The 144,179-nt window shown below is 39.5% G+C and overlaps 2 protein-coding genes across 4 annotated transcripts; both read right to left on the bottom strand.

The window, feature by feature from the left end:
• Positions 1-2,577: 2,577 nt before the first annotated feature.
• Positions 2,578-20,636, bottom strand: KCNMB4 (potassium calcium-activated channel subfamily M regulatory beta subunit 4). The gene is made up of 3 exons (XM_062002628.1): positions 20,298-20,636; positions 10,606-10,733; positions 2,578-2,746 (listed from the first exon to the last, which is right to left on the bottom strand). The coding sequence occupies exons 1-3, from the start codon at positions 20,634-20,636 to the stop codon at positions 2,578-2,580; spliced, it is 636 nt and encodes a 211-aa protein (XP_061858612.1).
• Positions 20,637-27,098: 6,462 nt separating this feature from the next.
• On the bottom strand, positions 27,099-116,999 carry CNOT2 (CCR4-NOT transcription complex subunit 2). Of its 3 annotated transcripts, XM_062016370.1 has the most exons (16): positions 116,876-116,925; positions 83,446-83,518; positions 65,231-65,353; positions 54,221-54,287; positions 50,790-50,937; positions 49,977-50,159; positions 47,098-47,177; positions 45,846-45,971; positions 43,017-43,141; positions 41,361-41,481; positions 41,093-41,249; positions 37,744-37,805; positions 37,598-37,647; positions 36,666-36,766; positions 36,022-36,166; positions 27,099-28,266 (listed from the first exon to the last, which is right to left on the bottom strand). In XM_062016370.1, the coding sequence occupies exons 3-16, from the start codon at positions 65,339-65,341 to the stop codon at positions 28,180-28,182; spliced, it is 1,563 nt and encodes a 520-aa protein (XP_061872354.1). In that variant the 5' UTR covers positions 65,342-65,353; positions 83,446-83,518; positions 116,876-116,925; the 3' UTR covers positions 27,099-28,179. The 3 variants fall into 3 exon arrangements, with proteins under 3 accessions (XP_061872354.1, XP_061872362.1, XP_061872369.1); XM_062016378.1 differs by lacking the exons at positions 83,446-83,518; positions 116,876-116,925 and adding an exon at positions 115,911-116,287; XM_062016385.1 differs by lacking the exon at positions 83,446-83,518 and having other exon boundaries at positions 27,100-28,266; positions 116,876-116,999.
• Positions 117,000-144,179: the final 27,180 nt, after the last annotated feature.

Here is a 144,179-nt window from a genome sequence, read left to right on the forward strand (position 1 = left end):
AGAGCTGCATCAACCCAATTCACTTCTTGTCTTTTGCTCGGTGAATCAGCTGCACAATTCATTCACAAAAGCTTCTGGACCAAAGCTAGAGAGGATTTTGTTAATCTGGATTTGTGAGCCCCAAGCTACTGGCTTAAAAATCCATGATGAATCTGTGTCACTGCATTTTTCCTTCTCCTATGGGAAAACAAAGGAAGTGCACACGCAGAAAATCAGGGTTATTCCCTTTACCTGTAAGAAATTACCAAGAGCAGAGGAGAGTATCTTTTTACCAACTTACCCACATAACCAAGCCACCCCACAGTGGCAACTTTTTATGATTTGCAGAGTATGAAAAAGTAATATATCTTTTAAAATACAGTGACTGACTTCCCCTGCAAACCAGATGCATGTAGGCAACGCATCTGCAGGCTGTCGAGGCGAGAGCATCTCAGAGAATGCAAGCGAGGCCACATCAGTGAGACGAGTGAAAGGAAACGCCATGTCTTTCACAGGACAGCACTTCCAGAAGTCAGCAGGCTTTCATCCGTCAGGCTGAGCACTCACAACCTCTCTTCACCCAGCATATCCAATGCTATCCTTTTCAGTAGGCTGAGACCCAGGGTACCTGTGTGAGCCTGACAAGAGGCACCTCCAAGGGGGTGATGTTTAGCTCAGAGAAATGGGAAATTTTCATTCAAGCAGCACTTTTCATGCACAGAACTGGAAGTACTTGAACATGTGTAACCAACACTAATCAGATTTTTAAGGCAAAATAACTAGCTAAGAAGCGTCAAGTTCCTGCCTCCACAAACAGGTTTCCTTAACAGATGTTCTTTGAAGGAACAGTTATCCCAGTGTGGACCAGAGGACTCTCAAAAAGTCATACAGCAAGAAGGAAGGCGAGTGGGGAATGACCTCCAGTCGCTCTGCTGCCTTTATCACTGAGCAACACAATGCCCATAACATGTGCAAGTTTACAGAATAAGAAGCCTTATGGAAATCAGATTTCAAATGCACAATACTATTAATGTGAGACAGACACTGGGCAATACAAGCAGATCTGTCATGGTACCTTGTGCCAACAAAGCTTTCAGGCTTGCAAATCCAGCACTCTCCTCGTCCTCAGGAAATACCACTCCAACGTGTCAAAAGCACAACAAAACACAAGGTATTTAAACATAATAACTGAATATCAGAGATTACTACAATGAACAGTATGGTCAGAACTGCAGAATTGTTAATGTAGATTAACATGTTTTGCCAGTAATCACATGCTGAGAGACTGACTTTCCTGGCTGGGCCATGTGGCTTTTCCTCTTTGCTGCATGTCAGCCCTGCAAAGCTGCAGAGCTGGCCCCAGGGGTGCCACACAGCTACGCTGCTCTCAATCCCTGATGTCGTGTGCCATGGAGGTGCTCGGGAAAACAGCCAGAAATATGGAAATCCCAGTGCTGAGAAAGCAGATGGGGGCTGATACCACCTTCACACACAGCGAGGAGCTGGGATGAGCACAGAAAGGTGACCCAGCAAGATGCCGTGCTCAGTCTGACACACACGTGCTCTAGAGCATCCCCTTGGAGGGACCCTGTGTGGAGCTGGTGTGACTTGGATGGGCAGTCCAGCAGCAAACATAAAGAGCCCTACAAAGAGTTGATGTCCTTCTCCAGCCATCCCTGGGGACTGGTGACATGTGACACCACGGCTCACAGGCTGCCCTCAGCAAGTACTCAGGCACTCTGCTACTTGAGGAAATTGCTGGTAAAACCTAGTTATGTAGAACCACTCCAGATCCCCGTTCCTTACAACCTGAGAGGATTTTAGTGAAGAGGGTAACTCAACAGTAACAGCAACAACCATAGGGACTGAACACCATTGAGGCAAAATAATTAGATCCAATATTTAATCATCTTTTCTAATAATTGGCAAGGTTTTTGAGAAGATTTCTAGATTCCTTCAAAATAAACAGGAGATGATGAAAGATTTTGACTAGATATAAGTTAAAATTTGAATTTTAAAATAAAATCCTACATGGTGAAAAGAAAACCCAAATCAAATCAGCACAGTGTTATTTTTCTCTTAAAGCTTTAAAAAAAATTAAAAACCCACCAAAATAAAGCCCCACCAAAATAAAAACCCAAACAAAAATCCCAAAGCTTAAAAAAAACCCCAAACAACCAAGCTTTATTATTTTGGAAATACAGTCTATCATAAAGTAACTATTTCTGCTATTTAGTAGTAAACAATAGTGAGGATTGCTTTGTGGAGATGAAATGAGCATCACCAGGGGTTTTTTATAAACTGTCCCTCCATAGCCCTAGGACCCAGGTAGCTGCAAGTTTGGGACTAACAGCATACAGCATATTTGGTGCAGTGTACATTTGGTTCTGGTGGAATATACTTATTTACTGTCATAGCAGAAAAAGCATTAGCTGACATTTCGTAGGGCAGTCTCCCAAGGATAATCCTGAGGCAAGAGCAACTCCAAGGTCGGATGAGACACTGGAAGGAGGTGCAGCTGCTGCCCTGCAGGTGTGTCAAGTTGCCCCACTTGAGACCTTCTTGCAGCTTTTTCTTTTCCATCAGCAGCCTTGCCATTTACAAATGCTTCTTCTTTTTTATTGCCTCAGCCCTGACTGCCAAGCTCTTGGCACAGATGGTTAGGACAACTATGAGGACCCCGACCAGGAATGTAACCAGAGGCCAGAGGAAGCAATGCAAGAGGACAGTCTCATCATGGGTGCGCTTCAGCATCACATCATCTGGCCTGTGAAGAGGAGGAGCAGAAGGAGGAGAAAATATAAATCAACTCAGCATCATCAATTCATGTGCCACAGAAACAATACAGATGTTTTATTTGCAGCAGTGTTAGAAAATGATGAAGTGGAACATTTCATTCACTGCTTTTGTTTGCCCGTCTATGACCAGCACACGTGGTGGGCAGCGAGGGCTCACCACTTGCAGTGTTTACAGGCTTACAAGTGCATTTAGATTTTAAACAAATTAGAAAGCGTTGGTACTTTAGGTCTTCCAGGGGTCACGGCCACCATGAACAGCCGTGAGACAGACAATAGCTTTAATACAGTGGATCGAAACAACACTCCAGCCAAAACAGAATACAAGGCAGCAGTTGCACATATCTACCTCCAGCAGCATGGGGCATCACAATGAGTTTAAAGAGCAATTAGCTTCCCTTTGAGATATGAGCCCTGACATGTCCATTGGCCTACATGGAGGCTCTTGGATAAGCCCTGGCAGTGGTTTGGGCCCAGATGGAAAGCCAGTCCCTGTGCTCAGCACTGCACTGCTGGCGGCTCTGCCCAGTCCAGCCACACCGGCAGGCAAAGGCCTGCACGAAACCTACCCCCAGGAGGACTCCTGCCCGGCCCCGAGGTGCTGGAGGTTCCCAACTCAGCTCCTTCCCAGAAGAGGCTACTTCAGCAATAAGCTGCAATTTGGTACTGCAAACACCAGCTGCTCAGTCAACCTGAGTACATTCCTACAGGGACACTTTGAGGAGAAGCCCCTGAAGATCTGACCCCCCGTGCCTCTGCCAGCAGCATCTAACACACACTCACAGTTAGCTCTGTGACAGATTTATGCATTTCCAAAGGGAAATGGAGGGAGGAGGACAATAGCAAGGAGGAGACATCTCAAGAGGTTTGGAAATTCAGCCATGCCACATATCTGAAAGATCAAGTGTCCATCTGCCTCTTCCAAGTCTGGGAAGTTGGTTGGGAAATCTGATGGCAGGTTTTCCTTAGCTGTGGCTCTTTCTGCTCTCCCTGCAGTTTAGCAGTTATTAAATCAGTCTCGTGGCATTTGCACTTCACTGCTGCTTTCCCAGCTACAGCCAGAGACATGCGGTCTGCTGGAAAACTATCTGCAAAGGAAGAAAACAGAACTTTCTCTAACTAGGAAAACACACATAGTGTTGACTCATATTGGTTCTCACTCACATTGAACACTCTCATCCCGCATTGCTTTGTCAATGCTTCCTGACACTCCTTGGAGCATCAAACCTCACAACCTAAAATCCTGGCAACACAAGCTCATCCATCTGGGTCCTGGGAATTCAGCTCTCTCAGCTGAGTGGCACATGGGAACATACACCTGAAAAATGACTGTGCCGTCTCTCCCTCAACAGCTTCATCCTGATTAGAAAGCAGCACTAAGAAAACATTCCCTATAGGGGAAACAAGAAAAAACTCTGTTTTCTTCACCAAGAAGTTAATTAACAAAGATACCTGCAAATCCACTGGGTTTTATCCATCCTTAAGGAGCTGGGGGAGCCAAACTTCCAGGCTGCACCCAATCTCTGATTTAATTACACCCCCATTTGCATTTCTAGGTCTTTCCCCCAAAATTGCCTTGTGGAGGTTCCTCTCCACTGTGCCAGACTGCAAGTCCCCAGGACTGGCATTGTGCATCTCTGTGTAGTACGGAGCAGAATAAGACTCTACTTACAAGCAGCTCAACTATATAAAAGTTGAAACTCAATAACATAAAAAAATTAACAAAAGAAACCCAGGTGTATTCAATAGTGGACCACGTGAAGTCTGCTCAACCCAAATCCTCCAGACACATAATCAGGCACACGCGGAGACCACAAATTGAATAAAATAATATTAACTGTATGGGCACAAACTCAGCAGTGTGTGTCGCATAAATGACAGCACCTGAACAGAAAAATCCTTTCACAGGAGGTGTAATACTGCTTCCCTCATAGTTAGTGTGTCATCATCTGTGAATAACAGAGAGCTAATTGGCAAGGAAGCCATAAGTAAGCAGCCTTCAACCCTCACGGCTCTCAGAGTGACAAAGTGACAAATCATTTCTTTTAAAGGAGATAGTAATCAAAGAGTTCAAAAACAAGGGGCAAGCAAACAAACTGTAAAACTGGATTCAGTTAAAGAATAGCAAGTGTAATGCAGGAGAGCAAGGTACCGTTTTGATTGAATCTTACATATTTTGGACAAGGTCTTGTACCAAAGGTGATGGATGCCAAACACTCATTATAGGTGCGACTGTAACTCCTGCAACCTAGTAATTTAAAAGGGTTTCTCTTTCTGGAAAACAGTCAAAGACTTACAGAGGCATTTAGTGAAGCCTCAGGATGAGGTTTGGGATCAGATGGATGTTATTGCTGTCTTTAGTGAGAGTCCCTGTGTGATCCCTACATGGCAGAAGGTGTGCAGCAATTCACCATTGACTGCTCACATCTCTTCAACCAATGCATCAAGTCATGACAATCTCCCCCAAACATTAAATGACAGTCAACACCATGTTTAAGACATTAAATGCCCTTCTTCAGACAAGATGAGGGAGAAACACTCCTGGACAGTGAGCCAGTGCGTGGGAGAGCTCAGAGTCGCTCTGGAATGCAGCCCCTTGATGTTAAAAAAATGGTGGGACAAAGCTCAGCCTTGTTCCTACTGGGTTTAATTGACATGGTTATTCAGGAAGAACTACTGTGCTTTCAGCTGCTCTTTATCTTATCCCTAATTAACTTTCCAGTGCAGATAAGCACTGCTGGACCCAAGGAGTGAATGAGAAAAGCAAATAAAGGCAGACAACACTGCCAGCAGATAGACTGCATGCTCCTGGATGTCCCGGTTATCTGCCTTAACAGCCTATGGAATATCAACTTTGGCAGCTTTTAACGGTGTTTCTTTACATTTGTATGATTCCTTCCCTTTCCTGTTAGGACCAGCTCCTCTTTCTTCCATCTGCTGACTTGTGCAGAGATGTTGCAGGGCATAGGGGAGGGCATGGGTGAGCACTGGGGTGACAGGAGGACAGAGGCCTGAGCTCAACGGAGGCTGGATGAGGAGCCTTTACCTGCAAGTGTGTTACCACAGCTGACAGTAGTTATGGAAAGCACTCTGTAAAACAGTTTAGAGGGTGTAACAGCAGCAGAGAGTCCCACTGAGATGCAGCTTTTACAGCAGATGAGTTATTGAAAAAAAAAAGTATATATTTTCCTTTACAAGATAACTCCTTTTACCTCTGCTTTTTGGTGTTGAGGTTGCAAACAATGGCAAATAACAGCTTCCAAAGCAAGCAGGGAAAATCAGCCCTGACATGCTGCAGGAGACCTCAAGCCCACTGCCCTGCTGCCATAGCCCAGGGCCTGTGATGAGAAGGAGCCCATGTGGCTCAAGAAGGACCATCCAGGCAAATGCTGCTGACCAGGAAAAACACCCCAGTGGCATATGGCTTACATTGGGCTTTTTACTCAGCTTTGGTGAGGCAGCACCTCAAATACTGTGTCCAGTTTTGGGCCTCTCTCTACAAGAAGGACATTGAGGTGCTGGAGAGGATCCAGAGACGGGCTACCAAGCTAGTAAAGGATTTGGAGCATATATGAGGAACACATGAGGAATCTGGGGCTGTTTAGCCCAGAGAAAAGAAGGCTCAGGGGAGACCTTATTGCTCTCTACAACTACCTGAAAGGAACTTGTAGTGAGGCGGGGCTCGGTCTGTTCCCCCTAGTAACAAGTAGAACAAGAGGGAATGGCCTCAAGTTGCGCCAGGGGAGGTTCAGGCTGGATATGAGGAGGAGTTTCTTTACTGAAAGGGTTGTCAGGCATTGGAATGGGCTGCCCAGGGAGGCCGTGGAGTCATGGTCCCTGGAGGTGTTTAAGAGATGGTTGGATGTTGCACTTAGGGAAACAGTCTAGTGGTTGATAGGGCTGGGGCAAAGGCTGGACTTGATGATCTTAAAGGTCTCTTCCAGCTGAAATGATTCTATGATTCTATGATTATGCAACACATCCCCTTCAGCTGCTGCCAAGCAGTTCAAATAGACACTGGATAAAACAAGCCTTCATCAGAGCCTTTGGAGCAACTACTGAACATTGTGGGAAGAACTGCAGTGCAGGGATTACCAAAAAGTCATGTAGGACCAAAATTTTACAGGCACATAAACAATTCAGTCATCACTTATGCGCCACAGGGTCCAATTTATGTAGCACAGCGAAAGCTGACAGAGGCAGGGGCATGGGACAGGGAAACCTTACAAATATGTTTTGTATTCACACAATCTGAATTTACAGATGTTTGCAATCTGCATGCACTTATTTTGACAACAAATATTTACATCTCTTCACAATGACAAGAACTCATCTGTACTTTTTTCCCCCTGATGTTGCAAGAGGCAGAGATCCTCAGCTGGAGTCCTTTCCCTCTTGGGCCTGAGCCCTACTCCACAGGTGATACAGAAAAACAAAGGATAGGAAACAACACCATCTTCTGACTGGAGGGAATTAATTTAGAAAACTGTGTAGTTGCAGAGCAAACAAAGATTTCTGTTCTGCCATTTATGAACGAGCAGCACTATTACCTGAGCAGTCTTGGCTTCTGCAGATAAAGAGCCTGCAAAGTATCCAACACTGTACAGGTGGTCACTAATCACCACACAGCATTTACTCTTCAAATCTGGATCTCCCCCATCCCACCCATTCTCACAGGTCTCTTTCCCAGTTTAGGGCATGCAGCTGTGACACTTGTTTGCAAGCAATCATGGCTACTACGCTCCCCTGAGACACTTGCTGTAAGAGAAACAGCCACTGAAGCACTAGAGCTCAAACTCGGCAACAGCCAGAGAACTCTATCTGAATTTGGCATTTATTTTGTGCTCTGAAACACTGGAGGTTGGTTTCTGATGAGCAAGGCTCCCCTCAGACCAAAGTATCATCATGCCAACAGGCAGGCACTTTCCTCTGGGATCTAGAAAAGCAACTGTCCCATGCAGCTTGAACCACTTGGCCCAAATACACAGAGTGGAACACCAAAGGTAAGTAACTACAGTGGCAAAGCAAAACCTCTCTCCTCAATGAAGCTCTGAGCTCCAAGCTAAGCTGCACTTTGGTTCCCCAAGATAAACATCATAGAATCATAGAATGGTAGAGGTTGGAAGGGGCCTTTACAGATCATCTAGTCCAGCCCCCCTGCAGAAGCAGGGTCAGATAGGTAGTTGTGCTGGACTTCTCTGTATTAACAGAGAATGAAATTGCCAAGTCTCCTTCTCACTCCTTTTGTACTAATTGTATCCCTTTCTTCTTTTCAAAGTAGGCTGCTGAAATGTGCTCCACCAAACTGATGGGAGGTGTTTCCTAACAGTGCACAACAATCCTAAGAATGATGCTAAATTTAGTTTGATGAAGAGGAAACAACACTTATTTATTGCCTAGACATTTACCTAGAGTTTTAATCTGCTGTTTCAAAACAGACAGGACTAATATTGTGAATACTACTCTCTCTTTGGAACCTATCACTCTATTCTATGTGTTTTATCCAGAGTGGTACAGAAGAGTTATTTCATCTACACAGTTAAAAAATACTGACAGAAAACATGCACACTTTAAAGTAAATAGAGGAGGTTTTTTTTCCCCTCGGTTTTTATGTTTACTGCTTCACAAGCTGTTTAGTCACCATAGCTTTAAAATTATACCTAAGCAAGCACATTCCTAGTCAGCAAAACTTATCTTTCTAAGCTCGTTCCTGTCTCCAGAACAAAATAGATGGTGTACACATTTCAGCTCAAGCTATCTTCAAGTATCTCTGGCAGCCAGCCTCTCTTTTGCTGTACTTGAATTGCTGTATGATCAGCAAAAGGCAGCACTTCAAGAAAACGGTTGCATTTAGCAAGGACATCTAGCAGTATAGGATGCAGCAACTATAAGGAAATTTGCCTGGGTGCTGTCCAATTCCTCAGTGTGCACCTATACAAATGGAAGACCCCAGATAGCATGCAGCCTCAGAAAAAAATTGCCTTTGCTTCATCTACAGATGTGATGTGAGACCTAGCTCACCTAGCTTTGGATACCTACCGCCTGGGTGTCTGCACCCAAGCACGTCACCTTAAGATCCTTTACAGAAGATAAATAAACACCTTTGAGCATCTGACATATAGGCATTTATCTTTGGGTAAGATGAAAGGCTCTTAATTCTCTTCACAGACTAACTTTCACAGCATCCTGTCCACACTAGCTCAGATGAATCCTAGCCATGGTGTCTCCTGCAGAATATTCCATATTCCTGCCTGCCCTGCTCACTCAGGCAGCAGCTGCTGTGGGCCTCACATCTCAGTAGTGCAGGGAACTGGCAGCAAGCCAACAGCATCACTCAGCTCCTGGTTAGCACATCCAAGCGTTGGCACCTTGCTGACCAAAGCAGCTCCCAAGAAGGTCCCTGCCAGCTCTGATGTCACCACACAGGGTGCCCAAAGTTTCAACCTCTGCATGGTGGAGACAGTGCTCCTTTCCCCACTGTGAACCATCTAGTTTTGTTGCAAAGTATTGGTAGTTTCCCTCTACAAAGAGTTAATCAGGGACAACACACTGTCATCCTGGGCACAGTCAACTGGGTCTACAGTCTCTCCAAGGAGGGCACAGCAATCATAGCCAGCCTAGGAAGCTGAAGCTGCCACGGCACTCAGGGGGCCATCCACAGCAGAGACAGGCACCTCTCTGCCTGCCAGCCTGCTCCAGATCCCAGGTTCCACCAAGGTCCTAGCCCACACATTGGCATCTGTCTTCCTCCTGTCTTAAATATCTGATGCCAGCATTCGCACACTGACTCCTGAATTGCACCAGTAAGCACCAAGCTATACCTAGGTCTTCCTCATCTGTTTAACTTCTGAGGGATAGTGGGGCAGGACCAACCTCTTCCTTTAGTCCGTGATGTGTCAGATATTTATTTAAATGCTTAACTTAACAACCAGGAATGGTCTCCCCAGCTCTGCAAAAATTACTCACTCTGATCAAATCAAGCAAATGTCATATCCTCCAAAACTGGAGTCTAAACCACATAAAACCTTGGCTGATCAGGAGATCTTAAACATTCACTTTCCATCTCCTTGTCTACATGGAGCTATCATCCCAATCATTGCTGTGTTGTCCAAAATCCTGCCAGTGAGCCTGCAACAGCAAGTTTTATTTCCCGGCACACCATCACCATCAGAAAGAGAGAGGCAAAAGAACTCCCTCCTCTTCCCATTTAATGAAGGAAGGAAACCATGCATCAGGCTTATGCATGTGCAAGTCACATCAAGATTGGCAGAAGTCTTGATGATGAAGAATGGAAACAGAAGAGGATGTGCTTTCAGTTACAACTTTCTACTCTGCAAGCGTGTATGAAAATGGTCAGTTCTGTGAGCGCTTCTTAAATGATCCAATTCATTAGTCCTCTATGAAGAAAATCCCTGAGTTGGTTTGTGTTATTTACTGATCTCCTGGTTTTTTTCTAGCCCCTCACAAACACGGTAGGATTTCTCTTCTGTAGAGGGAGGTAATGTTAATATCAAAGTCAGAAATTTGCCATCTGAGTGTTAAAGGCCAAGGTGCTTTTTTTTTTCCCATTAAATTATGTGTTTCAAGAGAAACAGAGTTCTGTAATTTTACTTCAAGCTGTAAAAACACTGCTCTGCTTTCTACATAGCTTTTCATCAATAGAGCTGTCTTGCAAAGTTCTACACTAAACTCTGTGTGACAAACCACATCACTCTATGGGGTGTGTGTACACACATCTGCCTGCGTTTATACATGTTTTCAGACAGAACGAAGGGGCAGCTGTTAAACAGATGCACAAGCACTTCTGCCTTTGCAACTGGAGGTTACTTACCTCAAGTGCTGGTTGAAATAGCATGTAAATGGTTGCGAACCCACTTTCTCTTTCCAGTATTTCTGCTTGTAGGTGACGTTCTCGGAGTTCTCCTGATCGTCCCTTGCGCAGGGAGGGATGTACGAGCACTGCCAACACACGGAGCAAAACACAGTCACTGCTGCGCTCAGCAACGCAGCACATCCCCTTCTCTGCATTCTCCTCATAATACCAGCGTGACTGAAATGGGCAGAGAATAAAAAGGACAATCTCCAAAGAAACAAAAACAAAGTTAGCTGAACTTCAGTTGCTAATTACTCCCTGCAGGTACTGGAAAAGAAGAACATGCCAGCATTCAGGAACAAAATAAAGGCTTCGTCATGTTTTGTTCTGTTACCAAAACAACCTGTCATGTAACACCTTGGGTTTTTTACACACAAATGGAAAAATTATTGTGTCATTGTGATGTATTCCTAGCCAGCTACATGGATTGGATTTGATCTACTTATTTTCAAGCAAGCACATAATCACAGATTTTGTTTAGCACAGTGCTAATAGATAACCAAAATATTCCAGCAAGCTTTCCCAGATGGTAGGAGGTCTGATACTCACTGGGAAAAGACAGGTATTCTTCCACTGTTCCAGCATGGGGCAATGAGCACAGCAAGTATAAAGCCCCACCTCAGCAGAAAGGTTCAGCATCTGCTTCTACTCTATAGAAGCCAGCGAGAGTTGAGTGTGCAGCTGAGCTATCTGCAAATCTCACCCTCAGACATCTGCTTCGAAGCCCAAAGAGATCAAGGGAAGTTTCTCCCCCAGCGTGGTGCACTTGGGAGTGTACTTTCAGAGGTTCCACTCTGGGTCACACACCATGCACACACCATGTTTCCAAGCCTCATCTTTGGCCCAGCACCCTCCCCTGTTAGCCATAAGGAGTTAAATAAGAAAAAACTAATTTTCCTCTGAATCCAGTGCTGGCAGCCTCAGGATCTGTGTCCAAGCACAACCCCTCCAGTTGTTACCAGGCATCCACACGGGAGATCATCACAGGAGATGTCGAACCAAACTTAGTAACACAGCTTTACTGATCCCTGGATAACATAAAGGCTTTTTAGCCTGGAGGACACACGGACAGCAAGGCCCCAGCTGCACAGATGATCTGTAATTCCTTTAAAACTGGGAGCTTCAAGCAGAAAAGAGTGACTGTGAAAGTAGCTAAAAAGCCTCTTACTTAGGTAGGATGAGGAAGAAGGGGGTGCAGGGTGTGGGAAGCCCCCAGAGGGATCACCAAGGAGGATCACACTAACCTTCACAGTATCCTGAAGTCAATAATAACAGAGAGATACCCTCTCTAACTTAAAAATAAAGATCATTGAGACTTCCCTTGCCTAGTGAGTGCTTCCTCTCCCTCTCCATCTGGTCAGGTTTCACAGGGGCTTACCATGCCCCACTTATACTCTATATCCAAGCTGTACAGACCTACAAGTCCATCCCCACCCTACAACAGCTGGACTCTTTGCCATTCCAAGGAGATGGAAGAAATCTCAGGATGTTATTGGCCCGATCATGTAACAAAACCTGACCACTTCTGTGAGCATATACAATTGCTGCTAGTATCTTCCATGCTTCAGACTGGCAGAATCTGCAGGAGCTGAAAGGCTTAACGAAGAAAAATACTGGAGTAGAGAAAGCTGGGAGTGCTGGGCCCTGGGCTGAGCAGGGAAGGGACCTGGTGGGATGGTGCAGATCATTGGTGGCTGTCAGGGGACAGAGCAGAACCAGCGTTGCCCTTGGGACTCTTTGTGTCAAGTCTGTCGACAGCTGCTGCACAGATGTGTTTGTGCACAAGGAGCACTGATGCCTCCAAAGTACACAACCAAACCAGAGAAGTTGCTAGGCAGGCAATATTATCTAAGACGGAAATCACAGCGTGTATGTTTGCTGCCTGTGTCTGACTGTAATCTACACCTGCTCTTCCCCAAGCCCTCAACTTTGAGGTACAGTCCTGCAATATAGGGATATAAGACAGTAGAAATCAACAGGCTTTACTCAGAATCCTCCACGGCAACCACCTTTTAGCCAGCACAGAAGATGCAGAAAGAGACAAAACAACTAGGTATCAATACACATTGTTCTGCCTAAATTTCCACAGTGCTCTCCGAAACTCCTTTTTCTGTGGTACCATCTCTAGCGTGCAGCTTCCCTGTATGTTCTGAAATGTTTCTTCCTCATGGCTGGGTCTCCTTTTGTCTCTTGGTATGAAAGTATGACCACCACCCTACCACTCCTCTGCTGACCAAGCTTTCTCTGGATCCTTTAAAGACTTCCCACTTTCACCAAATATGATGTGACTCCTTCACAAATTTCACAACCCGGTGAACTGTCGTCTACCCTTGTGTCCTAAGTTTCAGGCTTAGGAACAACTGCAGAGATTCCTTTTCCCAAGAGGAAAAGGAATCTTGTTTGATCAGTCCATCTGATCAAACAAGTAGGAAGCTGTAACAGTTTCCAAGGACAGCTCTGTCACAGAGGACTTCACAATTCATGTTAGTCCCCAGACTTTTAACTCAATATGAAGCTATTGAAAATGGAGTTTTTTCAGGGCAGGGATTTTGCTTGGTTTCAAAGATGTAAAGGAACCCACAAACAGCTTCCCTAAGCAACATGTCCATCTTTTCCTGTCAGAACATGGGAGTACTGCCAGTTCCTATGGAAGGGACACCTGGAAGCTGAGAACAAGCTTCAAACTTCACATCATTCTTTCAAAAAAGTAATCCCAACAACAGTTGACAAAATATACACTGGATTCATTTGCATCTCTTCCTGTTTATCTTCATGTGGAGAACATAAAGGAGACATCCAGGGGCTTGCTGTAAATCAGTGAGACCTCATTGCTTGAGATTGTCAAGAATTAACAGTCTTGAAGAGAGGAGTGATCCCTGCCAGAGGCAAAATCATCATCATATGAATCGCAAGGGTCACCCTGAAACATTTCCTCAGCATGATGAAGACCTTGAGCTGCAGTGAACACCCAAGGTCCAACTCCAATGTGGACTTACCACAGGCCTCACAAATATGAGCTGGTTTGCCTCCCCAGGATGCCAGCACAGTTCCCATCAATATGACATACATACATTTTGGGCCCTTTTGATCCATGTAGGCAGCTGATCTCAGCCTCCCAAGGACACTTCTTGGGGACTTTTCTTGATCATCTGTATCAGCCTCCAAGGTGCAGCCAGCAGGCAGATGAAAGGGAATCATAACCTAGCAACTTTCACTGCCATGAGGTGGTGGATGAACCTGAAACGACCTCCTGCTTTGGCAACAGGCAGCTTCTGAAAGGTTAATTCCACAGTCCTTCCCCACAAGGCACAGCATGAAATGCTACCATCAAAACATAAACAAATGCCAAGCGTCTGAAAGCAAGCTAGGACACCTTGTGCTCAACAGCAGCAACACCCATTTTCAGGGGAACTGTCCCACTCTCTGATTCCTTGATGGTTTTGTTTTTCTTAAACAAGTTCCAATGAAGCTGGAGACCAACACTGAGGATCAAGCATTCAGAACACACCTAACAGAGCAGAGGCCCTCTCAGCGGATCCATTCATGATCGCCATAATGGCACCTCCTACACTGTGTCACAGCAACGATAGAATTGTTACGTAATTCAAACACAGTCTCAGCTACACGTCTCAAAATCAGCACCAGGCTAATATATTCCCCCTTCAATCAAAACCACTGTTTGGATAGATGGCTCGGGATTCAATTCAGTGCAAATGTCAGCGAGTAGCTGAGATACCTTTACGCCAAGGTTTTGTAAGGATTGTACATCTGTGTTGCCGCTGGATGCTTCCACACCAGTGTCTCTGCAGATGCCTGGGAACATTCCTGGTCCTTCCAAACCGTTCATTGGAGCAGATATTCTTCCATATCATGGAAAACAGACACAGGTGTGAAGTCTTGATGGTGATTTAGCTTCCAGCTTGCATTTCATGCTTTTTAAGGACTAATTCTTGCCTGATTCAGTAACATTTTTATGAAAAAGAAGCCAGACTTGGTAGGCTCCAAGGGAAGCTGTCTCAAGCATAGAAGACATTGACTACAGAACAAGACCAAGAAAGTCTCAGATGGAAACACACGTAAGGGCCCAAACTAGGGGCGTCAGCCCATCAGAAGACAACTCAATGCCACTAAGAAGCAAGTCTTCAGTCTCAGCCTCCAGGAGACTTGTCAAGGGCCATTCACCTGGCTGTTGTACAGGACATGTACCATTTTCTTGGTGAGGCAGAAAGCCCTCACGTGGTGTGGTGTGCTGTGCAGTTTGAGAAACTTGTGATGAAATGGAGTGGAAAGGGAACTCTAGATAAATATAACTGCATCCATTAAAGCCAACAATTTCACACTTCTTACCTCCAACAGTATTGGATTTGCATGGCAAGATTTGGTAGCAGAGAGGCTACAGGAGTGGCTCCTGTGAGAAGCTGGGAGAAGCTTCCCCCATGTCTGACGGAGCCAATGCCAGCCAGCTCCAAGACAGATCCACTGCTGGCCAAGGCTGAGCCCATCAGCAACGGCAGCAGTGCCTCTGGGATAATGTATTTGACAAGAGGGAAAAATTGCTGTGTGACAATTGCACACAGTGGCAGAGGGGAGCAAAAATATGCGAGAGCAACAAGTCTGCAGACAACAAGGTCAGTGAGGAAGGATGGGAGGAGGTGCTGCAGGCACCAGAGCAGATATTCCCCTGCAGCCCGTGGTGCAGCCCATGGTGAAGCCCTGTCCCTGCAGCCATGGAGGCCATGGGGGAGCAGAGATGCACCTGCAGCCCAGGGAGGACGCCATGCTGGAGCAGGGGTATGCCCAAAGGAGGCTGGGATGCCATAGGAAGCCTGTGCTGGAGCAGGTTTGCTGTCAGGACTGTGACCATATGGGGGACCCATGATGGAGCAATCTGTTCCTGAAGGGCTGCACCCTGTGGGAGAGACCCACGCTGGGCGGTTTGTGAAGAACTACAATCTGTGGGAAGGAACACAGTGGAGAAGTTCACGGAGGACTATCCTCTGTGGGAGGGACCCCATACTGCAGCAGGGGAAGAGTGTGAGGAGACCTTCCCCTGAGGAGGAATGATCAGCGACGTGTGGTGAATTGACTGCAATTCCCACTCCCTGTCCTATACCACTGGGAGGGAGAAAGTAGAGAACTCTGAAGTTCTGTGCAGGAGAAAGAGAGGGGCAGGGGAAAGGTGTTTTTTTAAGATTCAGTTTTCTCATTACTCTGATTTGATTGGTAATAAACTATTCTCCCCAAGTCAACTATGTTTTCTCATGATGGCACTTGCTGAGCAATCTCTCCTTGTCCTTGTCCTCATCCATGGGCCTTTCATTATCTTTTCTCTCCCCTGTTCTCTCCCTTGATTTTCTCCTAAATTTGTGTGTGAGCATCTCAACACATTGATGGGTTATGATCACGATCTTAAAGTGAAGGAATGCTGCCTGCTTGGATCTCCCACTGCGGCAGGAGATGGAGGAGGAGAGGGGACTTGCTCCGTTGGTATAAAAAACAAACAAAAACATGCCCCTTTCCCAGCTGACTGTACTGAAGGGGCTGGAGCTGAGCAACTGCCAGCTCAGACAAACCCATCAGGAGTGACCAAACCCACAACCCCTCACAGAGGCTTGAGGCAGCGAGGGGTGCCCCCAGGCAAGATGGGAAGGTGGTGGGATTTATCCACAGCACTGGAGCTGCTTCCAGAGGAATCACTAGACAGTGTCTGCAGAGTTTGCCTGTCACCTGCACCAGCCCAAACACAGAACCGATGCTTCACCAGATGCACCAGACACTCCTAAAATTATTGTAGAGTTAGGCATGTTTTGGTATTCAGCTACCTCCATCATGGTTCAGATTTAAAGAGAGTCTGAAAATCAAAGCCCATTCTAATTACTAGTGCACAGAAGAGATTGCTGTGTATCTTCTAGGCAGGCTGAGTGGTTACGGAAAGGAGAGCGACAGGAGCTGGCACAGCTGCGGGGCAGCTGAGCTGATCTGCACCCCTGGAGAACCAGCTCCTGCCCCACAGCTCCTAACATCAGCCTCACCAGCCACTTCCCGAAAAGTTTCCTCAGCAGAACAGTAGTCAAGACTTTCAGCATTGCAAGGGAAAAGACTAAAAAAGCCAGAAAGCAGGCAATGTATCCCCCAGTCACCTTACCCGGGCAAACCCGTCGCCTGGCCCCTGTGCTGTCTGTATGTGCCGCCAACGCACGAGATGGCCAGAACCATTGAGACAAATTGACTTTGGAATTAATCCCCCTTAAGCTTTATCTCTGAGATTATTATTGCTATCAAGGCAGCTGAAGAAAGGCTACCGTCCCTCCGCTGAAATGTCTTCCTCTGAGACAGCAATTAAATAAAAAACCAGAAATCCAACAATCACTCAGCCTGAACACGAATGTAATCGTGCCTGCTGCTTTATATATACATTTCTGGATTAACTCTGACCCAGCTATATAATCTTTTAAGAGCTAAAATGAATCCTGGGCTGTACATCAATGTGATTATCTTAGGAAGCAAGAGAGAAAAAAAACCCAATAATTTCTTTCTCCTACACCTAGACCTTGCTAGCTCAGACAGAAGTGTAGCTGACAATACACTTATATGCCGGCCCACTCTACTACAGAAAGCAGAATATTTTTAGTCCAACACACCGGGGATTTTTGGGGTGGAGTGAAGCTGCCAACTGACTCAGTCTTGTTGTGTGTTGTAAGGAGCCTCAACGATGTCTTTTCTCCACTGTTGCTCTACCAGAAAGAACTGCTACACCACACAGAGAAGCAGAGAAACAGGGTGTAAAATTTAATGACTGTTCAAAACAGAAGTGGTCGATTCGTGTTGTTGGTGTTCCGGTTACTTGGAACTGATCAGCATGTTGTATGTCTAATTGCATGAGCACAAGTGAGTGTGCTGCAAGAAGGTGATGGAAAGGGGAAGGGTTAAATGGCTCATTCGTAAACACATACTGAATCCCAAGCATTCAATCCAGCAGATTCTTACTCTGTTGGTAAGGCTAATCTATTTCAGCATAAAATCCTGAAAGCTTTTACAGATGATGAGGCTTCAGGATAAAAATTAAAAGGAGACTATAACTGCCCAGCTACAGAGACATTAAACTTGAGGACCAAAGTGACAGTCACATGTATTTTATTCCATTAAAAGAGTGTCTTTCACTAATAAGACCTAACCAACTTTTCTTCTTATTTTGTATTTGGTTCCCATAAGCTCCTCAAGGTAAGGAAACAACCAGAGGGCATTTTTTTTTCTATGCTGCTTTCCATTTAGTTAAATTCAATTACTACCAGAGAACGAGGTTACATCAAAAACTACATCCTTTTTGCTAGTAAATCAGATCCACTCCTCAGCAACCTATATCCCAGGGTAAACAGCCCACACCTAGAGACACGAGGGGCAAGCTAGAGAAGAGGAGTATTCATAAGTGTGCAAGCACCATGCGCTGCCAACACACGCCCCTGTGCTTCCTTATTAATTGTTAAACAAAAATGGGCTCCCAAGTGATATTTATGAGGCATTGCTTCCCAAGCTCTGGGTGCCTCCCTGCAGAAATTGCCTTCCAGCCGCCAGGCAGGTGCAAACCTCCCTCTTCCCACTGGACTTTCAGAAAGGCAGAAGAAAACGGGATCAAAAAGAAGAAAAGCAAAACAAACCAAACCACTCCAGCTACTCAGAGTGACTTGTGGTCACAGCCCAGTTTGAAAGCCACTGCTGAAACTGAGGAAGCTGCAAGTTGCTGAGCCCAGGCATGCTGGGGGTATGGCTCAGTCCCCCACCTCCCACTCCCCATCCCTGCTGGAGATGGCCACAACAGGACTGTCAGGCCGTGCTCAGGACCAGTCATGCTGCACCCTCTGCAGCAATACGGCGATGCCCCATGTTGAAAGGGCATCTCACCAACCACCCCCAGCCCGCCTGAAGACAGAGGTTTAGGGAAGCCCTAGTGCTCAGGCAGCTGGGTGTTCACAGTGCACCTTTTTGTAACCACTGCCCTCTTTGTTGGCAACCTGGAAGTAGCACTCCCAGGCAAAGGTGAAGTTTGCAAAGCTCCCTCACAGGCCAATGTTTCATCCACTTCGCTTTCAGGCACCATCCAGCACTGCAGCTTCATCTCTCATCGCTTCTGAGCGGTGCCAACAATTTAATCCAAATCCCTTCAGACTTACTGTTCCTTTTCTTGCTCTCCTGATTTTTGCCTTGACTATCCTTCCAAGCCCACAAGCTGCCAAAGGGAAAAAATCACGCCGCAAACCCCAAGTTTGCATCTTAATCCACATTCCAAGGGACAGATCCACGTCGATATAACTATGTTTGCAGAGATGTGAGGCTGCACACCCCAAACCGGGCACACAAGTCTGCTCCCCAGCGCCTGCACGCAGACCCCTGCAACACGCTTGGTACCACCCTTGGCTCTGCGCTACATCTACATCTCAACCAAAGAGCTGAAATTTCCTTCTCCAATACACTCCTGATTTGGGGTTCTTTCTGGTGGAATGGGGTGATTCTACCACCATTTTTATTGTCTGGAAAGTACTTTACAAAACCTCCTCCCCTCAGGCAGCATACTAGCAAGGTAGGCTTTACTCAGAGGGAAAGGAAAAAGGACAAAGCAGAATATCTGCCTTCCAAGATAGGGAAAAAAAAAAGCACAAGTCCCACAGTGCCCCCGGACTATCCTGTTTGCTAGAAGATGCAACTTTAAAGACTCTTCCGTTGGGTCCGTTTTGGTGTGCGTGACGGTGAAGATGAAGAATGAAAACAGCACCGAGGACAGTCCTGCTTCAGCACAGCCCTCTCCCCAGCGCCAGCGGCTCCCATAAGATTTCTCCTGGTGCTTCAGAGAGCAGCTCCGAGACTGCCTTCACTCTCCGGGACAGGCAGCGCAACAGCACCGGGCACCGCTCGGGCAGGCGAGCTCGGTGCAGCGCTACTCCCACATCTCGGTCAGAGAGATGAAATTCACGTCTCCGACTCGTTCCCTGTCTCAGGGGCTTTCAGGGGGAATGGGGGTGACTCTACCAGTTGGCCCCCGGCTTCCTGCCGGCGTCCCGGGGCTACCGGCGGCAGGTCGGAGCGGGGACCGGCACCGGGCGCGTCCCGCAGCTGCCCCGCTCCCCGGAAAGGGTCAGCTGAGGCTGTCCGGAGGAAAATACAGGTATATATATAGTGTACGCGTGCATATATGTAGCATTATACTATATAAAAGGTATAGCGTTATACTATATATATATACACAATGTACTGATACACGATGCCATATAGCATTGTCATACTATATACAGTGTGTATCTACACACTATATATACATATACACCACATATATATATATATACACACACACACATATTATATATGTAAAATAAATGCTACACACTCACTTTTTTGCTGAGTAACAGCACAGGGGCATTTGGGAGGAACGTCCCTCCGCAACTTCATCCATCCTCCCCCCACACCCCCAACAGAGAAAAACCCGCAGCCCAACGGGCAGGGGCGCGGATCCCAAAGCCGGGCACAAGGGGCGGGTGCAGGACACCCCGCGACTCCGGAGTGAGGATCTGACCGCCACCCCTCAGACATAAACACACACACCCCCACAAACACATCCCAGACACAGCTTTTGGGAGCCGCGTCGCCCCTCGGGGTCTCACCTTGGGGTTAGTGCGGAGCTGCCGCTCGTCCTCGTGGAGCAGGGCAGGGACGGAGGAGTGGGAGGTTCGGACCAGGACCTGGAGACAGGGGTAGCGGGCGGTTCCGCGGCAGGCAGCCCCGCAGGAGAAGGTGCAGGCGAAGCGCTCCCCGAGCTGCCGCACCGCCAGCACCGTGCAGTTGGCGGAACCGCCGCCGCCCCGCTCCTGCAAAGCCGGGCGAAGCCAGCAGCACCCCAACCCCATGAGGGAAAGCAAACCCGCGGCCATAAGGAGGAATCCCAATCGCATGCTCTTGTCTTCCGCCTCCGTGTACTCGTAAACCGCCCTGCTCCTCGCCATCGCCCCTTTGCCGCTGGCATTCGCCGCCGGGTAACCGCTGCCATCGGCTCTAAAGCTCCCGCCGCTCCCCGCCTCCCTCCCCGCCTCCTCCGGGACCCACGGGGGTGGGTGGGAGGGGGGGTGAGTGTAACTATTACTCGTGTCCCTCACCCCCTCCCCCGTTCCCCAAAAAATCAACCTCGTTGACCTAATTCAAGCCCCTCCGGGGGTGGAAGGGACAGCTTGCAACGGGATTATCTGGCCTGGGAGATTTGTTTGGGGGAGGACTCATCCGGATTAATAGTGGGATGCTGTGGAAGGTGCAATATCTAGAGGGAAGTGGGCGGATATGGGGCTGTAACGCGCCCTTCTGCCCACCCCCTTCTAAACCAACATCCCCAAGCAGGTAAGTGCAGAAGAGACTACGAGGCAGACCTGAAATGGAAGAAATGGAGTAGCTGGTAGTGAGGAAACAGGGAAACATCAGGAGCTGGCCAAACGTTACCGTGCCTCAGAGTGACTTTTTGGGGGGTTCAAGGCAAGAAGTGTGCTTGGATTAGCCACAAATCCAGCATCTCCACAGCAGGGAAAGGCCCAGCCTCTATTAGTTGAAGACAATAGGTAAGATGATAGCTGTCAACACGTTTTACACAGGAATTATTTTCAACAGAAAGGTGCTGACCTTTGAAAGCTCACTGTGGGAAGTCCTCCTCCTGGAAGCAGGTCTGCAGGAAAGCAGCCAGTCCAAGAAAACAGATGTATTTTGCAACCAAAGTTTGGTTATTACCCAGCATTTGCCACCGTGGCAACACAACAGAACCTGCTTTTGGGTGCCAAAGTACTGCAGGCAACAGCTACATTTTTATTCCATAGTCTTTACTGTAGGCAATTCGGTAGAACAAAATGTGACAGTTGCACACACAACAGCTGAACTTGATGATACAGCAGACAGGAAGGTACAGAAACAAAGAATAAATATGGGAACCAGCACTTTCCTCTAGCCACCCTTCTCGATCCCCTTCCCACTGCAGATTGCAACGTCAAACTTTGAAAAATAAAGTTGATCCATAGGTTCTCCAAATGGACTATTGAGCAAGGTTTGGCAGGAAGGCTATTAAGAATGTACGCTGTGACATGAATATCAATGCATCAAATCCTGTCCTTACTTGCACCAGTGTGCTACCACGCTGCCCTCGGGCCAGCTGCTCTGTATTCGTCTTCTCTAATAGCAAAGGGTTTCAGAAAAAGTTTGCCAGCTCTAAGCCTGGGATTATTTTTAGTTTTACTTAAACCTGCCGTAGGTTTTTATACCAGGTACTGAACTCTTGGTTAGTCCTTGGCTCTGCTCATCCCTCCCCATCTGTCAGGCCTAGCTGCTGGCACTTGTGGTGACAGCAGCCTCTAGCAGTAGGGCTTTCGTAGCATAAAAAGCACATCTTTCATCAGGTGCATTTGTTGCCAGCCACCTGAAGCAAAACTCCAGCCCTGCTTTCACAGTTTAGATGGGCTGTGACTTCTCCTTACCGTCTGAACAGCTGGTGTTGAGTCTCCCTGTGCTCGGTACTCAGCTCATTTCCTTGCTGGTCCCTGTACATTAAGTGCCGTCAGTCCAAAATTAAGGCAATAGCTCACTGGGTGACACAGTAACCTTGAGAACTGGTCCTCCTGGGTGCACCCAACCCCAACATCATCTGTAGTCGGAGGAGATGCTGAGGCTGTGTTTTAACTGGGAACAGCATTTAACATTCACCAGGCAATCTCACTGAAGTTGTATACAAATAACTTGGAACTCAGAGTCTATTTGGATCAGCTGGAAGTGAAAAATGATCATCATTGCCCAATTTGTAAGAGTGCAGGTGGGTTCTAGTGGTCTGACGTGAAGATTCTAGCTCTGCTGTCACGTGCTGAGGGCAGGAGTCAAGACACGCTGGCTCCATGACCATGGGCTGTGCCAGAAGCAGCCAGGGTTGGGAAAGGCAGGGTACCAAGTTAAATCTCTGCATGAACACAGCAGGGAAACAAGCTGCTACCTGTTTTTTTTGGCTTTTCTTTGCACCACGACCATGGGCCAGGCTTACCTGTGGCCAGCTGCTGATCACTCACCTGAGGGCAGCTCGTAGAGCCTGTGGTGAGGATGCCTCTGCCCGAGTGGTATTCCTGAAAGCTGGACAGCCTGTGGTGGGGCTGGACAGCTCATGGTGTGGCTCTGTCACCACACACCCACAGGGGTTGGCCAGTGGGAACAGGCTCCCACACCTTTGTTTCCTAGCAGAAGCCTACCGGTGGTCCTCACAATACTGACCATGAAGTTGTCTCATACTCTCTTCCATGAAAGTACCAGCAATGAATTTCCTTTTCAAATAGCAAATGTACAAACACACAATAAAAAAAAAAGCCTTTTCAAAATCAATACTGTGCTGCCCACCAGAAAGTAAACCTGCCTTCAAAGGGAAGGAGCTCCCAGGCAGCTGCTGGAAACACACCAGGGGCAGGGAACAACCAAACCAGCCTTTTGGTCCAAAAGAGCTGTAGAGAAAGGCAAAGAGTTTCCACAGAATCTCATTGCTGCCTGCATCAGAGAGCAGCTCTGGGCCACCTGCCTTCCCTTTGTCCCCCCAGCAGAGTGTTAGAGAGCTGATGCAGGATGGTGCGACCACGAAAACTGGCTACTTCACTGGATTGTTTGTTAGAACAGGAGGCCAAACAAGTCATTTTGCTGAAAAATATTTTAGCAGCTTCATCAGGAAAATTCTGACATATACTCATGACCAATATTGGCCTTGTAATGCTGACAAGGGATATGCAATGCAAACAATAAACTGAAGTCTAGGAAAACAATACGCAGGCTCAGTTAGCACTGCTAGTTCTGAAGTGGGTTAAGTCAGTAATATTCAACACTATTCTTCAATGTGCTTTAACATTACTTCCAAAATCAAAGTTTAACTCCAACAGTAAAGTTGTTTTAAGAAGTTAACTTACTATAAGTAATTTAAACCACAATTTCAAAGCAGTCATCCAGTTCCACGTCCTCAGGTCTTTTAAACGTACTAGAAGCTTTCAGACTCGTGGAGATGTGAGCACATACACTTACCAAAGGAGAGAAATGAAAACAGATAAGTCATTTTAATTCTCATGCTACATGAAAATGAAAAAAATCAGTTGGCAATCCAGCCTAAGTGCTTGGCCCAATCTGCATTCTTCACTGGAATTCAGCTTCTAGGAGCACAACTTTTAAGCAGTGGCAGGTTTTGAGGGACGTGATGGAAGGGTATGTTATTTGAAAACTAAGCACACTCCAAAATTTTTAATAGAAGCAATTGTTAAATACATTCAAGATCTGAAATCAAAAGCACTGTCTATCTACCCGAAGCTTAGGATGACAGCTGTGCATTTAGAAGCTCCTCTTGTGTGTGACAGATAGCAATCAAGTTCTCTTTTTTGTTTCAGTCAACATCCAGCCATGGAAATACTTTCAATCAGAAGTTTCGGGGAATTAATTGAAAAAGAAATAAATTTAAATGTGTTCACTTTAGGTGATAAATATTTAAAACCCAATGTTTTTTAGAAAATGAACATCCTTCTTCAATAGCTGTGGCCACTTATGAGCCACGTGTGAGCGAGCAAATGGCCCCACAGACCTTTGGGCCTACCAGCACTGCTCAGGTTGTGTCACAAGTAGTTTCTGATCTCTTTATGGTCAACAGAAAGAATCCCTTGGCACTCTGAAAGCAATTTTGCATCTAACTGCAACAGACAAGCTCTCATTGTGGGGACATTCTCAACAGTTTACAGGAAAGTACAAAAACCAGTGGCTTTGGGCTATAAAATATTTCAAACGTGACACACAGCAAGGTGGTACAATTGCACACCTTTGTATCATACAGATGTCATCTCTGTGAAAGAGCAGCGTGGCCAGTCATGAATCCTGACACACACACAGCCCACACATTAACAGAGCTCACGGTCACGTGCAGAACGGTTTCACCATGTGAGTACCTGCAGGCTTCCCTGGATTACTTGGGTCTGCAAATAGATTAAGCAAGCCCGTGAAGGTTCTCATGTGTTTAAGTATTTGCAGCACCAGGTACTAAGGCAGAGGTTGAGTCCTGAATGGTTTGTTTTGTTTGTTTTTAAACACCCAGGTGAAGTGTCCTTACCTTCCTCCTTTGCAACTCCTTGCTATCCTCAATTCTTCTCCAAGCAGGGTGGTTTGACTCATGGCTGTTAAAATAACTGCAGGTGTTTTCTGCAGTACTCCGGATAATCAAGTGGCTGAAACTCATTTTAACCCTGGGAACCCAGGGCAGTGGATTTCCAGAGAACCTGGAGCCAATGACTCAATAGATTTATAAACACTATGCAATAAGCAGTGACCAAGACTGTGTTCAACAGGCCTGGAACAGGAATAGAATCATAGAACAGCAGGGGTTGGAAGGGACCTTTAGAGATCATCTAGTCCAACCCCTTTGCAGAGCAGGTCAATCTAGATCAGGTCGCATAGGAACGTGTCCAGGCGGGTCTTGAAGACCTCCAAGGAAGAAGACTCCACAACCTCCAAGAACACCAGGTTTATTACTCAGAACTTACCTTGTACATTGTTGTACAACCCTGTAATTATGGGGGGGGGAAACTCACCAAAAATAAGTGTAAAAGTGGCATTCTATTTTCTCCCCTTATTCATAGTGTCTGTTAGTGGAATGTAAAAGCATATTTAATAAGTCTCAGACTGTAACTGTCAGTGTTAAAAATCCCCAGCTCGATTCAGTTGCCAATTTGCCATGTGTGTAACTGTGTAAATGAGGGCTGAGGTTTTCTCCTTTCAGAAAAGCAGCCAACATGGGGTGTTTTTTTTCCAATTTTTTAAATCAACATGCTATCATCAGCTAAGAAGTGTTTCTGATTTTACACTTCATTTTCTGTTTAAACCTGTTTCTCCTGCTTCAGTCCAGAGTGCAACATGAAACTGACTCACAGATTTTAAAGTCTCCCTATATGCTTATTTCATTGACAAAAGAGAGCCAGACTGCTCCTCTCCATGGAAGGAGCAAAGTGCCAGTTCCTTGCTCACAGATGAGGAGCCTGCTAAAACCAAGCACCTTGTATTTTTGAGGTATCATGCATCTGAATACAACAGTATCGTCCAGGTAACATTTTGGAGAACTTAGGTTCTCAATTTCAGCTTAATTGTTTTTAAAGTACCACAGGTATTTGGTAGGATATGATACCATTATAAATGTAAATTATCTTGCTCCCTTTACTATATCTGTTGTTCATTTCCATAAGACTGGTAATGCAGATGAAAAATGACATTAAAAAACCCCAGGCCCATACAAGAAAAAGTAATCACCTTTGATCTGAAGATGTAATACACATCACTTCAGAAATCCTTGAAGAAAGAAAAAAAAAATAAAGGTGCAAAGATCACGGCAGACTTCTGCCAGGAAAAAAAGGCAACAGTAATTTCACAGTGAGCAAGATGCTTTTGGAAAATTACCATTTTAAAAATGTACACATTTCTGTTGGAATTGTCAGATATACGTTTGTGTCTGCTCTCAGAAAAAGCCATCCTCTTTTTCAGCTCTGTTAGCCATCAGCTGGATTATAACCATCCTCTTCTCTCAAGTTGAAAAAATGGTTTGCTTTAATAACTGAAAAAATATATAATCCATAGGCTTACATTTTTATGTCTATCATTTTAAAACAGAGATTTAAAAAGGGTAGAACTTAAAACTGCTACACACCTGATACAGAACCACAGCAATGCCATTAACGGTCCGGCTCCCGAGCGTAATTCAACACGTGCCACCAAGCCGGTTTTGTACTACATACAACAACAGGTCAAACCCTTAAAAATAAAGCCCCAGCAGTCACTGACACGTGCTTTGCTGTCTTCTCTTGCTTTGGTGAGTTCAGGTATTTTGAAATGGTTTGCGTCACCACAGGTGACTCCATGAGAAGTGTCAGTCAGCTCAATAAAAAGGAAGCTATCCGAACGGTTCGAGGTCTTAATTCCTCTGCTCTAGAGAACAGTTACAATGTTCACATGCAGTGTATACACATGTGTGCTTGGATCCGCGAGTCCAAGCAGGAGTGATCATCAAATGAAAGGCATTTCTGTTTTAAGGGGGAAAATACCAACCTGGAGCTACGCTACAATCCGTTCTAAACCAAGCTTCTTCCAAATGTTTCTTTCTGTGATGAACTCTTGAAGCATCTTTCTACCACCCGTAACATTACCCCCCCATCTTTCTAAAGATGACTCGCTATTTGCTGTTACAGAGAGGGGATCCGAAACCAAGGGCAATCAAACTTTTTGACTGTGGAAAAGAACGTGAAACTCTCTCATAAATTTACTTGTCAGCAGCAAAAAGACTCTTCGAGTGTCTTAACCACTGTACAGCTCCAGAGTTTTAATACTTCAACTTGGCTTTTTTTTTTTTCCATTTTTCATTGTTGAAGAAGTAATTTCACAATCTCAAATCAAAGTCAACACTGCAGTGAGGAGAGCTTTTCTACTTTATTACAAAGAGAAGAAGCCTTTATGTGGTCAGAAAATACAAGATTGATCTTTTTTTTTTTTTTTCTCTTCCTATGAAACGCTGCTGTTCAAACAGCCAGAGTGAATTGTCTCAGTTCACTTCTTTAAGTCCCATCACATTCACTTGGGTATGGATGTCCTTGGCTGCTGAAAATCTGGCCCTTTAGTGCACAGGGCGACAAAGTAGTCCCCTGACCAGCAGTTCCAGAATGTCCCGTTTTCATATATTGCATCCATGCACACCTCCTAAAAATGAGGTACAGCAGGGCAAACATTTTCCAAAATAGATGTCATATATATAATATATACACATTCGTACATACATACCTTTATTCATGTGATGTCCAAAAATTTAAAAAAAATGTACACATTTATTACAAAATCGTAACAAAGACTGGACAGTGTTTTGCTCATTCTGGAAAGATGAAGCTCAGTAATACACAACTCTGGAAACTAACCAGAGACTGTGGCAATATCTTTCTTCTAAACAGTCAGATATTCTTGCATTAAGCTTGGCGAAAACTGCCTTTCAAAAACAGAAGGGGAAGTAAAATGAAGGAAGCAAACCTTGCTCATCTTTCCAAATGAAATACGAGAAGGATCTTCACATAAAAATGCACAAACATTTTTTATTACCAATAGTGCTACAATGAACAATGCAAATTTTGTTGTCTAATTTTTTGTCTTTTTTTCCTTTTTTTTTGTTTTGTTTTTACATTTTGGAAAACTAAGTGGTAAACTTTTGTCAGTGTACTCGCTTGTCTTTACAGACCCAAGCTTGTCTGCTGGCAAAAAAATAAAACAGAAACAAAAATTCAGACCCTGCTCAAACTAAAGAAAAACAATTACAAATTTAGTTGTTGGGCAGCACATAATTAGTAAGGCAGGACCTCAAATGGTGACCCTTCGCATGAGCCAATTGCCAGATCCTCAAGGAATTAAAACCAGGATGCCTGAGCCACATCAGTTCTGCAGTTATGTTGAGTATTGTGCTGAGACAGCCATACCCCAAGAAAAGGGAAGTCTTTAGAAGGCTTGCTGAGCAGGGTTGTAGTTGAAGGTTGATGGCAGATGAGGCCTTTCTTCTAATTTGTCATATTCCAGATGGAACTCCTACAATTAAAATAAAATAAAAAAAGAAAAAAAAAAGACAACACCAAATAAAACAAAGTGTCATTTACATGTTAAGACCTGGTCTATCTACCAGTCATACTTGCAAAGTACAAAGACAGAAGAGATCAAGTCCTAACTCATCTTAAGGCAGGAACACGTGATTTTACTGTCTTGGATTCTACAGTTTAAGCAGAAAAAAGTAAAGATCCCGAGCCATTATACCTGCAGCATCTAGGCTCTCGTTTTCTTTCTAATGCCCTGTTACTCTCAGAACCCTAGTGACAATCTCAGATGGTTTTACGTACACAAACAGAAACCACAACTACACAAGCACAGCGTGAGCTGAAAGACAAATCAAAGCTTCTGTCTTCCACAGTATTTTGGATCACCTGATGTCTGGAAGTGTTTTGTGGCATACTACCAGGCCCAACTGTAAGTTAAACTAGCTAGGTTTCTGTTTGGGGAACACTAAAGTAATGAAACCTGCTTAAGCCAGAATTTAACAAAACGTTCCACCAAATTTAATTTTCAGATGCAAGTTTCAGATTTGCCCACCTCTCCTGTAAATTCTGAGCTCCTTGCTCCTGCATCGCAGTTTGACAACACCTTTCAGGACAAATTCTCTCACTGTCTTATAAACCACCAAACCGCAACACAGAATAAAAATCATTGCTCATGTACTCGGGTGCCACACAAGCTCCTGGTTCATCAACAAGCAGCTTTATTGTTTCATCAGCACAATCACCTGATTTTTGTTTGAGGATGTCTAATTTGCATAATTGTAAAACATTTCAGTGATCCAGTAGGAATTCTTACTCTGACCACAGCAGCTACTACAAACCAGATTGCAACTACCCTTGATTTCTAAATTCATCCTGGTTATCACATGACCTTGATTTGTGCAGACAACCCTAATTGGTGCACTTTGACATTTGGTGCTTGTTACTTTGTTCACACAAAAAGGTACAAGGACTTACTTAAAATCTTATTGCTTCTCAGATCCCTTCAGCAGTTTAACTGTGTCTCATCTCCCTTTTATCTTCATCCAAGAATTAGAGTAAGCAGAAGTTTCAGAATTGCTCTTTAAAGGTACTTCCTGGTAATTCAACAACAGCTACTTGGACATGCACCAAAATTTACTTTGCCTAACCCAGTGGAGAACCACAGCAGAACAACATCTGTATCTGCAGAGTAAACATCCCCTGCTATTATTACACACAAATGAATACTTCAGAGTTGTGAACAGGTTATTTTAGAAGACTCCCTTAAGTAATTAAATAGTACAACATTGCAGCTTTTACAGGTAGACAAATGAATTTAAAGATTAAGCCAATGCAAGACCAGGAATAAAGTATAGGAAACCCAATTGTTAGACCTCTCCTCTTTAAGGGCAAACAAGGTCCATCCAGCACAGAAAGAACACTCTGGAAAAAAACTAGGAAAAAAACCTGGAAAATCCTAGCAACACCTTAGTGAGCATACAGCCATTTCCACTTATGTGCTGCACATCTTCACCTCTGGTTCCTCACTCCCTACTTCAACCAAAGGAGTCTTTAGCTGATTGGGGGTTTTTAATTTATTGTGGTGACAGGTTTGTTTGTTTGGACTTTTTTAGGTTATATATACACGAGACAATTGCTTTTGTCACTCCTAATTAACACTGCACACCAGCTGGTGTATGTTCTCTCTTTGTGCAGATACACGCATGTGTGCTGATACTGAAAAGATGCCTGCTCCCTCTTTTTGTCAGAAGCAAGACCACAGTGTACAGATCTATGCAGGTATTTTGGTGTTGAAGGCCGGTTTAGGTTGCATAATTTAGGTTTAGGAATTCTGAAGTCATAACAGAAAAATACCACTGAAACTTCTCTCCCATTCATGGCTTTCAAAGCTTCCATTTTGCAGATAATCATGGAAGGGTCTGCATGTTACCATCAATCTACGGTCAGCATCAGTCAGCACACTCTGAAATGCCTTCAAAATCACCCACAAAAAATGGCTATGAGCAGCTAAAATGGACTTTCCAAGCTAAAAGTGGCTGTGTGCCTCTATTGGCAGTAGTAGCTGCAAGCAAAGTGTGTTTGAAATAAATGCTCAGCAGCTTGAGCGGTCCTTTGTGTGCCACAGACTGGGAACCCCTCATTTAGAAGGAGGAATACAATTCCCTACTAAATTTTGTTTACTAGCATGGGAGTTCCATCTGTCATCGATTCATAAGATAAACAGGCTTAAAACAGCCTTTTTGATTGGCATCCCAGCATCAGTAATGCTCAAGTCCAATATCTAGTAGTGCGTAAGAACACCTAAAGTTGTATCTGACAATACCAAAAAAAGAAGTCATTGACCAAATAATTTTGAAAACTAAAAGGCAATTATTTATTACAGATAGAAAAATACTTATATTACAGGCATACTTTATGGCTTTGCTTTTGATTGCAGGGGCCACTGTGGTTTAGGATGCAAACAGTAGCACTTATATTTTTTAATATAAACAGATACAAATAAAATGTAAAAAGATGCCATTTATCCATAGACAAACATCTGTTCAATTGTTTTCTTTTCCACAGGGAAGTAATTATTAAGAATTAAAAACCTTTTATTAATCAAGAATAACGAATACTAAATGTGTGTGGAAACTTATATGCACGTGTGACACTAAAGAAATTGTTCTATGCAGAGAAATCAATCACTTAGGTCATCTGAATACTTGTTTTGATGGCAACCTTACATAAGCCTGCACATGTACAAACAATAAGAGGTACTAACACTAAAGATAGAAGAGAATTGCTTAAGGTGATCCACAGCATTAACAGAATAAAATCAAACAAAAGTTAGCAAAATAGGAAATGTCTTGAGGACAAGATATTCTGGACTGTTTCTAGCAATTATGAAAGCATTTCAATTAATACTGGTCTAAAAAAGGATACAGAGTAATTTAATATAGGCAGCAACTCTTACAAGCAAATAAACACTTGGAGATTTCGCCTTCTCTCCCTTAACGAATTCCACATTTTATAACTACAAAATCAAAGTAAAAAGGGTTTTATAAATCTTGTTCCTTAAATGGGATTACTTTTCAAAGGAGAAATTCCAGACAGTTTACATCAGATACTTTAAATCAGGATTCCAGTAAATGTATAATTCTAGAAATCATTTTTGGTGTCACATCCACTGCCCTCCCTCTCTCCTGTTTCCTCAATAGCAGCAAACTATGTAGCCAAATCCTCAGTGAAACAAAGCGTCTTTAACCATACCGTACTTTCCACATGCCCTAGGATGAAAACCCATATCTATATATATATCTATATACAACTGTATCCAGCATTTTCCTGCATTTTGTTATGCATTTAAGGTGAAGTTTATTGTCACTCATATCTGGTCCCTATTTACTATCATATATCAACATAGAATTAATATGATTTTAGTTCCTAACAGTTTAGGAATTGTCTCATTACTCAGCTGTTTTGCTGCATTGCCTTCTTTGGCAGTCTGTTATCTATTAGGAATATAAAACTAAAGCTTACAGCTTAATCAAGAAGATAAATATATTATTTGATGTTTCCTTGAAAGAAGTTACCCAGTTTACTGGGCTTTGTTACAAACAATCTAGGACACTATTTATATTAAAAAAATCTGTTAAAACACATCTGGTTTATGTTTTTACAAACTTAGTCTTAGATTTTAGTCATCTTAGCCAAATAAAAGTTATATTTCACTCTATCTATCTTAACGCAGTATAATTTCAAATAGGTACAATAAATACATAAACTCCTAATGTATCACGTTTGCAAAGTGCAACACACCAAAATGTGTGCTGCCCTGTATTTGAGCCTCACGCTAGAGCAACAGACAAATTTATAAAGCACCTTGAAAAACAACTGAACTTGCACATAAGAGACAGTAATTTACCAGAAATAATTCCTGCCTGACTAATGAAACCGTTAAGCAGCAATTACTACCGTGGCCTTCTAAGTAGCTGATATTCCCAGCACTCACTAATAATGGAGCATTTATAGGAGCAGACTGCAATTTATCGGAATTTTTTCTTTTTTGTCCCACCCCAGCTTCTTATATTTTTTATTTCCTGAAACACTAATTAATACTTTTGTGTTTGTTATTAAAAAACTACTTGGCCATACTTTTCTTCTCATTCAAAGCAACACGGAGCTATCATGTTACTACCACTCTTGTTATGGCGAGTCTACATTAGTCTTCCTGCAAGGAGATGTCAGCTCCAGGAATTACTACCAGACGTAACAACATTACCATACAATGCCAAGGTTACATAGAATCACACAGAATCTTAAGGGTTGGAAGGGACCTCAAAAGATCATCCAGTCCAAACCCCCTGCCAGAGCAGGACCATCTAGAGTGGTCTCACAGGAACTCGTCCAGGTGAGTTTTGAATGTCTTCAGAGAAGGATCTGACATACGTTTAAGTTCCTCTTTATTTATCACAGATGGAAATGTTATAGAATTATGACTAGCAAGTGATTCCCTTTTCCATGTAAGAAACCAGCAATTTTTCCCCAAAGCTTTCTCTAGCTTCTTGTGATCAATACTCCACTTACCTGCTGTATTTTGCAATAAACTAGAATGAAATTAAAAGTTTAAACTAATATTGCAGTTCTGATTTTTACATTAAACAACACATATGTGTAAAAGAAAAGATAGTGATCTCTTCCCATGGACACTGGGGAGAAAAAAGAAAACCAAAAATCATGTTCCTTGTTAACTTACTGCAGCAGGTGCAAAAAACTTCAGAAAATACCATCCCTACCCTTACAAGCTATCGATTGTACCTTAATGTTGGGGGAATTATTTTCAGTACTTAAAGAGAAGAGAATCTGTATAGATCATGGGCCAAAATGATTTGGAGAACAGTATTGATTCATATCTCTCTTTCACTGCAGTATCTCCAGGAAAACCAGCAGATGAAGCCAGCTCTAGTCTTTAAAAGAGGCATGTATGGTGCTAACTAAAACTCAGGCACTGGATGCAGCACTCGGGACTCCAAACAAAGATAATACTGTCTTCAAAAGTAATGCTTATGCATCAAGTAGCAGCTTCATATATTTACTATAGGTAGACTAAGAAGAGCACTAAAGAGGTTACTATCCTTATACAATGGGCACCGCTTTCTCCTAGTAATACAAATGTGGTGTTTCCACATAGGGTGAAAACTCAATTCCATTGATACATGAACCTACATGATCCTCTTATTGCTCATAAATAAATGGAACAAATTCATTTGACTCCAAAGAAGAAATCTATCCCTTCAGAAGGTAATTACGTCCCCTCTGATGATTTTACCTAACAATAAAATAGCTTTAAACAGCATCTTGGGAAACCTAAGAAAGTATATCAAGCAGCAAACAATTCCAGTAGAAATTAAAACTATCCTTTTGTTTGAGGTTTACTATGAGGGGAGTGATGCTTTTGCAGCTACAAAAAAACCATACAAATAGGGCTTGCCATTAAAACTCTTGCTTCCAAAACCTTGTGTCCAGAAGAAAGGCAGCTGAAGCATCGAGTCACACACGCAAACGTACTGAAGAGCTTCCAATATAATTTGGGGCCACTAAAACATTAATATATGAGAAGAGCTTACAAGAACTAAGCAAATTTACTGGGCGAGGAGGCAAGAAAGAAAAAGTGCACTATACAGAGTTATTAATCTCTTGATGACAGTGACCTTGAATATACTGTCTAGGAAGAGATGCGCTTAACAGGGGACAACACTGGACTGTATTCTCTTTAATTTAAAATTGATGTTTAAAAGTACATCAATAGATATATAAGTGTTTAACACAATATTTTGTAACCTCCAAGTGTACATATGCAACTTGCTCACAGAAACGAGATGTCTTTTCAGCAAACAATTCACCAGTTAGGCTTCAGGTGAAAAGAGTCCCGATTAAACGAAACATCTAAGTATGTAGAACCACAAAACATAGTTCCAACATGCTGGAATTGCATCTGTTGAGTTAAAGGCTTCAAGACTAATCTGGACTGTTAAGTCTTTAACAATACAGAGTGTCATACCGTATCTACAGAAGGTCTAACATGAAAGTTTTTATTCGCTCTTTCATTGATGAATCTAACATGTCAGTTCAACTTGAAGCAAAATCATGCCCCATCTATAAAATCTCATGTAATCAAACGAGTGGAGAACAGAATTCTTAAAACTATTTAACTCAAACAGACTCTAGGTAGTATCCCGTGTAATGCATCTTTTCTTTCAGTTCCAGCTGAAGCTGAATGCATCAACTTACAGAATTGGTTAGGTTGGAAAAGACTTTCAAGTCCAATCACTAGCCTAACACTGCCAAGCGCATCATTAAACTAAACCACACCCCTCAACATCTCATCTGGGCGTCTTTTACTTATCTCCAGGGATGGTGACTCAAATACCTCCCTCGGCAGCCCATTACAATGCTTAATAATCCTCTCAGTGAAAAAATTCTTCCTAATCTCCAATTTAAACCTCTCCTGGCCCAACTCGAGCCCATTTCCCCATGTCCTACCACCTATAACTTGGGAGAAGAGACTGACCCTTACCTCACTACAACCCCCTTTCAGGTAGTTGTAGAGAGTGATCATGTCTCCCCTCAGCCTCCTCTTCTCCACACTAAACAATACGAGTTCCCTCAGCTGCTCCTCATCAGACTTGTTCTCCAGATCCTTCACCAGCTTTGTTGCCCATCTCTGGACATGCTCCAGCACCTCAGTGTCTTTCTTGTAGCGAGGAGCCCAAAACCAAACAGTACTTGAGGTGCAGCCTCTGTAGGGCAGGCTACTTTTCGAAAGAGCACGTCTCTCGCCAGGTTAGTGAACATGAGGCCACCTGATTACTTCCAATAGTATTTTCACACATATTTACTTCAGAAAAATATTTGCTTTAGTGGGGAAGAGAAACCACAGAAATCACAATTCAGCTACTAGAAGACAGCGTACAATATGCTGGAATGGAAGTTGGATGGCCTTAGAAGTTGAAAGATAAGGAAAATCAATTGTCTTTGGGAGAGGGTGGAGAAAATTAAGCACAATTCTATACATTTCTTCATCTAATCAGTCAATGGTGAACATTACTGACAGTATTCACGGACAGAAACAAACAAATAGATCATATGTAGTGTGAAATGAGAAAACTGTAGCTTGCTGATTTCTTTAATGCCTCTTGGCCCTGAATATGGAAAACAAGCATCATGAAAATATGTCTCCTAAAAGAAGCTATTTATTTCAAAGTACTCTGATGTTCAAACACCAGAGCACCAAAGTCCTACAGTATGCTCAAAGAGAGATAGTACCAGAAAACCAAAAAACGCACTCCCTCACCCATCCCATCCCCATTTTCATTCCAAAGTGAGATGTGGTAGCTCCCTATTTAATTTTCTAATGGAAAATAACAGAGTATTTGCAAGTAGAATTTCTAAAATGCCAGATAGTGCTTTCTATTCTCCAATCCTGCACTTGAAGAAAAGTTTCAATTTTAATGTAACTCATAACAGACATTCCACATTCTTGTACTTCCCAAAGAAAAATGAAAATAGAAACACAGCTCCTCGTTTTCCACAAGCAAGCCACTGATTTGGGCAATCTTTATTCCCTCAGACCACAGAAATTAAGATAGTGAACTTAAACAACACGAGGTTTAAAAGTCTGAGATTTTGGGGAAGAAGGTTGGTTTTTACTTTTGTCCTAAAAATATGTAGTTGACAGACTTAAAAAATCTGCACAAGGGAAAAGAGATACCTTAGCTACTTTCCTCCAGTTAAGACAGTCAAAGAAGTAATATGTTCCCCTCTCGTACGTATTGGTTTTCATTGTTGGCTCCATGCCGGGTGCCCTGGTGATCCATACTCGTTCTTCTTTGTGGTATCTCCAATCCCGGTTAAATCTTTCATTTGTAATAGGAAGGGAAAAAAAAATTAGTGTTAGTTATCTGAATTTGATCTAATCAATTAAAATTTTAAGGATTCCGCTCAAAACTGTACAATGCATTCAAAACCAAAACAAAATCTCTAAAACATCTGCATCTCATACCTCTTCCATACAATTACACCTCAAACTGCTCACATGCGAAACTTTAAGAAGTCTGGTAGGTTCAAACAACAAACTCTTCTTATAATTATTTACCGTTTGTCTTAAGTTAGATGTTTAATGATGACTAGCACCTGCCACTTTTTCACAATGCTTCATAATAATGTGAAATTCCACTATATGAATGAAAAACCCCATACAAAATGGAACCGAGGTTGGAGGAGGTAGTTTTTCCTGGCTTTAGACTAAGTTTCTGTTTTCCACGTCTAACTTCTTGGGATAATTTTTTTACACCTACTACTTCATTACTGCAATAGATTAAATCATATAAGACTGACGAAATAGTTTGAACGTACAGCTCTACTGCTGCTAATAGCTGTAATACATCTCCTCCATTCATGTAATAGAGATAAAACAGGAGATCTTCTCCATATCGGCCAAGTTTTATTGCAGCCAGCTGCAAAAGATTGAAGAAAATGAGGATGAAAAATCACAATAGAGAAATGTTTTAAGACATACTATCCCACTTAAATAACACAAGGATACATCCAGAATGTGCTTCCATCCTAAGTGTGTTGCAAATGATACTCTAATATAACAAGAGTAATAATTAAGAGAAATGATTTTTTTTCTTCACTTTTAGTTAACCTTTCCAACTTAAAGGATACAAATAGAAAAATAAACAGAAGTGAGGAATCAGCAAGACAAGAATATTCTCCCTATACTTGTGTGTGTCCTTATCTACTTTCTTTTTGAAATTAAAAAACCCAAACATTCACATGTATTTACTCACTCCACACTCTATTAAGTAACACAGTACTAAAATTTCTTACAGTATTGGTTAATCATCCCTCTCACAGAACTACAATAGTTGAAAGAAAATACATTGAACAAAAAAATCCCCCCAACCCCGTAGCTATGGAATGCAACAGACAAACGTGAGACTATCTTGAACCACAATCCTGAGCTTGTCAGAAGAAATATCTCTGATTTAACATGGCATTTGACTATTATAGTATATGGCCTATCAGAAAGTTCTGCTTTGCATGAAGGACCAACTCTTAAAAAAAATGTGCTTTTTTGCTAACCATGCTCGTTCTCAGTTTTGTCTTCCCTTTTATTTTTCCAAGGTGGAATGGGTGCATGATATGTCCAAATAACTGGTTAATGCACAAGACTGAGGATATCCATAAAACACACTGATTTTAAGCATTATCTATCTGAAAGGAAATTTAGAATATTACTGGTAATAAATTAACAAAAGATACACACACACACACATACTCACCTTATCCCTAATGTGAATGTTAGTTAAGTATTCAGATGGAACATGGAAGTCTAAAAAAGAATCGGAATTGATGCAACTATTAAGACATGTAAATGAATAATATTTGCAAATATTAATACTGAATTAAACAGTTACTTCTCTCTTACCTATGTCTTGAGGTCGACAAGGTGACGATGCCCAGGGTGACGCAAATTTGGGATAAAGATTCCTGAAGGAAAATAAAAGCACAAACTTATCAAAAATAAAACCAAAACCCAACCCATCAAAGAAAAAAACCCCTCCATAATCAACCTCACAAAGCTAAAACCTATACCACACAACCAAAATCACTAGCTGGGGTGACAAGGAAAAAGAAAAGGGAATTCCCAGCCTGCTTTTGTAAAACAGTTACATTTATTCACTTTCTTTTTAACCTCCAGAGTAAGATTGCATTTAAACTGCCGTGGGAATCTAGAGGGTCAAGATTTCCTGTTTTAATTTATCAGCCTTTTAACTTAAGTTCCAGGGATCCCAAGCATCTTCAGGGATCCAATTTTATACAGGATTTCCATTTGCATAGGAACAGCTGTCAAAAGCCTGGTGGGTTCCGATTTATCACCCTATAATTTTAAAAAGAGGAGGTAAAGCTTATACTGTTAGGTAATATTTTCCTCTAAACTAGCCAGTAAAGATTTCACTCTTCTATTTTAGTGAAATTTAGAATCGAATCCCAGCACAACATGAATCGAAGTTTATGATGATGTCATATTTGACATTTGATCATATTTGTCTTTTCTGAAGATTTTGTTAACATATATTTTAAAAAATTTGGAGCCATTAGTTTAATAAGGAGACAATGATCAACCTTCCAACTCCACTACAATGACTAATGTAATGAGGAACGAGTCTTCTAATTAACAGGTAAAGAAGTGAAAAAAAGAACTGAGCAAAGTGTACTTTTGGCAAGCAGCTACAGCTTGCTTTTAATTATTCATGATAACATGCTATTACTGCAAGTTTTGTAAATGAAATTTGTGTATAGTACACCCTATCAAATTTTTGCTTCCTTTTTTTGTCAAAAGCTCACTAAAAAAAAAAAGAAAAAAAAGATCGTAAAGCTACCAAATTACCTGAACACAACCAACTCCCAGCTGAACTATACAGGCCAAAATCTACATTGGTAGAGTGGTGTCAATCTTTCTCTAGCTTAACTAATCTTACTGTTAGCAAAAACTTATGCTTTAGAGCCTGAAGGATGACTTCAGCAGCCAAATTCTGCAGATGTTGAAAATAACAAAACCATTTGGATAGGCATTGCCCCAAGAAGATGAGCATTATGTGTGCCCTAGAGGTTTGGTTTCCTAGGGCAAAGAATCCAGGATTTTACAGATGCAGACAGCACCTCCGTATGCCATAAAAACAGAAGAGTTTGTGCACAGTGTTCCCCCTATGATACAAACAGAACTCTTGTAATTTAACATTTTTCAAGGAGGTATCGGACAGCCTGTGGTTTGTTTGATGAATATTTCTGAAAGCTTCAGAACATGAACAGCTACATAATCTCTAAAGAATTAAGTAATGTAATTTTTTTTAATGTAGAATTTAAAGTTATCCTAAGGAATTAAAAGTGTATTTCTTAACAAAGAAACACAGGACTGGACAGGTAACACATAATCATTCCTTCAACAACTGAAATAAATCTTTACCTATCTGCACAGAAAACTTATATAAAACTAGGAGTTAGACAAATTCAAACAATTAGAGATATACTTTTTTTCTAAAAGCACATTTATTGTGTTAAGTGCTTAGGGCAGAGTAGTATTTTTTCCATCAAAAATACCTCACAAGGCAGAAACTTTCAGCTTTCCACATGTGAAATGTTTTTAGTTATCTTCTATATGGTAAGTAAACTAAAAATATTAAAAATCCAGCTATTATACTTACAGCATAGGTGCTAAGGAAGAGCGAGAGCATGCCAGCTATATATAGTGTTCACACACAAACACACACAAACAATTGGGATGCTGTATTCAGGAGCTGTGTAACACAGCTACAAGTCATCACAGGATCAAAGATTGTTTAGTATACCCTTGTGATGAGGTATTACGTAAACCTATGAGGTTTTATGTAGACTTTCCAATAGGTATACTAAGCTTAAGCTTAATGCTAGTCATTCATAAACAACATGATACAAAATATAGTATCACTAAAAGTAGTATCAGTACTACTATTCTGTATGTCAATCCCTAGAGAAAGTAGCTGTATAACCAAATGATACAATCAAATTCTACCTGCATTTAGGAACAACTCAAGATTTCAGATACAGATGTACCTTTTAGTTGATCAAATTAAGTTTGAGCAATCCATACTAAGAACAGTAAACTACTGAAGTATTGTGTGGATCCACAAGACAGTGGGACACCTTTGGATGATTGTTCAGAAATATTTTTAGAAGTGTCAGTGGCATAAAAATTTGACTAAGTTTTGAGAAAAGCTGCACAGAAAGAAGTTCTGGAAGTGGTAATTTCTAAAAAAGTTACATCTCTAGAAAGAAATACATGAATTACGGCCAATTATTTCAAGACAGAAAAATCAGGAGCCATTTTTCGTACGCTTTGCCTCTCACCTTGATACCCAAATTTATCAATCTTCCCTGATTATATGTAGCTCCATATAAATTTGTGAAACACACAAGCTCTGTGTGTCTGTGTACTGTTTCGTCTTTGTTTTGCTAATATATCAGGTGTAAACCTTAATATATATACTCTGTCAATAAGGCTAAAACTATATAAACCTCTGCTGAAACGTGATGATGAGAAATTCTCAGCTGAAACTCAGAGTACCAAAAACTAAGTATCTCTTAAAATTAGTCACCTAGACGATACCAGTTTTGTCCAAACTGATCTAGATTCCTTCTTTAACTAGTAGAAAAAGGGAGGCAACCTGGGCTGGTGATTCATGTCACCTATCTTAAGGACTTATCTTACTAGTCACTAACTGCTTTTCTCCCAAACCCCTCTACAGGAAGCCTAGATGACTAAACCCAGGTGAATGACTAGAAGTTAACTATCAAATTGCACTTTAATTTAAATTAATCTTTGGTGAAGGATAACACTGTAGATGCTCTACTAATTATTATACCAAAATAAATCAAATTTACCCCCTGATTCCTTGAGGATATCAACACCTACCTCAGCAATATTACTATTTGAAAAATAACTCATACACAAAATTTATTAACAATACACTGTCAACTCCTCGAAGGAAGTCCTAAAGAAGTCAGAAGAATAAGCAAAGCCACCAGGGTTATAAAAAACTTGCACATCAAGGTCTCAGTATGCCTTGAAGCACAATTCTCTTGTTTATGAAAATTTCATTTTAGCATCATTACATTTTCAAATTGTATTTGGCAAAATATCTTGTGGGTGTGTTCGTCATGTGAGCTAAGTGAACCTGTTACAAATGATAGCATAATGAAACAAAAAATGAAGATAGTACTAAAAACCAGAAACTTACTCAGGAGAGTTGAGATTGAGACCTAGTGTTGTTAAATCACTTCCTAATGCAAGATGTACCATTCCTGGATCTGTCTCTGCTGCCCTGATGAATGTTAACAAGCCAATCATGCCAAACTGGTCCGTCACCATCCCTTGAGGAATGTTGGTAACCCGACCTGGGAGAGAACAACAAATTAATTTTCTCCTTTCAAGAAGTGGAGGAATCAACAAGGTGATCTAAATGACTGTCAAAACTTTTAAAGAAGAAAAAGTGAAACGCCACATACCATCAGGTAACACCTGGATCCCTTTTTTCTGCTGGTTGTTGTTTTGCGTAGTTGAACTTTTATCTCCCGGAAACTTGGGTCCATCTGTGCTGGATGATGTTTTGCCTGATGTACTCAAATTCTATTAAAACCAATTTACAGGGTTGTTATGATGGAAACAGACCAAAATGAAAAAACTTGTTGACTGTGTGTTTCGGTCAAGCACTCTAAACCAGTACACATCTAGTCACTCTAATAAATTGGGCACTAAAATGGAACCAAGCTGAAGCTCTTGAGTCCTGTTGACAAGCCCTATGTAATATTTACCACTTCCTGAAGCATACCTGTCATACAGTCAGAGCTATTCATGAGTCAACAGCTTGCAGTCTAAAAGGATAAGAACATATTTTACACCTGAGTTTACACAATGGATGTCCCAAGTGCCTGTGACTAGAGGGTATTTCTGACTCATCACATCATATATTTTTCCCACACAGTCTTGTTCCTGCATAGCACCCTATGACACAGCAACAGATAATAACTCAAGCCAATTTCAGGTGCAAGCAACATACAGTTGGCTCATTTTCAACTATCAGGAAGGAGATGTAAACACTATGTCTGGCAAGAGAACTGTGATTGTGCTCCAGGAGCCCATATACTGACAAAAGATATCTTACATAACTATGATTTCTTATTCTTTATTGTTCTTTAAAATATGTCTGCAGCAACACAATGTAATCATATTTACTCTCTCTTTCCTTACTGTATTCAACATTAATGGTGCCAGAACATTTTCCACACGATAAACCCAGCTGCAGTATCTGGGGGCTAAGCTTCTCCCCCGCCTCTTTTTTGAATAGACTTTGTAGTCACACCTACTAGCTACTCATCAGTATTTACGAAACTTATTTTTTGCACTTATAAGTAGTAAAACAATGAGAAACTGTAACATTTTGTCAAATCTGTGGGAAACTGTTTTCTGATAACCAAATTGTATACACCTCTCATTTGTAATAAAAAAGCAATAAAAAAAAGTCCCAAATCCATCATCTTATGATCTAAGCTATGTATCTAATACATGATAGAATCATAGAATGGTAGGGGTTGTAATTACAATAACAATTGAGATAAAAATGTATCCCACTAATCTACCATATACCTATAAATGCAATGGTCTGTATTAAAAGAGCTTATTCCCTGTGATCACTCCTCCATCAAGAATTTGACCTTGAAGTGATATTGTACTATCTAATGAATAAAGGATTTGACAGCTTTGAAGAAATTGTCCAAATTACTACTACTGATGAGTTGGTATTGGTAGAAAAAGAAATTCTGAATTGCAAAACTTTAAAAATATATACCAATTCTCAAAAATACATTTTGAGGTGTTTTTTGCAACTTCCTCCCTGACCCCTCCCTCAGATATGAAATAATACACTGAAGTTACATGAAATTAAGAAAGCAAGGTCATGGTGGTTGTTGGGACCAAACAACTTCCTGAGAAATTCCATTTATACAGTTACGTATGAGATGTTGCTTACACAAAAATTCTTGTTAATTTTGAGGGGTAAGTTTGAAGTCTTATACTACAAATGTAGTCACTACCCATTTTAAAATATAATCACCAAAAGAAGTGTGAACACTCATAATACAAAAGAAGATTCAAGGTTTACTTACAGATTTATTGTCATCATTACTCGATGTTGGGTCTTTGTAGCTGGAGCCTGGTAATGCTGGAAAATCTTCATTGTGTATTGAAAAGTCCTGGGACTGCTCACTTGCTGGTTTTGTTACCATTCCAACTATCATCAAAATGAAAGCAGGAATAACATTAAATGACTGCTAAGTAAAGGATTGTCTGCTATTGATCTTGCTTACTGTCCATTTTCACTATGTGCAAGCTGTACAGCAGAAATGACTTTCAAAAAAACAGGTAAACCAAAATAAAGCATATTCATTTAAAACATCCACACATATTAGACTAAAGCCTCTTACTTAAGGGTGAGCTGAGAAACACTCTGGGTTAAATTCATAGACACATCCACTACTTTAAGAATGAAGCCCAGTACTTTTACCAGAAACAGCACCTGTTTTGCACATCGAAGCAACCAAATAATCTTTATAGGCATTATTATAGCAGTATTTAAGGAAATCCACTGATGAAGGAAGGATGTACTGCTTTTAAGATTATAATACATATTTCCTCCATCCCCTAATTGCATGAAGAATTTCTAGGCATAATCTCTTTAGCAGTATTGGTTCTTAAAGGATGCCCAGCTAACTTGCAACAGAACATACCATCAATGAAATACTTGCCTCTGACATAAGTATGACTCCTACCTTCAGTATGAAAATTGAAAGCATTTAGCCTGTAACTCTCAGTGCTTTGACCCTAATTGGGCCAGTCACATTGGAACATGGTTTCTGACTACTGAAAAGCAATTTTTTTTTTTTTCCATTCCTAGTTGGAAAAAAACCCAAAAAACCACAAACAACACAACAACCAAAGAAAAGCTCCCAAGGGCAAATATTCTTTGCTGAGAGACAAAGTAGTAATACAGTTTTGGCTGCAAACAAGACTGCACTAGAGAAAGAGATGACAGGAGGAAGTCTGAGGTCTATATTTCAAAGATTCTGAATAGATGTATAGGATCTAAAATAGTTCAGTAGATGACTATATATGAATTTCCCTAGTATTCTGAAGTAAGAGATCAAAGTTCCTTTATTTAAGAAAAGAAAATGCAGTCAGTTAATCTTGTTTCTGCTGTTCACCCTTTTCATCTGATTTACTGCAATTTCTTGTCCTGGATGACTTAATTCAGTAACGAATTAACTGTGTTGCATATTCTCGTTTTATCACAGAATCACAAGGGCTGGAAGGGACCTCAAAAGATCATCTAGTCCAACTGCCCTGCCAGAGCAGGACCACCTAGAGTAGGTCACACAGGAACTCATCCAGGTAGGTTTTGAATGTCTCTAGAGAGGGAGACTCAACAACTCATCTTTGAAGCCTAATTTTCCTAAATAAGCTAAGCATGAAGAAAGTATGTCTCTACTTAGTTTCAAACCTTCTTTTTCTTGACAATAACCAAAAGCACTCTCCACTTTTGTATGCTGTTGCACACCCCCATTTCTTCATTGTTTTTGACCACCATATCTATCTCCTGCATTAAGCAGATGCTCAAGAGAACTCTTCAGACAAAGAAAGTCCTTTCCTGGTTGACCACAGAGTCATGCAAACAGCTGTGCTAGCACCAAAATGAGGAAATGATTTAAGCACAGGAGCAATCATAGATTTTTCACGCGGCACTGCTGTGGAACGTTGGACTCCAGCTCCATGCTGGAAGTACATTTGTGTTGATCTCCTTCCCACCTCTTATCAATATAATGGCTTCTCTTCCAGAGATAGACAAAATATCATGTAAACACCAGCTATACTAGCTCTCCACTGTCTGTGTGTCTTTATTTGGGGAAGTGACTTTCCCTGTGTTGAGGAGCACTTCAGTTTAAACTTATTTAGTTCTTTCTCAGAGCTATCTTAAGCAGAGGGCCCTGGTTACACCCAATCCATGAGGCTACTTTCTTCTGATAATGTGGTATCTATTATTTCTCTCCAGTTGAAGCTGGAGATATCTCTGAAAAACACTAGCTTTTTATAGTTACAAAACACTGGGTTATTTTTGGTTGGAAACTTGACAAGTGTCACAAAAACAACTTTAGGTTATAAAAGCAACTTTTCAGAGTAGCTGGATGCAACATGCACGACAAAATCTACTAAAGCAGTAACAAAAAATGCAGTGTGCCTTACACTAAGTTTACCTGAGTTTTTTCCAGACCCAAATAATAAGACCTGTATCCACCTTAAAGATTCTCCTTTTATTATTTTTTAAGCTGTTCGGCAAGAATTAAATAAGACAGACTTGGAACCTGACCGATAACAGTTTACTGTTTACAGCTTATCTTTTGAAATCTGATGTTCATCCTAAGAGTAACAGTGAACAATACTACAGCAAGTACTACCAATAAACAGAAAAAAAAATAGTATGTTTACAGTTGCTGACCTTTTACACAATTATACCTCTAGTGATCAAATATTATTTCTGAGATTTACTACACAGACCCCGAGAGTTCCTGTATACATGAGATCAGAAAATAATCTATTGCCCAAAAAGTGTCTAGAGTGGGCAGCTTCAGCGTACTCATACTCTAAAGACTGAAAACCTGAACACCTATATTGAGAGTGAAACTAAAGAGGGCAAGTTCTAACACTTATAAAAGCCTGAGGGGACAAGGGGGTTTTTTGTTTGGTTGGTTGGTTTTTCATTTGTTTTGTTTTTGAAGTTTTTTGTTTTGATTTGGGTTTTTTGTTTGGTGTATTTTTAAAGAGACTTAGGGCCTCAAGTGTCTCCCATTTTTGAAAAGACTATCTATTGTCTTATGAACAGTAAAAGGTGAATCAAACAAATACTGACTGCATTCAAACAGCTTTCAGAAGTACAGTCTTACCATAGGGTGCCCTTCCAGCTAAAGGGTTTATTAATGGAGTTGGATTGCCACTTCCTTCCCTTCTGTTTCTGTCCGCTAGTGCTGGAAAATCTGAGAGGTCCAGTCCCGTTACATTTTCACTTCCATCTACAATAAAACCAGATACATTAAGTTTGCTTAGGTTTTTCACTCGAGACTTCATTATGTGCAAGACAAATGTAGGGATTTATTTTCTTTCTTCAAGTTGTTCTTTTACTCTTACTACAATTACTACAAAAAATTATAGCATCTGTGTTATGAGACTAGTCTGAAGAGCATCCAGGCATTTGAGGTTTGTTTTTAAACACAGATGGTCAACAGTAGTAACAAGATCGACTCATTCTGAATTAAAGGCTGCACTCATAAAATACAGTCAGACTGTCAAAAACACAATACTAGGATAGGTAGCCTGCTATAAAATTGAAGGGTGCTATCAGGAAGAAATTTGAGAGAAGTTAATACCCCATATTAGATGCAGCATCAAGGAGCTCTTTTAACTTTAGATAAGGTAAGATAAAGCTGAAGCAGTTGCAATGCCAATACAGTGCAAGTGACATAGGATTACTGTTTTTTTATTTGGAGCAGAAAATATTACAGATGGTGATGCCAGAGCTGCAGCTCTGTGAAGATGTCACAAGGTTCTAGGCGATCCCCAAACACTTTCATATTGTGACATCAACAGAACCTAAAGTGGCTTCATATACACAGCCACCTAGAGAAACATCAGCACAGACAAACCTAAGGCATTTACGCACAAGTATATTTTCCCCTCTCTAGCTCATTAAATTCAAGTGAAGAAGTAATTCCCACACAAAAATCATAACTGAAACAACTGATCAAGAGGATCACATTATAAACCGGCCATTCAATAGCAATTTGTGATTTCAAAAATTGCTTTCCCCCCCTCGATATAATGTTTTTGTAAAAAATATATGAATCTTTTCTTCTCTGATCCCTTTTTCAATTTCCTAAGCTATTTTGCCCTTCTAACTGACTAGGTATAATCTATAGTCACGTGATGTAGTTAAGTATTCTACAGAATACTTTGATTTTGTCTTCAGAAGTGTTAAAAAGCACTGTTACAAACAAGTAATAGTTTACTAGCACCGCTCTTGAAGTAGCATTTCTATGCAACAACTAAAAATGAGAACAAAGTATTTTCAATCATTTTTATTTAGTAAAAAACCCCCTCTCTACTGTACTTTATGATCAACATTAATCAGAGTAAACTCACCTGTTCCATTAAAAATGTTACTTGATAAGGAGTTATTCATTCCAAATGCCTGATTTCTGTTCATCCCGAATCCAGACATACTGTGAAAAAACATCCAGGAAGTCAGACAAAAGGGTATTCATACTTTGTGATTTCCAGTGGAATGTATTAAGGGGGGGGAAAAAAAAATCTCTATGACTTTTAAATTACTACAAGCTTAAGCAACACAGATTTGCCTAAACTCAGTTTTTCATTATTTTCCTTTCCTGAAAACTCTGAGAAGCAGCAGCAGTCACTGCTCAAACTAACTTGAATGACTTGCAAATAACTTTGTTTTTTAATAGTCACTGTGTCTTCAAACATCTGTCAACCATTAAGTTATGTCATTACTCAATTTCATACAGAAAAATGAAGCAGCAGTAACTGCAACAATGAAAAGTCAGACTGCAAACCCAGTCATTTGCAGGTGGGAAGCTGGATCACAGAAGTGATCAAGTTTGTCATGATTCATTTAAAAGCTGAACAGTTATGGTGTGCAGACATCACCATGTACATATGGCAGTACTATGAGCATGGCGATAGTCTCTGGCACTAAAGGATATCAGCTAATTTAAAGTTTCATATAGTCAGTCAAAAATGTTTGAAGACATCTAAATATCACACAGGACTACTGTGGTCAGAGAGACACCCTCATAAATGATCCGCTTCGTTCTGTGTGAGCTGGAGATGTTGAGAAGCCCAAAGGTAGGCCCCAGCTGAGTGAAACTCCAAATTTCTGTCCTGTGGGAAATCAAAACATTCATTTTCCCCCTGTAACAGGATGGAAGTTGATGTTTTAGAGGTTTCCATAAATAAAATGGTTGACATCTTCCTAGTGGAAATTTTACCTACACAGACTTTTTCCATAGTTACAAGTCTGAAGCATTTAATTCCAATTTGAAATAGCCCTAAATATTTCATTTTGGCTTGTGACATCAAGAAAATGAACAGGGAGCCAAGACTGGTCCTGTCCTGCTTTGCTTCCCCAAGGTGGTGTACTTGAGAGACATCCAGATCTTTGACAGGCATCTGAAGAAACATATTTCTGGTATCACTCTGTGAATTCTAGTCCTGGTGAGAGCACCAGCAGCAGACACCTTCATTTTAAGGACATGTAACAGTCTGATGACAGACAGTATTTCTCATGCAAGAATTTTTGGTTTGTTTGCTTTTAAAGTAATTAGAAATAACAATGTTAAGAATTTCAGTGACAAGAAAAGGATCAGGCCACAAGTTCATACTTCTCTACAATTACTTGTAATCTGGTTTAGCAACGTGACTGAGAAAGAAAAAGTGAAGTATTTTTTCAATGTTCAAAAACCTAAAAACTTTCATTGCTCCAACTGAGGTAACCATTCAGAAAATATTTCTTTGAAGCCACATAATTCATGCAACTAACAAGGAAAGACCTTTTTTTCCCAAATATAATTTCAAAATTGTGTTAAATATACCAATTATCAACTGGATACGTACTACTACTATACTTCTGTGGTCTTCAACTGTGGAATAAGAACTTGTTCAGTGATATTTCCTTCTCAACTTGTAAAAACTGTAGCTTCTTGAAAATGAAATACAGCAGGCAAACAGTAAAATATGAGGATTTTAATTCAAACACTCCTACACAAAGGGATTTCATTACCTACCCTACAGTTGAACAATATTTAAACATGCACTTTCTGTACACCTATCAATCTCAAAAATCATTGCCCTTTGCATGCAGACTTTTAAAGTGTATTACTATTTAAATATTTTGTGATGTATATTTCAAAAATACTTTTAAATTTAGTATTATTTTTTTAATTTATCATTGCCTTTATTTGCCGCCATACATCACGGGAAAGAAAATGCAAATTCTATGTAATCAGGCAAAACAGAAAGGCTTCTCATACTCCAAGAACACAAACTATTATTACCAAAATCTCCATTGCTGTGATGGAGAAAAGTGGTTTTATGCCTGTATCACTGTGAAACTACAGAACTAAATAGCCTGACCAAGTTTCAGATAAAACATTAGTTTTCCCCTTCGTTTATCCATTTTGTAGAAGACAAGATTGGGTTAGAGGTGACACCTGACTGCCACGTGTTGGTTTCTGTTCTCTCTAAGAGTAGGTCCTGTAAGGAAAGGCCTGAAGGGAGGAAAAAGGATGAATCTGGGAGCACAGAGATTGTGAGGTTGTGGAAAGAAGCTTGGAAAGCAGTCAGCTGTGTGAAGCTGACTACACAGATAAAATAACTAGAAACAGCACTTTTTACTACAAGTTTATCAGTATGAATTAGGCACAAAGACAACACCAAAACGCAGTCCAAGTCTAACGATTTATAATGTTAGAACTTTGCCCAGAGTTAGGAAAAAAAGGCAGAAATGAATGAGAAGCTTTGAGCATCCAAATGAGCTCAAAATCCTTAAGTGAACTGAAACCCACTGCTCTCCATATTATTTTTGAACTTAAAATCAGTAAAATACTAGGTCCTTACTGTGTCTGAAGCAGTTAACTATTCTTCCGGAATAGCTACTGTTTCTAAATTTTGCCTTACTTCTTCCCAAGTTTATAGATGAACACTCTTAAAATGAATTCATATTCCCAAAAATATATTTCAAAACCAAACTTGGTAACACGTGAGAAACGTCACAAATTTTAAAGAAGCAGCAGTAGAAATTCAATAGTCAGAAACAGAATTTAGCTTAAAGGCTTCAAAAAGCTTGTGTGAGGTTTAAAAGCAGCTTTGAAGTTTAGTGCCAGGAGATGAGAACACACGAAGCAGCTTTCAAGCTTTATTCTAATGGACAAAAATTAGATTTCCAGAGCAGCATTTAAGCATGTCCATGGCCGTACAGGGATGGCCCAATCAAACAGCCTTACCTGTTCACAGTAAAAGGTTGTCGAGAGGGTTGCTGCTTTGGCATACATATTATGCTTGGAGAGCTTCTGTTGGGGCTGCCTAACCCTGAACTGCTCATGCTGTTTGTCCTGCTGGGAATTCCAATGCCCTGACCAACCTGGGAGTGGTTCATCATATTCCTAGGATTCATAGGCAATATCCCCCTGAAAGAGAAAAACCATCCAAAGAGATGAATCTGTACAATAGTATTTGGTTACTCATTTAAATTACTAACATAGGATGGACTCTGAGCTGTTGCAACTTTGTTTGTGCTTAGCGTCAATCCAGCATGTTTGGATTACTCTCTATAATTAGTGTAGGTTTGGATTTCTTCAGAAATACCAGATGACCCATTACATACTAATCAGGTCCTTGGTCAGGTTTAGATAAATACTTAAGTATTATCCACATGAAAAGGTGTTACAGCTCTTCTTTTAATGAGCGTTCAGACCTGCTATCTTAATTTTCTTATATGGTATATGACATCCATACAAAAATTTTAACTGTACATTTACCAGAACAGTCAAAAACCATCCTCTTACATTCTGAAGCAGAATTTGCCAGCAATTTGTCCTTTACATACAAAAAAAAAAAAAAAAATCAAATACTGTCTTACAGTAAGTCTTACTGTTTTACAGTATTATTTCCCTAACACAGCCAGCGGTCTATAGAAACTACTTTTCCTCTTTTTTAATTAACCAGTCTGTAAAGTAGTTGAGGCAAAATATGCAGAACATTTTACAAGAGCTCTGCAGAAATACACAATCGCAGAAATATTGGCTATCAATAAATACCTGCTCGGAGATGGAGGCGTGTGAAGTGACATTGTTGGTACCCCTGTTGTTGGCGTTACGTGGCTCGGTAACTGAGTGCCTTGTGATAAGCTGCGATTTAACTGAGGGGTATTGTTGCTCATTCCCCTCATTGGAAGGCCTAGTGCACCTATTGAAAAAAAATTCAGAGGGGTGGAGATATAGAGCAATCAGGAACAGTCTTCTCCATCAGGTGTAGATGGAAACAATTTATGCTGACAACCTACAAAAACGTGTAAAGACTGAAGGAAAGTGCAGTGTAAACACTACGTCCTTTGCATAATTTAAGTCCAATTATCTCAAATTTAGTCCTATTTCTGTTAACCTTTAGAAAGGCTCTTTAAGGCATTGCTGTATTTGAGTCACTAACAAAATTTTCCTTTGAGAAACAAAAGGTTCCACTTTGACTTTTTTGATGAAGACAAAAAACTACAAATTATCTCCAAAAAGAGAGCATTTTGAGAAAATTAGTAACTGCTCCCAAGAAATACAATAATTTCTACTGAATGAACTGGTATATATTTGGCCAGTATCTAGAACTGATCAGTCTTGTTAAAAAATAAGGAAACCTTTAATAATAACAATAATAATAAAAGAGTTATGACTATTTATTTAACAATAACATTGCTTTTAAGACAACAAAAGCAAAGTTTTAGGCCAGTTCTCTCTAAAGTTTAAGTTGCTTCTTTCGATAACAGAACCTCAGTGTCCACGATTAAGTCAAGTTCAATCTTTTGAGAAAAGAGAGCAACCAGAATTTTAACTCTACTGCATTTAAAAATACATAGAAGATTTTTAACACTGTCATCAAAAGTATGTTCTACACAAACAACTGTGTGTGGCAGAATAAAGCAAGTGAGGTAAAAACCAAAGATTTTAACACAGAACAGCAAAAAATAACCAGTTGCTGCCCTGCCTCAAAACATCAAAAAACTTTTGAAGTTTCTCATCATTCTTACATCACTTTTCTGCGTTTATGAAATTTTGGAATGAAGTTCAAAGGCAAGAAAAATTTATTTACTGCAACACATCAATCTAAACAAAATTCGTGTATACAATTGAGAGCTATAAGTAATGGTCCCTTATTGCTTTGGCATAAGGTTACTGAGGTAGACTCACAGAACTCAAAACCTTATCTTGCAGACCAAACAAAAGAAAATGATGAATCAGCACCTTCTGATAGTACATCCCCCTTGCAGAAGAGCTGAATATGCCAGTACGTAACACGATGAAATACCAAGAATGCAAAGAATGGACATAGCATATGCTCAGGTTATTGTGAACAAGGTCTGAAGAAATCTCTCAGTCATTTAGCCCTCACAATTTAAGAGCTACTGTCTGTCCATGCCTACCCTACAATTTGCAACCCCGAATATTTGCAATAACACCCAAAGTTTTGCTAACACTTAAATTTATCTCTGTAGTTCAGATTAAAGAGGTAGTGTGACTGGCTATAAATAAGCCTCCTAAGGTTCGTTAAACTCTGATTATATCAAGATGTTAACTGTAAATATTTTGGCAATTTGCTGCATCAGAATAATTTCAATGAGCATAAATAAATGTTACATATAATATTTAATGCTGATTAACAATTAAGTGGAATTTTAAAAGTTAAATGCTAAAAAAAAATATAGATACACTTCCAAATTAGACACAGTACACTGAAAAACACAATTGCAATACTTGGGTTAATTTTGTGCAAGCATTTCTCTCAGCAAAGCCAGTTTTACACTGATGGTTATTTCTGGTTGTTGGCTTTCTTTAAACTAGAATTTTTAATGAGTAGGGCTCTTATAGTCAAGTAGAATCATATTTTTGTGGCTAGCAAGTAGGAGAAGTTGAAATATCCATGTAAGAAAAAAAGCTTTTTTTTCCTATGCTTCCTTTTTCCACTTTTTAAACTGAGACAATAGATCTATGCATAGGCTATACTGGAGGCTGATCAATGAAGTGACCAATTTCCCACCTAACAAACTATAAGTTACATTAACTCTATAACATGACATTTTGCTTAATGACAGACAGCTACTGATCTAAAAGCACATAGGCTTTATCAGTCTTGCTTTTTGTAAAAATATTTTCATCAAAATCACTGACTTCAACACCGAAGTTTCCTTACTCCTTTTCTGAATGTGTGGTAGAAACTAAACACTGGTAATATTTACTTAATAGTTTTTAGCCATGTATGCCTTCACATTAGAGAGATTATATCCTAGGCACCACAAAAAACTGAATGAACAACAAAGCTGATGAAAAAAAATAACCTTAAAAACAAACAGATAAGCAACTGTGATAAACAGAATGAATAACTACTTCAGGGTCTTTATACAATTACATCTGAAAGGTTCAATAGTGCCACACTCAGGACTCAAAAAGTCAAGAGCCAACCACGATTCTCAGATTGGCCAGAACTGCTCATACAAATTGCAGCAGCACAATCAAATGTCAGTTTATATTCCATGGTCACTTATCAACAGCCACTGAAATAGTAAAAAATAAACAAAATAACTCTGTTTTAAGCTATTTGAAGAAAGCCGAAAGAATTTGTGAAGGCCATGCATCTAGCAAAGCTTTTAGTTCAACCAGATAAAAAAGTCCAGACTCTATAAAGTACTCTGAAGACACTTAAGAATCCAAGTCAGATGCACTTGGAAGGAAAATGGCAAACATTGAAAAGCATAAGGCGATAAAAACAAACGATGTTCACAAAACCATTTTACTTGTGTAACTGTAACTCAGATACTATGAGTTACTTTCTGAATGTCCCTCTCAGCTACAAGGAGGATCAGTTCTCAATGCTGACCCTCAAGTGAGGTGGCTAGCATTAGACAACATGACTGCTGCTCTACAGGTCTTCTATTCCAACAGTATACACTGGACTGGTAAATACAGCAAAAATTCTTCAATGTTATGGGAAAGAAGAAAAACAGTGATGCAGAAGGCAATAATTTTACTGGTATAGGTCTTTCCCAAATGCGAGTTGCCAAGTATGTATACAGGATTTAATTTGCTCCTGTAGAGCATGAAATATCAGTTATAATTTAAGGTATAATTTCTTTCTATTCCTTACATGTTTTTCTGAACTAGGTTCATTTTGGCCCAGCTCACTTTCCTTAGTTTTTTTCTTCAGAGTCACAGTTCAATCACAGATATTCTTTAGAGGATGATTGTATTTGGATATTTAAGAGCTATACAGTGCCAATATATGACGCTTCACATACTAAACACTGCAAAAATGCATATTATGCAAAGCAAAAAAAAATCTTAAAAAATAATCACACAAATAAGGAGACATATATTTTTTTTACAATCACCAGAAAAGAAAGCCATATGCAAGTTTTCTACCCAAAGAACATGAAACTAGAACATATTTAGCATAAAATAAATATGTGATCAATAAAAAGGATTCTTACTTTGTTGCCCGTATAAACTTGCCCCAAACTGAGACAGCTGACCTGATGCTGATGGTGATGCCAGCATCTAAAATGTAAGAAGAATAAAAGGTTATTAAACACAAAGATATTTTGCTATCTTGCTCTGAAAGTTTACAGCAGTATATTGTAATACAACCAAATTGGCAACTGAAAACTCCTTTTAAGCCACCAAAAGCTTTAGAAATTCCCCAAAATATCTGTATGGTAATTTCCATATGTTATATATCAATAAAAATCTATGACTTTACATGTACAAAAATGGATTTTCTTTTACTTATGACAAATAGTAGAGGAAAAAGATCAAAAAGCTTTTAATTTTTCTACCCTTGTAGCTAAGACAACCATCTTTACTGAAGCAGGAATAATCAGTTACTTAAATCAGACTTAGGGTTAAATTCTTCCCCTGCAAAGCGTGCATCCTACAAGCAGATCAACCCCTGTTCAATATAAAAAGAGAAAGTACAAAGTTTCCTATTCTCAGTTAAAATAGCAGAAGGTGGGAAATGAGTGACAAGTGAGCAGCAGGTATGTACAAATACACATGAACTTCAGGTAAGATTCCAATACAATGTACTGCCCTAAGAGCTAGCTTCATGCTTGTATACACCATGCAAATAGGCAAGATGTACAAATGTTGAACTTAGCTTTTCCTGCTCTATTACGCCCACTGTAGCGACATTCCATAGTACCAAATATTACCATTAAAATCTTCTTGGCTGGCTTTCAGACATCATACAAGAAATCTGATACAGTAGAGAGATTCTCAGGAAGAGTAAGATCTCAAAAAAAAAAAAATCATGAGCTATGAAGAAAGAATGAGATTTGAGTTTGCATACTCCAAAAAGAAGGCAATGAAGGCAGGGGAATGACACCAGACTTCCAGGCATTGCAAGCATTTATGCTACCGCATAAATAAAGGACTAACAAATCTGAGGAACAGATTTAGGTTAAACGCAGGGAGGAAAAAAAAGCCCTTTGCAATCTTAAGGACAGTTAAGCACTGGAACATCCATTCCTGGATGTTTTTAAAGAACAGATTATACATTCCACATTTGGTGTAGCTGACTGTCCCTTGGAGCAAGAAGAGGTCTTAGCTGACCTAATCCATCCAGCTCACAACAGAATATGCCACTCATACTTACCAATCGGTGGGCAAATGTCTGCTTGCTTAGTGAATTAGTCTGGACTTGGATTGCATTTTAGAATGGTTTCAAGGGAAGGAATGTCTGGAGTCTTACACATAAGGGGAACTCATCTTTTTCAACTTGAGAGTAAAGAATTCAAAGCAAAATAACTTTTACTGTGACAAATTGCAAAATGTTTCATTGACTGAATCTAGACACGTAAAACTCAAACAAACCTTATACTGAATCTGCTAGTTGTCTATACTAGGGCCAAATCTAGATAGTAGAAATGAGAAAGAACATATACAGGGTAGACATCAAATATCAAAAGTAGCATTCATGTCTGTAAATCACCAAGTATTTATGATTTTTTGAATACATACAACAGCTGTAAGCAAAACAAAAAACATGGTTCTGAGAGCCTAACATAATATTCTGTATGCATATCTAACTTAAGTTAGCTATGACTAGAACACGTGGACTGGTTGCTTGTGAGTGCAACATGTTTGGTGCACTTCTGAAGTACCTCTTCCAGCCTATTTTGATCCAGAAAGAACCAAATTCACCCACACTAAAACTGCTCTGCAACATCAACCAAAGCATGCTGAACTGGGAACACTTGGGAGACAAACTTCAAAAGCACACTCTCCACCCAAACTAGCAAACTGATGTTTGTTAAACATTGATAAAACAAACTGATATAGCAGTTTTAAGAAGGAAAGAACAAAGTAAAATGTTGAGATTAAAAAAAGTGATTCAAGTTTAACAAGTTGGAACATGCTGCAAGATGTGGCAAGTTTTAGTTCCATGGGGAAAAAAAACCAAAAGAGAGAGAAGTTCTGAGACACCTTAGAAACAATGACTGGGGGATACAAGCAACAGAAAAATCCCAAACCAACCACTGAATTGGAACTAGAAGTCCAAAAGTACTACTAGCTTTGCGACAGCTAAGCAAAACAGTTAAGTCAAAAAGAAGATCCCATAAGGACAGCTACTCAGGGCATTCAAAAATTGCTGTGATGGCACGTAGTTTAATAAGCAGATAATACAAATCTCAGTATAAAAATTTATAATGTTAACTTGAATTTGAAAAAACAAAATCATTAGAGAAAAAAAAGTCATAGACCTAAGAGGTACTAGATTACCTGAAAAAGAATCCCACCTCTTCTACAATGAGTACTACTTGATTTTTAAAATGAAGTTAAAAGAAATGGCAAATAATATTTAATGAACACCGTTTACTAGAAATTGGATTTTATTTTGAAATGCTGCAAAGTAGGTCACATGTACTGTGTCACTTACTTTTAGATGAAAAGTTAATTGTGAAATGACTTGTAGAGAAACCTTTATAGAAAACTTTAACAACTAAAGTAATAACATACTCAGAACATCAAAAGATAAGTCTCAAGAAGAAATAAATAAGAATTTATGTGGATCTGTTCCAGGCTGATTAGATGCAACATTTCTCAGATCTCATGGGGAAGAAATATGCTGTAGAGGTATTTAATTCTTTCTCTAGTTTGTTTTGTAATATGCCAAAAAAACCTCCCCAGTATTAAACAAGTTTTCCATCATAGATAAGTAAGGAGTAGTTTAAAATTTTGTCTTCTTTTCTATTAGTTCCATATCATTTAAGACAACAACAAAACAATTAAATTAGCCAGAATCTTAAGCTATGCTACCAGGACCTTTATTTCAATTCGCAACCTCTGAGTCACTATTATAGTCTACTCAAACTTGGTCTACCACAGATAACGAAGACCCAAGATGAATGTTATTTGTAATACTGAGAACATTGCTACTATACAAAATACCGCAACTCTTTCCAAGAGTGTACTTGCAACAGTGGCTGAAAGTCACTTTTGAATTTCTTTTAGTCTACAACCTCTAAATGTCATTATCACTTTAATAAAAACTAAAGCAGTATAACCCTTAAGGTGACTAAAGCCTCTTCCAGTTGATATGATCTTTTAAGCTTTACCTAATTATGCTAATACTTTAGGAAAAAATGCTCAGAATTATACCCGTAAAAATCTTTGAAAAGCAAAACATACCAGGTGATTGAGATAATGTCAACGAACAGCATATTCTAGCAATATGTATAAAATACCAACTTTTTAAAACAAATGACTAATCTTTGATTCAGTCAAGGAAATTGTTACCTGAGCTTCTGATACCAATAGCTTTTGCTGCACACATACAAAATACCCTCCAGTCTTCAAACTTTGGCCTTTAGTTGCCAGTAGTTAACAGCTACAAACCCCAGTTGCATAATGGCACAGGATTCTGCTTCTATTCCAATGTTGTATAACTGAACTAGACAGATATTTTCAGTTGTCATTCCGTGTACATTTTGTCAGGAGATGGAAACCTAGGACTTTCATCTCCCATAGGGTAAGAACACAACTGAGCAAACAAGACCTTGTGTAACATGAAGCACACTGAGGACCACCATTCAGTATTGGCAGACCAAAGGACTGAGTTGATGCTAGTCAACTAAGATGTGAACATCAGTTTATTCACTACTCTGATGACCCAAGCAGATAGACTGATTTTTCTGGACTAGTTCACACCAGTATTAGTGAGCTGTAATGTGCTATCAGGCAACTTCCTACCCCTAGCAATGAATGATATTTTACTGTAACTGCTTTTGTTAAGTCTTGGTGGGTTTACTGCAGTAAGTTTATTTAGAAGTGTCAACCAACTGAAAAATGCAAACAAACCAGCACCAGCAGTTGCTAAAATTTTCCAGAAGCGGAAAAAAACTGTTGCATTTTACAGCCATCTCAGGAGACTGATGAACACAGGCTGCAGCTGAGGGAGGTGGCGAGAGGAAGGTTTTTGCCTCCCTCTGTACTGCAGCATCCTGCCTCTTCCAAACTAACCCCCAACACATCTCTGTCACCAGAACTGCCATGGTTGCACACCTCAGCACAGTGGCATCAAGAAAAATCCCAGTAATGCAACACTTCTGTGAAGGTTGCTACATTAGGCAGTTATAGCCTAAAGTTGCTTTCTTAAGCACAAGGCAAGTTGAAGTTAAAATACAACAATCCAGCACCATAATGTCAACTCCTAAAACCAAAACATGTTAGAATAAACAAATAAAGTCTGTAAATAGTATCTAGCCTGCTAAATGATGGGTTTCTCACAGGTGCAAACATTAGCATCACTTTTTATTTGCAGTGCTTTATTTCTAGTATCTGCCATCTGTGCTGCACTATTTAACAATAAAACAGCTGACCCACAGCCTCGAAAGAAGAAAGTGTCATACTAACAGAAAAATTAATTAAAAAGAAAACCAACAAGTAAGATTTTTGTATTCTTTCTTCTTTTAGCATTATTATGAGTACTTGTATAGATTACAAATCACTTCTTAATATAGTGCTCACAAAATTCCCACATAACAAGAAAATGTTTCCAAATCTCCAAATCAGAGATCAATGAAGAAATTCTGAAAGCCTTGTAACTGTAGAGTATTATTTGCAAGTGAAAATTGTTACTGATACAAGTTATTTGTGAATTATAAGCTCAAATACAATATTGAAAAAGAAATGCAATTTTATTCAATATTTTGGCTTTATCATTTACAGATGTTGTCTTCTGGCTCCAGTGGCACTTGGGAAGTGTAAGGAGGTAGGACTATATTGTTGGCAGCAGTATCTCAAGATCTTAAAGGAAGATGTTGCCTTTGAATGACAATGACATTATTAACATGAGGTTAATATCGCTATTAAAGTAAAACCCTAAAATCAAATTCTTTCAAGTGTAGAGACATCCAGTTTCATGGTATTAATGAGTCAAAAGATTACTGAAAACTTATTGAAAGCTACTACAAACAGTGACATAAGAAATTAAGAACTAGGACAACAAAGTAAATGTTTTATTTCCATTAAATTACCAGCTGCATATGAAAACCTAAAAAACCACACCAAAACTATCCACATATTGAGCACACAAATCATCAATACTACAGTAAAGTATGTTCAGTGAATTGAATCATTGTGTAAGAATTCATAACCTTCTTCTAGAAAAGTCAGATGATTTTATGCATGGAATTAATCTGGTCCAAGGAACCACTTTAAATCGTAAAGCTGACATAAATGAACAGTATATAACAGTTTTTGTAAGTGGAGATGAAGTAAAACACAGCTTCTACATTAAGTACAGAAATAACACCAGTCATTTACTACAAAAAAATCTAAATACAAACTCATAGTGAAGTATGTGTTACACTCATCAACAGTGAAATTAATTTCTTTGTGACAATTTCAAATTGTAAATGATATGAAATAACTTTGTATCAAAGTTACAAAGTTCTTGCAAATTATGTGAGAGTATAAAAACCTATTTTCCTTGCTAATTAAAATTAATTTCTCATATATTATTTTACTTAATAAGCCCCTCCAGATACTAACTTACAGGTAACATGGTAAAAGGCCACATTTTGCATTTAAACATTTGCTCTTTCTTCATATTGTCTAACTTAATCATGAAAACGCAAGCTACAAGTAGAATGACAATAGACTCTGAAAGGGTGTACAGCATTAAAACCCAAAATCTTACTCAATTTGTTTCTAATATCATCCCCTGCAAGTCCTTCCAACTGTTTTCATTAATGGCACTGCAATTTAAATTCATTTAAAGTTTAGGGGTTTTGATTTTTTTGCTTTTTAAAAAAAATCCCAACCCATATTATGTACTCTCTAAATTATGCAAAGAATATTTAATCACACTCTGGGAAGGTAAAAAGCAACACTGTTTGTTGCTCTGCAACTCACATTTAAAAAAAAAATAGCTTAAGCCATGTGTTTCACAAAGCATGTGAGGTAACCCAATCCGCTATTCAGTCAAACATACAAGTATGTTTACATGCAGCATAATACATATAAAAACATTCATTTGCCATTTATAGTTACAGACATGAATCTATTTTCTTCCCAAAATAACTTTTTTCCCCTCCACAAATGGATCAAAACTATCCAGACAATGACAAGTTATGTTAAGGTAAAGTAGTTCTATTCTACTAGCCAGCACAGCACAAATGCTCCAACTACCCCTGATGCCAGAGGGTTCCATGGGAATTCTCATATACTTAAAACTTCATGTGCGGCATCTGAAGTTAAGTTATGACTAAGCTAACAAACTCTCATGCAATGACTAAGTCAGATATCAAGCAAGATGCCTTGGGAAACAAGTTACCATAGGTTTCCTTAGAATGCTAAATAATAGCATTACAAAGTCAACAATCCAGCTGGAATAATATGGTGTTCAGCAACGCTAAAGCTCAAGCTGTCTCCAGATGACTGATTAAACCTTTCCACACTTAGTTTCTGAAACTTAGTAAGATTTTAGATCTCTGTCTCCATGGTAAGATAAGTCTTGGTTCATGGTTTTCTCTCTTGTAAAAGTACTACCTCTTTAAACATAGTAAAGGTTCTATAAATTACTTGAATGGAAGTTCAGAGTAAAAGGCTGTGAAAACAGCTTCTGACCACCTCTTTGGTGTATCACCACCACTGTAAATACCACAACACAAACTCACTGATGTCTGCCTTCATGTAACTGTCTCATGACATGAACAACTGAATTTTATCAATCACAGATATGCTACCACATCAGGATCAAGGATACCTCTGGAAAGCAGGTTCCCAGAATCAAGAACCTATTTTGCTAAATATCCAAATCTGAGGACCTCCTACTTCAGGAAAATTAGTGCCAGAGAACCCAATTAATACTTGCAATGAGCCAAATCTAACCAATCTGCAGGCTACGTCTTACTTGTCCCGATTGTTAAAATATACTTGATTACACAGGAAGCCACATTTTAGAAGAACTGAGCTGCAGAAGAACATCTGGTCTCAATTGTAAAAGTCTAAAATTAGTTAAAACATTAAGAATTTTCAGAGAGGAAAATAAGCTTAGCAATCTAATCCATTAGAAATGTAAATCAGATAATACTATGTTACTGTGAACATTTTATCATTTGTTGAGCAATTGGGAGAGAAAATGGACAATTAAGTACCAGGTCAAGAAATAGAGAAAGCAATTTAAAAAAAAAAAAATCTCCTTAACTTTCCGTATAATTTGGGCATGTCTTTGTTAGAGGCATGTCTGTCTACTGTCAGATTTACAACAGAAAATGCCCCAATCTTATATTCTCACACAGGCATCTTCACTGGATTAAGCTAGACTAGTCAAACTTTGTAGAGCACTTCTTACATTCTCATACATGAGAAATCAAAGTTCAGACTGAACAGGTTGCATCTTTTCTCAAAGCTCATTGTCATTCTTTTTTCTCATTTGAAAACAGAAGATTCAAAACCTATGTGAAGGCTTTTGAGTTACTATTTTCTACGACTGTCATAAACAAAAGTACATGTACCTGTGTCCTCAAAATTATGTTCCTGAGTGCACGGACAGTTCCATTAAATTAGTGAAATTAGTCACAAATAAGCTGTTATTATTTTGTGGTCAAATTGTGCATCTTGATATCAATTTAAGTTGCAGAACCATATTTGTTTCCAGTAAAATCTTACACCGCTTTCTTGTTCTATTTTCTGAAAAAAAATAACTAATTTCTTTGCCAAAGGATTATTGAGCTGACCCTAGGTGCAGCAGAATTCATAGACGGAATATTCATGGAGATACCCTGTTCCACTTCCCTACTTAGCACAGTGAAGTTTGTGATGCCTCAAGGCAAAGCCACTCATTTACTAAAAAGAAAGCATTGGCTGACTTCAGTAAGACCTAATCTCATCTAAGAAACCATAATTTTGTGCCTAAAACAATAGACCCAAACAGCATTCGTATGATTTTGAAAGCACTTGCGCACGAGTAATATGCAGCATTACCATTTCAATTACAATATCAGTCCTGACTGTCTAGACCCGTAATCCCTAACAAAAAATCAGCTAAGAAAGCTTTCAGTTTTTAAGCTACATTTGAGGCTATGAAATAAAAATAACACATCCTTAACTGTTTGTTGCTACTTCTTTCAACTTATAAAAAGTTTTCAAAATTTAAGACAAGACTTGAGAAGCCTTAGTTCACCACACCTTCATGTAAAGGAAATTCTTTTAAAATTGAAATTAGCCAAAGCAACAAGTCACAGGAATACTGCATCAGTAAGCCCTATGAAAATTGTTTAGTAAAAGGTAGATTTTTTTTCTCACATCTTTTTCAGAGATGTTCCAAATTCTTTTTTCCCCGTTAGTGAGTGAAGAACTATTTCCTAACATAATCTGAAAAAAGTTAAAATCTCCACTTTATTTGTTAAGGCAGAAAAGCAAAAGAACTCATAACCAGGTCAAAACCTATGTATAGGTCCTCACTTGAAGACAATGCCTTTTCACAAGAACAGAAGCCCTACTGTAAAAGTCAAGTGAGAAATAGGTTCCAAATTTTTATAGAAAACATGCCTAGACTAAGAGTCCTTACTCTATTCTGAATTTCAGGAAGGTTTCACCATTCTGTATGCTGCTCTGCTTGCAGTACACATACATCCATGCAGCAATATTCCTTGCAAAGTCAGAATCTGTAAGACTTCAACAAAGTGAAAACTAGAAAAACACGTAGCCATGTCCAGTATGAGGATAAACACTAAAGAAGCTTTAGCCCTTCCCAAAGAGTGTTTTATTACCAGTTGGATTTTCTGAATGTAGAAGTAGTTTACTGCTTTCCCCAAAGTTTCTTCTACCTTTATTTTATCCCATGTTTACCTACTCCATTTCAATATAAATGCAAAGATAGAAAGATTCAAAGTGTTTTAAGATCTAGAATGACAGAAGTTTTTCTCCTAGATGTTAATAAAACTGGATCTAGATTTTGAACTTAGTCTTTATTAGCTTACTCAGAGAAAATTGAGTAAATTTATTTTTATCTGTCAATACTAAGCATTATCCAAGTAACAACACAGTTGATATATTTATTGTGTTCTTATATATAGAAAAATAATTTTAGTAGAATTCCAGTTGAAAGACTGTTACATGGTTACTTTCAGTTGGAAAAGACTTTCAAAGTTGGAAAATTGGTTGGATACTGGAAGAATACAATAACTTTTGCAACTTTTCTATTGTGAGCCAAATGAGATATCAAAAGGAACACGTAATACAGAACATACACTTCACTATACACGAGTGATCAAAGGTGTACAGACAATGTAAACATCACCACCATATATTTATTTTGCGCAACTTAAGAAAAATACATTACAATAGCACATAATGATTTGAGATTTCATAAGCATAAAGTCAGAAAGTTGTAATGGTTAATAGTGAAGCTACAGGGTGGGGGAAAAAAAAACCCTTAAAAAGGATTTGAAAACAAAACTTTCAGCTTTTGCCAAAAAAAAACCCCAAAAACAAACAAACAAACAAACAACCACTCTTCCATTTCCTGTGGGAATGACATCACTCTTCTGCCAACTACAGCAGCTTCTATGCCCCATTTTGGCCACTTCTCCCACAAGCTTTCACGATTTCTCATTTGTCATTCCTGGTGTCTGGAACACCCACCTTCCTTCTCTTGAAGTCCCATTCTAAGATCCACTTCTGCAACATTGCCTACAGAAAGAGTAGGCAACTAAAACACTCGTTCACTGTGCCAGTGTGCCAAGCACTAGCTTTCACTATGTACACTATACAACACAGCATTCATCTCACTTTACCTTTCACCTTTCTTACTACACCATAATGATTTCTCCCTCGGTGCATCAAATCTGTAAGTGGGGACTTCATAGCCTACAATCACTTTGGAGAAATAGTGCCTACTGTTTCTGAGAAAGCTGCCCACACCTCTTGGTGCTCACAGAAAGGAAAGTCCGTTCAACACTATAAATATTCCATTGTTTCTGTGTGCATCCGTGGTACCTGTGCACATATTTAACGGTCATAAACAGAAAACAGCAGGCTATTTAATTTTCTTAACACCAGTATATTCTTATCTTTCACTTGCTCACCTAAAATTTCTCATCAAAATAATTTATGAAACTGAATTGGAAAGCTGCCTTTAAGCTTTCTTGTTTGGTTGGTTGGTTGGTTTTGTTTTAAAAGGCCTTCAACTATAAACCTATTTTGTTCTGTGTGAAAATTTTAATTAAAATTCAGCTAACTAAGAGTCTATAAGAAATGTTTATGCTCACAAAGATCAAGGTCTATCAAGACTATGTTGACATCTGCTACTAAACAACTGTATTTCTGGACAGTCGTGGAGAGAGACTTGAAGCAATGACACTTTTTTGGAAAGTCTAAAGAGATATTTACGTTATTTCTCTCTTTAAAAGAAAATCTAGCCTATATGTTGCTTACAGATATTAAATGTAAGCTTGTCATATGACAGTATTATGACCTTTGGGTGACACGAACTCCAAGTCATGTTTTCAGTCTTCCATATATTTCTAGATTTATTTTACTAAGAAGAGCTTCAGTAATGCCAATTCAGTTCTAGCATACAATAATGCATTACCAAGGGGAAAAATGTTTAAGAATAATTGAGTTTGTAACTTTGTGTTATTACAAACGTGACAAATACCTACATTAGAATGTTTGAGCAGACAAACAAGTTGCACAAAGCTGTTCTCAGGAACTCAGAAACAAAGTTGAAGGTGTAAAATGCAAAATCACAATAAACACACTGTAGATACAACATGTAAATACAAGATATAATCAAAAACTCAATTTAAGCTACAAATACACCTCATATGGCTGAAGTTTACATGTATAAACTCACTAAAATTAAAGCACTTAACACTGAAAAGTCACACACAGATTAAAGCTAAATTAAGTGGTTTCTCACATATACATCACACACTTGAAACAAACCTTGCTATTGAAAGGGAAACAAAAAAAAAGTTTATTCAACTTACATCTTTTTCTGACCGATGTGGGAACATAGATGATTGGCTGTAGTACATGTTTTCATCATGGTAGTCACCATCAACCCCCTCTACAAACTTCTTCCTTGAAGCACCAAACATGCTGTTTGTCACCTAAATAAGAAGAAAAAGTATTATATACCATATATTATTTGGTTTGCCAGACACTTGGTATATCATAGAATCGTAGAATGGTAGAGTTGGAAGGGACCTTTAAAGGTCACCTAGTCCAACCTCTTTGCAGCAGCAGGTCAACCTACATTAGGTTGCACAGGGACATTTCCAGGCAGGTCCTGAAGACCTCCAAGGAAGGAAACTCCACAACCCCTCTCGGCAGCCTGTGCCACTGCTCTGTCATCCTCACAGTAAAACAGTTTTTTCTTAAATTTAAATGTTTTTAATATATGTAAGATTTAAAAATCCTGTTCCTAAAAACAAAGAGGAATTTCCAAATGTTTAAGTAGTTTGTCTATTTAATGATTCTTTCAAGTGAGATTTTCATGTGACAATTTCAAAATATGGGGTGGGGAGAGAGGACATGCTTCATTTTTTGGATGAGTGTTGGTTTGTTGATTGAGTGCCATGATCTTTCAATTAGGTTTATTTAAAACTGCAGAATGTCAGAAAAAAAAAAAAAAGAGCAATTTTCTCAAATTTTCTTCTCGGATAAACAGTTTCAATCTAAAATAAGAAAATGAAGAAACGTTCTTTAGAGTCCAGCCATCTTAAAAAGTCTCAAGAACTTAAAGGGGAAGGAAAAAAAAAAATTATGAAATCACTCCCATGTCTCATCACCACAACTTTGGAGAGGCAGCCTTCTACTCAACCCTGTGCACTCAAGAGCCATGATTAAGTAACAGAAGGTTGAGCTTAACCACACTCATAAACCTCACCTCAGACTAGCAAAGTTACTGCAGACAGACCAGAAAAAAAACCCTGCTGCTAAATCAGAGACTGTAAATTAAAGAAACAGCAACCAAGCACCTGGTCACAGAACTTTAATTCGTTAAAAAATTTAATCCCGCATCAAGGTCATGCAACATCACCAATGCAGCTACAGCACACCATGCATATTTATACACCCAACTACCATTTACATAAACATACACACACCTCTCAGTTTTCTAATTTATCTGGCTATGAAACATGGGCTAACCAAGCCCAGGTTAATATTCAAACCAGCAAAATTGCATCTACCGGTCAGTACTGAACAACCCACACAGTTTCTTGTACTGTACAGGGAGACTGGAGAGAGCAACCTATAAGACGGTCATCAGCCCCGAGGTACTGCTCTGTAACATACCTTAAGTACCTTGAAACAGATCTTTTAACATCTTGAAAGGCAAGGAAGCTAGTTTACAGTTAGCTTATGAAATGCTCTGAGCCCTAAGATTTAGTGTCTTCATTACTGACAGCATTAGCTAAACTTAAACAAAACACAGGACAAGTTCTATTTTTTTAAAGCATCATTTTGTACTACTTCAGGCTCAATGCTTGAAACTGAAATTTCAAAACATTTATTCTAGTAGCTGCGAGAGTAGTTACTTTCAGCTTCAAATCCTGTCTTGTAACACAAAATTACTCTGATATTCATCACTGTGTAGCTTAGTCAAATTTCTAAGCAGTCTTTAATAACATAGGTAGGTACTCTCATGTTAGTAACAACTGTGGTCCATGATTTCACGTCACAGGTGTTTAGAGTAAAAGTCAACACTTGGGACGCATTTTATACAGCTATAATCATAGAATTGCCCTAAAATGTTCATCTAAACAAAAGCCTATTCCACTGCTCCTACAAGAGTGTTTTTCAGCCATTTAGACTACTGATGTTCCAAACCAAATTTATAATCACACAAGTGAAGGCATGAAGAAATACTGCATTCCTTCTCCGAATTAAACTTTTATTTTATCATACTTACAAAAACGTGCAAATATAAGGTCCCAAATTATTTGAAGGCATTCAGCTGACTTTCACACTTGTAGTGGAGCTTTCATTACACTATAAGCATACCCCACTGTGCTAATCCTCTTACAATGCAATTATCACCTACCAGATGGGATGGAGCATTTAACAGGCTGAGGGGATTATCTTGTCCTTTGCTCTGCCTGAGTAAAGTGTGGAGAGATGAGCAGTTGCCTTTAACCCTTATAAAAAGGACAGTGAAATGCTTTGGTGAGGCTATCCCAAGCAATGAGGGGAAACTGAGCATCTTAACCAAGAAGGCAAAGTTCTTGAGAAGGCAAAGAGAGTTGCTTACTAGTCCCAAAGAATTTTTTGGTGCCTTTAATAATACCTAGGATAAGAGAAGAATTTTTCTTGCCACATAACCTCCTCTTGTGTTACATCATCAAAACAACAAAAAGTAATTGTGATACAAAGCAAATGATTGAAGCATACACCATAATGTACTAATGTAAGACCTAACTCTGAGCTACAGTACAGGAACAGTACAAGGGGAAATTTTTGACCCTGTAGTTTTTGATCTTATTTCTGCAGAGGTTTCCACATGGCTGGCTATACATGCACTGTAAAGATTTCTGATTCAGTGGGGTAAGGTCAGAGTTTTCAGTTTCAAAATATGTTTAAAGCTGTTGCAAGAAAGCTAGCATGTCCAAATATGAAGTCTAGATACTGAAAAGCTGAATGATATTTTAAACATTCTCTACTAAATTTAAATTATCCGAAAGATAAATTTCTATATTGGTAATAAGACAGTTAAAACTAATCGAGATTATGGCCTGAAGTCTGATTAAGTACACTGATATTAATATAGTCTTACAAGAGCATGGTTATTAAAAAAGAAATGATAAAAACTTTTAACAATTAGACAGATAAAATATTGCTATTTTTATTGGGAACCCATGTTTCTACACAACACCTAACAGGACTGTGCTGATGAACTCCAAAAAGCAGCGCAATGCATTGCAGGCTGTGGCTGCAGGGAAAGAGAAGAACAGAGTAGCCCTGCCTGCAACTCAGCTGCATCTTGTATCTAATTGCTCTGAAGACCTTCAAAAACTTTTTGCAGAGACTGACACTTCATAGCATCATTTTCATAACCGATTCTGTGTTGTCCAGTGCTGCCAAGTGAAACAGCGGTGTGCACTGCTCAAGCTGTCCCCACTCCCAACAAGGGAAGGTACAGGTGCTAGAGGGCATTCTGGCAGCTGCCTGCATCCCTAACAGGATTTCTCTTGTCAGAAAAAACTGCCACTTGTTCTCAGGGTGAACCACATAACACAGATCACAACAGAGGAATGTGACACTGCAATTCACACTGCTATCCAGCCCTGTAACAAAACTAACTGCACGATAAGGCAGCTGCTGAAGACCAGTAACTGAAAGAGCAGAAACTGGGATTAAGAGATTGAAGCTGCAACTGCCCTATCCAGGCTATTTACTTCTTGCACACTCTTAGGCTAACACCAGCAGCCAATTTATCCACTTCCCAGTAGTCACCAGTGACAGCAAATGGCTGGAAAACTTCTGAATCAGAGCACGTATTCTCATGTAGACTTTTATAATATTACAGCAGGTTTACACAGCAACAGTGTCAGATGGCTGTCAAGTTAACAGTAGGCATGTTCCTATCCACATTAACTTATTCCAGTATTCACTACATATTCATTAGTCAGTCATGCCACAGGCATATGCACAGATATTGAAAAAAATATTGTTGCAGAACCACTTGTAAAAAGATGTGAGAATAACTGGGGCTATGCCAAATGTGGGCAAATCTGCAGATGGAGGTTTCTTGCTTATTTCTTAGGACAAGAAGCCACCCCAAAATCTTATACACAAAGACTGCAGCTCCCTTTTCATTGACTTTTCCATAGCTCAGTGTCTAATCAACTACAGAAGTAAATACAGTAAAGCTCATGCCACACTTATAAATACATTTGAAACCATCTGGAAAGTAACAGTGACTTGAGGTTTTGTACCTTCACAGCATCTAGACTGATGACGTGAAAGGCAGGAATCAGCTCTTGTATTTAAGTCTCTCATTCATTAATATATACTTATATTCACACACATTTATGCCAACACAATCTCACAGAAGTGGTACTCTAGTTGTATGGTAATTTTGTTAACTAAAGAACTCCCATCTATTCAGTTTAATTTAATACAGAACCTCTCCTAATCCTCTAACTACTTTTGATGTTCTACTGTGGGAACTCAGTCCTCTGTTGCACAAGACACACTGGCAGGGTAACCATTCATTAGAAATGTAAAAATGGTGCACTTCTGTCAATTCATCCTTTAGTACAATATTGCAAAGGTCCACTGGTAGATCCATGTACAAACATTATTAGAAAATGTTTGTGGTAACAGAAAAAAGAAAGGGAAGCAGTGACATGTTAGGATGGACTTCATAGAACTAACCAGACGTGCCATCACAAACCATGCCCAATTTTTATCAGATGAACACAAGTGCTTCTTTCAAAGCACAAGCCTGTCGTGTTTAAAAATCAGATTTGACTACAACTTGAAGTTAATGTCAACAAAGGAAAACAGTGACAAACCTGACAAAACCTTTAAATTCTTCCATGGAGGATTCCTGATAACTGCCATTACAGAGGAACTGAAAGCACCATACAAATTGTTAAGAACTTAAAGCATCTAATAAGCAGTTAGCTGTGGTCATTGACCTTTAGCTGAGTACATGACACACATCAACCAGCAATACTTATTTTCTAAAAAAGAAAGTTTAAAAAACCCCAAACCAAAACAAACATTTCAAGAGAAATCCTCTTCAGTGCAAGAAACACTGCAGTATCAAATATATGCAGTATAGCACACTTCAGTACAAAAAACCTTGTTTGTTACAAATAACTGAAAATATGTCATTCACACGGAATTTGTAAGAAAAAAGCCTATTAAAAATTTTGTAATCTTAAGTGCAAAAAATCTTCTCTATAATCACTTACAGAGTGATACTATGATTGTATATTAAATTAGTTTAACAGCCTGAAGCAAATTAAAGTATTAAAATATGAAAACTAATTATGTTTCTGTTTTGCAATATTCCTACAGGTAGTGCCCAAGGAGAGCTCACTCACAACATTAACATAGCCAACTCTAAACTAAGAGGATACTATAAAGTCTCCCTGGAGAATGAATATTTTTAATTTTGCACAGGGCAGGAAAATCGATCATCGCATTACAACTGATTAAACTCATCATTTTTTTGAAAGCTGAATACTATACACAGTATGTGAGTTAAAAAATAAATTACTTTAGGAATTTTAGCAATATCTTCCCTTTCCTGCTCCTTCAATAACAGTGGTATTTGTCAACATGCATACTTTCATTACATGAGTACCAAGTCTGATGTTATAGAGCTTCCACTCAGATGTGTAACTAAAGCTTCTAATGTTGCTGTTCAGGTCTTAATGAAGAAAGTAAATAATATACTCTATTTTTGTCTTTGTGTGGCAAATCAATGTTTTCACGTAAGGTAACATACTTGTGTATCCAAAGAATCCAAAAAAGTGTCCTTTAATGTGCTTTTCAGTTTGAAATAAGTGTCTGTTGTGGTTTAATCCCAGACAGCAATTTAGCCCCTCACAGCTGTTTGCCCATTCCCTCAGAGGGATGAGGGAAGAATAGAGCAAAAGTGAGAAAACTCATGAGGTGAGAAAAAGACAGTTTAATGGGGAAAGCAAAAAACACAGACACAAGTAAAATAAACCAAGGAATTCTTTCCCACTTCCCATGGGCAGATAGGTGTTTTGACATCTCCAGGGCAGCAGGGCTCCTGTTATGTGACACATAACAGTCACTTGGAAGAAAAACGTTACCACTTCCTTCTTCTTCGCTCAATTTTATATGTTGAGTGGGATATTATATGGTCTGGGATATCCCTTTGGTCCATTGGGGTCAGCTGTCCTGGCTGTCCCCCCTCTCAGCTTCTTGTGCACCCCTAGCCTGCTCACTAGTGGAAGTGGGGTGAAAAGCAGAAAACATCTTTACTCTGTGTAAGCACTACTCAGCAGTAAGAAAACATCTCTGAATTACCAACACTGTTTTCAGCACAGATCCAAAACATAGCCCTATAGTAACTACTCTGAAGAAAGTTAACTCTATCACTGTCAGAAACAGCACCGTGTCTGTCAAAAGTCATACGCTAGTAACAAATACAGAATTTGAAATTCCATCAGTTGATAAAGGACAGTATAAATTCAATGTACAGTAAAAACTGCCACTACTGTTTATGATCCTATTTCTCAGTGTCAAAGGTACTTCCTATTTGGCCCAAACTAGAAATGATATACAACAGAATATAACACTACAAACTTACAAGAGATTTTTTTTTTCAAATCCCAGCCCTTTAGTGATAAGTTATAGCTATTAAAAATCAACATGCAAAGTACACCAATTCAAATGCATACATTTCCTTTTCAGGATGAAAGGTGAAGCAAAACTTGAAGCTGAGATCCTTTGTTCTCTGATTTCATTTCACAGTCACACTCAACTCCATTTCTCCAAGGTGTCTGATAACCTCTAAGAGTATACTATATGCTTATGATACAGTATCAGTCCCAACAACTTTGTAGTATCAACAGTTACATAATCATGGAAAATGGAACATTTCACTTTCTTTTGCTGTTTGTCTATAACAACTGGCTTCATATTCTTTAATCTTATGTTAAGTATACAGGAATATATGGTTCATAAATTTGTTATTTTCCAAATTCACAAAGCACTGTACAAAATAATAGCCATAAAACAATTATCTGATTTACAGGCTTACTTAGGTCAAGCCTCAAAGTAGTTCATGATATAACCAGTTTCCTTAAAAGAGCGCATGGTCTTTCCTTTCAAGAGGAAACAGTATGACAGGTAAGATGTATAGCAACTTCTATACAGGAAGTTCAAAAAAAACATGTAAGTTATGATTTTAACCATCCTCCACTCATATTCTCAAGAACAAGTAAAATTTTTCAAGTGTTCTGTAATGCTTTCAAAATCTAAACCAAAACTGTGAATCTCTGATGAATACAAACACTGTTAGCGAAGTGTAGATCATAATATGAAACAACTTGTGGAAAACTCACAGAAATTCCCCTGAACAAGATCTACATATGAACTCTTTTAAACCTTTAAGCATCCCTAACTATAACAAAACAAAAATTTTAAAGCACTCCTGAAATGAAGCAGCACAGACAGAACACGAAAAACTATTTAAAAAAAAAAAAAACTAACAATGAAATTACTAAAGCTAAACTTGAAAATTGAGATTACAAGAAACTCTACTTGGGTTCATAACTGAGCTGACACCACGTCCACCCTGGAGCAGATTCTGGTAGGTTCCACTCCTACTCATCATCCTTCAGCACCTCATCTATGCGTCTTTTAAATATCTCCAGGGGTTGGGATTCCACCCTGGGCAGCCCGTTCCAATGCTTAATAACCCTCTCAGTGAAAAAGCTTTTCCTAATATCCAATCTAAATTTCCCCTAGCACAACTTGAGACCAACCCCCACCTCGCTACAAGTCCCAGGTAACTGGAAAAATCCACTCATAAAATAAAATCATCCCAAGCAAGTTGTTGTGCTCAGAGCCTTAGGGCTGTGACAGATTCTCTGCATTTCTCATGGAGGCAAATGAGGGAAGTGTAACAAAAAAGCCAACAGCTAAAGAAATTCCTACTTCCTATTAAAAAAACCTCAATCCTGTATGAAATCTAGTTATAATTTAAATAACTTCAGAGTGCAAGACAAGGAGGTGAAGCAGATATTTGGAACAAGAAGTTTCAGCCTGAAAAAGCTATTGCTATTTATGCAATTCAGAAGAGGGGATTTCAACAGGGAAATGCCAGGCTGCTGTTGGAGAGCTGGTACTGGACACATCTCCACTAGAATGTAGTGAACCAATACAGTTCCATTAGACATCTATAAGCATGCATCAGAAAGAAAAAAAAAAAAATATTCAAGTGACATAATGCACTCCTATAAGGAGAATTAAGCAGGTTAACTGATAATCAGGCAGGTAGTAATCCAGGTTTGGAATTCTAACATCTTAATTCATAGAATCCCCAGAGAGGAAAAATATGTAATAACTGCAAAGAAATCAAGTATTATCTTTGATGGAAAGCTCAGACCAGCTTCTGAAAAAAAAAAAGCCAAACAAATCCCAACTTGAGCAGGTTTTCATTGGTCATCATATATTTACAAAGTATTTTTAATAGCAGGAAGTGCAGGAACTTTACCAAGGAAGACTAGGTAGGTCAGCCTTCAGCTTCACAATAAAGAGATCTGCTATATTAAAATATTTCTTTTCTTCTAAGTGCTACACCTTCAATAAATATCAGCATGATGTACTTTGCTGTCTCTGATATTTGGTATCACTGCTGGCCACTCAACACCTTTTTCCACAAACAACAGAAAACTCAGATGATTCACATGTGGAGCAATAGAGCTTAACCTGAAAAACTAATCAGGTGGTAATCCAGTCCAAGTCAGACAACTTCTCTCACCAAGGTCCCACTTGTGGAGATAATTGCTACAGGTAGTAAAGAATGTATATAAAGGTTTCAATAAGGAGCATGTCAGAAACTTTTATGTTGACATGTCCCCTAAGAAGTTATGAAAACAAAAGAAGTCTTGTGAGAAAAATATACAAACCTTATTTTACGCTGAAATAAAGCAGTAGTCATTGTTCTGAATTATGGCCCATCGTAACTAATACATTAATAGCCAATACTTCTCCCAAGAAGAGTCCTTAACTGTTCTGCAAGCCAACTCCCTGCTACCACTTACTGAAATCAAGAAAAGCCATTTGCCCACGTGGAGGACATATAGGTATTTCACCATCAACATCATTGCAAACAAAGGGCCTACTTTTTGGTGCTTCACAACAGACAATCATGTGTTACTCCACAAATTAATTTGCAAGCTTCATTATGCTCCGTATTTTTAAGAGACCTACACATTTAATTACACATCAGACTACTGTAACATTATACTCCACAGGGAAATAAAAACCACAACAAAACTTAAGCCTCCTAAATGGCAAGATACAGTTAAAATAAAATATCCTTAAGTAAAAGTGGAACAGTAAACAAACAGCTTGGGTACTGATAGCAAACATCTTACTCATTTTGTACAATTTAATGCTTTTTAATTTGCCATGTATATTGAACTCTACTGCTTCAAAACCTTCACTGAATTTCTTGCATTTGCCAAATCAAACTTTTACAAGGAAAGATGGTGGCAAAGAAGGAGAAAACAACTTTCCTGAAGGTGTTAGACAAGCTTTATACCTCCAAGGGATGCAAAATTGAAGTCCATCAGCAGGGCAGGGGGTGGTATCATGGGGACAGGAACAGATGAGCCAGAAACACAAGGTCATCTGGGCCTCATAGGCAAGGGAAGATGGATGCTGACAGGGTAGTTGAGAAGTGTCTCTCCAGCAGTATTAGGACAGTGTTGATATGCTTGTAACACACGAGCAATGAAGAAGCCCATCTGCACACTCTATTGCTGGAAGAGCATATTTTCCTTTTCTCTTTATCTTGATGTGGTCTCTAATACCACATCTAAGCCAAGCTGGTATCATTTAATCTGCTAAGTATCCTCCAGCTTTCTCTTACATACTCTTCAAGTAATATTAAGATATACTTGTAATAGTTTCTATGCAATTGATTTTACTGAAACAAAAAATTCCCACTGATAAGCTTTCTAGATCTTTATTTCTGTAAAATATTCATCTGTTAAATGACGTACGTTACAATAACTATTAGGTTGTCCGTATCTGTTTCACTACCTTTTCCTAGCTCACTTATCATTGAAAAACATTTGCACCATATATCAGAAAAGGAAATAAAGTTTATAAATCAAAACAACAAAACAAACTTTGAAGTAATTAAAATTTGGTTCATGATCTAATTTCTTCATCACATCAAATCTCTTCTACTGTGGGAAAAGAACATAAGATTAAAAATTCAAGCATAGGACTTCTTTGACTTTATTTGCTTTGAGCTGAGACTCTCAGCCAGGAGGGAGGCCAGATTTCTTCATCTATGCTTCAGCTAAAAGGATAACCATTGCTCCAGACAGGACGTTTCCTTGTTGATTTTGAACAGGCTCCTCTTTCCAGGAATTTTGTAGCTCCCTCCTTCTCTTTTTTTTTTTGGCATAATAGCCAGAAAGACAGCAGCACTGCCTACTTATTCCTTCCTGAATACAGCAAAAACTTTCACGTTTGGTTAATCTGAAACACTGTATGTTAAATAAGCCCTGGCTTCCCAAGCATTTCCTGCAGTTAAGCACTATACAGTCAGATATAGATTGGATTAATAGTGTGGCAACAAGAGGTTTTTTTTTTTCTTTCATTAGTCAGATGGAGTTTTTTGACATTAAATAAACCAGTGCTAGAACCATTTCTACTCTAGCTTTTGTCAGGGGATAAAAAAAACCCACAACAAACAATCAACCACCAAATATACGCACAAGAAAGGTATATTGTTATATCTGGATCACAAGACAGAGGATAACTGAAAAAGAGCACAACTAATTTTTAATGATTTATCTAACAGTACATTACATGTATGTTATTCAATATAAGCTGCTGACCATTTCTCTGAAGCATCCTCAAGAGAGATGTAGTAACACTATTTTTACTTTATGTTGAATTTCAAAGAAATATCAAGTTCCTTTTGGTTTGGGTTTCTTTTTTTTCTGCCCAGACATATTCTAATAATAGAAATAGCTGAGAATATTCAGGCCAAAAAAAACCTTCTGTACACACAGCACATCAAACATCTCTTACCTTAACATACAACTGGAAAATTCAAAACATTAAGTACATCTAATATATTGAATCCTTGAAGAGAAAGAAATATTTACGAGCTGCCACAACTTCCTGGCAGCCTACTTGCTTTTCAGTGACTCTCCTCCAGACTAATGGCACGTTCTGCAAAAGCAGAAACATTTCCCAAGAGCATAGACTGGTTAAAGTTAAATTCATGTATGGCTTTTTAGTGCATTCTCCTAAAGAGAGTCTGTGGCTCCTCAGGGACGAAAGTAAAAATGCAAAGTTAAAACTAAAGATTTCTATCCTTTGGGTTTGGTTTTTTTTGGTTTTTTGGTTTTTTTTGGTTTTTTAAATGAAAGTCTTAAGACACTTTAGGAATCATGTTTCTCAAAATATGTCTAGGCCTGTTTCTTGTAACCTTCTGACTACACAGCCAGGCAGGCTATGTTGTGACTACCGCTGTACTGGGTGCAGCCACAAAATAAGGTATGACAAAACAGCTTTGATGTTTCTACATCATATCTAATGAACAAGGGCACAATCAGTCTTTAAAAAATAAATTTGGGAAAAAAAATATTACAGAATTTACAGAAGATAATGAAGAATTATTTAACACTTTAAATTGCTGAACAGCAATTCATCACTGGTTTTTTTAATTATTCTTACTATTTAACTGTTAATTGATGTTGGTCAAGAATTTTCAGAGTTAAACACTGTTCCACAATGGAAAAGATAAATTAGACACTCTGAAATCCCTACCATGCTATCATCAAGTAAAATTAACAAAGCACTAAATACACCTACCAAGTCTTTCCACTGCACTAATCTTCCACATATTTAATTTAAACCTCTTCAATCATTCCGTTCTCCATTAAGGTGTTCGAAAAACAAATTAATCTAGCTATGTACTCTCTCATTTAAGCAGGTGGACTTCAGTCAGACTCCCATATTGTAAAGCTTTGGCTAAATAAGCACTGTAAACTTTGTTTCAATACAGAAACTGAAATAACACATCCGTTTTCATTTTAAAGCAATTCCCCTTTGAAGCAATAGACTTTATGCCACATTTTAAAACAAAGTGACTTCCAACTGGCAGTTTAAGTTCAGACTACAAATGTTGCTTAGATCTGGTATGAGTCCCAGGTATGGGATAGTCCCCTCCATCTCATACCTTCTTTACAGTTTCTGAGGAAATAGGCACATGTGTTTAGAGCTCCAAGACAGGATGGCAATGCTTAGCACCTAAAAATTCCGATAAAATATGCAACAGGGCAATTACTTCCTGTTATTCTGTTCTCATTAGTAAATAAGAGAGTATTTTTAATGAAAATGGAACTACTCAATCTTAAGCTAACATATAGAGTCCTGGTAACAATGACAGTGTGGTAGTTGGTGAAGTGCTTGTAAAAGCAAGATCTCAACTATCATTTGTTTCTTTTCCTATTTGTTTTCCTAAATCTGTGAAGTTAAGTTCAGCAACAGCATTACTATGTTTTATTCTAGAGTTGCAATAGTACAAGGCTCAAATTTTAGTTTCAACCCATTTTACCAATATTGCATACAGGAAAAATACAGGCACTTAAATCATCACACCACTCTGATGCCAAATTCTTTCTAGTCTTCAAGGTCAGCCAAATCCTGGAAGAAGTTCTTGCTTCTTCAGTGATACAATCCCTTCCTCACCCTCCCCTACCCTGCACAATCTTGAAGCAAGACTCTAAAACAATTTGCTAGGAAAGACCAATTTCTTTACCACATTTTCAAAATCCAAACGAATACTCTAAAGGCATGGATATGTCTTTCTCAGTATTAGGCTGGTAAGAATATGAAGGGTGATACATTTCACCACAAACTTGTATACTGGACAGCTGAAGGCAGTTACATAATATGTAAATTTGTAACTATTCTTAAATTAAACAAAACATTACCCACCTAGAGCAGGTCAGGGTACAATGATTAGCTCTCAAAAACCTAAATGGCAAAAGCATTTACAAACATTGAGGTGTTCTTTGTGTTGGATCTCCTTCATTATTTTCATTTAAAGAAAAAAAAGATTTCTGAATCTCTGAAGTGCCATAAGATTTTTACTGCAGTATTAAATAAATGTATTCTGTACCATATTTGTTAAGTCTTCCTCCCTCTTGAAAAGGGAAGTTAACAGAATACTTATTGCTGCAAAGAAATATGTATTCCTGGAGACAGCGCACGTAAACAGACCACAGAGCAGCATTGTGCACAATAACTGCTAAAACCTTGCCATGGTTGTTTTTCTAGTTCTGCCCAGAGTTTATCTTCAAATAGCTACTTTAGAAACAGCAACACTTTTAATGTATGAAGAATAAAAAAAGAGACAAAAAAACATGTTCTGACCACTGACTGAATATATATCATACATCAAAAGCTTTCTGCTTATTATCAGAAAATAAAAAAAAAACTTGACAAGATTGCTGGATCACCTGCATTTAAATGGAATCCTGAAAATATTCTGAGTCATAAACAAATGATTTTTTTTTTTTTAGGCATTTGAACTTAAAACTGTTATCCAAGGTAATTCTATTGCAGACAAACTATTTGCCCCCAAAATTGGAGATTCCTGGAAGGGAGGATCCATTAGCACTTACTGCTTCTGAAATACTGACCAGAATTTTGCTAAGCAACTGCAAAGTCTAGATGCCTCAATAAACTGAATACCTGACAAAAGTTTTGAAAGTAGAAGAATAAACTGATAGTTTGTAGAAAGTAGTTTACCTAAGACTCAGAGTGTTCTTTGATAACAGGAAGGTTGTTTAGGATACACTAAAATTAGTTTAGAAGTGACAGAAAATCAGCTATGGGGAGAGGGGAATACAAACACATAAACTTGATCCTCTACAACCTACAGTGACAAAAATTTGATGGTAAGCAAGTTTGGGTTTTATTTACTTTGAAGTGACAGAGGGAAGCCTTCTACACGTTCACTGGATGATTCTTAATTTAAGGGGCAGTACAGGAAGATTTTGTGAACAGGATTTTCACAAAACGTAAGGTTTCACAGCAGCGAAGACTACTGTCCCAGTCTTGCTCTTGGCTGGCTCATTCATCCAGCTGGCTCCTTGGTCCTCGCTATATGGTTACAGTCATGGTTACACACCATAGGGGCAGGACAATGTAATAACCAGGGCTGCAACTCACAGTTATCTTAACAGCCAAGAAGCTGTATCTGATGCTCAAGGTACTAGGGAATGAAAAAGGCAAGCTCCCTGTTGTCCAAATTCACTTTCTCAGGAGAATGAATCCTTGCATAAGAAGCAACACTATTAAGCAAGAGTAATATGTAACTGACCACACGAAGAGGTGGGTTGAACTAGGGTGGTCAATACAGCTGCCATTCTGAGTTTTTCAATCACGCCCTTTCCCAGAGGCTGTTGACAAGCTGCACGACATATCTATCAACCAAGGTTCCACTGATTTACTTTTGGTAGGTTACACTGAAAGTCACATAGGATTTTCTACATACCTTGTCCAACCATCCTGACAGTGGGTACAACCAATTCTGGGACAGGAGTAAGAACACAGCTGAGGGTGGGAACCATGTAAACAATTCCACTTTCACTCCATAGGGTGTTTGTGCAACTTAGCAACTGTGTGTGCTGTTTTCCTTTATCTGCTCAATTGCCTTTTCATTTGGAACAATAAACCATAATAAACCACAGATCTTAACTACTGTTACCTCCATGCTTCTCATGTAATTTCAAATGTTAATCCTCTGTCTAAAACTTCAATTGAAAAAACACACTATTGACCAATGCCTGTTAATTTTTTGATTCAGGTACTAAAACAAGGGTGCTGCAAGAAAACAAATGCTAAAAGGAAAACAATGTCAGCAAGTCAAGAAGAACACACAACAGCAGGATTTGAAGTGCCCTTTTTTTTCTAAGCAAGGATAAACTCTAGATTAAATGATAAGATGGTTTGGGCATGTTAAACAGATAAAACTAAGGAGTTCCAAATCTTAAAAGAAGACATAAAAGTTTCTGTGTTAAAGAAAAGTTTCAGGTTATTTAGGAACAAACTAATTCTACAAAGATTTTTAAGTATAGTATGGCTGTATGAATTTTGCAAGTATTCTCTGCATCCTTTTTGTATTCATTTTTCTGGGCTTGCTGTGAAGTCTGTAGTCCAATTGTCAAAAGATTGAAATGAAACTGTTCAGACCTTTTCTAGGTAGAAAGTGCATCCTTGGTCAGTGTTATTTTCCTCCTTTGTTACTGTCTTCCCATTTAACCGTTTGCTTTCTTTCTACAATTCCAGTTAAATTCAGAGGAAAAATTATTTTAAATCTCAATTACTTACAGTGATCCAACATATTTCTATGGAAGAAAAGTTGTTGCTTAGCCTAATAAAGAGAAATACACAAGTTCCTTTGGAAACTTAGCAACTTCTGACATTTCATATCTGATCTTTTTCTCTTTCTTGATGCTTCTTAACTTCTTCTCACCAAAAGGAGAATGGGAGCTATACTCTACAAGGATTCTCAAGTTTCATTCTGTAAAAACTAATATTTTACATAATTGTTCTTGCACTTTAATATAAAGAATAATTTTACAGTTTGTTCCTTCCCTCCCCATATGTGTTCATGAAGACTCACATATTCTCAAAATCAGGGTCTCTGAAATAGCTACCTCATTCTTGTTCAAAGCAACAAATCTTTTCTCCAGGATTTAAAGCAAACAAAAATTCACATCTGAAAACACTCACAAAAGTATCCCTCCATTCTAAGTTCTGTTCTAAAACTCCTACTATTAAGGGAAACAAAACATAATTTAGGTGTAGTCTTCTATGAGAAGTTTGTAAAATTTCTTGGTATTTAAAGCGCTAGAGACTGGAAAAGAGAGAACAGACGTAGAAAAGTGCACAAGCAAAGCTCATTTATTTTACTACACAAACTCATTTTAGCACTTCAAAAGGACAGAGCTGAAGATTACTCTCAATAAATGAATGACTTTTCATCTATGAATCCAGTATTTCAAAACAGGTCTGTCTGGTACTGCTTCAGCAGATCTACTCCAAGTTTAAATAAGCAGGGCTGTGCTACCACTCCTGATTCACATGCCTAGAAGCACTCAAGCTATACCAGTCTTTACTCCCCCATTCCCCGGTACTTGCATCTCAAATATTTCTGACTTTAAGAAGTGATCCTATTGCCTGCTTCAGAATAAATAAATAACTAAACAAGAAGGGTCACCTGCATTCCTTATCACAGCAATTAAGTTAGGATAGCTTTTGTCTTCCTGATATCAAGGACATCTGAAATTGCAATTTCTCAAACTCCTGATTAACAGTCTGCATACTCCATTGATGCACTTTAAATATTGGCACTCAAAGCTGAGCCTTCACCTGTGTAGGGAACCTTAATTCCACATCACAAGCAGCTCAGACCTCAGCTTCTTTATAGCAGTATGTAGGAGACAGAGAAACACACTTGGTCGCAAAAACCATTCTCAGATACTATTAGTGCAAAGGCATGCTTCTCTAATGGTAAACTACTTATCCAGATTTGCTCTAGGAATGCTGAAACAGTCTAGAGACTGCCTTGGAAACAAAGAAATACACTGATAATTACTCTGAGGAAGAAGAAACCAATTTGTCCAAAGAATAACTCCTTCCCAATCAATTTGGGATTCTGAGACACGAGCTAGGATCGCACAGGAGAAAAATCCACATTCACATTTAAATCCTCAAACTGAAGCCTAACTGAGCATAATAAACAACATATGATAAATGGAAAACTCTTAAATTCTGAGACTCTTCACCGTATTTCATTAAATGCAAACACATATTGCCAAAACATACAACAGAGCAATCACAAAAGCAAGCTACTCTTGAGGTTCACTGACTCTTCTTTTCATCTTATTTTAATGAATCTTTAGCATGTCACAACATGTTCTTGGGAACATATCCATGCCACTTGAACATGCTATTTGGCAAAATCCCCAAGCTAACTCATACGTTTTCAACTTTACGTCTTCTTATCACATTTACTTTTTTTCTGCCCCAAGAATTTGTAGGCTCTAGTTAACCTACAGTCTGAAGTTTGCTGAAATTCCTTCCCAATTCACAAAAATTTAACAAATTTAACTTTTAAAATGGCATAATACTCCATTTAGATGTCACTTCCTTCATACTCTATTTATAGGCCATAAATACAAAAACTGTCTACACTGCACAGCACTACAGTTTTAGACTTGCAATAAAACGTAAAAATTTCAGTGGCTTTGTTTTAGTGATGTAAAAAGTCCTGAAACTGAACCTTTTATCTTCAAAGGTGATTTAATTGAAAGCAATGCTATCCTGAAATACTCTATATAATTATTAACAGTATATATTTCTGTATTAAAAAAATGAAGTTGTTTTCAGGGACTTTTCTAGCCTTTGCCATTTGAGCTGAAGGAAGACTAGGGATTCTATCTAAAGAACATATATTTGCAGAGCAGACTCTGTTAATACCAAAATTTTAATAAAAATAAAAATATTATTTCTTTAAAGGGATAAATAAAATATGACTGTTATTCACATGCCAAAATGCATAACTCACCTCCTGTATGGTGCTACTGTTGTATCACAGAATCTTAAGGGTTGGAAGGGATCTCAAAAGATCATCTAGTCCAACCCCCATGCCAGAGCAGGACCACCTAGAGTAGGTCACACAGGAACTCATCCAGGTGGGTTTTGAATGCGTCCAGAGAAGGAGACTCCACAACCCATCTGGGCAGCCTTTTTCAGTGCTCCCTCACTCTCACAGTGAAAAAAGTCCACCTTGTATTTCTTTGGAAACTCTTATGTTCCAGCTTATACACATTGCCCCTTGTCCTATCATTGGACATCACTGAGAACAGCCTGGCTCCAGCCTCCTGATACCCAGTCTTTACATATTTGTAAACATTAAGAATCTTGGAACCTTGACTAACTTCTGTTACAATTACAGAATACTGTGAAAGAAAAGAGTATACTGGATTGTAAAAACAATTGCACCACTTTTCAACACACTGAATGTACAAAAAACATCAACAGTCAACATAAATGTCTGTGCCTACTCCCTTTGTAACTTACATTAGGCAGGTTACGTTCAAATTTTGGAAAACTATCAGAGAGAACACTTTGTTTACAAATCTGAAATAAAAATATTTGTAAAAAATTGAAAAGCACATATAAAAGTAAGTCTATTCCCTTCCATTTCTCTCTCCCACACAAAAGCACATACGCATCATTCCCAGGTAATTTTAACAAAATCTCATGGAAGCATGAAGCACATCAATATATTTCAATGCCACTTCCTTCAAAACACAATTTTTCAATCTACTGCCTGAATAATTTAAAGAGCAAAATCTTATGTTTTGATAGCCATCCCATTCCCTTAGAATAAGGTTCTCCTGGAAAAGCCTGAAGTGCACTGAAAACAGCTACCTACCTACACACTGTACTTTTGCCCATTAATTTTTTGTCTCTGCTGAGGTAAGCAAGTTTTGACTGATGACCACTTCCTGTAAATGAAGTAGATTAATAAAACATTATTAGTAAAATACATTGTTCTCATTCAAGCTTCTTAAAATTCTTACTGCTCCATAAATGGCATTTTTAAAATTTTGAAACATTTTATGCACTGAATAGAATACTAAAATAAACCTGAAATAAAAAAAGCTTTTGAGTATTTTAAAACAAAAAGCAAATGCAGTAATAAGCAATAACAACATGCACACTAAAGCAGGAGTCATTAGCTGTCAAAATATCATTTCAAAAACCAAAATTTGTACTCTTTGGAGACTTACGGGAAAAAAAAAAAAGATCAGTATTAAGCTTTTTTCCCCTCCAGAAAAAGAAAGTTCACAACATGAACTAAAACACTACAGAGATCTAATGAATCTGCAGATCTTTTGTCCAAAGAGAAAGGCATTGAGGCCTTGATCGTGTAAAGACAAGTTATTCTAAAAATAATACAGAATCAGTATCATAAGAAAACCACATAAATAATCACAAATGCTTCTAAAATGATTTTTAGCTGTGTCTCTGCTAAACTCAATAAAAATGGAATACAGGCCAATTCTTCCTATTGTACAACTTAAAGGGGATTTTGCCTTCTTACAAGAAATATAGAAATGCTTCCAAACCACTCTTGGGACCGCAGGGGAACAAGCACAAATTTATGCCTCAACAGTTTTCAGAGATGACTGGAAAGACACAACCAGGAGCTGAAAGCACAGAATCAGCGTTTCCAAATCCAAAGGAGAAGGAAGGAAACAGAAACAATTCCCAAGAGAAATTCTGGTTTGATGAAGAAATAATGTGAAGGAAAATAACATCATTAAAAGATGAAGAGGGAAAACAGACACTCTGACCTTTTGGGGTGTCAAGAATCAGTATGTTCTGGCTATAACTGGTATAAGAAACGAACAACTACATTGGTGAAAACCAACTATCACCCAGGCCTTGAACACACAGCAGTATTTTAGGACAGTAAGCTAGTGAAGGAATCAGCTGTTACATGCAATGGTATTTTTTTTTTTTACCAAAAAAACCAAAAGGCACATTCACACTGTTAAGAGTGATGTCCAAGAGAGGAAAGGCATAGAGAACATAACCAGTTGTGAATACTGCAGCTACAGGTTAAAATCCCATCAAGACTTTTGCATGGTCCTTCCCCACAATTCCTTCCAGAGGTTACTCAACATCAAATTTCAAAGTAGATTTGCTAAAGAATTCACATGTGCTTATTCTGCAAAACTTTTTCTTCAGCTTTACGCAATTCAACAAAAACGCTTCACAGAAAGAATCACTGAAGTACTGATACACCAGTGGACCTCTTCAAAGTTGCTACCACCAAACATGGCCTTGTGCACCTGAAGAAAGCAACCAAGTTGTCCTTTCCCACAATGGTTAGCCCTATGGTCCCTGAGCCAGGGCAGCACCATGCAACAACACAAAAATGCCCTTAGTTTGCTGGTGGTGGGGCAATGAAAGGAAACAAAGCAGGAGAGTCCTCTCTGATGCTGCTGTACCACCAAGTCTCATCACATCCTGCAAAGAAACTTAGGAGACCAGGTAATCTGCTTTCTTTCTCCTTTTACTTAAAAAGGCTGCAAAGTCAACATCCACCACCACCAAAGTCAGCAGAAAGTTCCCAATTCCTCTGGTTGTTGAAAGGGACCTGGCCTCTCAAGTCAAGTGCCTACCACCAGACGATCGAGAGACAATCTGTCAGCACCAGCAAAGAGAAGTAGCACTGCCCGATGTGAGTAGGACTTGGTGCTGTTAGTATAAGGTCATGCCTAACAGTTCATAGAAAGGTAGGGGTTGGAAGGGACCTTGAGAGATCATCTAGTCCAATCCCCCTGCAGAAGCAGGTTCACCTAGATCAAATCGCATAGGAACATGTCCAGGTGGGTCTTGAAGACCTCCAAGGAAGGAGACTCCACAACTCCTCTGGGCAGCCTGTGCCACTGCTCCTGAACAGTGAAATAGCTTTTTCTTATGTTTAAGTGGAACTTTTTGTGTTCCAGCTTCATCCCATTATCCCTTGTCCTTATCTGATAAAATGGAAATGGTACCAAATACTGCGGAAACACCACGGATTTATTTTTTGAGGAAGGATTTTTTCTAAGAACTGCATTTGCTACAAAAAAACAAATTATATCACTGAAGTCTTACAGGCAGACTGATGCTTTCTATCTAACAGGGGACTAGATCCTTAGAGGGTTCCAATATCATAAGACACAAAACTTCAGTTTCCAAGACTTCCTTCTACATAGGTTCTAAATTTAGAACGCATCATCCCACACTCAGTAATGCTGCTTCCTTAATTGTTTTCTAATGTTACGATTCCAGCTCTGGCCTCTATGCACTTGACAATAGTCAGTATTTCTCTTAACATTGTAATCATTCAGACTGTATCAAATTTGGTTTATTCCATTAAATTCAGACTTGCTATACATGGAATTGCTCTTTCATCCAGTTTTATAAACCTATTGGTGGGAGCGTGCACAGTACCTAACATGCATTTATAATAAAATGGTAAGAGAAATTGGAGAGAAAGGGTTATATTCTTTTCCTGATGAGGTATTACAAAGTTAGTCACAGCACAAGTAACTGGTTTTAGGGTATAACGACTATCTGTCGTAATTTCAGTACAATACTAGACTTTCCCTCTGCCTTTCAAGAAGATAAAGGCCTTTAGTCACAGAGCCTCTCTAGACAATGCCACAGAAGTAGCTGGGTTTCAGCTCTTTACAGCATCAACTACACCAAAGCAGCTTTGTATTCTGTTTCAGCAGAGTAAAAAAGTCATGACATTGTAATGCAATCTTTATCAGGCCAATTCAAGCAGCACAACACTCCAGCATTGTCATCCCTGGGACAGGGATTAATAAAGCAAGAGTGGGACTGTACTTGATTATCAAAATATGATTTGAGAGAGTTATAGTCAAAACAAATTGGAAATAAATATACTTTGAATGAGAAAATGTCATTCTTCATCATTTTGTTACATATATATATAATGTTATATTGAGACAACAACATTCTAAGACAAATATTAGTCTACTTCATATATACACACAAACTCTATGCTAATTAAAATCACTGTAATTCCACCTCATTATAGGGCTTTTGTTCTCTGTGTTTTATGGGAAAAGAGAATTCTTTGGCCCAAAGGCTGTGAATCAAGCTGTATTCTTCTCTTCCAAATTTACAAATTAGATGTTAATTTGTTCATTAAGAATTTTGCAGGGAATGGGAAATTCTCCCTAACAAAGTGATACCTCATACTAAAGAGAGGCTAGCAGCTGCTACCATGTCTTGCATGTTCCTGGCTTTCACTTCTGCAGAAGGTGGGAGGCAGTAGCTACTGGTTAACACTATTACTGGCTCTTGGACCCATGAACAGACCTTACACAACCTCCCTGAGGAACCTATCTCAGCATCCTACTATACTTGACAAAATTCCCTTCGATCTCCTAAAAAGCCTTTTATACAAACATCATGACAACCCAGGGATCCTCTGGGAAAGGATATCCCATCTTTGTAAGGCACAATATTGTACTCTTTCCCAGCAGAGGGCAGTTCCAGTTCTTACTTTCTGCTCTTCTGGTCCATTTTCCTAGACTCACATTCCTTATACAGGCAAATCCTCTGTATGCAACATGTTATGGCATCTGCTTCCCTCTCTCCCTCAAAAACACACTGTCAGTCCAAATGGCTTATTACTTGTTACAAGCACCACATCCTACCACACTAATTAATCAGCACTCATTATGTAGTTGTTTGGCATTACTATATTTGCCTTTTTATGCAAACTAAGTATACTGACTTTTATCATTATAATCCAGGAAAACATCAACAAGTAGTAGGCTCAAGAAAATGCATTTGAAATCTACAGTTTCTCAGTGAAGTACTTGTTCTACAGTTTTCCAGACAACTTGCAGTAGCTTCAATCTAGGACACATTTACTTAGCTTAGTTATGTACCAGCATGTGTCAAAAGCTCTTCTTAAAATACACACTATCTGCTGCTTCTCCCCCACTCAGATCTCCTGCTCCACTACAGGAAGATAATGGATTGCTTTAGCACAGTTTGGTTTTGTACTAAACCTCTTTCAGATTAAACTTCAAGAGTAATACCCAAGACAAATTCAATCTATAGCATAGGCTTAAGTTTTCCAAAACATCAACCAATGGACTCTCCACTCAAACTAACTGAGAAAAAAGTGTTGCTTGGTACTTCAAAATTTAACAAAAGAAACTTCACAAATACAAAACACTCTAAGAACTATGATAGTTTAAAATAAAAGCTAGATACACAGTAAAGGCTACAATTTTTTTTATTTAAAAAGATAACAATAATCAATTTGACAGAACCACCTAAAATTCAAATATTTTCTCAAACAGCAGCTTCAATCGCTTGCTCCCATTTGATTTTCAGAAGTACTATGGAGCATTCATACTGACCCAGTCCCACTTTGAATTTCAGACAACATAGACAACTGTATCCATACAAATCCATTCCAGTAAAAAAATACCCGTTAAGGCGCAGGAAAACTATAAACTACTACTTCAAGCATTCCAAACTTTAACACAGGTTAATGCAAAGCAAAATCAAAGACATTTCTGCTATTAAGACCTCATACAGATCTCAGGTCACACAGGAAGGACAATGGAAAGTATTTCACTGTTGGAAAGGTTTCATTATTTAATTTAGAAAATCCAGTAAAAATGTTTAGTTTATACTAAAAAACACATTAAAATACTCATGTCATTTTGCATCACATTTCCTTTATGCTAACCTCAGATAACATAGTCTGTTTCTATTCGTGATACATTAGTTTAATATCTTCATTTTGAATGTTGGAGAAGGTTGTCTGCATTTTTCCCTGTAGAAGAATTACTTTGAAAGATATTTTCTCTGTAGTCTCATACATTAGTCTTATACTCATTAGTCTTGACTAATAGACAATTTCATTATTTTCAACTTTGATTTGCTGTTGTTATATTAAATTCACTTCAAGCATCTTCCTTCAAATTCAAATATCCTTATACTGCTTTGACTTCACATACTTGCAAAACCTTCAGCTGACCAGTGATCCTAATCTCAACCACTTAAAATCATTTTCAGGAAGAAACTGTTGAGAAAATTTTTGTTATTTAACAGAGAAATAACACCCTCCTCCTGTTTTTACTAATGCATAAATAAAAAGAAAAGGTTTCTCCAGGTAATGAGGTCTTTTTGCATGCTCCACCAAACCAAGCAAATCTGCAGCACAAGGTCTTTGTCAGTAATGGAAGAGATCAGAAACAGATAGCTGCATGAAGAATCCTGCTTTCAAAAGCAACACTTGGCCTTGCTTTATAGTCAGTCATGAGAAAGCATCAGGGGAGGAATTGCTCCCTAGTGACCTTTATCCACTGACTATAAAGAGAGCCTGAAGAGGTAGGTGAACCAGATTTCAAACTTGTTAGTAATTAAATTTAAGCAAGGCAGACTTACTGCATCTACTGAGCATACTTTACATTTCCTCTGATCTTACTGAGTGGAACAAAGCCAATAAGCTTAAATTTGTCGAGCCAGAATTCTAAAGGCTCACACTAAAGAGAATATCATAGTTTTATTTATCACACAAAAAAAGCAGTTGCCATTAAAATGAATGACTAATTAATCATAGTATATACCAGGCACAATAAACTAAACTAAAGTTTACCATTTACTGTATTTATCTGCCATTCATTTACTTACACTCCCACATACACTACTTCCACAGCATCTTACATTCAAGATGGCTCTAGAAACTCAGCCATCAGTAACTCAGGACACAACATTTGAAGCCTGAAGTAGAACAGACAGCAAATGATCTGCACTTGAAACAATCAAAAATTATTTTCAAAAAGCTCAGCCATGCACAATTTTGGCAAGAGCATATGTCATCTACACAAAACGTAGCTAACAGAAAACAAACATTAAACACTAAGGACCCGTAATCTTGAATTACCTTTTACCATAGACACTATCACTATTAACTTGAGTGGGAGACAGCTGTCAAAGCAGAATTACCAGTCTTGGCAGACAAGTTCACTTACATGACCTCAGTGTTAGACTGGACAAGTATAGATGAACAGAAATATCAGATCAGGCTTCTAAAACTTCCTACTATGCAGGTAAAATGAAACAGGGAAAAAGAAATACTGGATGCTTGTTCTAGTAGCAGTTTCCTCTTTAACTACCTCAGAAAATAAAAACAAAAATAAGACCTTTGTTTCCATATAAAAGTTCAAAATACTACAAAGTTTCCATTCAGAAAAAGTCAGCATCTGACAACTATAAAGAAGTTAATTAGTAGCTTTAACATATTAAGGGAGAAAGTATCCTAAAGTATTAAAAATCCTGCATACTTCTCTGTCCAGTTTACTTGACAAAAAGTAAATTTCACTACTTGGCATCTTATAACCACATTCTTGTTCACTTGCATCACGTAAATGACTGAGCAATCCTAGAAAAACAAAGATTTTCATTTCAAAGTTAAGAGGCAGGAATATAACAATCCATATATCAATGTGCACATATCTACATCCATGAAAAAAAAAGGTGTATGCATATCTCAATAAAAAGGTCTCCCTGGAGACTACAGATTTCAAAAGCTTTACAAACTGATAGTACTTAATTTTTTGTTATTTTTTTTTATTTGATGATGTATGGTTCCTATAATAATATAATCTTCCCACTTTTATCTCCCTCTCATCCCTGAAAAAGACACAGAAGAGTGATGCAAGGGTATTCCAAGCCATAAAATCCAAGCAGATAATCAGCTCCTGGCAAAAAAAAAATTCACATTCAGTAACATTTTTCAACTTGGTCCTTTCAAAATTCTTCATTAGCTTATATGATTTGACAACTTCTTTTCATCTTTCACTTTTAATTTCTCCTCATATTGCACCTCTGGCAACACAACTTTAAAATCTACATCTCTTATCTGTGAACAAACTGCTGTCTTCCTCAGTAACTGAGAGAAGAATATACATTTAAGACTTCATTTGTTGCATGCTTTTCCAATGAGATTATTTACTTTTAATAAAGGTGACAAAAAAGATGAAGCATTTAGTTAAGATTTCAGATTGTCAAAGATCTTCTAAACACATAAAAAAGGGCAAGTAAATGCCACCACAAAAATGCATAAAACTGTTGCATTCCAAACACACTGACTCAGTCCACATTGCACAGATATAACACATGCTCCCTACAATGACCACTGGTAAGAGTGACCACCAGGCACCCTCTCTGGACAACATGCCAGCATGAAAACTATCTTAATATGGTACACAGGGGAAAGTGTGAAATGTGGCTCATTTGCCATCACTATATCAATACTGAGCCACTTCCAGTGCTGAATTAACCCAATATGAGAATAAACATGCAGATAAAGGAAATTTCAAATGGGTATATGGTCCAAAAGGAATTTAAGAAAGTAACTATCTGGTTTGGGCCAGTATAGGTGTTTACAACGTCAATGAAATGATGCAATTTCCTGTTGATACTATATGCTTTTATGGTCTCATATTTTTTCTTTTACCTGGAAATTACAGCTACTCAAAACATTCAAGCTGCTTTTCAGTGGTTTTCCTATTGATAAAGAACACTTCAAAAGATCTACTGTAGGTGATCAATAGTTTAATCCCAAATTTTAATTCAAGAAATATTAATATTATCCTAAAATTGGAAGACATTACTGCTCAAAAAAAAAAAAGAAAAAGAAACTGAAATGTTATCTTTAGTTCCTAACAAGATGCAGAAAGGTCTAAGCAGCAGCATGGATTGTATGTAAGAACACAACCAACTTTCTCACTGGTCAGAGACAAATTTTGACCCTGCTGTGATTTCTAAGGTGCACAAACACCAACACCTATCACTACAGCACAAAAATCAACAGAACTGATATTTTGAGAATTTTTCTCTGAATACATAACAGAGTTGACAAGAGACCCATCTGCAGATGTCTACCTGTAACACACTGGCCCAAGTCTCCCATTCAGACTGAGAGCCACGAAGCAGCTCAAAGTTTTGCTATGGCAGAAAAGTCTTCACAGATACCATGTCCAGAATCCACTCAGTCAGCTGCATTTAACTGACAGGATGTAAGTAAAATTTCTGGGCACTGGGCTTGAAGTTTAGTCTTAAATTGAAAAGTTTCAAATCAACAGTACCTTTCTTGACTCTTAAGAAAACTCTATTTCACTGTTATAAAGAAAAAGGAAACAACACCATTGTATCTTAAGTGTCATAAAGAAGCCAACCAACCAGATATTTTACTGTTAGCAGATTTGCATCAGTAAAAAATACAGATACTTCCTCTGTGATAGTCATTTCTGTATTTCCATTCCAGTAGCTCGAAATCAAGAGATACACTGATTTCTTTCCTGATTGTCCATGACAACACTCAGTCCTGTAATCCAAAGGAAAAGGAAGGGGAAAAGACGAATATTAGAAGTCTAAAATAACTCATCTTTCTCCTTCTTTTTGATATGAGAAAAAATGGCTGTAAAATCTTTTTCCCTCTGCAGCACAATGAAACTTTCTCTAGTATACAGTGAAAGTCTTGACTCCAGAAAGAGAAAAGTCATGATGGAACTGCAGGTCAGTAGTCACACAGCTGGTAAGACTTGCTGCTAGTGTATCAAGAACAACAGAGAGATTTTGTTGTTTACCTGTGTTTTTTTCAATTTAGAGAAAGGAAACTGTAGGCAAGGGGACAAAGTGGGTGATGCAAATCTACTGTGACACCTAGAGTGATAGCAACAGAGGGAAGGTAAGGCCTTCAGCTCTGGTAGTATGTTTCTGCAAGTCTAAAGAGAGAGTAAGGAAAAGCTGAAGCTGAGGTCTACAAGTAGTGTAAAAGTCACTTTACTTTGGGGAAAAAAAAAGAAGACAAAAGAAAAGATGATCAGTAGACATCACTTTCAGCTAGGAAACCTGATAAAATGAAAGATCATCTGTTTTCAGGGCAAATGGCACAGGTTTGTTATAATGTTGATCTTTTACAATAGATACAAGCATTTTGGCAAAACACAGATATAATGCATATACTGGACTTTCTTAGAACACCTATCCCTAAACTCTGACCATTAAAATTTCTCTCTGTCAAAACAGCCAAACATGAAGATGACACCAAAAATATGTTCCTAAGAGTATGGAATTTTTGACCTTTCTTTCCAACAGCTGAGGAAGTAGAAGTCTGCAGCAAAGCACAGTTGTGCTTTGGCCACATCAGCAGGTAAGAACAGTTTAACTACTGCCAGCAACTACAGAACATCCATGAGGCTGTGGGAAGCTTCCCTTCCTTATTCTGTTTCTAATACACAGGACATTATAGTGCCTTTAAAATCTTGTAAGTACAGTCACTGTCCCACTGCAGCTGGGGGTGGTTGCTTTCTGTGAAGGACAAAGCTGGCAGAAGACCTGTTTTGTAAAGAGAAATTATTTTACTCCCAGATGATGTGGGGACTAATGTACCACACAGATGCACAGCCTGAAGCACATGCCCAGACAGGTTAAGTTCATAGGCATCCATCTCATGTCCTGTTTCAGAAAGAGGTAAATAGAAGCTCTTGCACCTATCTACCAGCTTCTGGACTACACTATACACAGCTTGAATAAACCATCAAGCCACTACCACAGATAACAACGACAAGTAGGGCAAGTAGATTTAAAGGCCAGAAACTCTGAGTGAAAATCTGTGTAGCTCAGGGAAAAACAAAAATAGCAAAGTGTTGTCAGCAAATAGAGGAGGGCACCAAGAATACTCCAGTTAAACACCAACTGCAAAGGAGAGAGATCTCTGGTTCAAGTAGCTGTGAGTATACAAAGATCTTTGTGCAAACAGACATGGCTTGAAGGTAAAACAATCCTCATACCTGTCAGAAAGCTGCAAAAGTAACTTTTTTTTTTTTAGTATAGTTAAAGGAGTGTAACATTCATTAAGAATGTCTTGGCAAAGACTTTAACAAGTTAACTAAATATTTGTCAGTGTTGGATGCAGTTCCTGAGCCCTGGTTTTACAGCACAAGCAGCATCTGGCACGGTGTCTGCAGAAAGGGAGCCGAGACAGTGACAACTCAGCTTCTGTACACTGAGAGCCCAGCACAAATCAAAACTGCTCATCTGAGCACACCTGCATAATCCCCACTTTCTCGTTCCAAGCTGGTCAGTATATACCATGACAGCTCACTCTAATTTTAGAATGAAATCCAGTTTCAGTATATTTCATCTGATAGGTAATATTTCTACAAGTTTCACCGTCCTTGAGTCTTCAAGCATTACATGTTTATGGGGAGCTACAAACAGGCATCTCCGCTAGTCTAGCACAGTCAAGCACAGATGCAACTTTTTGTCTGATTTACTTAAAACAACATGGCTCCTTCATAGACCAACCTTTCTTTCTTTCTTCCCTTCTTCCTTCTCCAATCCTTCCATTTAACATGACACCTCAATACAATCCCTCATGAACATTTCAAGCACTATTTCAAACACTATGATTTAAGTGGATATTAAATAGCAATAAAATGCCCCCATTTTTAGGTTGTGCCAGTACAGCAATTTTGCAGTAACATGGCAGTAACAGAGTTAAATAAAAGCACAGTGCATGACAGACAGCTGCATATCTCCTAGGTAGGACTTACTATTACAAGGATAAGAAAACCCGTTTCACCCTTAATATACACATACTCCTTATAGAAACAAGAGTACATAACTTCAGTAAATACCTCCTGTGGACTTCATTAACACCATGGAAAAGTGGTCTGTGCACTTGTCAGCTCTGCTTGCAAACAAATACCTAACCATCACCAAAGTTACTCAAAATATTGTTAGTATTTTTACTTATTTGGTTTGAGAGCACGTTGCAGATTGCTGGTTTCACTCTTACTGGCACTTCCTGGTTGGTCTATCAGTGCTGTGCGCAACCGCAGTGTCCAACAGCAACAAACAGCAGAAACCACCCTGCCCTGGAGAGCCAGCAGACAGCCAAAGATACCTTTGCTGACAAGCAGAAGAGTCTCTGCAGCAAACTGTAGATCAGGAACAACAGACATGGGGAGCAAAATGTATTTGAATAAATAAAAAGGCCTCACAGTAAAGCATTGAAAATGTGTTAGTGGAAAATGTTCATTTAAACCAATGAGCAATGCCCTTTCAATCACATTATATTTTCTTTTTACACAACTTACTCCTCAAGTGGAAACACTAAACACACAGTTAGCCTCACTAAAGTTAAATCAGAAACTTGTGTCTTAAATCAAAGTACATTTAGTGTGGGATCAGGGCCAATCTCTCCCTGAATGAAGGTGCTTTTACACACAGGGAAATCAACTAATAACGGCTGGGCCCAGTCTTTTCTAAATTAAGATCTGAAAACTAAGGTGGCCCTGCAGCTTTTTTGGTGGAGGGCAGGATGGGGTTAGAGAATTGCAGAAAAGCCTTTTCCCTTTCATTCCATTTTCCCCTCCTCTTTTAAATTGGGAGCAAAGAAGAAAAATTAAAGGAGAAAAAAAACACCAAGAAAAGTACTGTATAACAAAGATATCCTTCATACAGGAATTTCAGGAAAAGATAGGTTTTCACATTAAATATCATAACATATTCTTTCCTAACGGAGCATAATTATGTTTGGTCAAGTACATTACAAATCTGGACTTTACTGCTTATGTTTCAACACTAGGCAAAAGATACCAACTGGAAATATTTCAGTCTTTGCAGAGTACCTGTAATTATCAAACAAAACTCTAATTGCATTTAGCATGTACAAGCATGGCTACAACTACTCCTTCTAATGCTCATCCAGATTTTATATCCCCCTTTTACAGGAAGGAGCAATGTAGCTGCCCCTCTCTTCCAGCTGATCAGTGTCCACATTATTTTATCTTTGGTTAAAACACTCTTCTTTATTCTTGAATGGTAAATCCAAAGTACTACAAACAACACAAAGCTTACTCATCTCCTCTTATAAACATGCTCAGTTCTCAAGTCAGAAAATTATTCAGCCTTTTGCTCTTTAAAGTGGAAGAGCTAAACGGCAAACTCTACTTTTGTTGTATTTGCAAATGACAATGCAAGAACTCATTAGGTCAAATCATTGCTTCAGTATTAGCTATGCCACTCCAGCTCTTAAATTGTTGACAGACCAGATCAATAACTCTGCTTATCAGTTCTTGAGGCACTGGTAACACTTTGATGACAGCTAAAGAAAAAAAATGCTCATTTTCTAAAGTAAGCACAGCTATATTTGAAAGCACAAGGATCCTGTAATTAAAAATGTGTCCATACACAGCCACTCTTACAGAGCTATACAGAGCGCTGCTTTGACTATTTTGCAATATACTAAGAACCATATTTTTAAGGGGAGGTACCTTGGTACACTTAAAGCTTCATATGAAATTTCAGTATTACAAATGTCACTATGTATGCTAAACCCTTCTCCTGAAGTATTTAAAATTAATTAAGCTTCTAGGAATGAGTATCTAGAGATGATCTTGAATGACAACATGTAATTAAGATTAAAAGATATGTATGCATAATAAAACATTTAAAAAATGCTCTAAAGTCAATGCTAGCAATAATAATATTTACATAGATTTAAATATAAAAATATATAATATTAAATAAGTTTTCCCAATAGTATCATCCCCAGGTTGCCTTGTATTCATTTTTTTATTGCTCGTATTTGCTGGCCTTTCAGCCCTTAAAAATAGCTCCTGTATAATGCAATAACAAAAAAAAAGTATTTGAAAATCATCCATGACAAATCAATTAGAAATAAGTCTGGTACAATTTCTCCTTTTGTACACATTTGGACTTCCAAATCACAGACTCATAAAGAATCACAGAATCTTAACTGTTGGATAAGTCTTACATTACAATATCAATATGTAAAACTTTTTTTTTTTGAAAATGCAATACATTCTCATAATGAATTGTTTGAAAAAGCCGTACTAGAATAATTTATGTTTAGATAAAAAGATGACTAAATATTAGGTCTACGAGTTGAATTGGACATGCTCTGTATTCATTTTCACTCAATTCTGACAGCAGCACAAAGAGCAACTAGACCAAAGGTCTCAGACAGCACCAAAAGCAACAGAAAGAGAAAATGGGGCTGACAGTATTATCAAAGAATGACAATTAATATGATACATGTTTTACAATTAATATGATACATGCTTTTCCTTCCTTTGCATACTATCAGTGAGTCTCTAAAGCTAAAATTCTGCACTGAATATTTGCTAGTACTGGATAGACCTTACCAGCTGAGAACAATACCGCAAACACAAGTTATGGAGAATGGTTCGCATATTTTGCTACTACACAAATGAGCAAATCCCAGGTTTATACTCTTTATGAAAGGCACGAGTTCCCTCCTTCATTCCCTCCATATGGATAGAATGCAAGGAATGCAGCTTCTGCTTCTCCATCTACACTTTGAGAAGTGAGGCAAATAGAACTTACTGTAAAGAATCGTTATTCCTAGAGAAATAAATTCTATAAGCCTATTAGAATGGATACTCAGCCTGCAGCAGCCAAAAGCCAGACTTCGGACTTACTACTAGAAAGGCAGAAGGTCTGGCTCCTGCTCACAGATACACTTAAAGGAGCTGAGAAGTAATTTGACTATTGGGAAAATATCAGCAAGCTCTCTTTGGAGAAGATAGACGTATAAACAGAAAAAAAAAAAACCCAAAAACATATATCCTGAAAGGAATGCAAGGCAACAGGTTTCCCCCTCTAAAGTCTATTTTAGCATAACTCATTTTTCAGATTTGTCCCAACAGACCTATTTTATTTACTGTTTGTAGCTTACTAAGTAACTTTTGTAAAAAAAATACTGACATGGAAAACAACAGGATATTTCTACCATTTGCTTACTGGCATGATCTTCAGAAAGGCTTTTGACACTATCTCCCATAACATCCTCATTAGAAAGCTCAGGCAGTGTGGCTTGGATGAGTGGACAGTGAGGTGGATTGAGAGCTGGCTGAATGACAGAGCCCAGAGGGTGGTGATCAACGGCATTGAATTGAGGCAGAGGCCTGTGGCCAGTGGAGTTCCACAGGGATCAGTTCTGGGGTCAGTCTGGTTTAACATCTTCAGCAACAATCTGGAGGAGGGGACAGTGTACCCTCAGCAAGTTCGCTGATGACACCAAACTGGGAGGACTGGCTGATTCCCCAGAAGGCTGTGCTGCCATTCAGCAGGATCTTGACCAGCTTGAGAGCTGGGCAGAGAGAAACCTCATGAGGTTCAACAAGGACAAGTGCAGAGTCCTGCATCTGGGAAGGAACAACCCCATGCACCAGGACAGGCTGGGGGCAGAACTGCTGAAGAGCAGTTCTGCAGAGAGAGACCTGGGAGTCTTGATTGATAATAAACTAAATATGAGCCAGCAACGTGCCCTCATGGCCAAGAAGGCTAATGGTATCTGGAATGCATCAAGAAGAGTGTGGCCAGCAGGTCAAGGGAGGTTCTGCTCCCCCTCTACTCTGCCCTGGTGAAGCCTCATCTGGAGTCCTGTGTCCAGTTCTGAGCTCCTCAGCTCAAGAGGGACAGGAAACTTCTGAAGAGAGTCCAGCGCAGGGCCACCAAGATGATCAGGGGACTGGAACATCTTTCATATGAGGAAAGGCTGCAGGAACTGGGGCTGTTTAGTCTAGAAAAGAGGAAACTGGGGGGTGATCTTATTAATATTTACAAATATCTAAAGAGTGGGTGCCAGGAGGCTGGGACATCCCTTTTTTCTATTGTAGCTAGCAACAGGACAAGGGGTAATGGGATGAAGCTGGAACACAAAAAGTTTCATTTAAACATAAGAAAAAAACTATTTTACTGTGAGGGTGAGGGATCAGTGGAACAGGCTGCCCAGGGAGGATGTGGAGTCTCCTTCCTTGGAGGTCTTCAAAAGACCCGTCTGGACACGTTCCTTTGTGACCTGATTTAGGTGAACCTGCTTCTGCAGGGGGGCTGGACTAGGTGATCTCTAAAGGTCCCTTCCAACCCTGCCATTCTATGATATGCATCTTTAGGTAGGCATCAAAGCAGAACAAAAAGCTAAAATGTTTCTAGAAATGTTACACAAAAGACAGATACCCGCTATCGACAGTCATAGAAAAAGGCATCCTATAAAGAAAATTATTTTGGACTTCAACTTGATTCACGCAATTTCAAAAGAATACTCCATGAAGTATCGTATTAGTCACATATTAGGAACAGACACACAATGTTTTATTTCAATGACATGTTTAAATTAGTTGGCGAGTCAGTATCTTGCTTCATCTATGAAATATTCCATCTATGACCTCCAAAATCTACTTTTGTGAGAAGGACCAAGAACAGCAATAGCTTCCTAGATGACATTTAAGCTGGAGAAGAGCTCAGCAAGCTACCTGAAATATCTCCTTAGAAACTTGCCCCTGTCTTTTCCTGATGTAGCAGTTCTCTTTAATTCAGCTGCCTTGCTGGAAATCAGAGATAGTTGTTAGAGCCTTAAGTAGTGCTTGCAAGTCTCTCTAGCAATGAACAGTGAAAAAAAACCACTTTCCAGATGTATCAGAGTAGGCTCTGCCAACCAACTTTTCCACAGGTTCTCATAGTAACTTTGTAGCCAGTTTACGGACTGTCAGGATCTCCAGGGTTTATTTGCTCATTTCCCTGTCATACAGGTACCTACCTACGCTGGCAGACAGTTATTTGCCAGAAAACCTTTTATGAATGAAGGGGAAAAAAAAAAAAAAAAAGAGTAAAGCACTTTGTGGTAGTGATGATCATAAACAGTCTGCTCAAATACAGCTGTATCAAAGCTATTGCTTTGCAGCTGACATTTCACTTTGAAGGCTGACACCACAGAAGTAAAGCAAAGTAGGTTTATTATTCCTCCCTAATCTCTTTCTAGGGGAAACCAGCACCTTTCATAAACAGTTCCTGTCTCTCGCTTCTTAGGAGAGGAAAACATGACAATGTCATAAACAGGCCACATCGTCCAAGACTTTCACTGCTTTTTACATTCCTATACTTTTTCTAAAATCTCTCCACCTAATGTTTTTCACTTTCTATACACAACACTTCTTACAGGCTGTGAACGGTAACACTGGCATTTTCGAGAAAGACAGAAGAGTAATAATAATTCTAAGGGAGTTTATCCTCTATGCCCTTGCAGTGGCAAGTTGCAAGACCAGCTGCAAGGAAGCAGAGAAATCACGTAAACGAAGAACAGAGTTATGACTTTCATTTTACAAAACCTTAAGCAGCTTCTCAGGGGACACCCTCTCAGTCTCGTGTGGTATCTGTTTATCAAATACTAGTACTTTCCAGGACACTGAACTCCAAGACATGCAATTCAGAATCAGTTGTCTATCCTAACTCAGCCACAGAAGGGGAACCCCTGGATCTGACCATTTATTTTCCATAATAACCCTATGGGAAGGTTCTTTGAGCTAACTGAAGAAAGCTAGAGTTAATGCCCAAGTGACTTCTCTGTTAACCCTTTAACAGAGGCATTATTTCGTTAGAGTGTTAACAGAGATATTACATAGCAAGTCCATCACCTTGTTTTAAGCATCTCAATAGTATAAAGTGTTTGCTTAAAAAATGTGTGGTTTGAAACAAGTAGAAGACACTACTATCAGTTTCCAGTCTGGACACAAGCTAAAGATATTTTAAGTGGACACTATGCTTTTAATTTCAGTATCTCTTTTACTCACCATTTTTATCTTGAGGTCAGGCTTAAAGTCCTCTGCAATAGCTAGTGAGATCACAGGCATTTCTCTGTACCGTGTTAAGACTGCAGTAGTGTGAATTGTTATTTCTCAGAACAATAAAAATTTGAACTATTAACTTAATGCAAGTGACATTGAGTTTGAGATGTTTTGAGGCACGTTTCAATACTCAATCTTGAATTTTACTTTCACCATAACAAGGTTCTATACAGAAGAAGTTCACTTGAGGATTGTTTACTAATTCTGCAAAAATGCAGAACATAGCAAAGGCACAATCTGTATTATCCCTCAAAACATATCTATATGTAAAAAAAAGATTGTTCAGTTTTGTAATATACACCTAACGGCATGTCAGTTTGGAGACTGCAAATCATTTCTGCAAATTTGGAGTAAACATCCTTTTTGCTACAGAATTCAAAAAAAACCCAGAAAGATTCCAGAAATTGCTAGACTTCTCTGTAACAGGATGAAGAACAAAAAGAACCACCTTCACTGTTAAATCTATTACTTTCAATATTGAGAAACTATGAAGTTTAATACTGAAATGAAATCCAGCAAGGCTGATGCTTAACACAAAAGAAACTTAACTTTTAAAAATAATTGGCCTTTCAAGAATATTCAAAACCACATGAAACATAATTTAGAAGTTTTAACTAAAGCATAAAAGATCATCAGCTTTTCTAATTGGCACAGTTACTGTTTAATGTAATTTAGTAAGGCTCCAGTGTAAAAAAAAAAAAAACTTTAAGAAACAGTTTTCAATTAAATACAATTAATCCACTCATACTTTTCTTTCAGAGTAAAGCATTGCTAAATTATGACCAAACATCCCAAGATAAAAGTCTAAATGAAATACAGTTTCAGCAGTTTACTCCTTTGAAGTACATCATGATTAACATGGTCAGTTCCATGATGTATATGGCAGTAATGCACTTCTGCTGCCCTAATGAAGGCTCACTTAACCACTTATCCACTCCTTTCCAGAAAATTATATTTTTATCATTACATTTCTTATTGATCCAGAACTCTTCTTTTTTAAAAATAAAAGTTTTCACAGTCAACATTTATAGTAAGCTCATCTCAGTAGCAAGCCCTTTTCTCTAAAGTCTAACAACCCATTTAATGAACAAACACATGATACACTGTAACACTACTAAAATCCTGATTCTTTAGTATGTTGCATACTTGACACAGACAAAGGTCAACTTAAAAAAACTCTAAAACAAAAAAAGGCAAAGTAGCCTGATTGAGAACTCTGTTAGGACACAGAAATGGGTGACAAGAATTTTATCGCATATTTTAAGGAGGTTTTTATAAGCAGAGTCAGTACTTTGGGCTAACTTCATACCATTAGCTTGGTGGCCAAGTATGAGCTCTCACAACAGACCTAAAGAGAAGTGCAAAATTAGAGAGCACCAAGTCATTTACAGAGGAGAGGAAAAAAAGAATATCACACAGCTTCCAAACTTTTTATTCTGCATATTCTAACAACTAATCCAACTTATACTCTTCTGATTCCCTAAAAATAAGCATAAAACTGTAACTTGAACATATTTGCAGTCAAAACTCGCAATGATTTATATATGCATCTGAAGGGGGATGCACACATTAAGTCTGCAAAATTAACAAAACTGCACTAACACTACATGTCATTATAAAATTATACATTAAAAAATTATCACACTTTTCAGCCAAAAGAATCTAAATAAATTTCCTCACTGTTTTATTCAGACAAAGAAGGTTTCAGGGGAAAGATCCCAGAGGCGCTGTGCCTGTGGAGAAGCAGTAAGAAGACATTGAAGAGCCAGTAAATAAATCACAATTTGATACAGGCCCTTCACCAAGAAGGATGAGCACTACAACACAGGCCTGACAGAAGAAGAAAGTATAAGTCCCAAACTGATCCCTGACCAGAAAATATGCTAAGCACATTCTCATTTGTGATCTCAATGAACACTACTCACACAGGCACATGGAGGTGGACTTTACAAGATGCATAATCCTGTTGCATGCTTGCTTTTTTTTAAAAAAAGAAAATATTCAAATGTTTCACAACTATTAACAGATCATACTGCTATTGCTATAGTGATCCACAACTTATTTGGGATCTTGCACTTTAGCACAAGCCCAGCATTGCTACCGCTCATTTATATAGGAAGATTTTTACCAAAACCCAGGGTTACAGGCAGAAAAAGAGACCTGTGTAATCAGAAACAAAAATATCTCTACCTGGAAATCAAAGCATAAAAAGGGAAAGCTTTACTTCAGCAACTCATCACAGTTATACATTATAAGTCCATCCCAATGAAAATTGCTGATTGTTCATTATCGGCAGTATATTTGCCTAACACATAGGTTTGCTATATCGATATTGCCACAAGTCCAATCTGAAAAGGAGGAAAAGAGTATAGCAGCACTCACATGGACTGTATGACTTGTTAAACACATTAGAGTAATACACATATGCTTATCCAGTTATGTTTATTCATTCAGAGAGCAAATGCTCATTTCTGGTATATGCATGTGTTTTCAAGGATACATAAGAAGTTCTCCCATTTCTTTCCCTGGACTTCTAGAAGCATAGATGCCTACCTTTCAGCCAGCTGAAGCCAGAACACAGAAATTTCACCTCAAGCATTAAAATTAAGTGGAGGAATATATGTGGGATAAATCTGGATCTTAAATTGACACCCAGAGATTTATGGTGGAGTCTGGGTATTAACTGCCTCACTTGTAAAATACAAAGAGTAGGAGAAAATGAGTCATATATTATCTGAATAGACTTCTTTACTATTTTCTTGATAGTTTTAACATAGGTGAACACACCAAGTAAAACTAAAACATTTACCTCACCTGAGAACATTCACTCCTCTTGTAACAAACACTTTCTCTAATTGCTTCAACTTTTTCCTCATTAGGTAATCTTCCTGTATCCTTACAACTATCTTCTGATACTAAAGTATCTTCGTTTACAACACTTTTTTTTTTAAATGTAGCAATGCTAGTCATTCCTTAACTATGAAGTTACAGCTAACCCCTGTTTTTCTAAGTATTTATTTCCAGCATCATTTTCAAAAGAAATCTTGGGCAGATGGCTGCTCACTTTGAAAACCATACCATATTTTAAAAGTTAAGAATTATGAAAACAATCCTATAATCTGAGGTTTATCCACCATTTCTAGACTAATCATTTTCCAGAAATTTCCTACAGCTCTTCATATACTCCATATTCAGAGACCTGTAAAGTAAATTGCATGGACTTGAAATGCGCTTTAATCTGGGCCTTGTTTAAAATTGCTTTCAAAAGCACTGCTTTGGAAGAAGACAAAGCTATGAAAGCATACAGCTTCAATTTTACTTTTACAAGCAACTTATATTGTTATAGACAGTACAGGCAGTAATACTGTGCTGGAAAATCTCAGTCATTGCTTATAAGACCCCATACTCATTCCCTTGGCCAAATTACAGAACGCACAAGCTTTTATGCCCAAATACCTCCTTCAACCATTTTTCAGGCTGAACTGATCAGAGTATTTTTTTCAAAATGACTAAGACAGCTCAATTATTCCTGAATGTTTTTGAACAGGAAAACATGCCCCCTCTAGCTGAACACATTTTAAAATCTAGTGTGTTGGGATGCTCTAGTGCTTGAATGCTGCACAATACTGACAAGCAGGGCATGTTCTTGTCTTAGAAAGTCACTTTGTACCATTAGAAGAAAGACCTGCTTAAGTCCTGCTTCAGCTGCAAGACTCCCCAACACCACTTCTCATATGCTATGCTAAGATCAGTTTCACAACTTCTCTCTGCTGAGCTGCAACACATTTCACCTTCTTGTACAAGACCTCTGTGCAATGATGTGGATGTAAGCCTAGGCACAGGATAGCTAAAGGACACCTCATCCTAGAACTGAGCAATAATTTAACTTCTTTAAAAATCAGTTGAGTGCTATCACAATAATAGCTAGGACACAGGGGAGAAGGGACCCAGAAGAGGAACTGGAGTTCAGAAAAGGAACAGAAAAAGAAACTGCAGAGAAAAAAAATGTAAGAAGCTGACAGGAAAGCAGGGACTTCCAAAGGCCCAGTCACTACAGCATGTGGACCTTCATTCAGACCCCAGACCCATCAATATTGGTTTTCCTCATTCTTTTGGTGTACAGCCAATGAACCAGAGACCACTGTCAAGATGTAACTCCATCTTCTTCTAATTAATGACACAGAGACTACAGAAAGAAAACAACATGTCTAGATAAGATGTTTAAATCTCATATATGAAAACTGATTTCATGTCTATCTATTAAGGTTTGGGGTTTTTTTAATAACGCTGGGAAGCCACACAAAGATTTTTTCATAATTGCCTTCTATTTGAAATATTGTAAGAGTACATGCAGAAGCATTAACCATTCACAGACAAAATAACAGAAATATCTTACATTAACAAAATATTTAACAAATGCCTCAGTTTCTCCATTTGTAACACATGGCTGTCACCTCAGTGATCCAATATAAAAATATGCTGACTTGACAACATTAATCCAGAATTTACTTATAGTTTTGGATAGCGTGATTTGAATATTGACATTAAAAAAGAAAAACCTCAGTGAGCAAATACTACGCATCCTGTCTTACAAATGAGACCAGAGTCCTCTGGGAAAAACAACGTTTGATCAAAAAACTATAAAACAGTGATATGCAAATAGAACTTGAATTAAGATAGGGAAGACAACCTTAATTCCAGCATTTCTTAAATTAAAAATTGCAAACTCAAGGCAATCTAACAGTCACCAAAGCAGTGTTTTATGTACTGAAGGAGGAGTTTGTCTGTAACAAAACTCCAAATGCTCATATAAACAGTGACCTACATCTCAGTTTATGAGCTGAAAATGAGACAAGTTTATGAGATGGCAATACAAAGGGTAAGCATCAGGAAGAACAATGATGTAATCCAAAACTTCACTTTTCAATCTTAAATTGCTAGGGAAGCAAAGAAACCAAGTTAAGAATAGATGAAAAGAGTAAGAAAAATACAGGGCCAAAAAAAACAAGCCTAAGAATACATAAGGTAGAAAAAGGAGGTACTGTGGGAGTATAGGAGACAAAAAAGGCTACCTCAAGTGTTCTACATTTATCTAATACCCTGTCTTCAGATAAAGATTAAGATCACAGCAGCATATGCCGATACTAACACTGGCAATGCTTTTATCACTTGATGGAACATAGCTGTTCCTCTCCAGAGTTCTAGAGTAACTCAATTCAAAGCCTTTCACACTAAGTGAAAAGCATTTAAACTCTTTAACAGGGAAAATTTCAAAACGTATTTGACATTCCAAAAACTGTAAGGGAAACAGGGATATGATCACCTCAGCAGTACTGAATGGATTTTTATCACTATCACTTCAGCCATAAACCCAAATTTAAATTAGCTCCTCATAACAGATGTGTAATTACAAGATACCACCAAGAGTCTCATTCTTACTCAAGGGATCTATTTCCATTAGTAATCTAGCAATTTGTAATTCTGATTTTTTGCTGATTTTATTTTTCCAGTTTGATAATGTCCACAGAGGTCAGACTGCTGACAGGAGTGGGAGGACCTGATAATGTTTGCAGTGAATGACAAGGCCTTGCTGTGGAACTCGACCCAAACCCGCTCTATGAGCAGCTGTCCATCTTATTCCACTACTAGATTGTCACCTCCGAGAGACAATTAATGAGTTGTTCTTTAGAGGAGAGAAAAAAAAAAAAAAGGAAAAAAAAGGATAATGTGGGCAACACTGGTGATTGAACTCAGAGAGAAGAAACATACCACCAAAGGGAACTGTCTTTTGTTAACCAATGCAAAACTTGGTATGTCTTCTGAGTTTGACACTACAAAGCACGAGGAAAACTGATTAGGTAAGATTGTTTTCACTTTGTTTTTTTTCATGTTTCAGTATTAAACTGGATTATTTTAATTGCTCTTCATGCATAACAATTTCAGAAGCTTACCTTCTAAGCAAAATCTGTCATTCTCTTGCAGTTTTATAAGCTTTCTTCCTTTCCAGTAAAAACAGTAACATATTTTAAAGTGTCACTACAATTATTAGTGACTAAGAGTTTTCACAGAAAACATGCTCACAACCAAAATATCCATATTTCAGAAGGATCAAAACATACCCACACAGTTTTATGGAATGCCATAGCAAGGGCAACATTACAGGGATGTAAGCTCATTCTAACCCTGCGTTAGTCAATGAAAAGACTATCCATTCACTCTGAAATTTTATTTCGGGTTTCTTCCATATCTTGCTTTTTGACTTGCAATTTACAAAGTTTTACTTCATTTAAGAGGAGAGTTACACCGTCTTTCACAAAATTCTTCATAAATAGCCAGTTATATGAGAGTGGAGGATAGCATTATTTAATTTTGTAAAGTTGCTGTATTTAACAGGACAATTAAGCATTTAAAGTAAAAAGCATGTATTGACTTTTCACATAAAAATAAATCAGAAATTCTTTTCACAAAACTCCCTTCTCCTAATAACTCCTCATGAACACCTCGATACCAACAGTTTCCCGACCTAGCTCTGCCCAAAACAGGACAAGATGACTCAGTGAAAAAATACCTACAACCATCAGGGCCTTCTCAACATAAGCAGTGGACAGTTAGATGACACATAGTTGTGAAGAAAATCTAGGATATACTCTTAAAAAGAGACTGGGCACATAAATGCAGAAATAACCAATGTGTTATTCTTGCATTTGAGTCCCCAGATTGCTGGTCTACAACAGAGAACTATAAAATACTGCATTTCCCCTCTATGAACACAGTGTTAACTGAAAGGGTAGGTCTGGGCTGACACACCAGGCAGAATAGCAGAGCCTGGTCTGCACCTCTCAGATGCTTCCCCCATCCTTGACCTACTGATCCTTGCTTGCCTTGTCTATCAAAGGCATGTGTCAGCTCCACCATGGCTAGGGCCTGGCCTTTCTATGCAGAGAACGTGCTATTCGGGAGTCCCTCAATGTTGGTAGACAAAATGTCCTTCCTTCTCCCATCCCAGAGCCATAGTGTTCCAGCTGCATCCCAGGGCTCTTTGGAGAGCCCAGAACTCAGAAAAACAAAAAGTATTGCTATTGATAAGGCAAAGTTGAGTAACAATGATTTTGCTTTGAACATGCTACTCCTTCACCTCACAGGCATACTTTACTGTTCCCCAACAATAGGAAGGATTGTCTCCCCATCATCAGGATAAGGGGATGGTACCCACAGGCCTCCAGGAAAGGTGATGCAGTGTTTGTGGTTCCACCTCTCCTCCAGTACACAAACTGAGTCAAGGTTTCTCAAGATTCACAACCCAAGGGAAAAAAAGCACACAATGACAAGCCTTAAACCAGACTGTCACCTACTGTCATTGACCACTTCTCCTACTGAACAACCCAAGCCCAACCTAGACACAAAGCCTATCCATGTAGAAATGGCTATGTAGCTATCTGTCTGAATATGTATATAGGCTGCTTAGTTTCAGCTAGGACAAAGGTAACCCATGCTGTGTCAAGGCTAACTCTCACAGTGAAGCTGGGCTTCTGGTGTCATAAATAATAAGCTTTAGAAATTTTTGAGTCTTTCAAGATAACTTCCATGGTTGACAAGGAGGTCTGTGGGCTAATGGCACTTCCTCTGCCCCAAAGTTATGGATCCCTGACCTAGACACTGCTAGGAAACTTAAATAATTTGAATTGTTCAGATAAAACAATCATTTGAAACATCTACAAAGTCTCATTTACTCTTCAGGCTGTGACTTAATGAAGACACTACCTAATTATTTAGTTTTACAAGTATCTACTTCTTTAGACCTCATAACCATTTGAATTCACTCTACACTGAACTACAGAATCCCTCAGGGAAAGAGAAGGACCTCGTAAAATTAAGTACTGGAATGTTAGTAAACAACACTATAGAAAATTAACTTTTATAAGGACAGTAACAAAACAAACAACGGTTGTCTGTTTTGGCCTTGGATTTTGAGGCTCTCGATTTTCAATCCTCCACTCTTAAATTTCAGCTATGCTCCCAAGATTAAAATACAGCATCTACTTCAAGAAGTAAGGAAAAAAATGAGATCCAAGTTACTCTGTAGTAAAGCTATAATTCTTGATAAATCAAACTTGTCTCTTAAATTATTTACATATGACAAGTTTGTTCTGTACAGGTGTCATCCTATCAGCAAGACATGATGCATTCAATCATTTATTTTAACATGTTATTTGCAGCCTGAACTAAAAAAGCATGAGATGTCATACGAAAGAGATCAAAACATTGCTAAGACTAGAGCAAAAGGTGTACAACTGCTAGGAGAATAGCATAATTTGATCATAAATGTCACCTAAAATACTGGAAAAAGTGAGGTTTATTTTCAAGTATAATTCAAGTTTGCCCTCAAAGTTACATTAATATGATTAACATTTCCTTTTCATGACTGCAGCATCCACAGACTTTCAGAAATCTTACAGTTACAGTGCAGAGCCAGTTTATGTGAGAGATCTCTGAGAAACTGCATATACTTGTCAGCAGGAACCCATCAGGCTTCTTTAAACTACAGAAACAAACATCTACTGCACTACATAGTACTTTCAATCTGTTGCTTCACTCAGATATATCAAAATAATACTGTGCAATTCTGCAAATTCAGAGGAGTAACATACCTAATGATGCAAACAATGTATTTGATATTCTTAAAACACAAGCAAAGTCACTGCTCAGTCACATTGTCAGGTAAAGTATTTCAGATGAAAATACCTACAATCAAAAATTATGTAGGATGTATTCCACTTCATACCAGTGGGGATGAAGCCTCTAGGTGCTAACAATACAAGAAGTGTTACATAAGACTATACACTTATTTTTAGAAGCACATTACAAAATTAAGTACTGCACTGGAATCTGTTGCAGAGACATGGACAGTTACATCAATGTTCACAAAGAACAATTGCTCAGCTGGAGCAGAATATTATATTCGATTCAGATTAGAGTTCTCTCCTGCCAATCTCCCAAAACTACTGAACCATCTGAGACTAAGAAAGTCAATTTGCATTCCTTTAAAAAAATCACCCAAACTACAAACATACTATTTATAAATACATCTTCTTTTCTATGAGAAAAATTAATAAAAACTAGTTTTACAGATTTCTTCTTTTTTTTTTTCTTAATACTTCTTCCATCCCATGCTAAACCTCCACATCCTCTGTTTCTGTATCTCTCCACGACTCTGTCTCCCTCCCTGCTTCATGGTACTGACAGTCTGAAAGTCTTCATGTGCTCATAGCTGCCTGACCAGCTGCCACCTGAGTACATAGTAGGTCAGGTCTGACTACCTTTTTTCCTCAAGAGAAATTGGACTACCATCCTCCACCTAGATACAATTTTATCAGGTTTGTAGGACTATAATTTGAGTCTTAATTTATCTTTCCAATTTAAATTTCCATGGATACATATATGTATACATTAAATGTTTAACATCTGAGTTAACTCAAAGTTGGGTTACCTACACTTGACATATTTTAAATTTTTATATATACGTACACACACTCACTGAGGGTAGGGACAGACCTACCAAATATCACGTCCCGAGAAAAGCTGAATCAAAGCTACCTAAATGCTTGCTTTCTTTAAGTGGTATTAGATACTGCAGAAAGAATCCAGCATGCATTTGTGTAAATTAAAATTTGCTCTTCCCTCACCATCTCTGATTTCACTGTTCCTCTCTTTATCACTTTAAAAAGAAACAATACAGCTAACTTCATTGTCATGCATCACACTGCTCCTCAAAACAACCTAATCTGGACTTATCAATTATTTCTTCCCATATTTCTTGCAGATACAGACATAAAACAATTGTGGATGTCAGGAGTTTGGGGCATCGCTTTTTTCTGTCGTATTCAGTGATAGGACAAGAAGGGGTAGTGGAAAGAAGCTGAAACACAAAAATTTTCATTTAAATATAAGGAAAAACTGTTTTACTGTTCAGGTGGCACAGGCTGCCCAGGGAGGCTGTGGAGGCTCCTTCTCTGGAGGTCTTCAAAACCCACCTGGATGCATTCCCGTGTGACGTGATCTAGGTGGACCTGCTCTGGCAAGGAGGTTGGACTAGATGATCTCAAAAGGTCCCTTCCAACCCCCACCATTTTATGACTTTATGAATCCATTAACCACATCCTACTATAAAGAGATTTTAATACTACAGTTTATTCATTTGCAGCCTACGTTATTCCTCTTCAGGCTCCTCACTAAGTACATTAACAGCATGGCCTATAGACTACCAAGTACGAAAATCCACCTCTCAAAATGTTTTTGTTTTAAAAAATGGACTTTGTAGATGTAGGTATTCACCAGTACAGAAAAAGTCCTGGAGTTGTACAGTGGAATACACACATGCTGCAGTTAAGGGGCAGTTAAAGACTGCTGCTCTTAACAAGTCACCCGTGGTTGCCAGCCAGACCTACTTATATTTGGACATCCCACTTTTCAAGACTTGTTGAGCTGCTGCTGTAGAAAGAAAATCAGTCTAGTAGGGTATTTAAGAACAGGAATCCTGAAATTGAATCTACAGTTAAGACACTAAAAGAACTGACAGATGCTTCAAAAATAATTTTAAAAAAGAGATAAGGAAACCTTAGATGAGCCCGAATCTCTTGAAAACTACATTTCATCCTTCCAAGAAATCTGGACTATTTATTGTTTCATCATACATTTTCCAGAACATATATATTCTTATACAAGTGTACTTCCACGAATTAGGGGGAAAAATCATGTACTTATTTCCTAAAACATATCATCCTCAGAATGCCAAAAAGATTCCTAAGAGATAAATTAACTCTATATCACAATACCAGAGGAACCTGAACTTACTTCAGCTTCAGTCATAAATTAAAAAGAGATACTGATTTATTCTCACGTATAATGCTGAACTTAATTTGATCTTGAAGAATGAGCTTACTAGAAACATGAATCCACATCCAGTAAATGTGCCAACAAATGAAGATTTCATCATAAGGTACTTTTCTACCTACGATGGTGCTCTTGACGTGTTAAAAAGGTACAACACAAAGTAAAGCATCAAGAATAGTACCAACACTGCAACAAACCAATTACATATCTCATGAGTCTTGCAAAAGTTGACACTGTGTACAGCTCTGATTTCTTTTTCAAAACCTTTCAGATTTCCACTTCTCCACACCACAAAGCACGGTAGAAACTCTCAAGAAGAGAGACCTTCTTTACTTCTTTTTTTAGTCTGCTTAGTCATTACTTAAAATATCTTTTTCACAGCTATTTTCCTGATTCATACTTTTAAAAAATGTATTTGTATGCAACAAGTACTTTCTCTCAAACTGCATCACCACTAAACAGTGAAAGACTCCAAGTATGCACCTGAACAAGTCCTCTACACAGCACAGCAACAGAAAGAAGGTTGGCAGACCTTTTTTCCATCGTTATAAATTCTCTGGCAACATTTCCTTTGCACAAACAGTTTTCACAATTAGAAAAAAAAAAAGGCATTAAAAATAGTTACAAAATATAGTCTACTTTCAAACAATGCAAGGTTTCAGTAGGCTGGAACAGGAAAAATACCACTCCAGTGAAACTTGAAAGGAAAAACCTCATGCAGTCATATAGACTATATGGCAAATAAACAGTCAACTGACACAAGCATTAGTTACTTACTTTGGACTAGAAGGGGCATCTTACTACAACCCTTAGGCAGAGAAGATAATACAGGATATTACATTATCATAGTCTATGTTACAAAGGCAGCCTTAGAAAAACCTGTTTGCCAAGGAGCTGCCTACAAATCTAAACATTAAAACAACCAATAACTATTTTAAATTATGAACTGTTAATGTAATTAGTGATACTGATTCTTTTTGGTGCCTGGAAATTCCTTGTTTTTGTTTTTAAATACACACATATTTAGATTATAATGAAAATTACAACGACGTGGACATATAATTCTGAAACGTATAAGGCCAAACAATACAATGGCCACCCATTGAATTTGGTATAGTACCATTTTGGGGGTTTTAACACCGCTTTCTCTAACTATGTATAAGTTTACCAGTATTCACATTCAGAAGAACCTTGAACCATGCAAGTAAAACCTGGGAAAGCATTATCCTCTTACTACAGACTTGACTAGAAATTGGTTAAATGACTTACCTAGAGTCACTCAACACTTCAGTAGGCACCTCAAAGACAGAAAGCATGCTTTAACTCTTATGCTCACACTCAATTCATTGGATTACTGTCTGCTCAGAGAGTGCAATACAAAGTATGCATTTCCGTGTTATTTCCCACAAATACATCAGTATTTTATACTAGTTTTCATTTTAGATAAACTTTACCTTTTTATGAATAACTTGACCTCAGCCATCCATGAATGCAGAACTGTGAAATGCTTCAGAAGTTCATTAAAACTACTCACTACAATCAAATGAATCCTGAACAACATGGGGTACAAGATGATATTCCCAAAAAAGTTATCCCAAATCAAGAGGAAAACTGGGGGAAACAGCAGTTTACTTACTGATGAACTTCTGATCAACAACTCCTGCACTTCAATTTAACAAGAGAAAGACATGTCTGACAAAAGTCTCAATTATGATCAAGCTTTAACCTCCCAGCATAATCTGAAAGGAATTCTCCTAGGAAACAGAGAGTTGTGGAATTAAACATATTAGCAGTGTAAAGAGTGGTCAGGTGGCAGAGTAAGTCAAGAGGAAAAATGCACGTTTTTCTGTAAAACTACTAATAACGAACAGCATCTCAAGACAAATTGGGAGGGCCTCATTCACACCTAGACTTGGGGCCTTTGACACAACCAGACCAGAAGCTGAGCTAGCGCAGACATTCAGCAGAGTATTGTAAACAAAAGATAAAATATGCAACCTGAATATTTTATGTTTTTATCTGGGGTTTTTTGTTCATTTTTAAAATATTTATGCTGATACAAGTAGAAAAATATTTTAAATTCTATGTAGAAATCTCTTACAGATTAGCACAGACAATGTTTGGTACACATACACCTTCTCTAAGAACAAAATCATTCCATAAGACCAATTTTAGGTATCCTACTGTGCAATAATGTCATTTGAGACAATTCTTCCTACACTGTTACAATGCTCAATAAAAGCATAGTTAGCTGTCAACATATAGCATCCATCCTGAAAACTCTCACACACAAAGTTAACTGTCAGTATGTGAGTAGGTGCTTTTAAGTCAATCAGACTACCCAAACTTTCAGTCTTTCACAGTTTTTACAGGAACTGGGGTCAGATGCAAACACAGACCATACCTGCTAAAGCACATTTGGAAACTTCATTAAAAAAAAGCGCAACCCTATTCAGGAAATACACCATACTGAGCAATTCAAAACAAACTGCTTCAGTTGTATGTGACATATCAAGATAAACTTCAAGCAAAAACATTAGCAGATCTCTGTTGTGTAGAGGAATGTTTCCATTCACCTTTTTTTTTATTTATACCTCAAAAGTCCAGATGAAGCAAAGTTAACCTAACCTGGACTTCTTGGCTTTTGACAACAAGCACTGTAATCTATGTATACACCGTATTAATAATAATTTGCAAAATGAGAAAGACTCTATCATTTAGAGAACAATCATTTAAATTTGTGACCAAAAAAACACATTGTTCTGTCTTACTATGGTACTGTACTTCTATATAAACTGTCACAGAGCTTTCTATGCTAACATTTAGATTAGAAATGGTAAGCATTCTGCCAAGAAATTGATAATATTTTATATATTTTTAAAGTGCTTTAAAAAAAATGCATTCAAGCATCTTATAGCCTGAAGGGAAGACATAATTTGCAAAATGTTGATTACAAGGATCTACTTACTTTAGAACAAAATTCTGTACTTCAAAGCTTAGGCACACTTCCTATAACTGCCTTGTAACAAACCGAGCAATTCAATGCTTCTCTTAAGTTTCCAGATCAAGACAGAAAACCAGGTGCAAAACCCTTTACTTTAATTCAACATGGTTTAAGTTCTGTGCACTTCTTGAGTCAGTAACAACATGGAGGTGCGAGATATTTTTGAGAAAACAGGAGTTATGATACAAGACTGCTTTGAAGTTATAACATGGTTACAACTCTGTACACACTGCACAACTGATAGATCCTTGCACCAACAGAAAAATAAGCGATTCTTTTTTTTTTTTTGAAAAGCTACAGAAGAGGCTAAAAATGCAATAACCTTTCTCATTTCAGAGCTTGTCCCTATCTGGACAGAAATACTTTTAGAGGTATAGCAAATACAGCAGAAATAATTTGAGAGCTACCATTCCACTGCCAGCACACACAACTTTTATATGAAGGATAGAGGTACAAATCAAGATTTGTCAGGTGTAAACAGACACTTACAGGTCCAGTTTTTAAGCATCAAACTTCAGGATATGTTAACTGCTCTATTTTTTCCACTGAATTCTCTAAAATTAGATTCTCTTAAAGGGAATTTGAACAATTTTTTTTATAAATTCCAGAGATTATTTTATTTTTAGTGCACAGCCAAGGTCTTTGCTTTCATTTGCTGCTTGAACTGATACACAAACAGGTTAAAATAGCAATGATTACTTTGACAGCAATATTAAGTTTCCACAAGAGACGTGTAGACAAGGTTTATCTGCTACTACACTCTTAGCTTTATCAACAGCTTCCTGAAAGTGAAAGAGAAATACACTTGCAAGTCAAGTCAGTCAGCTCACCACAGCAAGTATTCAAATCCCTTCCCAAAATCAGAAGCAGTCAACACCTTGAAGTTTAGCATGCCATCTGACTTCTCAATATAAACAATAGTGGAAGCTGGGGGAAAAAAAAGACACTGGACACATACATAGTCTTCAAGATCATAAAACTGCATATTGCAAGTTGTATTCTATTAACGTGTCAATATAAGAGAACTCAAAAGTACATCAACACACATACACACAGCACAATTCTTTCAGGTCCAAAGATGCCTTTGCAATATACAGCAAAACAATTATTCTGCTCTTGCAAGTCTTTACAAGTCCTAACAGTCTGAAACATATCCAAGTTTCCAGAAACATAAAGGTTTCCACTAACTGATGTGACAACAGGTTTGATCATCTTAAGCTCCCTTCCCTCAACTGAAGAGTTAAGACCAGGAGCCAGTCACCAGCACAGATGTTACTTCTATGGAGGCACACAGGAATGTCTCCTTCATACACTCAAGTCACATGCATGCACATACATATACGAGAAGAAGATGCAAAAAGTTCTTAGCTTCCCCTGGGGATAAAACAGTGCAAAGTTGGAAACAAGTTTTTCCCTAACAAAACAAGACTTTCAGCAGAAACAAAAACATGCTTGTGTTAGATGTGGATCAGCAGCTTCAGATGCACATCTAACATAGGCATGTTTTCATTTTCTCACATTACAAAACCTCCAAAATAAAGTTACTCGTAACTTCATAAAAAACCCACCCCAAAACAGAAATGCAAAACGTAGGATGCCAGTAAGCAAATCCTTGTTACTGTCAAGAGCACACACGTACACCAACTACGGTGCAAACACCGCCTCTTGCACCCTTCCCCACCATTCCAGTGTTCCCCTCTCACAGCTAACCTGTCACACTGTGCCACCTCCTTGCCCAGCCCGCTCCCCCTGGGGCCAGGTTCACACCGAAGCTTCATCTTCATCGCCGCCCCAGCGGGCAGGGGAAGGCCCCATCCCTCCGGGGGCAGCGCTCGGAAAAGCGGCTCGGTCCGTTTCAAGTTTGTTTTACAAACACGTACGAGAGAACACCAGAACCTCTTCAAGCACCACCTTAACGGTCACCCGCGAGAGAGGGGAAAAGGCGCAGCAGAAAAAAATATATTTTTCGGAAGAAATTCAGCCGGCGGTCCCCCACTCTCACTCGCTTCCTTCAGCCCGTGCCTTCCCGGGGGCCGGCGGACCAGGCCGCAAGGCCACCCCGGAGAGGCGCGCAGCCCGGCGCCGCCCGGAGTGGGGCCGGCAGCAGCCCCGGCCGCTGGTGGCGGGTTCCGCTGCCTCGGCGCCGGGCCCGAGGGGAGGCGCCGGGCGGCCGCGCAACCCCCGCCGCAGCGCGGGGATGGCTTCGGCGGGAGGCGGGGGCCGCGGCCGGCGCTAGGCCTGCGGCCGGGCTGGGGCGGGCGGCGCGGCGGCGGCGGCGGGAAGGAAACGTCCCGGGAGGCCCGAGCGGGCCGCGGGGCGAGCTGCCAGCGGCGGCCGCGGAGGATGCGGGGCCCCGGCGCCGCTGGGCCGCGGCCTCGACCGGCCCCAGAGAGGCACCCGGCGGCCGCCGCCGCCCGCGGCCGCGGAGCAGGTCCGGGGGCGGCGGACCGGGTCGGGCCTGCGGCTGCGCTCCCGGCTCGGGCGCCGCGCGTCCCCCCCGCTCCCCCTCGGAGACAAAAGCAAACGGAAACCCGGCGGGACGACCCCGGGCCTGCGGGGCCGCGCCGCGGGCCGCGCCGCCGCCCGGCCCTCCCTCATCAGTCCGTGGCCGGGACGGCGGCGGGGGTCGAGGCGGTGGCGGGGGCCGGGGAGGGGGCGACCGGGGCCGGACTCACCGCATGAATTTTCTTGTCCCGCGGATCCAAGATGGCTGAGTATCCAGCACGGAGGATGCTGGGGGAGCAACCTTTACCCTCTGACCCGGCCGCCGCCGCCGTGACCCCGCCGCCGCTCGGCCCGGCAGCCAGCGCTGAGGGGCGGGGGCAGGCGCTGCCGTACGGCCCAGCCCGGCGCGATGCGGTGCGACGCGGAGCGGCCCCGCGGGGAGCGGCGCGGAGGGGCTGAGGGCGATGGGGAGGAGGAGGAGGAGGAGGAAGGAGCCACTGCCGCGAGGCTCGCTCGGCTGCGCTCCCTCCGCCTCCCGCGGGAGACGCGGCCCAACGCTTGCGGCCGCGCACGTCGCCGGGCCCGTGGCGAGGCGCGCAGGCCGCGGGGCTGCAGGGCCCCGCCGCGTTTCGCGGGCTCAGGGCAGCCCGAGGTGCCCGTGCTGGCAGAGATGCTGCAGGCTGGGGACGCGGGGCACCGACGCGGCGGGTAACGGCGCTCGGCCCGGCCCCCATTTTGTGGGGGAGAGGGCGGCTCAGGCGGCGCGGCGCTCAGGCTGGGTGCGCCGAGCCAGACCGGGCTATACAGGGAGTAGGGGAGCCAGCAGGATCCCGGGGCAGCGGGGCTCCTTGGCGCTCCGTGCTCTCCGGTGGTGCCAGCAGGTTGTGGAGACCTACCCTGGGCGGCCACGCTCCTCCGGGAAGCGCCCCAGCTGCCAGAGGGCCTGTCCCATCTCTTGTGGCCTCAACCTGTCCACTCGTCCCCGGTTACCGAGTGGGGGAAGGAACCACCCGGCCTCGATGTGGGCTGCATATCAGCCCGCGGGGGATCTGGGTCAGGAACTGCTGTCCTGCTGGGGTGAATTGTGTGAAAGTTTGTGTTCTCTCTGTCGATTAAGTAGCATTGGGCGGGCAGGCCTTGCCATCCTCTTTTGTCTTATTAAAATTGAAAAGCAATTGCCAAAATGATACAACAGAACTTTTTATCAACCCCGAAAACATGTATGTTACAACGGTGGCTCAAGTATGGCAACGTAGACGAACAAAACACTCATAATGCAAATAATCCCCTTGAATTCAGTGAGGCTTATCAACAGTACAAAAGCTAAGCCTTGTACACAAGCGTTTACAGGATCGATGCCAGCGTTATTTGTGAATTGGTTTCCCAGCTCCATCTCAAAAAACAATGGACCTTCTACCGTAATTTGGTTACAAAATTATCACAAAGCTTAAAAATTACGCCAAAAAGATAATCACATAATACTTTGCCAGAAATAACAAGTTTCAATAATTTCACATGCATTTTCATCTCAAATTTGATTTTAGAACCCCAAATTGAACTTACTAAGCATTCAGAGGCTACACAACACTAATATTTTAAAGAAAAGTTAATACCTACAGTAACGTGTCCATCAACATGTTTTGAAGGTGAAGGAACACAGTCTTTATCTAACATAGGAGACCAGTTTCTTAATGCCACCTCCTTTTTGTGCAGCACAGTTACATGCTGCTTATGGGTGCCATGTCCTTGTCTGTACCCTTTGTCCAGGAAAATGCTGTACTTTATTATTCTAATATTTTACCTTTTTCCTTGTATCTCAAATATTAATGTATTTTCTATAAACAAAGCATTATAATAACTGACATCCTCTTTTAAGCAGACTGAATTTCTGGAGTACCTTTGTTGTACGATTTGAAAAATCTAAAGATTTCTTCACACAACATACCAAACATAAAGGCTCTACTTTTAGAGTGAAAAGAGTAACGAAACTTACTAATCCTTACTGTTGGTAAATAAGCTTTTTTATAGTCCTATTGGCCCTTTTACATCCATTTATAAATATTTTACTCCATTATGTTTCATTTTACACTTCAATGGTCTCAATTTCTTTTTCAAAAATATTTTTTGTTAGTTTCCCCAAAGACAAGTCATTTCAGACTTCTGATACCCCATGATATGATGCAACTAAACTAAGCACCTGACACTGTTACTGCATCTCTGTGGGCTGATCTCTGTCCATTACAAAATTACAATTTACATGCAAATCAATTAAGATTTATACATCAGGAAGCCTGTATAGGTCAACAGAACTAGGGAATGGAAAAAAATAAATAGGTTTTATTGTCTTTAACTGGTTATAATAACCTAACTACCAGTCACAGCATGTGTAAAATGTGATTTCAATCCAGTGAATTAAAAAAAATCCAACCTGTCGTTCTGCCTAAAATTGTTGAGTTGAGGAACCTCCTCAATGTGGCTGCAGGGGGTGTGTATTCAACTTCCTCTTTTGTTTTCTTAAAGAAAGTGAAAGCTGTTAGTGTTTTAGTGCTTAAAAATAACCCTTGAGGCTGCTAAAGAGGATGTATTGTAATAAGTGTGCCACATCCATGCATTTACTCCCTTTTGTCTTCACTCAATGCATTTTTCTGCAGTGATGAGGCCTGTTTCCTATAGTTGCTTCTGCTGATGCCCACAGAAGGCTAAAAGCCTACAGCATCTGGTTGGAAAATTTGAGAAGTCATCAGGGGATGAATGTTCTCAGAATCCCCAAATGCTTTATTGTCATGGCTCTGGGTGCTCACTGGAAGTACTCTGCACTTTTTCTGAACCTTTGTTCTGGAGAGTTTGTGGATGCTCCTTGGTTCCATTCAAAGCATCTCCTATAGATGCAGGCAATGCAGTGAGAGAAAGGCAGAGTGCTCAGAGTATGTGCAGGGCACGGCTTACATATTCCACTTTGCCAAACGTAAAATTAAATTCACCATAATAGGACCACCATCCTCGATCATGAGTGGAGCCAGAACATGGTAAATAGCCAACCTTGAGCATCATTTTTAAGTAGGACAAAATAGTGCATTGAAGTGCAGCAAGGGTCTTTTCTTCTCCCACCTCTAGATTGTCCCAGTATTCCCCAGGAAAAAAATAAATACAGTGCCATTACTTACAGCAAGGATTAGCAGCCTTTCAGTGAAACAGGCTGTATTTTTCTGTCTCAGGTTAGGTTTTACATCCCTTGGAAGAAACAGCTGGAACTGGAAGATAGAGTCCCTCGATTGCAAAATGCACTTGATTAGCCAAATCAGTGAAATACCACTTCTGAAGATGACAAAGATTACTGATTTCTGCTAAACTCAACAACTGTGTGATACTCATGAACTGGGAGCAACAGCTTGTCAAGGATATCTTTCTTGCATGATACTCAAAAGTCTGTCAGTTGCTTTTTTTGGAAGAAGGTTGTAGGGTTACAGCACTGCTCTGCATTAATCTTTTCCCTAGAAGAACACATTAGGTTATTTTCATCAAGGTACCCTATTTAATTTTTTAAATATTTTTAAAACACAAGGTAAAGGTGTGTCAAAGTGTACACCAAATCTGATATTAAAGATTTCACTGCAAAGGCATGTTAAAACTTGTTGGCAAGAGTAAAAACACTAAAACCTCTTACTTTCCTACTTTTTTTTCCTCATAATTCTTATTTATTACACTAAAATTGAGCACAAAATCCTTAGATCTGGGAGGATTTGGTTAGTTAGTTAGACTTTTGCAAGTTAGTCTCCAATTTCTAGTTTGTTTAGGAAAGGTAAGGATCAGCTGTTTCCATGGCACTGTCCTTATCTATCCTTTCACTCCTACAGGGGATTTCCAGGGATGGCTGCTGGCAAGGAAAACCCTAGAAGTGCAGCTCCATTACTGTTTTAGTGTTAAAACGCATCACAAGGTATCCACACAGATGGCCTCTCATCTGCTGGATTTGTAGTTTCCAGGAGGGAATACTGGGAGCGGAAGTATCTTTATCTCAGTCTCTCATATATTTTTACTATCAGGAAACTCTGTCTGAGCCTTCTGCTGTAGTGTCTTCAGTGTCTGATTTAGTGCTAATTATAACAGAGCATCAGGGGAAAAAAAATACCAACTTTAAAAAGAAATCTGCCAATTCTGGAAAATAATATGACCCCGAACAGCATTTAAAGCATGAATTTTTCCAAAAATACGCTGTGTCTATGCTGCTGTGTAGCAGCTAAGAGGTCTGCCAGAGTGCTGGTAAAAGAGAGGATAGAGAAGAATATCAAGAATTAGAGATAGCATCAGTTTCAAGTCTTAAGACAAAAGAGTAATGCTGCAGATGGAAATATGTTTTCTAAAGAAGAGAAAGTATTAGAAAAACACAAGCCAGTGCCAAAGTAGGTGCTGACTGACATTCCCAAGCAAGACTATCCCTGGAGAGACAAGAGTTACAGCAGTGGTGACAGGGCGACCCTTCCTATCTCAGTTCTCAAGATTGCAGTCAGCAGTGCTCTTGGTGGTCACCAGAGAGCTGCCTGGTCAGAAGTGCTGTTTCTCATTTGAAACCATTAAATCATGTCAAAAGACAGACAATGCTTTCTTTGGGGTGTTGTGAGTTTTTTGGCATGACTTTTCCATGTGACTAACTGACATACAATCAGTATGTGCTGCATAGGACAGTCCCTCCATTATGCTCCGTTGCCTGTTGATAAAAACATAGACTTAAGTCTTTAAGATGATCATAATTAAAAATTCATCTGAAAAGTAATGGGTTTGTGAAAAATGATTGTCAAATGTAAAACCAGCAATCACAGAATTTAAGGTAAAAGGAGGACTAAGTTTCCCTTACAACGGGTCTCAGCTAGGGAAGGGAACAGCTTCGGGGGTTTGAAAAGTGCTGGATTCTTGTTCTTGCTTTTTGACAGTTTTTCTTGGTTTTCAGTCAGGCCTATTTAAAAAAATATACTCTTTCATAAGTGGTGATGAGCCCAACAAATGAACTTTGGCTACAGCAGATGAAAATAGTCTGACATCCCACTGGAAGCCAGAGGACTCCATTATTACGGTCCCACTGGGCAGAATGCTGGGAGCACGGCCTCAGCCCTGTTTTCAAGCACGTTGCCAATGTGCAGCTACAGAAGACCTACAAGAGCACAGCTACCTGGGCAGAACAAGTTAGCAAAGTCATGCTATTGTCAGGAGTTTGGTGGTGCCTGCAGAAGGGTCACTGAGCTCCCCAGCAGTGCCATTGGCTACCTGTGTCTCACGCCAGCCCTGTAGTCTGTGGGTGGTTTCACATGTGGACAGTCCTTGGGAGTGCTTGCTGACTGCAGAAGCTGACTGGGCTTTGTGCTTGTTTGAAGAGGAGAGTCAGCTCTTAAGCTCTTTTGGAAGCTTTGCTGGAGTACTGATCATTACACTGGGTGAATGAACATCAGCAGAGTCTGTTACATTTTTCCTGTGATAAGGCCAAAGGCCAGCTGCGAGGCATGGTGTCCATTTCTGTTACTAGATTGCAGCTCCAGGACAGAATGAGACTCACAAAGGCTGGGAAGGGCTTGAGCTATCTTATTTTCCAAAGCCATCAACAGCTTGTGCTTTAAATTGAGACTTTTTATTACAGACTTAGCAAGAAAAAATCAAAAAGCCCATCCTTTTTCTCTTGCCAGCCTTGATGTTCATCCCATTGAAAGCTGAAACCCAGATCGTAGGTCCAAAGCTGCTACTTACCTTCTTAGCCAATTCAAGCAGCAACGTGTTGCTAGGCCAATAAGAGAGGGAACTTACTGCATCAAAGCTAATCTGTGTCTGCAGTCAGTATACTAAATTGAATTACTTTTCCTTCTGTCTTGCACCAACTCCCAGTGTGCCTGGGAAACTCCAATAGACATTACCATCACAGAGCTTTCACAGCTAAGCAATAGCCCCGCTGTATCATGAACTACAGTGCTCTGTAATGGAACAACTGCAGCTGCTTTAAGGCTCTTCTGCATCTTCACTACACTGCCCATCACTATGTGCACAGGCCAGCTCAAAAACTTCCTGGGTCTCAGTTTTGCTGCAGCCAATAGGATGATGGTTTATTAAAAAACTGCCCCAAAGGCTTGTATACCATGGATGGTTCCCTATTCCTGTCCCATTCAGGACCATATATTCAAACTTTTGTTTACCATGAAGCCAAGCTATTTATGAAATCTCGTGATGTAGGAATTCAACTGTAAATATTGCATGCTCAAATATTTGAACCTCTCCCACCTCTCCCCTCTCCAATCCAGCTTATCATTTTCAGTACTCTTAGTGGAAGAGCTACCCATGTCTGAGAGGAATGGAGCCACTCTGCACGGGGACATCAACAGACAGAGGCCATATGTTGCTTTCCCAGTAAGATGTGTCTCTCAGCAGAAAATAGCTCAGTTTTAAATTCAGCAGCCTGCCATGCCCCCATCACTTCCAGCTGGGCCCATGGTTCCTATTGCAGCTCTGCTCCTCACCTGGCTCTGCTTCGTGCTTGGGTTGACACTAAGAAAAGGTGAGGCATCTTCAGAGAAGAAAAGTAAGAATTTTTTTCCTTCCTTCCTTCCTTCCTTCCTTCCTTCCTTCCTTCCTTCCTTCCTTCCTTCCTTCCTTCCTTCCTTCCTTCCTTCCTTCCTTCCTTCCTTCCTTCCTTCCTTCCCTCTTTTCATTTATCTCTTTTTCTCGTCATCTTTTGAAATTACACACACACAATGATACAAATATTCTTGCAATAAGCAGCCAAATTTCCTTAGTACCAGAGACTGACTCCACTCCTGCTGCAGCTCCTGTGCAAGCAAACTGCCGCGCCTGTTGGGGAGCCCCAAGATTTGGGTATGGGGTTGAAACACACAGGTCATATTGTGCAAAAGCTACAACTGTGATTTCTACATCCAGGATGTTTCCTATTTCATTATGCATTGTAATAACTAGAAATGAAAGCATTGAAGCTGCAGTTCTGCAGCACTTTCTCGGGCAGAAGCTGTGGCAGGTAGTTTCCGGGCTGAACACAGGAGCAGACCCACCAAGACAACACTGCACATTGTAAATTATTTTTTCTCTAGGTATGGTCCCAAGCAAGCTTATGACAGCAAGTCCATGAGGGATACATGCTTTCCCTTATAACTAAGCCATGATGTAACACAGATTCCCACTGGTACCTGGAAGGATACAGTATTATGTACTGGCAGGAGCCCTGTATCTCATATACACATGTATATTTTACATTTTGTAGTTATCTTTTGATGTCAAGTCAGATCAATTCAAAAGCTAGGGACATGTTTCCTCTCACTACCTTTAATTGTCTAAAAAAGAGGTGCCTGGTCTAAGCTATTCGTCCAGTCTTCCTGCAAGTCAATGGAGAAAGAAGAGGATTTCTGCTCCTTATGCTGCCTACCAAGGGTGGGTGTCTTGCTGGCTGCAAGTGACTGGCATAGGTGGGATGTGTGGCACTTGGATGACTAGTGGGAAATGGGAAGCCTCAATATTACTTATTGTGTATCTTTAAGGAGGTGATCACTAAAAAGCAAATTTGTGCACAAATATAAAGATTTTCTGCTCAGAGCCTCTGTTTGGAAAGTATGCAAGAAGGTCACTCATGTACTGTATGGTAAATATGGCCATGAAATATTATGTTGGCATAAGAGAATGGGAAGTATTCTCTTGATTTCAAGATTTAATTTAATAGGAAGATCCAAGATACAAATCTAAGTAATCCTAATGTATATTCCTAAAAACAATTTCAGAAGGACTCTGCCTTTTTCAGGGCTGGAAAATAATCTGCAGGAAAACAATTGTTCTTGGCTTCTCAAAATGTAAGTAGCAGCTCTAATATCCTCTGTTTTCATACGGATTAAGTTATGTCTTTTTTTCAGGATGAAGGAACATTTATTTCAAAATCACCAGCATAAAGAGCTGTTGTTGAGATCCAGAGATCAAGATTCTAGTGTTATAAATGCATAGCTAGAGACAGTCCTTTCCCGAGCACTTACTGTCAAAACAGACAAGATAGAAATGGAAGAGATGATGAAAACGAGCTGAAATGAGTTGCTAAAGGTCATGTAATAGTCTGCTCTCCCAAGCTCCAGTACAGGAGTAAGACTGCTGACTGGGACTGCTTACCCTCCAGTTACTTTCACCTTTTCAGTTCAGGAAGTATTCCCTAGGGACAAAAGCAAATTGACAAAGGGTTTATGTTCAAACATGGCATATCCCAAGCAAGAATTTTATGATTTTTAGCACTGTTAGCATGGCAAAAGTATTCGTCATGAATAGTTGTGATTGCCACGTACTTGTTAGCAATCCCTACTAGCACCAAATAAAATACTAGCTGAAGGCTGCTGGGCATGATCATTTTTTCTTAAAAAAGCATACAAATATGAGATAATCTGAGACATCTTCTTCAGCAGCCCAGGTATACACTAACCCTGTCTCAACTTCCCCACTCAGGCCTGAGTGTTTCTTTATTGAGAATATTTATGAATATTTCTCATGCTAATCCAGTTGGTGCTCTGAGCTCTGAAACCGCTTGAGGTTTGGTCAAAACAGAAATCTGACTTCAGAGTTCCCAATAATGACTCTAAAAAATTGTATCCCTTCTTCTGTTGCTTCATATTTGTCTAAAAGAATTTGAATGTATTAATTTTGTAGCAGCAGGCTTTGTGCCAAATCAAGAGCCTAGCTTCATGCCAGACAATGTATTGTCCATTCTTCAGCAGCCAAAATAAACTCAGGAAAATCTATGAACTACTTCTAGCTGGGTCAGCAAGCCCGTACCGGGATGGACCAGAGTGTGCTGTGACCCAGGAGTGCACAGATGCCAATCATGGCATCACAGCCTGAGGGTAGATAGCCATATTTGGGGTTAGTTTTTTTACAGCTAGTCACATTATAAACTGACAAAAAGCTGCTTAGCCCAGGAAGCCCTAATAATTAGGACTCTGTGCTCAGCTAACAAAGTTAAGTTGTTTTCAGGAAGGATGAGCTGTGGGAGAGGCCTCACACCTGCCTGTAAAACATCGAATAAATCTGCCCTTGGCAGCACATCCTGCATGCTCTGCTGCATGACAAAGCACTAGGAAGACTGGTCTTTATGCTCCTTCTCCATCTTCTTGGGTGAAGTGCACGGATCTGTTGTCAATCACTGCCTTTGGGATAACTGAGATGGTATCGCGCTCTCCTAAGGTACAGATGGGGGTTTTACTGTCCTATCAACCATTAAAGCAGTATCTGTAGCCATCACTTCTAGTTGATGAACCACTCAAGCAAGAAAAGGGAGTACAGTGGTGGACATTGTTCAGCAAAATCATCCAGGTCTGAGCTGAAACTGAAACACCAGTTGCTCAGCATTAAGTACTGCTGGCTTAACTCTTCATGAGGAAGTTCAGTTTACAGAAATAGTTTCATATACTCCTTTGTGATTACCATAAGCATCCTTAAGCAGAATTTATGGAGACAAGTTTCAATATTATTATTGGTATTATCGTTATTGCAGCCTGATCTAGGTGGACCTGATCTCTAAAGATCCCTTCCAACCCCTACCATTCTGTGATTCTATGATTATTGTAGTTGCTGATTGCCCTTAGAAGAGCTATGTTTAACCAAGCCTAGGTCGCAGTGTGTTAGGGTCAGGACCTGTCCTGGATCAGGAGACATCAGTTTCCAGCATGGCCTAGGGCAGATCGCTTGAGCCCTTTCCCGAGCAGATCTGACACCCAGGAGCAGCTTGTTCTCTCTGTGTTTCTCCAGATGGTTTTTCTGTCACAAGTGTCCATCTTTGACTTCTCCCTCTGCTAGCTGTTGCTGCTGTAAATAAAGAAATGCAGGATGCTGACCAAATTTTCACTAGTTGTCAGGAAATAGGTATCTTAATTCAAGTCTGCTGTAAAGTGACTTTTGTGTGTTGGCCTTGTGGTAGTTTTAGTAGAAAACCTTCCCAATGCTATAGATAAAAGTTTTGTTGGAGAGAAAGGGGTAATGCTAGTGCTAAAATACATGTTTCTAAGCTCACCATCGTGCATTTTATTAAGTTTAATCCCTGTGGTATAGTATAGCAGTAACTTGTACAAATTCATCTGGCAAAATGCAAGCAAGATTTTTTTTTTGTTTACGGTAGTAACAAATATTTTACATTTTATGTCAGTTTTGGGGAAAAGAAAAGCTATTGAATTAGTTTAGAATAATCCCTCATTTGTATTCTCTAAACTGGGCAAACAGTCTTTCACTTCTTTATAAGAGACGTTTTATGAGCACTGGGGCTTCACCCACCCACAGCAAGGAAAATAACTAACAATTGTGTTTTAAGGGCTGTGTCACATGCATGTGTGTCGTGTGTGTGTGAATACCGTACTGTTACAGTTCTCTGGAGAGAAATAGAGCACTTGTGGATCCTACTTTGTAAACGCATCTCCTAGGATGAAAATAAAAGCTTGTTAGTCAACCCTGCAGCTACATATTGCATGACTTTCTTTTTCTTTAGGATTTCTTGAGAACAAGAGATGCTCCATTTTCACACAAACATTCGTTCCCTGCAATTCTCGTATGAAAAATAAGTAGCAATATTAGTTAAAACCAAAATTTTTAAAAACACATTCTGATTTCTATTGTCTGTCAGATATAGCTGACACTGGTACTCATCTACCAACAGAATTACTTCTCAAATGCTAATACTTGTTTATTTTAGGCTGGGAAATTTTCCAGAGGGATTATACCCTGATTAGTGTATGTCAGCAGTGGAAGTATTGAAATACTCCTTCTACAAGAGTACCAAACCAAAATTGCCAGAGAAATGAAATTCACTTCATACACAAAAGGAACACAAATATCACAGATATGTACCTCATTACTTCATTTCTATTGTAGAGATGTTTCTACTTTGCTTATAGTTTGCATTTTTAAAACATTTTTTCTTTTTTTTTTCTATAGGAATAGAGCTCTATACAATGATTCTCTCCACCTCTTATAGAATTAATATCTTTAATCCATCAATACTTTCTGAACCAAATATTCAGCATTCAACTATTTTAGGTCTTTCATCTGAAATGAAATTCTGCTCTTGCACGAAGTGCCTGGGGACTGTCATAACCTAAGCCAAAAGTCCCTGCCAGTCATTCACTTCAAGGCTGCAGGTGGGATGCCAGCACTGACCTGTGGGGTTGTACGCCTCTCCTGGGCTGGGTAACCTGCAGCACTGCCTCTGTTGTTGGTCCCTCCAGCTCACTCCCTGGATCCATATCAGTTGAAATAGTATAGATCTATAGGTCTGTATATCATGATCCACTACCTTTATGTGGGATGCTCCAGTACAGCTGTGGACCAGTAATAACCACTAAATACACCCTATTCGTACATTGTTTTGTCTCAGAGTCCAGATCCTGTGGAAACCCTCATTCTGAGTCAAACTCCTTCAACTGAATTTTATTTTAAGCAGTGTACGAAATTTAGCATGTGTATGTGCTTGATTTCCCTGTCACATTTTAGCATTCTTTGGGATTTAGGTCAGCAAATTTTTATTTTTCATTATATCCCTCCTCCTACCTCCTCACCCTTTTTCTGGGATTCCCTTTTAGGTTACTTTCTTTGTCTTATCAAGGACTCTTTCTTTCTATCTCTTACCTTTGAAGTTCAATTTCTTCAGCTCCATTTGATCCATCAGTGGAAAAGGGCATTCTAGCCCATAAAACCTCTGGTTTTTAGATAGTTCTTAATGTCTCAGTTTTTGGCAAGCACTTTGATAGCCTGTACACTTATTTGGGCCTCTTTATTTGTTTTATATTCCCTGCTTGCTATAGTTTTGCCCTCTACACTTGCCTCCATCCAGCTCCCTGAGACAAATGGGATTCTTCCACACTCTTTGCACACACTTTAACATCCCCTCTCTCTTGTCAGTGAGAAGTTTCAATGACTTCTTTTTCTCCTGTTGACTCTTTTGCATGACAGGATTCTTACAAGCCTCTAGCTATTTTGCTGCTCTTGGAGGGAAGGAATTGTACGCATATTTCTTCAGCACTATCAGAGCACACTGATAAACCAGGGATTGTACCAATTCCCCACCATGCCAAAACAAGCCATCTGGGATAGACACTTCCCTCTGGACTGTAACTGCTTCCCTCCAACCTCATCACATCATGGAGGATCACCTCCAAGGCCAAAGATGTGACAACCATGACTATTTGTCATGAAATCTCTCACCATGGGAGATGGCTGGACTGCAGATGCAGGCTAACCAGCATGCAGGCTGTCATGCAAGTCTGGCTCTGGCTGTCCTCAGCCTTACATGCATACTTTGCTGTTGGACATCAAGTTGAGTCCTGGCAGTGAACAGAAAAGTAGCAGAAAAACTGCTTAGATTGCCTGCAAGTCTGGTGTTACTGTTAGTAGCTATGCACACACAGACACATACAACTCTGGCAACTCAGGACATGCAATACTTACAGGAACACATTTCTCTGCAAATGATGCCCCTCTTTAGCTGCTCTTATATGTTTCCTCTTGCAAAGGAGACTGGAAAAAGAGAATATAATAAAGACACTGAATCCATTGTAGTAGGCTGTTGTACACAGACATTTTGCTGCTTACACCTTCCTCTGACTGAAAGAACCGAGACAGGAGGATTTGGTCTAAATAACTGCAGCCTTTCTCAATAATACAACATTTTCTTTCCTGGAAATGCATTTTGTGCACCTCAATTTCAAATTCTAATAACTCTCCTAGTCAGCTAGAAACACAGTGTTAATGTTTAAAAGGCAGATAAAAAGTTGTGCTTTCCTGAAACATCCTTCTAATCATGAACAAACCAGATGACATTTTTACTTAAAAGATGTGTTTCTGCTTATGTTTTGGTTTGAAAGCAGAAAAATGTTCAAGAACCTGACCAAAATTCAGGCACCAGTCATGCAAGTCATCCTCTGGTATGAAGAATTAAAACAGGATTTCTAGTCAGATGACTCTGAAATGCAAAAAAACCAAACAGCCTGAAACACCCTCTCAAAAGGCAAAACCCCCACTCGAACTTTGCAAATAGTTGTCTCCTGTTTGTTATTTGAAAATTCAATCCAAAAGTTTCTCACATGCAGCCAATAAACTCTTATTTAAAATTTTCTGGATAATCTGCTTCTGGCCTGCAGTGACATGAACATGCTCCTCTACCCATTTGTCCCAGCAGATATTAACCTCAGTCTAAAATCGTTAGCCGAGAACGTTGGCACTAAGAGCTCGCAGGTGTGATGCTGCCGACCCCAGTGCTATTGCTCCTGGGATGAAGTCGGCCAGATCCCTGGCACGGCTGTGCTGCATTTCATCTGTTCACATGGCACCCTGCCCACTGGCAAGGGCGTATGCCAGACTTAACGACTCATCAGTGCCAGACTAGGGAGGGTTTTGGTCAGCAGCCCAAGATGTGGGCGTAGATAGATCCGTCCCCATCACAAACACCAATGTATTTGGGCAGTTGGAGCCAGGGGCTCCATGTTGGAGCATACAGGCCTTGACAGGCTATCTGTAATCCCACAACAAGCAGGAGTTTTGGGGGTTATGAAAGCCATTGCTTCTCTCCTGGGTTTCTTTCCTACAGTGTTACCTGGCGAGTGGCTCCTGAGCTGGGGCAACAGAGCAGTGGTTGGGAGGGCACTGGTCCCAGCTCTGCGGGTGACAGCCAGTGGAGCCAGGGCCACATCCCACCGATATGCTGAGGCCTGTTGTCACCACAGTGCACCATGGCAAGCTGGTGTGTCATGCTGCTTTCTTAGGAACCTGCCAGCAGGAAATGCAGAGAGCTTTTGCTAGACTGATCCTTTGAAAGCAGCAGGAAGCTTTGAGACAGTATAGGCAGAGAAAGCATTATTACTGGGTGTAAAGCTGATTTTATAAAAGGAAATGGGGTTGCTGTGGCCTTGCATTGCATGAAGAACCTGGAAAAGGCCATAAGGTCTTGATGGATAGTCAACATACATGTCCATATTTGTCTTCTGAAATATTTTTATCTGGTGTAGTCAACATTTGGAAATAACTTGCAAAACAGTTATGGGATTGAAAATGTTTGATTTTTTTTTTTTGATGGGCTCAGCAGCAGGATAATGGCCAACTTGTCAGATAATTTATTTGCAATGAATAATTTAGTCTTAATTATAACAAGCTAAAGTTTTAATCCCTTATATCTTTCTCTAATCAACCTCACTTAGCATGTGGGGAATCAAGATAAATTCACCCTTTTAATTAGAAAATCGAAAGCCTTTATATGCTTGTTGGTTGATGACAAGTCTCATAAAAGCACATCACTGAACTGCTGATGTTTCAGAAATGTTATCTTATGCAATGTAACTTGTTGATTGCATGAAGTGTTTTTAATCATGAGATGAAACTCTACAAGGGTGCCTAATGCCAACATGGCAGCACTTCTGATCATGCCCTTTGACCCCAGCTGTCTTTTAGACATCAGTGATTGTTGCTCTGCCGCACTCAGGATGTGAAGTGACAAGGCAAAGGTCACGTGATACCTTATGGCAAGCTCTCATTTTTCAGGCACCTTGAATGAATCAGGCTTAAGATGCTCAGGAGAGTCTGATCTACTTCTGGTATAAAAAGATGCAGAAAAAAAAGGTTTTTATGATATTTTACTACCAGAAATACCAACATTTAGAGAAGTTTCTTCCCTTGACAGTACACTATAGTATTTTCTTGTGTTTTCCGAGCAGCCAGACTAGGGAAGGTGGGGTGGTCATTAAAAATACTAGCACAGGATGGAAAAAAAAGAGCCCTGTTTCTCAGGTAGGAAAAAACAAGAAAGGGTGTTATGTGGTTATTCCAGGAAATCAAATTAAATCAATACAAAAACATAAGACATTTCACATTTAAGTGGATAATATTAAAGTGTTTCTTTGCACTGAAGAAATCACATTGGAAAGATTTGTCAGAGTATAGTGGTCGCAAAGGATGTGTTGGAGAATCTTAAAGACTAGAAGGTTGAGAAGGGTTACACAGCATCCAGACCTGTGATTGTAGGACATTTACCTCTTTACTCCTGCTGCTTGTCATCTTGTCTGTTTGCACTATTTCCAGCTGCAACTGTGGTGCTAAATAAGACAGACCAGGAAGCCTTTCCCTACCTCTGAGGCCAACTGTCCCTCACACAGCTCACCTTTATCAGCCTGATTTTTCAAAGTTGCAGGGCAGGCACACTTAGCATGTATGCTGGGGTCATGCTACCCACAGACCATGTCCAAACATTTCTCAGTTGCTATCAGGAGTCATGGACTAGGGACCACACCAATACCTGAATGGTGAGGACGGCTGATCCAGGGCTTAAACACCTACCTGATCTGTTTGATTTACCAGTAAACATACACTCTTAATATCTGCTATGGCATTGTATTGCTAATGGGGTTATGGGAAAAGTGGGGAGAGGGCCATTGACAGTCCTTCCTAACCCTATAGAAATTAGCTCAAACACTGGGGATATGAGGAAGGAAAAAGCTTTTGCAAAGAAATTTTCTTTCCCATTGGAAAGGCATTTGTACAAGTAAAAGTTCCTCTTCATTTCCCCTCCATTTCTCTACCTCTTTTTCTATTCTAAATTAGGCAAACTATGATAAAAGTTGCACCGTGTCACATATCTCTCCCTCCCCAAACTGTCCAGCAACCTTTGTTCCTTTTTCAGGCTTATAATAAAGACAACATTAATATAGAATATACCCATCTGTTGTCCCAAACCCACAGAGACAGACATCTGGCTTCATTAAAAGTCAAAATCTTTATCCAAATGAGAAATATTTATTTATAAAATGGAAACAAAGTGAGGGATTTTTACTGCATTAGATCCTCCCATGAAAGAGGCAATATTATTTAGGAGTAGCGCCCTACATTCTGCTTGCTTTAATGGCTCAATCTTCTTCATTTCCAGCTTTCCTTGTAAATGAAATAGTTCTTCCTTGTGGTAATATTTTAATAGATTGAAAAAGAACACAAGACAAACAAGAAAAAAGAAAATTACACCATTTCCCAGTTTTTATCTATTTGTGGATCATGGTTAGGTACCCATAGTCTAAAGGGTATCAAAAAGGGCAAGAAGGACGACCTAGGAAACTACAGGCTGGTCAGCCTCACCTCCATCCCTGGAAAGCTGATTGAACAATTAATCCTGAATGTTATCACTGAACATATGAAGGATAAGATGGTTATCAGGGGGAGTCAACATGGATTCGCCAAGGAGAAATCCTGTTTGACCAACCTGATAGCCTTCTATGAGTGCATAACCAGCTGGCTAGATGAGGGGAGAGCAGCGGATATCATCTACCTTGACTTCAGCAAGGCTTCTGACACTGTCTCCCATAACATCCTCATCAGAAAACTCAGGCTGTGTGGCTTGGATGAGTGGACAGTGAGGTGGACTGAGAGCTGGCTGAATGACAGAGCCCAGAGGGTGGAGATCAATGGCACAGAATCGAGTTGGAGGCCTGTGGCCAGTGGAGTTCCACAGGGATCGGTTCTGGGGTCAGTCTTGTTTAACATCTTCATCAGCGACCTGGATGAGGGGTCAGAGAAAACCCTCAGCAAGTTGGCTGATGACACCAAACTGGGAGGACTGGCTCATTCCCCAGAAGGCTGTGCTGCCATTCAGCAGGATCTCGACCGGCTTGAGAGTTGGGCAGAGAGGAACCTCATGAGGTTCAACAAGGACAAGTACAGAGTCCTGCATCTGGGAAGGAACAACCTCAAGCACCAGTACAGGCTGGGGGTAGAACTGCTGAAGAGCAGCTCTGCAGAGAGAGACCTGGGAGTCCTGATAGATAACTGAACATGAGCCAGCAATGTGCCCTCATGGCCAAGAAGGCCAATGGCATCTGGGATGCATCAAGAAAAGTGTGGCCAGCAGGTCAAGGGAAGTTCTTCTAGAGCTAGATGATCTCTAAAGGTCCCTTCCAACCTTACCATTCTATGATAAAGTGTACATAGTTATGATTACTCATTATCCTGATAATGGCAGCAATGTACCAGAAACACTATCCTGTCATTTCATATCCTGAAGACCTAAGCAGCTATCCATCTTCATCAAAAACAATAAAAAAAAAAAGAAGAGTATAAAGGTCTTTAGATGTTAAAATGCAGAACAGTAGCTGATCAGTTTCCACTGTATTTTTGCCTTGTAGTGATGACATCTGTTGCTTTCTCCCTCCCAAGGAACCACAAGTAAGATGAGGTCACTGTCAGCTCTCAGAAGGGAGACCTAAATTACTAGAACAGAGGTACTGGGGGTAGCAATGTTGATGACTCATTACATGACACATTTCCTCCTGAGTCACAGTTGAATCAGTGTCCCGTTAGGATCCTGAGAGGCAGCCACAGGGGCTGTCTACACCTCCTGAGTCCAACAAGGAAGTCACTTGTTGTCAGTGAGGTTCTTCAGCACTTGCTGATCTGGAAAGAAACCAGAGGGAAACTGCAAAATTTTTCTCTAACAGGAGCATTTCTGTCAGCATGAGCTGTGTTTTCTCAACACCATGCTTAGATTTTTGTGGGTATCTGGTCTTGGCCGCTCAGTGCAGGGTGCTGTAGTTATCACCTGTTGTGCAGTAACCGGTGGCTACGCAGTATGCAACTTCCACTGGGATTAAGCCCTAGCATGTGCTGAATTTTACTCTGAGCTTTTTCAGTATTGAGCTCTGATAGTTAGTTATACTGTGTCATAGATTGAGCTGCTTCAGCAAAATATTAAATAATGAGAAGGACAGTATCATTCACTGATGCAAAAAGTAAGGGGCTGTAACCCTGACTTCCATACACAAGAAGAATCTTCCCAGCTCAAAGGAAATGAAATTCCATGGCACTGCTTTGAGGAACTTTGAGTGCAAACACTAAAATGATTATTTTACTATTAATGAACCAAAATTAATCAATTATATGCTTTTTTAAAAAAAGTAATACTTACAGATAATGATGTCAAGCAACAAAGAATCTACGTTTTAGCAAATACCTGTTGTAGAAATGTTGTAGGCATGATGTTCCAAAATCTGGTGCAAGCAAATGCTTGTACAAAGAGGTAATATTTTTGTTAGGTCATCTGCAAAAACTAAAGAAACTTTTGAGAACACAGTATCTCCATCAGCTCTGGCAAAAAAGTGTCCAAAATCAAATATTAGAAATATTTACTTTAGGTGCTTTGCTGTTAGACTGAGATAGGAATTGTTTGTCTCACAGCATGTTAATTTAATTTGACTGTGTCAGCCGATTTACCTACATACTTTATAGTAAGAAGTGAAATAGAAGTCACCTTATTGTTTACTTTAAGAGCATCCATATAAGATCATATTACTTATGCTGGTAAATTTAGTTTCCTTGACATTCTTTAACTATGTACCATCTTCATGATAAAATTACTTTCAGAAAACAAAATAAACTGCATTATCTTTAAAATCAAAATGAACACAAGCACCTTGTCTGCAAAACTGAGTAGGGATTGGAGGATGCCTAGCCGGTGTTTTGTAGGTGGATGGCTGACAATGAGAAAAATCAGCTGTAAGCTTTGTACTTTGAACTTACAACTTAAGAAATAGTGAAAAAAAGGAGTACATCAAACCATGCATTTTGCTTATGTGAAACCTTTTTTTTTTCATTTTAGTGGTGTATTACTCCACATTATTGTGTGTCAGAACTCAGCAGATTAGAACCCAAGAAGTATCCCAGAAAAAGCAGACATGTAGTAGCAATTAGTTTTAGTTATTCAGTGGAGATGTTGGAGTCCCTGGGCTAGTAATCAACATAAAAAATACATATTTGACATGATTGAAATCTTATGTGAGACTTCTATTTCAATTCTTGTATTTTGAAATTGAATCACTCCTACAAAATATTTGTATTTTAGTGATTCAATTTTCTGACAGAACACAGTTCAGCCAAAACGCCTTCAAACAGCTTTTCACACACTACTCAAACAAGAATTTTGCAGGTATCAGCAATTTCAACACATGCAACAGCTTGACTTTTAATTCGGTAATCGAGAAACACAGATAGGCTGTGCACACTATAACCTGGATCTGTGACGTGATTCCCTATTGTATTTCCTTTGAAGTATTTGGTCTATCGTTATCTCTTTTTTCAGTAAAATGAAACTAAAAACATTTAAAAAATTGGAAGTCCCTTGTAGGTGGCAATTTGAGATTCATTAATCCCTTTAGTAATTGCTTTCTTCTGCTGGAGACTTCATTTCAGTGACAATTAATGCCCTGCACTTGAAAACAGGACTCAATGATGCTGAGATGCATCACTGAGTAAATAAACTGATGTGTCAAGCCCACAAGAAGATACACTGCAGATGCTGTTTGCTCCTGGTAGTGGTCAATGCTGTAAACACCACCATAGATCACATTAATGCATGCTGTAACCATGACTGAGTTGCAGCACGTAGCAATGCATGGGATTTGGGTGTCTCCCCAGTGTCGGTTTCTGAGCCCTCTAGTGGCCCTCTCTGTCTTGCACTAGCCACCAGAGATGCCACACGTGCTCTGGGATGGACTTCTCATGGTATACGGGACTAGGGCAAACAAATCTCTGTTTCCTTCGTGTTACATGACACAAGTACAGAAAGTGAGGCATCCCTGTCACTTTGCTTCACATCTGTCCTAACAGCCTGAGACCACACATGCTCACACAGAAGAGGGGTAAGAGAGATGTTGCCTCTGCCCATTGTAGCCACTCCTGTCTCCTACAGGTTTCCAGGTGTTTCAGTAGCTATGGGCATGCTCTCCATATTATGACAGATGCTGAGCAGGCTGCCTCCATTCACACTCTTTTCCTTCAAGGTGAGAGAGGCATACATTGGTAATAGCAGATAAGATTGGAGGTACAAGCAGAGAAGACTAGGGTTTCCAGTTTGGTTCTGAGAGTACATGAACATTGCCTCTAGATGCTAAATCACATCAACTGCCTCAAAACAATTCATTTGACAGTCAATCATTTATAGCCAAATGATTAGTTGCTTTTCATGTTCCTTGGGAGGATCAAAACCAGCAACAGCCTGAGTACTTTTCTCTGTGCATGTAAAACAATTTCTGTGACTCCCCACCCAGTCAGCTATAAATAACCCCAGTCCCCCACGATTACTACATTATAGTGAGAGCATTAGTGAGATAATTTCAGGCACCCAGCCAGCTCTTAACAGCACTTTACGTCCCATCACATGGATCTCTTCTAGTATCTCCTCATGAAAGTTACTGCCACAAAATAAATGCACACTCTGCTAATGCTGTGACAGCACATGTTATAGCCTGGAAATGATGAATATACAGACCCCATCATGCAGCATGCTAGACAAACATAGCTGAACTTGGCTGTGCCCAACACAGTCTATAGGCACCAGAGCTTGATGCCAACACCTTGATGCCAGCATGAAAGACCTTTGATGAGCCCACGATCAGGGCATCAGTGAAGGTTCAGCAAAGACGAAACAGAGCTTAGAAGTATGAAAATGGAAAATGTCATCTGTCATGTCAGATTTAAGGGTCCGTTTGCCAAGTGAGAACATAGAGCACGGCTGACTGAGCGGTGGTGTGACACCCTGGGAGGATACAAGATGAAATCTGTGAGCACTGCCTTCCTCACTTGCCACTGCCTGACCCCACTGGGTCCAGGCACATACTGTGAGTTGGGGAGATCATTCCAGGCTGAGTCCTGGTAGAAAAGGCACATCCATATCTGGCCCAGGGCATCTTTCTTGGTCTCAAACAAAGGGAGAGCCTCCCCAGTTCAGCACCTGTGCGGCACAGATGACGGCAAGCTCTCTGTCTCCTCTCTAGCTCTGCACATCAACCAGAGGACTTTCTTTTTTTAAATAGAGCTTTTTTTGACCTTCCTCGCCACTTTAATTCCTTAAAAAAAAAAAAAAAATCTTGTCAATGAAAATTTAAGCAGCCTCTTCTTAATGTCTTTTAAGTTCTTCAGCAGAAGAGTAGCAATACTGCTATTGTCACATAGTTTAGATAAAGTAGTTCATCCCACAAACAAAGCAGAATAGTCACAAATGTTAATGCACTGTAACAGGTATAATATACAGTGCTGTATTTTCCTGACAAACTAAAATACTTTTGAAATACCAGGTTACATTTTTCAGCTGTGTTATTGTTAGCATTTTGTAAACTGTAGGAAATTACTTGACTAAGTCACATAAAACTTCAGGAAGTTTAAAAATCCAGAGTATCAGTTAAGGGATTTTATTTGATTATGCCTTGCTTAGCCTCAAAATAATTTTCTACTTCAGTGAACTTTGTGGAAGCAAGAGCTTTATGGTGCATATCCGTGTTTTGAATTTCACATTAAACACTGCAATTATATACTGTGATATTAATATTCATAATCTGCTCTCTCCATGGTGAACATGCTCATCTTAAGGTAAACTCTAATAAGTGACCTGATAAAATATCTGTAGAGGAGAAATGGCTTTTTATTGTGTCTGGTGCTGTACATGATTTGAGTGTAGTTGACGGGATTATATCAAGACTAATCCAGGCCTAGGAAATTTTCTGCTGGATTTCATTGGAGAAGAAAGTGGTATAGCAGTGCTGGAGTTCAGATGAGTGGGGAGACTAAGAGTGTGGGATCCAATTAAATAACCTTTGAAATCATAAAGGCAGCTCTGATTGAAATTTTGTCTGCAAAAATCTGTACAGGTAGTCCACATTTATTAAAATTACTCTGACCTGCTCAATACATGATATAAGGAATTACTTGTCAACATTTTATCTCTTGTAGCCTTTTTTGTTAAAAACACAGATTTTAGCTGGCTCATAAAGACTAACAAAAGGGGTTTTTTTAAGTTTTATAAGCACGATTAGTGTTGTTTTAGGGAAAAAATAACCTGCAAATGCATAGTTTTACCCATACCTTAGATGTGGCTGGTTTTACAAGCAAATTTGATTTGCTCTACTCTAGGCAGGAATGGCAGCACAACCACCTTCATAAAATATGAAAAAATAATTTTCTGTCTAAATTATACATTCAAGTCACACCACAGTACATACTCTTCTTGCATGGCTAATGAAAATAAACATTTCAACAAGTTCCAGATACCAGTGAATAAAATGCATCTACTCAGATTCATGAACACTGTAGGTTACACGTATAGAGAACCTGCAGATACACTGTCATCGAATGTCTAAGGTGTTTACAGCACAGACTTTTCCAACCCATTACATACAGAATTCATTGGAGACATTCCTTCAAATCCGAATACATTAGCTTAAGTGGTCTGACTGAAACACAACATTACCAAAGTGGCTTTCTGCATATGCGGTCAGTTGTATTCTGCAGCAGCATGGGTGTGGAGCTCTGCCATGATGAGGAAATCCCAATGCTTCCACAAGACTATAAGGAGCTGACGAGACAGAGCATCTGCTGCTCACCCTAGACTTATTTTTTCTCTTCCAGAGAGGAATAGGCCATTGCCAGAGGGTAATTTGTCTTTCCTAGTCACATCAGATAGATTGACCTCTGTAGGCATTTACTTCAGTACATTGGCTAGAAGATGAAGTCAGCTGTCAGCTGTCTTAGACTGGACATCTAATTTTTAGGTCAGTAAGACCAGATGAGATGGATCTCACTTTCAGTTACTCATGGAAGGATTAATTCAGAGAATCCATTTCTGGCCCTTCAAAAGCTAGGCTCTGAGGTTAAACTTGTTGACCGAGTTTCCTCCATGGGGAAATGGAGGAGCCCACAAAGATAGAGATATTCTACAGTATCAGGGCTGAACCACCCTTAGGGGCCTTGGTTGCTCCCCATCATCCCAAGCAGCAAGTGTAGACTATTGCATATTTCTCATCCTGAAAATCTTAAGAGAGAGTTACATATTCCAGAAAGTGTAAGACAAGCATTAGGAAATACCCAACAGATCACTTGTGGTTGCCAAGTGGTCACAGTATTTGCCTGCCTGTGACAGAGCCTGATCAGCACGATATCTACATCACCCTGGTTCATTTTGTCATGAAAATGGTTGCCTCCAAGTTTCATTTAACTCAAAACACCTTCGTGTTTTGTTACAGATCATTTTGTGCCCTATGATCCTTCAGGCCTTATCCAAACTCCATGAAGTGAAAAAACTCTATACTTCCAAATCTGAGTTTTGCCTTCTTTATTGATAAGGTTCGCAGATATAATAGGGCAGAGCAGATGCTATGGAGAGGTTTACCTGTGGGAGCAATCACAGAGTATGTTTAATCTACATCTATTTTTTTGTCCTACACATATAAAATCTCAGATATTTCCCCTTCTATTTGCACATTTGTCTAATCTTCTCTGGCTACATTCTGAACTTCAGTATCAAAAACTCATTTCTGCAACACCAACAAAATGCTCATTTTGCAGCCAGGAAGTTCTTTATCTTTCCACAGATGGAGCTATATTGTTGTATACTAATCCTTTTTTATTCCAATAACTCCTCAGTATCTTGGATGTTTCACATATTTATCTTATAACTCTCTCAAAAAGAGCAAAAGAAAAGAAATGGCAAAACCCAGCTTCTTAGAGATCTCTCACAAATTGTCTTTCCAAGATTACTGTATTAGCATAGCACATTAGCTTGATATATTGAATATAATGTGCTCTCATTTAGCTAATGCTGTTTTACCAAGGGGGCTAACAAACTTAATTTTATCCAGGCCAGGATTATCTGACAGAGTGACTGATTCATTCTGTATGCTTATGGATAGGATGAAATCAGTTGACTCATTTCTTTGTCCTATTTGCATTACTGTTTTGGAAATTACTTATACCCGGACTTACCTTAAGGACCCCCACTGTTGTTGGCATAAGGCCACAGTGGTCTCCCAGCAGCTGGAGGTGTTTCACTGCTGGGTCCAGCATCTGAAGGCTCATCCTCAGTCAAAACCTGTGTTCTAACTACACATTCAGCCACAGTCTCTCATTGCGAGCACTTGGCTACCCCAGTGCAGAGTGGGGGAGCCACTGGCAGCACACCAATCCAAGAAACCAAAGCACTTGCCCAGGAGCTTGCTTAGATGATACAGCCCTTGTCCTTCCCACTCTGGGCTCATCCCATGGCTTCTGAGTGCCCAGGGTGGGTATTTTTAGCTTTTACCTGCTTTGCCGAATGATGGCAATCCCCTGGAACCAGGACTAAACCACCTCTTGGTGTCCCCTGTCTCTGTCAGACTCTGAGGTCAGTGGGTACCCTCCCAGCCTGAACGTCCTGTGGTCACTCCATGGCGTAACACACTTTCTGGATAACCTCACATTTACTTTGCAGAAGACAGTCACAGGTTAGCAGGCACTTACTGAGGCTGTGACAAGGAGCAAGAGCCAAATCCATTTGGCCAGCATAATAAGGCAGACACGTGTTAAGTTGCAGGACTATAGTTGACCCAACCTGTAGTAAAGTAGAAGCCAGTGCATGGGTAACCTTTCTCTAAAAGACAAACAAACTCCAGACCTTCTCGTCTCTTTAATTATATGGTCACTGCTAACAGTTTAAACAAACAATCCTTTCTTTTTTTCAATATGCTCATCTTTACCGTGATCATACTGTGGAGCTTCATGCATTCCAAAGTCTTTCTCTGACAGTAGAGACTGGAGTGGCCATAGCAAGGCTTCTTTGAAGAGGAAATGCTAGCAGTGAAAAACTTGTAGCTTGCTGATGGCTTCAGACAATCTTCATAGTGTTAAAAAGCAAGAAAGAGGGAAGATTCAGACTGCAAGAAGAGACTAATGGGAGATCAAATTACATATCCTAAGAAAGTCCTCTATGTGGTTCTGAGGATAAGGAGCTTTCATTCTCAGAGAGTTTAAATTATTAATGGTCCGGCAATGAAGCCACTGTATGGTCTTTTCTACTCTCAAATACAGTGAAAAACATGTCAAATACAAGAAAGTACTGGAGAATAAAACAATGATGTCCACCTATGTGGCACACCACAGCAATCACACTGGGAAGGAAGGAAGAAAATTCTTCATTGAGAACTAAGTCTTATCACACCTAAACCCTATTCTCTGGCACTTTTGTCCATGGTCTTTAAATGGCTTTACCAAGAAGCCTAAGTTCCCCTGTTTTACTGAGGAGGGAGCTGGAAGAAGTGGTTTTGCCCAGCAGGCAACAAAGCACCACAACAGTCTCTTGCTCACTGTCCCTCATCAAACCCCACTCTCCTTAGGATGGCGGAGGCCCCAGAAAGATGAGAGGAAAGAAAGAAAAAGAAAAGATAACCAAGGATGTTGTGGATTGAGACAAGTGCAGGGAAGGCTTACTGCTAATTATGGTTCCAGGTAAAACTGACTCCAGTACTTGACTTAGAGAGGAAAGTAGCAGAGTTTATTCTACTACCTACAAGAAATAGAACAGAAAAAAAAGCAAAACCAGAGCAGGATTATGAGAAAAATACAACCAGCACTTTAAGATCTTCCTCCCTCATCCCTCCTTTCTTCCCAGGCGCAGCTCACTGCTCCCGATATCTCCACCTCTTCCCCCCTCAGTGGCTCAGGAGGGCAGGGAATGGGGGATGTGGTCAGTCTCTCACACTTCTTTCTTCTCAGAGGAGTATGACTCCTCACATTCTTCCCCTGCTCCAACATGGAGTTCCTCCCACGGAACAGAGTCCTTAATGAACTTCTCTGGTGTGGGTTCTTCCCAACAGTTATAGCTGCTGCAAATACAGGGTCCTCACACAGGACACGGCCTTCTCTGGGCAGAGTCCCCGCCCTTGGCATGGGGTCTTTAATGAAGTGTAAACAACTCTCAGCTTCACCAGTCCTCTCTGCAGGATGCAGGGGAGCCTCTGCTCCAGCACACCTCTTCCTCTCTTCCCTCACTGACCTTGGGGTCCACATGGTCGCTTCTCTCTCTCTTCCAACTCGTTGCACCACCACCAGTCAGAGAAGAAGGAAGAAAGAACAGAACAAGAAGAAACAGGAAGAACCCTCCTCTTCAGCTTCTTCTTCTTCTTAAAAAGTGAACGTGGAGGCGCCCAATTGACTCAGCCCCAAGAGTGGGTCTGGCTCCGAGCTGGGGGGAGTTTTGAGCAACTTCTTACATGAGCCATCTTTACAGTCTTTTCCCCATTACCAGGAACTGCTCCACACAAAATCATGACATAGATACAAGACTTTAAGCAGGTGATCCCTTGTTTTCTTTGTCCAGTTTGATGTCTCTGCAGCCTGTCTCTTAAATATCATGGAGGATCACAAACTCCATCTGATTAATTTGCTTTTGAAGATCTCGAGCAGGTCTGACATGATCAAATTCACCCCATTTAACAGTAATAGAGCATGAAGGAACAAGTGCATTTTACAGTTCAGCTTGGCATGCCTCCCTAGCGAATGTGTTAGTTATAGTAGAGCCATTACAACAAAAAAACAAGAGCTAACCTATGCAATGGCAAAACTAAGAATCTAAATACATGTTGAAATCCAACTTTATTAGTCTGTTTTAAAATAGCCTGCCCTACAATAATAACATTGCTACATTTGTATAACTAACAGCAGGAACACCAAGCAGATTGGAGACTGTTTGATGCTTCTAAACTGTGACTACTCTTGCTTTCCAAGTTGCCCATCAGCTCTTTGGGAAGTGGCATGTGCAACCTGTCCAAGCAATCCTCAGGTTGTGGCTGGACTATGCACTAATGGTGTTTGTCAGGTTCCTGGAACCAGATCAAAACCACAGCTGGCACCAGTGTCTGTCCTGTCTAATGCACTCACTAGTTTGACCTTGCTCAAAAAGTATAAGTGAGTTAACTTTGTACCAAGAGTGTTTATATCCAATCACAGATTGTCTCTCCATGATACTTCTAGTTTCTACTGGGTCAGATAATGACTATATTCCTGCAGCCAGCCCAGAAACATGAACTTCCAATTGTGATGGATGAACCCATCTCCTTCAAGCTTCAACATTAATCCGTTATTAATGAATGAGGGAGTTCAGGCTCATTGACTTCTGCAGGCCAATATAAAGGACTAGTGAAATAGTTATGTCCAACTCTGAGAGATTGTATCTGTAAGCCTTTGGTTAAACACACAGACTTCCTTTATCAAATGACATTTTGGTCTCATGAAGGTTGTGGTAGTGACAACCAGATTTGCTCAGCAATAAACCCTGCATGAAGAGCGTAGAGTATGCTGCCCTGGTAGTCTGCCCAAAGTCTGTTTTGCTGCAATTTGCCTTAGACAAGAGGCATGGAAGTCTCCATATACTTCGTGGTGAGCCTGTGATAAAGATGTCCTGACACAAGGACTGTGAGACCTGTCGAGAAGCAGAGTGGATGTGGCTGTGGGGAGACAGGTGCCTGGGAGCAATGGGGAGGACTCATATAGCAGAGTTACAGGAGTAGCTACAGGCTAAGGAGAGAGATATGTTTTCCAGCATCTTGTTGCAAACTTCAAAATGGATACTTCCTAGAGTAGCCCAGAAAACATATAGATCACACATGTCACACAGTTCTTCTTTGCATCAACACTGTAAAGCAAATGTATACTTTATAGAGTTTTAATCTCTGGATTCTCTTGGTTAGCCTATGTTGATTTTTCCTA

This window comes from Colius striatus, chromosome 1 (assembly GCF_028858725.1).
Source record: "Colius striatus isolate bColStr4 chromosome 1, bColStr4.1.hap1, whole genome shotgun sequence".
NCBI lineage: Eukaryota > Metazoa > Chordata > Aves > Coliiformes > Coliidae > Colius > Colius striatus.

Bases quoted from the DNA above. Each gene is read 5' to 3' on its own strand.
- KCNMB4 (XM_062002628.1), bottom strand. From the start codon at position 20,636: ATGGCGAGGAGCAGGGCGGTTTACGAGTACACGGAGGCGGAAGACAAG. The intron at 10,734-20,297 runs GTGAGACCCCGA...GTGTGTTGGCAG, and splicing joins AGCTCCGCACTAACCCCAAG to TGCTCGTACATCCCTCCCTG. The intron at 2,747-10,605 runs GTAAGTAACCTC...TCCTCTTCACAG, and splicing joins TATTTCAACCAGCACTTGAG to GCCAGATGATGTGATGCTGA.
- CNOT2 (XM_062016370.1), bottom strand. From the start codon at position 65,341: ATGTTTGGTGCTTCAAGGAAGAAGTTTGTAGAGGGGGTTGATGGTGAC. The intron at 54,288-65,230 runs GTAAGTTGAATA...CTTACATTTTAG, and splicing joins CACATCGGTCAGAAAAAGAT to ATGCTGGCATCACCATCAGC. The intron at 50,938-54,220 runs GTAAGAATCCTT...TTTTTTCAATAG, and splicing joins AAGTTTATACGGGCAACAAA to GTGCACTAGGCCTTCCAATG.